Source organism: Brienomyrus brachyistius, chromosome 20 (genome assembly GCF_023856365.1).
Source record: "Brienomyrus brachyistius isolate T26 chromosome 20, BBRACH_0.4, whole genome shotgun sequence".
NCBI lineage: Eukaryota > Metazoa > Chordata > Actinopteri > Osteoglossiformes > Mormyridae > Brienomyrus > Brienomyrus brachyistius.
In genome coordinates, this window is record NC_064552.1 from 13387359 (window position 1) to 13508735 (window position 121377).

The window sequence follows — 121377 nt, forward strand, 5'->3', positions numbered from 1 at the left end:
CACCCCACAACCCAGGACTCAATGGATAGATAACTTAAATCATTTATACATATAGCGTTCTACATTACATTAATTTGTTAGCCTGTTTCCAGTGCGACAGTCTTCATAGACCTTGAAATGTCACGGTCGAATCACGTTGCCTATCTTCAGCCACTACAGGTGCACGCAAGGGCAAAATAACAGGGGCATAGCATGGCAGCAGAAAGCACGTGCGCCGGTATCGGTCGGGCCATTTTAAGTGGCCCTACTTTAAGGCCAGCTGTGAGACGCTATTTTTACCTTCCGCACGCACACTAGGGCCCTCGCCTTCACGAGCAGACATCACATGCCATCCAGATGGGCAGCTGACAAACTCATCATCTAAATAGCTTCCTGCCACCTGTTCCAGGGGTGTCTGCTGCGAGGTTTAACCCAATAAGCCCTCCGCTACAGTCACTTTAATGCTGAATGCCAGAACACTGACTGGGGCCAGCAAAGCCATTCATTTAGCGTTAACTCGGTTTGTAAAATGATCTTTTGTTCTGGGCTTTAAGTGGCAAAATAAAACGTAAAAATGGCATCTTTATTAAGAATTTTGTGCTTTAATTAAGAATGTATTTAAAAAACTGTTTTACAGTTGATAGAAGCGTAAACACCCCTGTTAAAATGCCCCTGTCATAATCAAAAGATGTTGTAGCTGATTCCTATTTTTATTTTTATAGTTATACTGTATTGCTCTTGTCTTGGTGTGACACATAGGTGTGATTGTGCAGTCACAATGCGAACGATTAATAAAGTCTTCTGATTCTGATTAAGAAAGTATTACTTTTGGGGTGTGCACACTTATGCCACCTTATGTTATTGTACGTCTGTTATTTTTAAAGATTTGTTTGTTTTTCAATGGAATTGTACAGGTTATACGTCACATTAAAGGTGGGAAAAGTTTTGAATTGATTTATTGTGGTTTCATTTCTTTACATCACAAATGCCTGACATTTTAACAGGGGTGTGGACAATTTTTATATCTACCCTAAACGCTTGATGTCAAAGTGAATATTTTGATCATCATTTTCCTTAAAATTTTTCTTCTGCAGTTCCGTTCCCTCACTCTCATCCTCAGCATATTTGCATGTAGAGAATATCAGTATATAGCACATTAAAAATCTGATCTGATCACTATTTTCCTAGTTGCTATTGATGCTGCAGAGAAGTGACCAGTTAGTTCACTGCACTTTTCCCGGGAATGCCTGAAAGGTTAGCACCCCTTTCAGAGGAAAATTACATGCAGCATTAGTAGGACGTGTGGTAGATTTTATTTTGGGCACATCGCAGAATGCACACTTTGAATGCCTGCTATGTTTCACCCAAATATATACAACTCAACCTCCAATCATCCCCGGCCCTCAGGCATCTCTGGAAGCTCAAGCGAACTGCACATAAGCTAATAAATAACCATTCCGGAAGCACTGGTCACTAACCATTAAAGAGGGGGGCCGAAAATAGTCCTGACAGTGTAAAGATGTAGCATTGCCTGCTGTATAAGCTCCAGTCATACACCTGCTTGTACGCCACTGAAGTGAGTGACACATTAAACATTACAGCAGACAGAGGCTTTAAATCAGTCAATCACCTCACTCAATTTCTATAGTAATACTCAGTGGTGCTCTTGGACTGACAAGAGAGGCAATTCTGTGGCACTGCGTTCCCTGTCTTTCCTTTCGTCCGACTCATAAAGTCTGCAATCTATGGACTCTTACTGCTCTCCCACAACATCTAATGTTCATTCTTTGAGAAAAATAGGACCTCGTTGTCATGCAAATGCTCATAACACTGCACACGCTTCCTTTGGTTTTTCAGGGGTGAACAGGCTGTTACGAAAAGTGAGATGGACTTGTGTCTGGCACAGAAAGAGAGGTGCCTGCACCCTGACACAACAAGTGCATGAACGGTTTTAATTAATGTGGATATTATCGACAACATTTCAGAACTCAGAAGCTTAGTAGTAGTAATAACAACAACAGGGTCAACAACAGGGTCAACAACAGGAACAACAACAGCAAAGCACGTCCCTCATCCCTCCCAATGTCGGCACTGTAGGAGGTGCTTCAGCCTCATGATCAGTAGGTTGTGAGTTCGGCCCTCATCTGGGCTGAGCTGCCCTTTTGTTAACAGCAGTGGTTTTCACTAATGGTTCCCAGCTCAAACCCAGGCAGAAATATGAATGGGGCTTTGTGTCATTCAGAAGGTGAGTCTTCTGCGTCTGTAGTCGGAAGGTCACCAGTTTGAATTCTCGGGTTGGCAGAATTGTCGTATTGAGCAAGACCCTTAACCTGGAAAAATGTCAGATAAATGCCTGACCGTGTGCTCTGATGCCACGTTTTGGTCTCGACTGAATACGGTGTGTGTGTATGTCTCGAAAGAGAGCATAATGGGATACGTGAAAATGAAAGTATTCCAGTGTAGGTGAGCTAATGGCACATAACTTTACATTTGTGCTACAATTAAGCTACTAACACATAGAATAGCAATTAGTTTGTGTTTGAGACAAACAAACCGAATAAACTGTAAAATGCACTTAATCTTTTGCTATACAAATTGCTCTCCGTATTTTATAACAGTCTGCTGCTTTTAGCCTTTCATAAATTATGTAGTATTAGTGGTTTGTAACAGCCTAATGATAAAACTGTTCAGAGAAAAAGTCGCTTAAATATTCCTCTGTAGTCCCCAGATCCAGGATTAAGAATCTGTTGGACTGCATAATTGTATAAAAGGCCAAACTTTCACAGAAGTTCAACTGAGACTGTTTGAAAAACATATATTGAACGTACACTAGTGGAAGCAGCAAGACATTTTAAAAGTATGCAATATTAATGGAATTTGAAAATTAAATTTACATGCATTTTTCTGTGTATGTATACCTATATATTGCAATACAAATAATTTCCGTACTTGTCCTTTTCACTGAGCACTATTTTTTTCCCCCTGACCCCTTCTTAGCTGGATATTCTTCCCTCCTAAAGAGCTTCTTAGCAATTGGTACACATTCATGCGTCGCATAATTGCCACATATACATCAGTAGTCCAGTAAGTATACTGCAATGGAGCTGAGAAATTCCTATTGCTTAGTGACTCCTTAGCTATTGTGACGTCGTAGCGTATTACTCATGTGTTTGTGGTTTTGCTGATGTAAACAAACCTACTCCACTGCCATCCATCCATCCATCCATGCAATTTCCAAACCACTTATCGCGGGGGGTCCAGAGCCTATCCCGGAGGCAATGGGCACGCGGCAGGGAACAACCCAGGATGGGGGGCCAGCCCATCGCAGGGCACACTCACACACCATTCACTCACACATGCACGCCTACGGGCAATTTAGCAACTCCAATTAGCCTCAGCTTGTTTTTGGACTGTGGGAGTACCCGGAGGAAACCCCACGATGACATGGGGAGAACATGCAAAGTCCGCACACATGTGACCCAGGCGGAGACTCGAACCCGGGTCCCAGAGGTGTGAGGCAACAGTGCTAACCACTGCACCACCATGCCGCCCCTACTGCACTGGCAGTCATACAAAATTATAGCACAAACAGTTATGTACAGCACATCATACTTGATAATGATAAACAACTATGTTACTGGTTAATATATTTACTAAGCAGTTTTATTTTAGAATATACCCTTTCTACTTATTAAAAAAAAGTTTACTGTAGCCTAGGTGTGTAGTACAGTATGATTTCTAGGTTTGTGTAAGAACACTCTATGATGTTTGCACAATGATAAAATCGCCAAACAATGCATTTCTCAGAACGTATCCCTGTTATTAAGCGAAACGTGACTGTAATATATTGGTGCTTCGGATGTGAAAAAAAAATCAAGAAGAGATGAACACAGCTAATGGGCAAGAGCAAAGTAGCTTAAGAAGTGACCCCAGTGCGCTTTAGGGAACGGGAAGTGGAAAAGTGGCTGAGAACGTGCTCAGCGGAGCTTAAGGAGTTATGAGGGGCCTTCTGAGTACAGTGGAATATGGAAGACCTGAATTACCGTGAAGACGCCCATCGTGAACACAGAGGACGCAAATGATGCTCGCTGAGTTTGACACACAGCTATATGCAGTGACCAGAATGAATAAAGCAGACTGATAAAACAACGGTAATAGATGCACTGGCAAAACGTGACGAGCACGAGCGGAACTGCAGCTATCCACGACGTGTTATTTGGAGCAGAAAGGCTCTGGATTAAAGTGCTGCAATACTTATTGGCCATTGTGAACCACAGACGCACGGCGGATGCGGGTGACATAAATTCTGCTGCGGAAGATTCGCACGACGGTTCACTAAAATATAGAAAATGAATGGATGAGGTCTGGTCATGAAACACTATGGATTGTAAAAAGTGGTATCTTCCTGTCACAGGTCAACTGATAACTGCTAGATTTACCCTTAATTCAGTGTATAATTAACAGAAAGTGCTAATTAAATCCACTGACTACACTGCCCTGATGCACAGATATTGGCAAGAACTATGAGGGTGTTGACATGTATGGACACACACTCATGCCTACGCGCACTATCGACAATTTAGAGTCATCGACTCACTTAGCTGCCTGTTTTAGGGCAAAGGGAGGAAACTATGGGAAATGTTTAAATATGAACATGCAAACGGTGCATACAGCAGACAGAATATGCAGTCAAGCCCACAGCCTCAGAGACTTGAAGCTACAGCAAGAATTCAACCATCGTTCTGCCCCTAAAGATACAGTACAGGCTTATAGCAGTTACTTACGTAGATTTAACTAGTCTAATCTTTATGGAAAGCCGTGCAAATTAACAGAGAATGCTGCTCCCACCGGCATCGCTAGCAACGGCTTTGCAAAAAATTACTGGCAAACGCTACAACCCAGCACATGATTGAGCAGATCCACATCTGCAGACTGTACAGTGTGCCGAAAATGAACTGTATGACTCGCCTGCTCGAAAATCAATTAAAATTAGCTTTGCGGTTTTTATTTGCAAAGTCCTTTAATCTGTCAGTGACGCTTATCAGCAAATGCTATCTAAATAGCTCCCTTTCATTGATTTATAGGAAATTTGAACACAGTGAGCTGATTGGTTTTCCATCTGGTCTGGCATTTTCTGTAGCTATGACTCAGTCGGACAGCATCGCCAAGACTGCGGTTACCGTGCCAAATTGAGCTGTTTTAAAAGCTGGAAATGTGCAGTTTTAGTTCTGTCTGCCTTAACTTTCCAGGTCGTAATCTGTGCTGTTTTATTTTAGGTTTTTTTATGGGTTATTTTCTGTTATGTTAACAATCAAATTTAGCATTATTTTCTTTTCGTTTCTTTTCTTTTTTTCAGGGAAAGCAGTTACTTACAGGCAGTGTGCAGCTCTGTGGGTTTGGGGTCTATGCTTGTGTCCAGGAGGCTGTGGGTTTGAATCCTACAGCCAGGTGAGTAATCATAGTGCTACTGGGCCCTTGAGCCAACAGCATATAAATTTTGCCAGAAACTTTAAGTTTAGTATCAGCACTTATTACAGAGGGATCAACTGTAAAATCTGCAGGTGCGCAACGGAATTATTAGAAATTTTAACGGTAGATTTTTTTTCTGATCGGTCTGAGAAATGAATTTGCTACAAAATCTACCTTGATCATTCCTACTACAAAATTAATTAATAACATAATAAATAGATTTATTTCATCTTTGTATTTTATTTTTATTCATTCTTCCTTCCATATAAAGTACCCCAACCCAGTGCATAAAGCAAAGGATACCCAGGACAGGGGATGTTTAATACTCTTACATACGCCTACAGTTTTGTAACATAATTAGAATTTAAGAAGGCATCACTGTGAGTTACACTACAGTAAGCTGGCAGGCCGGTTCCAACCAGAAAAAATGAAGACGGATGATGAATTATGAAGACAAAAGTAAGGCTAACAAGCTCCTTGGCAACAAGTGCCTTACCGCCCCTGTCTTTGTCAGCTGGTCGGATTGAAGTGGAGGAACATCAGATTTTTGAAAGTCCCAAAACGTATATTATTAACTCTGTATAACATTTCATTTTATAGCTGAAAAGCTCCTGATCAAATGTTGTAGAACTGACTTCATGTTATAAAAGGTAATACTGGACAAGCTGGACATATTTCAGATTCCGAGGCTCCTGATACGTGTCAACACCCTCGTCATAAGCTCACTTGTAGGCCTCACTGAACAGTTCCTCCGTTCTACAATTCGCCACGGACCTGACCAAAGTGGTGGAGCTGCTGAGTGCTGCAGTGTCTTGCTGCCCCCTGCAGGTGAGAGACGTCGCCACAGGCCCCGATGTGAGGCCACTCCAAGGGACATTCCAGATGTGTTGTGACTCGTGCACGTTTAAGGCTGGAAAGAATTTGGGCAACATCAGAGTAGATGACTGCCAAGTTCATTTTAAAGAGAGTTGTACGTTAGTGTCTTGCGTTGCTGACGATGAAACTTCAAGATTGATCTGGTGAGTCTTTTATGGGTCTTTCTCATAGTGTGAATATGTTCACAGATAATTCTTTGAAGGGGATTTGTTTGTTTAATAAACAAATAATTCTTCAGAAAATTGTTAGGCATAGATACTCCAAATTCAAATGTTCACATTTTCGGTCAGTCCCAAAAATGAGCCTGTTCCTTCAGCCTGAAGTGACACAGGAACACTCAGTCTGTAATTAGACATTAATCGGAGGGCAGGCAGTAATTATTTTTCATTTAGTCATTTCCTAACAACACTGTAACACCAAACACTCTGTGGGGAAAAAATTACAGGCAGTGCTATTTAAACGTACAAACAAAGGGCGCCGTTGACAGACGTGGGCTGCTTGGGAACGGGTAGCGGGCCAATTTTAAACGTTAAAAATGCCCTGCGAACCTGTGAAAAACGCATCAGAGAGAAGCTGACAGATTCCCAGAACTCGGACCCTGAAATGCGGGCCCCGGTTTTCCTGTAGGCTTAACCACAGGAACCCATCCCTGTAGCAAATTAGCGAATTATGAGTTTAATGTCTGCGGATTACATTACTGAGAGGATTACCGCAAAATGTTTTCCTGATTCCACCTTTTATTGGGTATTTATCTACTATAGCGTTACACATTTTTTCGTATCAGGTGAGTGGATGTTGCGGTATCTTGGCTCCAAGGATACTAGCTAACCACAATATATCTGCTGAATTATCAGTCTTTTTTTGTTTTTTTTCTTATATTTTTTTCTTGTTTTATTGTATATTTTTATTTTTCGAAAGGGGGCTTTAGGATGGGTGTAGCCATACGGGGTGGTTCTAATAATGACACAAAATTACGTGGGACAAAAGACCACCCTCTGAGAAGCATCAGCGTACCCCTTGCCAAGTTGCTCATGCTCTTAGCGGAAATGGATTCCCCAACCTGATGAGTATCAAAGGGGCTATAGACCCAGACTGTTATCACACCGTGCTGTACCAGGGTTTGGTTTCACCTGAGCCACCCGTGGCACAGAGCCAGCGAGGTCATTCCCATCATTGCCTCCCAGCTGTTGCACCTGAGTGTGGCCTCGTTAGTCTAACTGCTCTCAGGTGCTAACGATTTACACTGTTTAAACCCCTCCGCGGCTCGGAAACGCTGAGAACCGCTGCCTTTGAATGCCGGCTTTTCCATGTTTACGAAGCGCTCCGTTCTGCTTGGCGAGAGAATTCGAGCTGTAAATGTGGCCCAGCCTGTAACGGCACCGTGCTTAGAATTGCGTTTCGGTGCATTTAGCAATTTTTATCTGTAGCACTTCTACTGGTAGCCTGTACAGGATGTTCCCCCACCCTGTGCTGGGTGCAGTGCCAGCCAAAACGCATATGGAGCCATGAATACTCCCCCCTCTACCTACCACCCACCACCTCCATTGCATAGGTCTTAAGTTCCAGCACCGCAAAAGACACAAGTACCTTTAGGGATACAAGGACCATGCATCATCCAAGACAAAGTGAAATCGACCAGCTAAGTCAGCACCCCTCTGAGGACGGCGCCCTAGGCAGCAGCCTATGTCACCCCATGGATTGACCACCACTGGTCCGATGGTAGATCTTTGGTGACAAGTGCACCACTCCGCTCAGCATAGAATGCAGCTTTGCATGATGTGACATTCCTCACTTACGGATTCACAACAAATAACCGAAAGTCCAAATTGTAAATAGTACGATAAAAACACTAATACAATAAATATAAATTCAAAATCGTTACCCCAATAAAGTCCATTGTTCTTGTATCTTTTTAAAGTACTATCCACCATGCGCCTATGCGTTGCCTGAGGCTGTTATTCAGGGATTGTTAATCCCAGTCAGGGATGTCTAACTTTCCCACATCGTTGCCTGATTAATAACAGAGCGTAATGAGTGCTCTGGTTCTTGGCGAGGGGGCACTTTATGGTCTTAAATTCCCTTAACTATGCAACCAGGCTGTGCCAGTGCTAATTGTTCCCCGACTGCTACTAGAGTAGTTGGGCCAAGAAGCTAAACCAGATGAAAGCCTTTCTGTGCGCTTTTCGGATTTATCAACCGACGCTAACTCCAGCGCTAGGCTAGCAGCTCCATAAAGCCTTGTTTACATGCCTTTGCAGGTCCTCTGATTAAGAGCTAGCGGTGTGGAATTCCTGTACGCAGGAGAAAACAGTGAGATGAAGCTGGAAATCAGGATTACTAAAGAGTCACACAGTGATTAGCGTTGCCTCTTCATTCATGTTCCCAGGACCCTATGGTTCTGTTCAATTGTGAGTTAATTACCAAAAGTCAATCGACATATTTTCTGTGTTATATCCCCGCTCTGTAGTGTCCTAGACCCAGAATATGAATTAGAGTCGAAAAAGGAGTCTACTAATATCCTGACCCAGCGAGCAAACATGAAGGCTCTTCAGTTCATTCATCTCTAAGTCATCGGATTTGTTATTCTCTTTGAAACAGTCCAGGCAGCTTTCATCCAATTTTATACTCAAACAAAGCAAGCTCAACTTTTCCTCCAGGCCAAAAATGAAAGCACTTTAAAGGCACACAGTTTAGTATGAGAAAAAGTCTCTCTCAATATCTGTGTGTGCGCTTGTATGCGAATCTTTTCCCCTCCTGTACACTGCTGATCAGCTGTGGAAATATTACGAGTATCAACATGAGAAAGTAAGCCTGTAAATGAGGCAATGAAGCAGGTGCATTTGCATTGAGGTTGTTATGGAGAGCGGGATGGTGCCTCAGTTTTACTGGAATATAGAGTAATATTTACTACACCAAATCCAAAATGCATGTATTCCGGTTAACATTATTTAAAACATATTATATTGTCAATGAACATGCAGGACCCAGAAGCAGCTAGGATGGAAAGCAACGCATGTTATGGTCCTCCAGGTCCAAAGTCCTGCTTCACTATGCCAAAAAAATCATGCAGATCTAATCTGAATCAAACTTACTGATAAAGTAAAGTATTTTAAATTTTAAAACTTTACACTAATTTTAATTTAAGAGAAAATGAACACATATTTTAGATTCCTTCCATTCGTCTTTTATCCACTTGTCCTGGTCAGGGTCTGGACGGACGGGGGGGGGGGGGATGGGGGGTTGGAGCCTATCCCAGGCAGCATATGGCACCAGGCTGGGGTGTCAATCCATCGAAGATTTTCGATCCCCAAAATCCTTTTCTTGGTCAATTACAATAAGGCAATGAGATGTGCGAGGAGCCAACTGGATACCAAACTTGTATTTTTCATTCCATTAAACAAATGCCCTACTTGAAAGCCCCTGTTTATTTTTGAGTTAAGGGCAGGTAGATTATGGAAGCCTGCACTGATCCTGTTTTTTCCTCTAGGATGGGGTGATGTTCCTCTAGATCAGTGGTGATGCTAGACATGTGTTTCCTTCGCAAAAAAAAGAGCATGTATTGCGGGAGGTGGCGGAGGTTGGTCTCCACAATTGCATGTTTACACCCATACACAGCAAAACCAAAAGGAAACTTTGGCAGCAAGATCACTGAGCCATTAATGACAAAATTATTTGACTGCTGGGATCACAACTAGGTGTTTTGTTAAAAAAAAAAAAAAGACATTTTAAAGAGTGTCTTACACCCCCTGGATTTAATGGGCTTCTTGTTGGCTTTTTATGTGGCAAAATATTGGTGAGAGATGGAAAACTAGTGATTAAAAAACAAAAATATGCTGGAGACTTTCCAGATTTCCATAAGGTGAACCTCGTTAAATGTAGAGAAGCCTATAATCATTAAAACTCCATTAGGAAGCGTGCAATTTTGTGGAACTAAATAGCAGACAGTAATCAGAAGCAGATGATGCCAGCTGGGAAAGTGGGGGAAATTGTTGCGATCGGTAGAGAATCCATCACTAGCGACGGCAGTCATTCCCCACATCGCTTTTTTCTTTTTGCCGGTTTCATTTTCTTGTATTTACACAGATTGATACGGATGAAAGACAAATGGCTGAATAATCGGCCTAAGAAGCCATTTTTGTTCCTGTGCCCCAAGATTACATAAAGCGCTGTGAAAAGGAGCCCTCTGTAAGGCTACTGATTGAGCAGTGCCTTTCCTGGGGGATACAAAGTGTAAGCTGCCTGAGGTTTGCAACACTGGGACCAGTTACCATAGCAGGACATGGCCCCAAACTCTGTAGCTATGTAAACACCAGTATTGTTCTTATTTCAAAAAACATTTTTTTTTCCCTCATGCAACCTGGATATTATGAACCTACAGCCACAATCTCTTGGCAGAATTGCATTTACATGCACATTCAGGAATAATGTGCATTTGAGCCTATCAAACTATTTTTTCCCTCTTTATAATAGTTCGAAATCAACATAAAAACATCTAAAAAAAATAATTAAATCTAGGTTTTTTTAATTAAACATTAGTCGATATGACTATCCCAAAGCATCATTACATGATTTAAAGCAAATATTGTCATTTTATAATTAGAGAGTAAACATCATAATTTATGATTCCTAATACGTTATTAAGTTTAAGGATTGACACCAACCATACTCTGCTGTGTGGTCTGATCACCATGCCGGCTGTTTTTTCTTTCTCAACAAAATAACGTGTAACTTCTCAGAGGTGACTTCTGGTAATATCCCTTAAACGGTCTTTATGAAATACAGATTTTCCCAGCCTCATAAAGTGAACTTAAGGCCCTGAGCTACAGGGCCCATGTCTCACTCATGTTAAAAGGCAGCCATAGCAGCATTATTATGTGTAAAATGTCATTATTCATCTACAGAGGTATTCAGTCTCATCTACTAACATTGTTCCTGTAGCTACTCCTATAGCTACAGATCAGCATAAAGCTGAAGGGTTTTTTTGTTTTTTATTTTTGTTCAGATTTTTGTGGTTAGCTGAGACTTGTCGGTGCCTCTGGTCTCTACGTCAATCATCAGATTGTCTTTCAAGAGTTTAGAGGCATTACAAATATGTGCTTTTCACATATTATACATTTTCCGCTTCGTCGTCCTCACGCCGTCCATGCATGACTGAGTAATGCATTTTATCAGCGGCATGCTGAACGTTTTGTGGAGAGGTTAAATAAAAATGCCTTTTTTCATACGTAAAACTGTAATGACCGCAGTACTGTAGCTTTGAGGTCCCAAGCACCAAGCCCTATGAAACTTACATCACAAATTTCTGGTCAAATAGAATACCTGCAGTATGGTCAGTCCACGGTATAACTTCATGGCTGACCTCCTGAAAGGTAGCCTCAAGCACAGCACCAGGAAGACAATCCTGCTGCAGCCCCATAGCAGAGAGAAGAATCAGAGACTCCATGCAAACTCACCAGACGTGCGGAGGAACATCGAGAACGTGAAGCTGCAGGATAACTAACAGAAATTCACCATTTGTTATGGCACGATCTCCGTGGTTCACTATTAACGATAATGTCAGGAAGGTTTAGTTAAGGTAGGCTACCTTCAGAAGGGGCTTCAACACCAAGTCCTTCAAGTCAGGTGACCTTGAAATTCTCCTTTATTGTGACAAAAACTAAGATATATGATTATTATACTTATCACTGCATTGTATTCATAATTTGTGAGTGCAGCTCTGAGCGGTAAAACTGTGTTTAGCAGATAATGATCAGGCCAGCAGTTTTGTCAGTTAAATAATTACATATTATATAATCTAATATAATTATATTAAAATTGATTAAAATAATAAATATTATTATTATTATATCATTTACTATTCATTGTTAAATCAATTGACAGTTAGATAATTGATGTCAGCACCTAATGTTTACTTTTAACTCAATTCCCAAACAGTGGGCCTGTTTTTGTATCCTTGTGTGACCCAAATTACCTCAGTAAAATAAGCTAATGATTTAATTTGTTAATTGCTCTGGACAGAAGAATCTGCTGCATAAATATACACAACTAGCCACCCGGGATGGCAGTGTCAGTCAGACGGATAAAACGTAGCGGCAAACACTACACTGGGGACAGCTATCGCTATTCAGTGCCTAAGCAAACATAGCCCTTCGGTCAGAAACGTAGGCCTTTTTTGTTGATCTGCGCCAGCGGCTGCAGGTTTGCCAGCTAATATTTAGTTTTATCTTCATGCCTTAAATATGCTGTGCAGTTTGTGTACAGGCAGAAAAAAAGAACACTTACACACTCTGTTTAGTCGAGCTTCTGTATTTACCAATTCGAAAATATATCGGACAGTGCCAGCATCATTTATCGTAATATTGGGCAGGGTTTGACATACGCTTGTGTCGACATCGCTGAATAAAAACAGCGAACTCCGCGTCTTTTCTCTTGATAGTGATTGGGTGGTGCAACCGTAAGCAAAAATGCATTAGCTAACTTCTGTTGGCCATAATCATGGTGATCGTGCCACAGGCACAGGAAACAGGCCCCAATGCATACCGCAGGGAAGGGCGTAAAGCAATCAGCAGCTTCTTTTGGTGCATTTTACATGCGAGACATGAAAGGATTAACTAATGCTTAAAGGTGTCTTCACATGACAGAGAAACACAAGCAAATAGAAATACAATGGATTCAATTAATTGACAAAAAAAGTCTTGGAATGTATAGGACCAAAGAGGAAGGGAAAATAAGTCTGAGGTCAGGTGTGATATAAATGATAAATAAAATACAGATAATAACTGCTTTGTACTGAATGTGTTTATCATGAAGACATTTATCTTTTCTTTAAAAGGATGTCATACATTATCGTCGACTGAACACCCAGAAAAGTATACATGGCAAAAATTAACTTGGATATTGATAATCAGACAAGGCGAGCACATTTAGGTATTGGTTAGGAAACGTGGCATTTCATGCAAGCAGAATTGTAGCTGACAGTGATTAAAGTTGAAACTGCAGACACAAATGAGACTGTTTTCCATTGACAGCCATCACTGGCGCCACTGGGTGTGATTTGTCACATTTGGGTATGTTTTTTCCATCTAGTTCTGCATCGTAACATGGGTCAGCGCTTAGCGCACCCATCAGAACTCGAAGATTTACACTCCTCGCCCCGCTAACGACATCCGCCGCCGCCAGCTCGGAACCGTTCTGTTAACCCATCATAATGAGGAATTATCTCTCGTCTGCACCGTGCCGATCGCGCCCAGCATCGCCCTGCTGGTAGCATGCTGGCACTGCAGCTATTGACAGGCCAAATCAAATCCTTTCTATTGAGGCAAAGAATATTTAATCTCCCTAATTAGGACTGGCATTGATTTTCAGCGGCTTTAGCACATATTCCCAGGATTTTTGCGTTGTTTCGTTCTCAGGAGAGGCTTACTCTTTGTGTGCTTTAGGGAGCTACTTAACCGGCATTTACTAAATCTCCACTTGTATACTTACTGGGGTATATAAGAGTCTCTCAATTAGAGTCTCTGATGGCCACTTCAGCTGAAGACATTTTTGTTTTATTTCTTATCTATACCACCTGTACTATACTACGTGGTTTATAATGGTTTGTTTATTTTTTCTGGGTTGGTCTGTTATGCTGAGATTATTCTTTTTAAGATCAGATGCTATTATCAGATCAATAGCATTCTGCCTTATCTTATATCCGTGGTCTTGTCCGTTCATAAGTACGTGTTGATGGCAAATCTACGCGTATCTCAATGCTCCCCGTAACGAGGAGCTGTTATTCAGGCTGTGTTACCGTAACGACGTTCCCACAAACCTCTCCAGCGTTCGCTTGTTTGTTCGCCTCGTTCCTCAGGATTTACATGGCTGCGCCATAAAGGCCGTTCAGCTGCGCCGATCTACCGAACTGTCCGCCCGAAACGAGAGCACGAGGCTCTCCTAAGATTTCACGCCGCCACTTGCATGCTAATTCCAGACTTTCCTTGTCCGTTTCTTTTCCTTTCTGTTTTTTTTTTCTTTTACGCTGAGTTTAAACTTGGCCTTTCGCTTCAGGTTCGCGGGAAACCCGATCGGCTGACCGTCCCTGGTTTCCTGTGCGTTCGCCTAAGCCGAGACATTCAGGCTAAAGATGAATGGACTGTAAGTAATGGATTAAGCTCAGCCATTAATAATGAAGGGCGATATATTCCAAAAGGGAGGAGAGGCACTCCAGGCAGTTACCTGACCTTCCGTAGTAACGGTTTCCCATATCTAAACCCCTGGTGGTCTTGCTGTGAGTTGGGCTGGCAGGGGATGGTGTTGTGTAAACCGACTCCCCAATTCTCCTCGGCCCCTCTTCCTCATGTCGAGATGGGAAATCAAAGTAGCAGATCCCCGCTGCCGTGAGGATCGCCATACCGACGGGACCCAACGTCCCATTAAAACGCGATACTCAGGAACTATTCCCAAATCTGTCGGGGAGCCTCTGGGAATGTTCCGGCGTCTCGTGCCGGCAGTTTTCAAGCCCCGTTTGGCGACGAGATTGAAAGCGATGATTCCGTGTGTACAGTAAGTGGGCAGTAATTCAGCCGGGGGGGTTGAAGAGCCGACAGCTGATATTTCGTTAGCTTGGTGCTAAGCAGGGAAAGCCAGACAACCCCTGTCAGCCCCCCAATCCCCCTACCCTGGTTAGACTATTAAAGTATTAATGTCCCATCTTGCTATTTTCCGTAACTGGCTGTGATTTACAATAGGGTTAGTTTCTTATACTTGTTATAAATATTCATTCATTATTTAAATAATGGCAATGTCTGAATACCACTTTAAATATGCATATATCAGAAATATCACATAAACAAAACAGGAAAAATTAAATGTTGCAGTGCAGCTATATATATATATATATTTGTGTGTGTGTGTGTGTATATATATGTATGTATATATATATATATATATATATATATATATATATATATATATATATACACACACACACACAAATATATATATAAATAAAATATAGATATAGATATATATTCATTTATATATTCATTTGCCCATTTTTAATTAACATTTAAGTGACGAGAATATGAAGCCTATCACACAAAGAACAGAGTACAAGGACCAGTGCAGATGAATTCACTGTCAAAGGAAATAAGCATAATAATTCCTCTCTCCTTATGTCCTAAGAGCTCTATGCAGCAGCAGTGTGGTTGTACCTTCCAGGACCTGTGGTTAGATGTGGGCTCTTTTTTTCGCTGCTTAGCACCTGCATGTGTTACATCAGGACATCCCTGAACTAGCAGGTCACAGCTTCAAATGCCTTCATTCAGCATTGTGAAATAAGTAATCCTGGGCCTGCCCATGTGCTTAATGAAGCTCTGTTTAACCCTAGAGACCTGGAGGGGCAGGGGGTCGACGAGGCAGTTCTCCTGCGTTGTGAGATGGAGGCCTTTCTAGAACACAGAACATCTCTGAAGAAAATCCGTTTCCTGTGTTTAACTCTGGGAGTGTGTGTGCAGAGACTCTGTGGAGGTAATCGGTCAGAAAGATTGTTTCCGCTGTCAGAAAAAAAACTAACATTATGGTCAAACAGAAGTAACCTCTGTTAATTTTAACACAAATATCTAGGTCACATTTGGTACATACTTTACAATTAAAATATATATGAAATAGAAAGAATTTATATCTTTCTGGTATTATCTTGAGTCAAATTGCATTTAAGTCAGCAGGCTTATCGCAAACTGTACTGGATTTGCAGCTCAGAAGATGGATGGATGGATATTTTACATATTTGATTTGAAAAGACTTTAAAAAATATTTATTTTTAATACATTTTTTGTTTGGATTAGGTAATTATGATCATTTGAAGAATGAATATTTTTTATTTAATAATAAGAAATTTACATGTAGCCCAGGTGAAACCACAGCACCAGTGACTAAATCTTACACTTAATCTCCATTGAAGTGAGAATAAAAAATGGAAAAAATGACAAAAAAAGATATCGGTTCTGTGGGGACTGCAGTTTAACAAAGTTCTTTTAACATGCTCATGACTACTGTCTTCATAGGTACTGTAATTTGGACGTATAATGAAGAGCCATTTTAAAAAGGCAATATTTTGATGAATATTTTGAGATATTTATTTAAGGGGCAGCTGCCAGCATGTCATTTTGGCGTTTATCTTGCCTGGCTTTCATGTTGGGCTGCATTTAAATAAATATGGAAAATGGCCTGAACTTAAAATCACAAGCAGATGAGCCGGACCCCTGAAAATCACACTTCCTTTAAAGTCTGGCAAGGTGGATATTAATGTGAGCTGTAATTGATGCTGACTGGCACTTGTGTTTGTGCTTTGGGTGATATCAATTAGGAGAATTCAGGAAACAGTGAAAAATTATCTTTAGAAAATAGTTTGACTCATTGGCAGGATCTTCGTTATGCAGGAACGCTCCAGGAATAGAATGTGTCCTAATGCATACTGCAGTGTTTCTATCTGATTATAGGGCTTTTGTTTTTTTCCCGCTTCTTACGTTCACCTAGGCATCGCAGGCCATCTGTTTGGGGAAGCAAACCAGCTCCAGAAGTTTGGAACGTTCTGAAACGAGCCTTCGGCGTCCAGCAATCAGGCAGTTTGTAGAAACAAATTCCTCGCTTGTAGTAACACTCAGGAAACGAAACTGACTTTTTTATGGTGTCGCCCGCGAAAGGAAAAAAGAAAAATAGCCAGATAATTACGGAATAGCGAAATGCAAGGAAATGGCTGGTGAAATGCGAGCGAATTAAAGACGTCAAAGGTTATTCAATCGGGGGGGAAAAACAAATACCACAACAAAACCAAAATTTGTTATCTTGCAGTGCTGTTCCTGAGGTAAATTAAAAATAGTATCAGACAAAAACAGGCAACAGACTACAGACCATCCCCTGGTTAAGAACATCTATGAACAACTCGTACTTACCAATGAACTGCCGTAAAGTCTATTATATTTAAAATTTATGATAAATTCGATGCTTCGTTGAGACGAATACATGATTAACTTTGTGATGCTCATAAAAACATTGAGATTCATTGGCTCAAGGGATAGTACAGTACCATAAGTGGTTAGTTTAATTGTTATTATTATTATTTATTGTTGTTGTTGTTGATCCGACTTAATTACACTATAGACTTAAAAACAGACTTAGAGAATGGAAATTGTTGGTAGCCTGGGTACTGTCTTTATTTAACGACTATAGTACACTTAAATAAATTAAAACTTATGGAAATAGCTTGTTTTACAACCTAGTGAAACTTGTCTGCTGCATGGCACTATGGGAAAAAGGAAACTTTATTCTAAAAATACATTCAGAAATATCAATTAAATGGAGAGGGATGAAGAAAATAAGATTTGCTTGTGTACCACGTGTAACGCTTCCATAATACTCCGGCGTGTGCTCTGGGCTACTTATAATTGTCAAGTTGATGGATTAAAGGTAATTAAAAACTGACATGTAAATACGGGTGTCTAACTAAAGCACACACCTTACATAATTAACATCGAAGGGATCAGACTTCAGAGGCTATTAAGAGTCACGCATACAACGCGTGCTGTCAATTAATGCAATTACCACATGAGAAATGTCTTGGCATTAGCATCTAACAATCATGTCAGCCCTTACACAAATGCAGCATTAATACTGCTTCTAATTAAAGCAAATTAAGCTTATTGTGCCTTATATCCTTTGTCCTATGTTAGCTTTCTGTTCCGATCTCTTATGTTAGACGGGTCGGTGCCGACCCATGTATTAAATCTGCAATAAAATACCCTCAAAACAATTATTTATCATCCAATTTGTTTCTTACCTCTTGGTTACCTTGTTAAGCTTCCTTATCCATGAAATGATTAGTTTCAGTATTTTTGGTGTGACTTTCTGAACCTTTTTTTTGACAGCATACCTCTCGTTTTCAGAAAACCTCAAGAGAATTATATAAATAAACTGAATTGGTCTTATCTTGCTTTTATGTGGTGCTTTTATGCATTTTAAACTTACAAATGGGTCGGTGCCGACCCGAACATGACAGGAAGGACATCCTGGCTGCCCATCAACTCTTAACAAGTTTACGTTAAGGTGTATAACTGCGTAAGTATGAATTATACTCTCTGCACCAGGGTAATTTTCGATATTTCAAGAAGAATACAATATCTATTTACAAGGAATGTACAGTTTAGATAAAGCTTAGATACATACATTTTTGAGAAAGTATGGTTTGACGGCCCCTGGGGCAGTTAAGGGTTTTGCCTATGGCCCCATTGGTGGAATCGCTCAGCCAATCCAGAGATTCAAACCAGTAACCTTCAAAATCACCGGCACGACATCCCAGCCCACTGATCCACACTGTGTATGACACTCATGGCATCCCCTTCCAGGCTGTCTTTACATGTTGCAGGTTTAAGTAGAACCAGCAGAATCTCGAGCAGTGTTAACGTTCTGTGGGGTCACGGTGGGGTCAGCGGCACGGTGTAAATTTCGATGTGGGAACAGTCTGCTTTAGCCCTCTGTGCCTGGCTGCTTTGTGACTAGTTTTTCCATTATCTTCCCGCTGCCTTTAATATGCTCACTAACTGTGTTATGTTTCTGTGCTGCTTGACAGCGCTCACAAAATTAAATTCACAGTTTGGTTGCTCACTCAAATACATAGTTTCCTCTGGCTTTCTTTGTGCAAAGGCAAACCAAGATGAGGAAGACATAATTTCTTCCAGATCTGTGTGTACACATGTGCACAATATCTGTCTGGCTTCACTTCAAACAAGTGTAAAACTAAAAATAACTAGGGCCAGCATGCAACAGGCAGATTGGACTGCGTGTTTCACATTATTCCCCATGATTGCACAACTTATCATGCTATTGTCAAAACCATGCTGTTATTTGTTATTTTCTGTTATGGGATGTTCGGGAATTCACTCTGGACATGTTCTCCGTAACACATATATCAAATTATTGCGTGGTTGGTGTGTCTCAAAGTTGCATAACTCATGAGTTAATGCAACCGCACTGTGCCAGCTTCAGCCAATTTTTACAGAAACCCTAAATTAGCAATTTAGATTTCCTGAAAAGTTTAATTTCCTAAGACCAAGTGGTCCCAGTTGTTAAGCATTTTACAAAGCGCTCTTTATTCGCAGCTAACACCAATGTTAGCGACCCAAGTTTTCAGCTATTAAGAACGTTATATTTCATAAAATCCACACCACCTCCGCCGGACGGAGATTATAGGCAGGGCACTTTGACAAATGGAAGGTTTATCCAGCTCTTGAGTTTAATTCAAGTTTTCCTGTATTTTACAGTAGTCAGTCGACACATGGAAAATTTCTTACTATATAAATGAAACACTGAATATATTCTGAAAATACTGTATCAGATCAGATGCACAGAGCTGTGCAGCCCTCAGTCGAAAGCCAACAAAAAAATGGCAAGACTATGGGTCAGTAATGTGAATATGAAATATGTTCAGCACATTTTATTTATTATTTCTGATCCTTCTCGTGCAGAAGTTCCAGCTGTTGTATATACGCTGTATATACAACGGTAACAGAGGAATGCTATTCCATGCTAAACTCAGTGATGGGTCTTTGTCTTCATTTGTGATTCTGTGCTTTGTTCTGTACATCCCAAACAACATCACACATGAAAAATCAGTAAACAAACGTATTGTGTTATATAATCAAATATATTTAATGGGATAAATATGGAGGAGATTCATAAGAAAGATTTTTGGTGCAAGATTCCTTTTTCAGTTTGCTGCCCATAAAAATTCTAATATAGTCAATGGACAATGTTTATAAGAATTAGGGCAAAAAAAAAATTAAATCTGTATGCCAGATTGCAACAGTTAATAGCATAATGAATGCTTGTCTTTAAATCATATTTTGCTTTTTATGATATTAACTCATTTATTATATTATAGTGACAAAGAAAATCTTGGTAATTTATTCTTATATTTCACATTTCATGTTTGTAAGAAACAGTATTTATGATAAAATGTTAAAAGATATCTATAATAAAGTGGTAAAGGGTATCTACAACAAAATGTTAAAACATATCCATAATAAAATGGTAAAAGATATACATGATAAAATTGTAAAAGATATACATGATAAAACTGTAAAAGATATCCATAATAAAATGGTAAAATATACACATGATAAAATGGTAAAAGATATCCATAATAAAATGGTAAAAGATATACACGATAAAATGGTAAAAGATATCCATAATAAAATGGTAAAAGATATACATGATAAAATGGTAAAGGATATCCATAATAAAATGGTAAAAGATATACATGATAAAATGGTAAAAGATATCTATAACAAAATGGCAAAAGATATGTATAATAAATTACATTGTGTACCTTCTGGTGCACATGTCTCTGTGACAGTAAATGCTGTTCTCTCTTGGTTGAGTGCATGTAAAAATATCTCATCAGAGCTGATTGTCGGACTCCCTTTTTTCTCTTAGGATTTGGGTAAAAGCTGAGGTTCAGAGGCGGGTTTAGACGGTGGGGCCTTTTGCAGGGTGAAACACGGGGCCCCAACACCTGAATGCAATTCCTCAGATTGCTGATGATATAAGCAGAGCATTTTCATGCCAGAGGAAACGTGATCCCACCAGCTGGCCCAGCTCTACGTCAGGTCAGAAAATCCATCCATCTGTTTGGTGTCCCCAGCGACGGCACATGGGGCGTCGTGAACCTGACTTTGGAGTGTTTTCTTCTAGGTAGTGCTGTGGGGCGACAGGGCAGCACTGGATGGGGGACACTGAAGGTGGCCTAAGTTGGCCTCCCCCCCTCAGCTCCATCCCCATCCTGCCCGAGAGGCTGGGGTAGCCGGCGTCCCATAACGTCTGTTATGATGATGCAGCTGGCAGGGACATAGGAGAGAAATGCCAGAAGGTGCCACTGTGGCAGTGAGGTGGAGAGATCAAGAGGCTGAGAAGGAGACCTCACACTTCTGTGGACTTCAACACTGTGGTCTTTAAAGGGACGCTTTATATCGATGCAGCATATCCCTTTAATACCTATTAGAATACTAGTGTTTCGCTTTAAAACCTCAGTTATTTGTATACTATATGCCCATAAGAATGCATGTTAGCGTGTCCCTTTAAAACCTCAGTATTTTATATACTATATACCCATAAGAATGCATGTTAGTGTAACCCTTGAGTACCTCAATAAGGTGAATAGATTTTTAATAATACCGCCCTGAATTCTAAATTGATGGTGATTAAGCTTAACTCTGAACCACAGTGGTGGCAATAACTTGGAGTGCAAACAATATCCAAACAAACACAACCTTTAGGCTGAAATTGTGACAACTTAGAAACACATTTAGAAACACATTCATAACAAATAATAATGGATTCATAAAGCATTATAAACATGGCTATAAATATTTATCAAAAGGCATAACACATAGCCCTGGTTATTATGCATTATGAATGCTCTATGAAGCACTCAACTATAATGCACTATAGATATATTCATAAGAAGTATAGTTGTTGGTATATGCATTGGGGATGCTTTGTACTGCATTATAAAGGTATCTATATTGCATTATAGATGAGAGCTTCATAAAGCATTATAATGTTTAATACACATGGCTATAATGTGTTATGCCTTTTTATAAATATTTATAGTCATGTGTTTAAAGCTTTAAGAATGCATTACAATGCATGATGAATGTGTTTATAAATTACCATATAAGTTACCAAAAGAACAATTAATTTTCTTTTCTTTGTGAACAGACCTTCAGCCTGTTGTAGGACTGCAATAGATAAATATTACAGAACCATAAATATGGAAAATGCTGTAAAAATACCAGAAGTACAGTGACCAGGTGCAAACTTGGCTGTCACCAGCCTTACCCAGAACATATTTTGGTTTACATGCCTTTTTGTTGGTTTTATAATTAAAACAAAGTACATCTTGCAGCATTTTCGTGAGCACAGGATGAATGAATCTTTGATAAGCTATCATATAAAAGAAAAGATAATTCCACGTTTATAGAGCCGATTTGAGCCAAATGATGTCTTATTTGTAAATGTAGTTTAGCAATCTTCAATGACTGGGGTTTATACTCACTGTCATTGCACGTGGCACGTTGCTCTGTTGCCTGCCCGCCCATCCCAAACTACGTGTTTTGTGTCAACAAGATGGATCCGCTGACATTTCCTTTGAATTAAGCCTATGACAAGTGTGTCTCTTCTTCTGTGGAGCCGGTTTCACTTATGCAAGCCATGTGCTGTGAGCAGGGGAATCGAAACATCATAAGAAAGCAAACAATCCCAAACATCAGCCCCCATAATGGGATTTTCTGAGGTTCTCTGTTTACCCCGCTTTGTGTAATACATCATTACTTAATGCTCTGCACATATATACTGTGGTTTTCTTTTGCCGGTTTCTTAGTCGGCTTTAATCAGATTTGTACGGCCTTTGAAAAGAATGGCAAATTATCAAAAAGCTAAGTACAGTGCAGTGGACGGGTGTTTTATTCTGTCTGCAGATTTATGGAGTAAACAATCTCTACAGCGGTCCTGCTATGACATGCAGGGAATAAGCGAAGTCACATGGTCGGCCTTTGCCCTTTTTCTCTCTTCAACAGCCTGAACTCCAAGCCATGAATATTTTTTAGTATGGGAGAGCAGGAAAAATTGCTACATGGATTGTCTAGATTTGCCAAGGGAGCTGCTGCCTCACGCTTCCAGGGGTGTCAGTTCTAATGCACCTCCCTCTCTTTCTCTCCGCAGACTTTGGATATCCTCCCTTTCTCTCTGGCATTCCTCCAGAAACTTTGATTCCCTCCCACAATCTGAAGAGATTCGGTTCAGGCAAACTAATGACTTGATTTAACCCATGTTTCTGATAGTGAGTATGTATGTTTGTTTGTCTGTCTGTCTGTCTGTGTTTGTGTGTGTGTGTGTGTGTGAGGGAGAGAGAGAGAGAGAGAGAGAGAGGTGTCCTACCCAGGATTCACTCCAGCTCCCCACAGGCTCCAAATAACAACTTTAACCGAACAAGCATTTCAAAACAAGGAGAGACAGACTGACACTTATCCCACCAATACTTTAAAAACAAGGAAACTGAACACCTGTACTTCTTATGTCTCAGCCTGCGAACTGAAACTGTATCTTGCAAAGAAATGCTTACTTGAGGGGAACAGTACTATCCGAGCTATCAGCGACCATTATCCGTTTCCAAGTACTTTTCTCAAGGGTCCAACAGCAGAAACATTCTTATGGATCAACTCAGCGAACTATGGATTCCAAGATTACAAATCTGCATCCTTACATATAAATGTTCTGATCCGATATTTTGTGCTAGTATTAAGTATGACTGTACAAAATAATTATCCGAAACACAGCCTGAAAGTGTGCGTACAAAAATGGGGGGGCGCAGAGAGAGGTACATAGGGTTGGGGAGAGGGCCAGTCGCACTCGACTGCGCCGCGGTCGGAGCAGCCCGAGTATCTGTTTCACATTAAATTCACGATGTGCCCGAAGGCACTGCTACGTGAACATATAACTTACCCATGTAATTGTGCCAAATGAATCCTAGAAGATGCAATGGGATACCAGAGATGTGCGTGTCGCGCTCCTTGTGTGTTCCTGTAAAAGAAAGGCTCATTAATTACAATGTGCTGTTGCAACATTTCACTAATGCACCATTAATTATGCAGCTTTTATGTATCATATAAGCTGGTATTGGCTAACATATTGGCCTGTAGAAGTTTGGATCACATGTGTATAAATTATGTAGAGTAACTGGATTCCATTTACAAATATATAAGATCTTTTTGCCGTATTTTAAATGATTATGCTGAATTAGTCTTTGCGAAATCCATATGTGGTCTCTGGCAGGATGGCTACATGAGCATCGCTTTTGTCCTCAAACATCTCTTCGGGGGCAGTGCAGTCATTACTGGTTTACCTTAATCTTCACCACCGGCTCACTTAATTGACATAATCAGTTAAATAAATCAATGAGATATTGATTAGCCAAACATGGAATACTAGTGGTCGAGTTGTCAAATGCATGGGTATATAGGATAGTTTCTGCAAATACCAGGGTGAATTTCAGAGAGGTTTTGAAGGAACTTTGACAAATATAATGTCATTGTTTTACAAGAACATGAAGATCATTTAAACACAGTTTTCTTTGGTGGCCTGAGACTTTTGCACAGAACTATAAAGCATTCCCAAAGTCGTAAAACAAAGAGAATTACATTCTGTTTCAGCGGTCGGAGCAGCTCGAGACATTCCTAAAATCTTGAGCTCTCATTTTCTACAGTACCTATGAGTAATTTGTCATTTATGTCAATGAAGTAGGTGACAGGTTTCTATGAGCCTGCAAGAAGAATTATGTCTGTATTTTCATTTAGCCTTTTACCCACCCACCTTCAGATTTTAAGAATTATTAAACAATTTGTGTATAAAATTTGTTCACCCGGGGAATGGGGTGGAAAAATTACTATCCATCCATTTTCTGTACCTGCCTGTCCTGTACAGGGTCACAGGCGTCCAGAGCCTATACTGGAGGCTACAGGTGCAAGGCAGGGAACAACCCAGGATGTGGCGTCAACCCATCGCAGGGTACACTCACCATTCACACCTACAGGCAATTTGGCAGCTCCAATTCACCTCAGCATATTTTTGGACTATGGGGGTGGAAACTGGAGTACCCGAAGGAAACCCCACGACATCACAGGAAGAACATGCAAAGTCCACACACATGGAATCATGGCGGAGGCTCAAACCCGAGTCCCAGAGGTGTGAGGCAAGAGTGCTAACCACCGGTCATACAAAACGAGTTAAAGTTAGTGATGTGTTTCAGCTGGATTAAGCAGATACTCTTGTGCTCTACTCTTTGGGGAAAGATTTCTATTAGATGGTGCAACATTACTGGTGGGAATCGTTAATATTCAGGTAGGGTGAAGAGCAGGAGTTTGAAAGACCTACAGCTCACAACTGGACGTGCTCCAAGACATTACCAGTCTTACCTGTGGTTGGCCAGGACAGCTGTAGCAGGACATTTAGAAAACTGACTTGTTAGGAAAGATGGAGTCTTAGGATGGAACCAAGCTGAAAGTCTCTAAGCTTTTACATGAGACAACCTATTCTTCTGTCAGTGTTTGTTGCTGGAAAATGCAGGGCTGTGATCTTAATTCTTCACCCTTGTCATCAATGGGTGTGGCTTAATTAGCCAGCTAATCTAGTTAAAATAGTATCTGTATACTTCTAGTCAAATAGTGCAGTTTTGTGGCAGTAGGTTTGATAGATTAATTGAAGCCAGTTATATATCAAATTCTATTAAAGGATTTGAAGGTATTAAATATCCCAAAGAGCAAGATTAAAGACTTTAGGTCTTTTCTCTTTTTTTCTGTTTCATAATTGCATGCAATTATTGTTTTCTTTGGTTTGTTTGAGTCTCCTACGGTCTTCATGCACTTCGTTACCAGAAAATCCCAAGTTTTCCTAGAAAGGATTTTCCTGTACTGCTTTGTCAGTAAACCAACCAATAAACATGCGCATTCGATCAACAAGGGTTAAATTAATTTAGAATCGATTTCGACGATAGTGTGTGTTTCACCTGCGGAACAATGTACGATTCACTCTGCGATGACATTCAGCACATGCAGGGCAGATTGAATGTCCGTCTGCGTGTGTGAGCAGCCCCAGCGCCGCGGGACTTGCACATTCCCGCTTAGACCGCCGGACCCTTGTTTCTCCTTCCTGTTACTCATACATTTCCCTGAGCGTTTGTCCCTCAGCACACATCTCTCAGTTTGAATTACAGATTTCTCATGTTATCTAGCAGGGGAAGCGCAAACCACAAAGTCTGAAAGGTGCCTTGCTCTGACCTGAGGCATTCCTCTGACTAAAGAGGCTTAAAGGTTACAGGCTGACAAATGCTCTTAGCTCAATTCCCCCCCCCCCCCCCCCCAAACCCACAGCATCCTGAAAGGGCCTCCTGTCCCTTTCCCTAGCGAATCACTCCCTCATTTGCGTGTTGTCTTTGCAGTAACACGTCGCTCCATTTTCTCCAGGCTTTTGCACCTGTTGGGTGTCAGAGCCGAGATAATCGAGGGAAGCTCACCTGGAGGCTATCGGAGCAGAAGGAATCGGAGGGGGTGGGGGGGGGGTATGTAAACATCGTTTGCCTGGTGGAGACGTCTTGACACGTCCCAAGCTGTCAAACGAAAAATTGTTCACTCCAGCGCTTTGAGAAAAGCCCCGTGGTTGACTGATTTCTTTCACTGTTCGATGTCTTGTTGAACTGGAATTTAATGAGTTCATTTTTGCACGATGAATTTTTGTACGATCAACCTAAAAAAGGGAATATAGAGAATTATTCAGAAAGAATTTGTCGGCAATTTACTGTAGCTGGAGATATTTTACATTTGAAAAAGCAGCACAGGGATCTCGCGCACAAAGGAATATGCATTTCCTATTGCTAAACAGACATGAATATTTATTTGCTTATTGGGTGATTTATGCAAAGCAAGACTGTATTCCATCCACCCCCATTTAACACGGTGAATGCATTGTAGTGAAGTACCTTTTTTAAAAGAAAAAACCATGCAGAGACCTGCTTGAACTTTCGTACAATGTTGCCTGCTGTCCTTGTTGGATTATTGATAAAGGTTTTGCATTCATTTTCTCAGCATTTTCTCAGTTTGGTCAGAAACTGAGAAATCACAATCAGATGGTGCCTAGGGCAATTGGGGCTTAACGACCCGATGGTGAAATCACTCTGCTGACCCTGGGATGTGAACCAGCGTCCTTCTCTTCATAGCATCCTAACCCAAAGAGCCACACGATGCTGCTTAAAAAGCTCTAAAGTTTTCAGTCAAAAAGTTAAGAAAAGTTCAAATGTTCAGATATGGATTCTCTCATCCACATTCCACTCATAGAAAAAGACAAGTGTGCAGATTATAAGCTCTATCTAGAGGCAGCCAACAGCCACCTCTCAGACAGCCTGATGGGATTCCTGCACTCTGTCATCCCATTTCTATGCAGCAGATTTTTATGTTATTGCACAAACTAACAAGCTACTGTCAGATCTTAACTCTTAATGTGTCCTATATTTTCTGAAAGGATTTTGCCAGCAAATAACAGGCTTTAGGTCACAAATACTAACAATTGCTCGCAATTTGCACAAACAAAAATGTCTATTTATTATCCGATTTGGTATACATGCATAAAATCACTGATAGTCTTAGGACATTGCATTTTAGAGCTGCAATCATCCGTTATCTGTCTGTTATTTGTCCTTGGCATGTGTAGATAACGCTTATCAATGCACGTCTTTTGAAATATGTCTGCTGCTGACGCACCTTCTGTTTTCCATATCCGTCCCCTGCATTTTTTTTGCCAGGCCACGGTTGACTGTTGTTCAGAGTGCGGAAAATGACTTCGGAGGCGAATGAAGTGCCGCGCATGCTGTCACAATGTGATATTGAGTTCAACGTGGGGCAAATTGAGTGTAATCAAGTGGAACTTTACACGAGTCTCCTTGCTGTGCCAATCAAGCTGAAAAATACGCTCGTGGAGCGACTGTCAACCGGTGTGTGTCCCCCAAGTGCCATCTCTACCAGAAACGTGTAATATTAGCTCGGCTTCAGCGGGATGAAGAACAAGCAAATGATTGATAACCGATGAACGGGATGGAAATGGCTTTGCACCCAACGCAGATGCCCAGCAGACTGCAGTGACAATAGAGCATTCGCCCCAACACATACAAAGAAAAGAAAAACACCGAGAATCAGAGAGATCAATCAATTAATCAATTATAAATTATTCCTGTCTCACACAGAACAAGTTTAAAAACAAGCTGTCATAACAAGCTGTATGAGGATTATATAGACAAAAACAAATATTACCACAGTCAATATAAGTAAAAACTGAAAACTCTGTCTGGTTGACTGAGTGTGTAAACAATTGTATATATGTCTAAATAACAATCCCCCTAAAAAAGAGGGAAAAAAATCAATTTTACTAGAAGAAAATAGAAAACAATTCAGACCCCTGTCAAATTCTGAGTTTGGATTTTTCTCAATGCTTACAGGAGAGTGAGAAACACAGACATAGATGGAATGGTAATGACAGGCGATGCAAATTACTGACTACAGCCTTGAGTAATGCACAAATGCACTTGCAATCTTTCAGTCATGCTCAGTCACTCTTCAGTTGCCCGGGAGGTCATCTCGACCTACCCCAAGTCAGATACGAGGTACTGGAGTGATTCAGACTTCACACAAATTTGCTCCTGGAAACTGTCAATACGAAGCAAATCTCGTCTTGTCTGCGGAAAACGTGGCACTCACCAGTACACGATATGAAATTTGATAATCATACAAAATCTGGTGTTAAAAATGTAAAAAAATCGAACTAAATAATATGTTGCGATTGAGATCCCATATTGATGAAACACTTTATCATGTTAGTCATTATTATAACTATTCATTTCTTTTTAAAAGAATAAATTTTATGAGAATGATGCTTATTTTCTTACAGTTCCTTCAGTTAACTGAGCTACTTTAATTGTTTTTATTATTAGAATTACAAAAGTCATTTTCATTATAAATATATGCAGCAGAGTGATTTTTCCAGAAACATCAGGCTGTGCTTCAGAGCTCAGGGTGGACAGAAGGATGGACAATAATCGATAAAGTCTTGCGAGTTAACAAACACGGCACTTAAAGTGGATTTCTGTGTTCGGTCATTCAGATAACGGAAACCAGTAGCTCAGTATGTTGACAAACATATTTCGTCCGGGAGAGAATCGCGAATAAAACACTTCTCAAGACGTTCATTTTGGCAACTTATTCAATATTTTTCTTTCAAGCTAAAAAGTGCGAAAATATTTTTTAAAGTTAAAAAAGAAGGTGACCCTTTTTTTTCAAGGTTAAGTCACAGAATCAGAGTGTGGTGTTAAAGGAGTGAATCTTAAACTGTGTTCCATTCGGGAGCGGAAACAGAGCCCAGATGGCGTATAAAAGACCGAATGGAACCAAAGTGGATTCCCGTGATTTATCCGTCCAGTAGCATTTGTGCCGTTAGCCAACATGAATTTTATTATTAACACGAATCTTTTTTTTCTCCTCACAGTTTATTTTCTATCCAGCAGATTGTGTTTCTTTAAGATTCAACAAAAAGAAAAAAAAAAAAAACATATCTCATTTTTAAGTTAAATATGGTTTGACGTAGCGCTATGCGTGTGTTGGCCTTTCTCTTATTACACCCGTTGTTTTTGTTCTCCTCTGAAAGTACAGAACTTTAGGAAATGTGTGCGTAACAAGCAGCGATACACAGTGGCCCATTACATAAACGCTGATGTTCTTCAGTGAGGGGGGGCCTCACTTGAGGCTTGGGGGTCACCTATGATAAGAAGGTGGGCAGCTCAAATCCCATGGTCAACCAAATAATAACAGTATCACTCAGAAATTGAATAAGGTTAACTATGCCCCTCCCCCATTTTTTTTTTTATTCTGGGGGTGCTGGAAAAACTGCAAACTCTGGGCTTTAACCCTAAGCTATATGCACCTATCCCTCAGAGGAGACCAAGATGGGATATGTAAGCACAGAAGAATTCCCATGTGCTTGTACCAAGCATATAAATTTGGGTGTGGACAGTAGGAACATGTACCTACCAAAACTGTGAGAGTACCATGTGAGTTCAGGGCTATTTGCTCCTTACCAGTGCTGAAACTAAACCTACACCCTTGACTTGCACAAGTAGCAAATTAAACAATTGTTTGAACACTGAAGAATAACGTAGCCCCAAAATTCCAAGTACAAACCCTTTAATGTCTAGTTTTTAAATTCAATTTTAAATGGAATACCACAAGAAATATGCCAGTTTTGGATAAAAAAAATACAAATTCAGTATGAATTCATGAGCTTAATGTCAGTGTATAGAAATACAAGTAACTAACCAGATGGCTGAAGTCAAACTTAATCTCCCTTGGTGCGTTATCTTTATGGAAGCGCCCACATGAAGCTGCAACAGTTTCTAGTAATAAGGTACTTAACCTTTAATTTACTTTAATCTTGTAATAATTTTAGCATATAATAAGTTGTTCTTGTAAAAAGTGTCTGATTAGGCTATAAATTATGCAATATAATTATTTCAACCCGGTGGGAAAGGGTAAAATGTCTTTATTAAAAAAACAAAAAAATATGACATATTTCAAAGAAAGGACATTAATTGAATATATATATATATATATATATATATATATATATATATATATATATATATATATATATATATATATATATATATATATATATATATATATATTTAAACATCAGCTTCCTTAAAGGTATACATGGTATTAAAGGACTGTGGTTTGCAATGGAACTTTTGGATTCAGTGAGTAATAATTTTTGTGTTATTTTGCACATAAAGTAAGTAGGCCACAGCAAGACAGACTTTTATATATGTAATAAAAAAAATGGAGTTTTGACCAGACCTTCATACAGACGGTGACAATTAGCAGTTGTTAAAAAGTAGATTTGTGTGTAATCAGCATGGAACTGAAGGGATATCCAGTTTCAGATGATGTATGACCAAGTGGCTTATGAATAAGATTAATAAATCACGGTAACCTCTGCTAAGACCCTTTCTATGTTTTTCTGAGACCATAGTGAAAAAAAAAAAAAAAAAAAAAAAAAAACTTAAGCAACGAGGCAGTGAATTTCTATGTCAGAATGACATAGACTGCACCACTTCTGGTTGTTGAAGTAGTAAACACAATCAGACTGAAATGACGTGGGGGGGGGGGGGGGGGGGGACAAGGGGTACAGTTTAATGGAAAGACCCAGATTTAAGTACTTGAGTTTACATGGAATATTATCTTTTTTCCCTTAGAAAAAAAATCAATGACGTTATTACACACTGAGCTCCCGTGGTCTCTGAGGCTGACTGCATAGCTGGGTTTAAAAGGTAGCCAGTGGGAAGAACAGATTCCTTGTTCTGTTCTGCTTTTTGATTTATTACTTGAGAGGCAAGGGGACCTTACCACCTTAAGAACTGCTGAATATAACTTCTGACATCCCTGAAAGGGTCGCTTGTGCACTCTACAGTTTTACCACCTAATAGCGCTTCAGGGTTGCATTGACTTCTGGGAGCTTTGGGGTGGAACCCAGGGCCAGAATGCAACAGATATATTCTTATGACTGCAAAATGATCAAGGGTATCAGTGAAATAGTTACTTTAGATCGTAGTAATACAGGCTTAACCTGATGTGGAGAATGGCGAGATGAGGTTGTCACTGATTGCAGAACATAGGTATCAGTTATAATGTCTATTATGTGGTTATGGTTGTGACTGGGGACACATTAACCCCGGCATGGGAAATATTATGGGGTTAGGGTGCAGTGTCTGTGATCAGAAGGTTGTTGGTTCAAATCCCATGTCCTTCAGAGACATTTCACTGTTGGGCCCCTGAGCAAGGCACTTGACCACATTAACACGTTTTCACAACATTGGTGTATTTCTCAGCGGGGGGAGGTTGGGGCGGAGTTGGTTAAAATGTATTAAACAAGTTTGTTTCAGACCCCTTTATAGAGGAGGTCCCCAGCCTTCAATCTGGGTAAGCCTGGAAGTTAATGCGACCCGACCCATAATAACCTGCAATTGTGCTAAGGATTGACTGACTCTACTTTCTCAAAAATGCAAGTCATTTTGGATAAAATAAAATAAAATGTAAATGAAAAATATGACAAGCAAACATTATGTATAACGAGGAACGATAGTTAATGAAGTAGGATGAGCACTAGGCATAGAGGTATACAGGGTTAAAAAAAAAACACACTTGGTATTATCTGCGGTCAGATGTTGGCAATGATTAGATGAACTGAAGGTGTTTGGATATGATGCAGGTAACCATCTCCAAGAAGACAGCATGGCTGCTCAGCTCGGGCAGGTAGAGGAGAGGGAAGAGAGCCACTGGGAGGGCAGGACGACGATCCAACGGAGGCTGGCAGATGGAAACACTATAGGTGGCTTAACGAGAACAAAGCTGTCTGTCCGCGGGTGTTTGTAGAGGCAAGTCCAGGGGGGGGACCGGGTTACAGCGACAGCGGAAGCTAGCGCACAGCGCGGCTGTTAGCGAATCACGCTGGCGGAGCTTCAAAGCGCGACTTCAAAAGTGCGGCCGCCATCTCGCGTTGCTTTTACACTAATTGCGTTTCAACACAAAATAAGACTTTTGTCATCGTATTTTGGGAAAATATCGGCTGGCAGCAGGACAGTGGGGAGCTTAGCGGCCAAGAACGTAAACTTGCAACCTGAAGGATGCCTGTTTTAGTCCCTGGGGGGGGCCTACTTTAGGGCTGTTCAGCCGGATGCCTAACTGGAATTGCTCCAGTAAATTATCCTGAAGTAAAAATCCACAGGACTGTGAACATAAAAAATATTAGGCATGTATTAGGATATTGAAATTTTGTTGTAATGTAGTTTGAAATGTAGGATTTCAGTTCGCTTTGAAAACAATGTGTTTATAAGAGGCATCAGTGTTGCTGTATATATATAAAAATACCATAAATGGCCTTTCCTATACCTGTGCTTCCAGTCTCGGCTACTTGATGGAATCCCACCCCCCCCCCAACTGTATGTGACCTGGCATTTCCATGATGTAATGGCATATAAATGAGCTTATAAAAGTTGCATTACTGCTGCGGCGAAAGCAGACCGGTGGTCGCCATATCTCAGATGGGCGTGTCTCACTTTCCGTGCTTCATCCTCTTTACAAACTACTACAGGGCAACCTTCACATTAATCAGCACAATAATCAGAAGCCACAACTAGCCTCTAAATAAGGACGAAACCAAGCAAAAATTCAGCACTGGTGCAGAGCTGCTGATATTGAGCTGCTGTGGTCAGCAGGCAATGAGGGAAATTGGTTTACAAGATGACTAAGCTTGTCGTATTGCAAGACCATAGGTACAGTAAAATGTGTCTTTCCCAGCCAAATGAACAGTCTAAGCCATATCAGTGCTCATTTAAAGGGGCATGTAAATAAATGAAGCAGGGATGTAGCGATCACAATATCTAGACAACTGCTGTCACAGTGCTGTTACCAGGTCAGGTGATGCAAACTAAAGCAATATATGATTCCAACAAGAGAATGAATCTCATCAGTTTGATAACTACCATATGCTTGGGAGTTAGCAGAGGAGAGAAGGCTGCCTATCTGATGCTGTCCATCCAGTGTGCAACCGCTCATCCCAGTCAGGGTGCTGGGGTGGGCAGGAGCCAGTGCCAGGCAGCACAGGGCGCGAGGCTGGGGGTCACCCATGATGGGATGCCAGTCTGAATCAGGGCACATACCCAATCATAAGATACAGGCAATTTAGAGATGCCAATTAGCCTAACTGCATGACTTTGGACTGCGTCAGAAAAGCCGCATGACACGGGGAGAACATGCACACACGCAGAGAGCTGCTGTGATTGGAACCCTTGACCCTGGTGGTGTAAAGGGAAGGTGCTATGAAACGCACTGCTCCGCTGATGGCTGCCAACAGCTAAATCAGGCACGTCGATGCAGTGGCTGCAGTTTGACACGCAGCTCATCACATCGCATTCTGCTGTGCAATTAAAAATTACATACAGGAAAATCTGTTGTGAATTTACCGAAAAGCATTGAAATATTTAAATATCTTGAATACTGAATATTTAAATAACCAAATATTGTTTGGTAACATGCAAATTGTAACACGCATTATAAGCCTCGGAGCCCATGGCAGTATTTTAAGAATATTGCATCGGGCCTCTTTTTCTGCATTGGGATTGGCTAGTTAGCTGGTTAAAAAAATGTAATAGTATTTTTTAAAGAAAAAAGCAAAGGACACTTGTCTAATGTATCCAATGACTTAAAATACATCCATCCATCCATCTATCCATATCCATCCATCCATCCATACATCGATCCATCCAGTACTGGGTCTCAGTGTGCTGCTGTGTGTGGAACTGGAATGGACAATGATAATATTTGGCAGACATTGTTCAGCCGCACCCCACCCCCCCAGAATCATCCCCAACAAAGTCCTGGTACAGATCGGCACTCCGCCGCCACCGCAGGACACATGATGAGATCCTCAGCCCCGCGTTCGCCCAGGAGTCTGCAGAATGCCTTCACTGTGTGCGCAGCGTCTGCGGGGAGCAGCGGCTGGATCGCAGCCACGGTGCCCCCTCCGCTGACGGCCGCGCGGAGTCGCGCCGCTGGGGGCTAGTGCGTTAATCCATATCATATTCAGGAAGTCTCGCGTAGCTCGCCGGCAGGGCAGGATTTTCAGGGCTAATTCACTTTGAAAGAGGGGATTAGGTCATTTTGCTTGTGGTCAGCTTTTACAGGGATTAACCTTGAGAATGTTTGCCCCCTCAGGGGATTGCGGCCTTCTGCAGACACAACAGCCGGGCAGGCAAACGAGGATTCCCACATTAAAGTATTAAATACATGTATATATAGTTAGAAAAAACATCCACCGTACTAAAGTTACTCTGTTGAAATGTTTATGAAATTTTTATGAACTTTTAATGGAATTTATTACAATTTCACTTCTCTTTTGATACAGTTGGTGATTATTTCTAAAGAAAACTATGGTACAAACATACCTTCCTTGCACGAAAAATTTAATTTAATTGCCAAGAGCCAAAATCATATGTAATACAGTAACACAACTTCTGGATACGGTCCCAATAAATCCAGCTAAATCAAAATATGTAATTTTAAATAATTTTCCTTTAACTTTCCTATCCAAAAAACAGCCGTAGTTATGAAACATGAATTTTATTTGCAAATAAAGTTGAAGAAAAGTGGCAACTTATCAGAGTAATATCAGAGTTCACAGTGGTGTGAAATCTCTTTTGCTCTCTCTATTCACTTTCTCACTTGTACAGTGCTGAGTTCTGGTCAAGTGGGCCTCCATTCACACCCTGTTCACAAGGTACGCATTTCCCAGTTGTGGTGAAAAAATAGCAAAATTATAGAAGTGGGTTCATAAAAACCAATCATGAGGTTACTAAGCTAAAAATTCACACGATGTATTTTTAGTTTTCCAGTGTTTATTGTTCGGGAATTGCACATATGGGTTCATACACGGGTAAAAATTAAATACATGCATCATTTGAGTGAGATTAAGCTTTCAGTTTAATTATTATCATTGTTACACTTCTTAATAAAAGCAGCAATGTCTCAGTGTGACAGGGAACAATTATGAGGATGAGTGACTTACTATATTTTTAGTCTGAACTTCAACGTGGGCTAGGACAATTCTTTAAAATAGAGTTGTAATGCCCCCTAGCGGGATAAAGCATAATGACATGACAAAAATATGGTTCTTGGGAATAATTTTATACACAGCTGTGAAAAACATGAAGGACCATTCTATATTTTTAAACAAATCTGCATTTTTAATGAATTGTAGGATGACATCAAGTGACCTTCTAAAGGAATGGGAAACATTAAGTGCAGGTGTGAAGTGCACTGCTAGGACAGTGTGTAACAAGCTCCTAGAAGCAGGACTGAAGTCCCATAAAGCAAGGAAGATTAACAAATCAATGTATATACAGTTTACAAAATATGTATGTATATATATATGTATGTGTATATATATATATATATATATATATATATATATATATATATATATATATATATATATATATATATATATATATATTATTCACAGACGTGCACCCATGAATTGAGGAATGAGTGAAACAAAAAATAGTGCCATAGTCTCTTAATCTTCTCCTTGGCTGTATATGATTTTGTATTTCTCGAGTTTTTTAGTGTATTGGGGTGATTATGATTAGGTGTCCTATGTTTAGCTGACAACTTTAATCCATTCAGTCCAATATAAGCCCATTCTAGACAGGTGCTATGGGGTATTAGCACCACATATGAAAAAAATCAGTGTATGAGATGCTATACTTTTAAAGGAGAGAAGGCTGCTAGCCAGGGGACTCCCTCCGCCCCCATGCGATTCATGCAACACTGACAGAAATTAGCGACTTCATCCTTCATTAAGCTGATTCCCTTGATCCCTCTGCGAGTGTGGAAGAAAAGGACCTGGAGGATAATCATCCTACTTCCAAAATTAGCTAGAAGCACAAATAAAATAAATAATAATAATAAATCATTTTGGCAGCATCAAAAATGCTAAGATCTTCCCACAACTGCGTTCAGACTGTGCATAGCGTCTCTCAGGTGTAATGAAACAGCGCTCCGTGTGGCCATTTCACACTAAGATATTCCTGTTATCTCCTCCGCATTTAATCAAAGGATGCTCAAGAAGGTGACTCATCACGACATTCAGTCCTGCCAGCCTTTGCGGGAGAACAATCCCTCCACACCTTCCTAAACGGCCATTAGAACAGCTCTTTAGCAGTGCGCTGCCACTGTTGTGGATGAAACGGAATTCACAGTCCCTTGTCTGTCAGCCTTTGCCTTTCCATCTGAAAATGTATGGACAGACAGGTGTGCTCCATTTCCCAGGCCACGGGTGAATCGAGGAGCATCTATGGAATAATGAGGCGGGTCGAATCCATGACGTACTCCCCAGCGAGGATTTTCTCTGTGAAAGCGCTGTGTCCGCAAGACCTTCCTCAATCCGTTCTTCTAAAGGTCACTGGTTATTACCTCCCCCACCTGATGCTTCCTTTCACCAGCTATCGCATAGGTGGGGCTTTGAATCTGAATTTCACGCCTCGCCATGCTCCGTCTCGCATCCGCGGCTGGCCCGTTGGGATGAGCTCGCCAAATGGCGGTTAAGAACAACAGAGAGAAGCACGAACTACGCTAACAAAAGAGTTCAAGAGTTACAAGTGGCCATTCCAATCTCCCCTTCAAGAGGAAATAAGCATACACCATACTTACTCACTGCGTGTGCGGGAAGATTACATCATATTATTGATACCTTTGAAGTTACCATGACGATGTACTGGAAGCCACCAGCTTCATGCTTTATGAGTTCCATCACTTTCCTGTTCCATAATGTGGAACTCCTGTGAGCCATCATGAACTCCCCCCCCCCCCCCAACCCAGTCCCAAATCAAAGCGCAATTTCCCCAGAGTCAGTACAAGGATAAAAAAAAAAATCTAATCTTGATTAATCTACACATCTGCACGACACGAGGTGAATGAAAGGTGACACAAATGAGTTGGAAGTATGTTCTTGGGGTGAAGGGGATTGTGGTGCTGTTTACACAGCTCAGGGCCAATCACGGCGCCGTCGATCACGCAGACCCCTCAGCCCCGATTATCCGTACGCAGAAACACACACACGTGAGGGCAGAACTGCCCAGCACACACTCTCAGAGTTAAACCCCGCAAACGGGGCCGCATGCCGAGCTACGGCTTCGCTAATGTGGACGTGCCTGTTGTTATGAAGCACAGACTCCAGGTTTAAGTGGCATGTTGCCACACTTACATGCTACCAGCCCTGTACATTTACGCTTTATGAAATGTCAGTGCTGACTATAAAATCTGTGTGGCATTGCTGCATTTATATATATATATATATATATATATATATATATATATAATAAGAAATAGATGTATATATGGAGAGATGGAGAGAAAAGGAGAGGGAGAGAGAGAGAGCCAAAATGCATTCCTTTGCCCTATCTAGGAATAATAATATCGGTCACATGGCCTCTGAAAAAAAAGTGAAACTTAATTGGCTGTAGCTAATATAAACCAACTTTTCAACAGGCCTTCGCTGGCTCTCAGTAATCCCAGCTGGCCATTTTTCTCTGTTATTAGTTTCCCTTTCATTCATGTCTACTGTTAATGACTGTGTTATTAGCTGGGGGGCCCAGGCTCCTGAGGGAGCCCGGCAGTATCGCTATTACCTGGTTGTTAGCCCCCTCATGGTGTTAACAGGAAAGTTTTTGCTGGGTGACCACGGAAGAGGGATTTGAAAAGGGAACTCTGTCCAGAGGCAAATATATCTCAGTTGGCTATCCTGCTATCCTCTAGACAGTCTTATATGTATATGTATACAAAATACAAGGCTTACTATTGCTGGAAGAATGTTTTTTCAGTAGGGTCAGAGGTACTACATTCCTGTATTTTCATTTAAAACTTGAATGTGCTCGTTTAAAAATATTAGTAAGAACTCAAAAAAAAAAAGACAGAAATGTTTGCCTTTCTGATGCTGCCACCTACTGGGCTTCAGCAGAACTGCCGTTTGCTGAAAATGTCAAATGCCGGCTTCCTACCGCGATTCAGGTCTGAACGTGTCCCGGCTAAATTGCATCCTGCCAAAACAATTAGCAACAAAATCCCGAGCTATCTAAACGACTGGTCAGGGCCAAGGTTTTAAAGTGCAAAACACTCGCACACATGCCACCACCACACGGAGGCAGACATTTAAATTACCCCCTCCGGCACTGTCAACATCGGTTTGTTTAGACCATCTAAACTCTCTTCAAAAGTTTCATTCCGTCTTCATTATCCTTAACCGACTCCTTTTCAAACAAGTCGAAGCGCAGCTCCGTGGTATTTGTTGTTTCTTCAGAACCCCTCAAAGCCTGACATTGTAAAATAAATAAGTTATAAATTAGTGTAGATGGACAACCTCGCATTGGCCCTTTAAGCTGGGCTAAGTTCCTCTAATGGTGTCATGATGTATTACACCGCCTCCCTACCCAGATATTCTCCCAACACACCACATAAGTAAATAAACTTAGAATCAAGATGGGAATCGTTACTGTAGCTCTTTTAATGGTTCGGTTTTGGGCCATAAAAACATTCCTCGTTCGTGACCTAATTTGTCTTTCATGAGTGCATGTGGCTCGCTTAAAACTTAAAGGACTTCGCAGAGACAAATAGGGAATTCTTGCTATTAAAAGAAATTTAAAGGAAAATGAAACGCTGCTCCCCTTTTTTCCATGGATGAACAAACAGACAACAACAAATGAGAGAAAAAAACAAACAAAAAACGCAAGCATAACAAAAACGAACGATTATTCTCACAATTCTTTGTCTCTATGGATAAAACTGCCTGGGATCTAGTACTACACACAGTTAACTGAGGGGCAATTTGAAACAGCACAGTGACACCACTGTAAACAGTCAAGGGTTATGAGGTGGCCATTTGGATCAGCTTCAGGGACATAGCTTGTGCTAAGTCGACATAATGAATAAATGTTGTATTTTTTATTTACTCCTTTTTCAAACACAGTTGAAGGTCGTGGGAAGGTTCATTTGGGAATTCAAGCCTGGATCCAGCTGTGTCTGGCTGGTGTTCATTCGGTTCTCATTTAAGGATCCAGAGCACAGAGTCCAGGATAGGTGGTGATTATAAACTGAAATTAATATATTTATTGCTGGTCATCAAACTCTTCTTTGTTACATGTAGCCCCAGTGGATTCCAATTTTGATGTACTTGTTTAAACGTTTTGAATTTAAGGTAGCCATCCTATTTCACCAACTTGTCTAGTACATGTTCACAGGGATGTCAAATACTGCAGGAGGGAAAGTATACAGTTATTCCAAATTCAAATACTGAAAGATATTCGAAAATATAATCAGCCAGGAACACTACTTTGGATTGTGCACTGGGGGGGGGGGGGGGGGTTGAGGTCTCCATCCACCCCCCCCTGCCCCCATGATTTATGTTCATGTGCACGGTCAGTCAAGTATTTTTCCTTAGAGTATAAACATGAATTTCTAATGTGAGTTTTGTTTCCAATTTTTAGATTTTTGTCTTATACATGTTACTTGTATGCTTTTTCAGGAAATATATATATATATATATATATATATATATATATATATATATATATATATATATATATATATATATATATAATTGTTTGAACGTTTTCGTTTATTCGATAATAAGAAAGAGAATTAAATAAACAGTATAACATTATTCACTCATGTTCCTGATTTATTTGATAAATAAACGAGATGATGTTACTTTTGAAGGACCAGTGTTTCTCTTCTCCCAGATGTGTGTTACTCCTGGAAATATATTAATGAAACCAGGAGTCATGTTTTCTCAAGTTTTCTCGAGTGTGCCAGAAAGCTTTTAGGTGAAAACAAAATCTGAAAGAAGCAAACGGGCGACATTCAGGCAGACTATTGGTGAACTAACTCTGATATGACCACAAATATAGTACAACAACGGGACTAGATGGCTGCGCTGTGAAAGTGCCTTTAGGTTAATCACAAGTCTTAACATGTATCTACCGATTTATCTACATATTTAACTCCGTGGTCTTCTGGGAAAATTCATTACATCATCAGTCATACTGCCAAGTGCAAATAGGGTCACTGTAATATGAAACCAAAAAAAAAAGACAATTTTGACAGAATTTTCCGAGCACTATCCTTAAATAGCACAAAATTAAGGAACACGAAGGTTTCAGGAATGAAATACATAAACACGTAAAAGTGATTTATCATAGAACAACTTTAAAACATACTTCATGGACCTTAGGCTTTGTTATTCTGAACTAAAATATAATTATGTCCTACAGTATTAAAAATGTTTTGAGGGCTATCACAGACTGCTTGGTTTTCATTCCAGATAATCGATTTTACTTGTAATGCAGAAGAAGGGGATGCCTATATATTTATCATAACTGTAGAAAAGGGACACACTTTATTTTAGTGGACTTTTAATAAAGAGAAACAAGAGGTTAATATAAGAAAAAAAAACATTTGACATATTTTTCCATTAGTAAATACAGTTTGCAGGCAATCTGTTTATAGATCGTGGTCACCAATCTTCCGAGCAGAAGAATTATTTGCCATTATCTGGCGACCTCTAAGGCTGTACGTGGAATTGCACCTAAATATTCGTGGCCCTTTACTAGATGGACAGATAGGAGACAGACAGATAGACAGACTACTATTTTGTAGTCTCTATAGTACGAATCTAGGGCACATGATGACAAACTGGACTATATACATTTACGTGGAAGACTGCCACTGAACCATCACTGCCATTGTGCTAGCTCACATATTTGCAGTGCTAAAACACAATGGGTACTTTGAATCCCTGAATTAGCGTAATACAAACATTCTCAGTATATTATAAAACCAGTCAAAAAGAAGAATAACGTTTACAATATTGTACATGATAAGCATAACTGCTTAAATATAACTGACTCTAAAACAGCAGTTATATTTGAATATCGATAGCAATTGGTTAAAAAATGTCAAAGAATTACTATTGACAAAATACTTACTCAATCGATTAATCTAAGGTAGACGAATGTAGAAGAATAGTAATAGTTCAGGTAGACTGCAATCGTAACCAGTATAAGCAGGTAGTTGGATGGATGGATTGTATAAGAGCACCAACATGAAACGAAGACGTTGTGACGCATGTGCGCGTGCGCGACTCTCATTCGAGGCCTGCGTGACGATTTCCGGTCCTTTTCAGGATGGCGGCCATCCCTTAACAACATGTGCGAGTTGTAGCAGCGTGTTTAACTTTTTAATTGTGTCTTTTACGTAAGGTCTTCGCAAGCTTGACAATGGATACCGAGAAGCCAAGTGAGAATGAACAGAAAGCAACCGCCGAGATGGACTGTCAGAGCTTGGACAGCGAATTTAAAAAGGTAAAATCCAAAAAGAACAAGAAACGCAAGAGGCAAGTGGAAGAGGGAGAAATGGACACAGAGGACGCTGTGGCACGAAAGAGGCCGGAGTTTCCTCCTATTTCTGGAGACAAACTGATGGTAAAATACGCCGATCCTTTACAACTACATAAACCAGTTGCCGTGTAGTTTATTGAAGGACCAAAGTCTCGTCTAACGATCCCTACGGTACATATCTTCTTGTATTCAAGGGTAATTCAGATGAAGTACGGAAAATCCCTGTACCCGGTCATCGGTACACTCCTCTGAAAGAAAACTGGTTAAAGATTTTTACTCCGATCGTTGAACACCTACAGCTTCAAGTCAGGTTTAACCTGAAAACAAGGAATGTCGAAATCAAAGTAAGTGCATTGAACGTAAGCCGTCAAAATTCAACATTTATTTGATCTGTTGTAAATTACTGTCGAATTCCCAGATTGCTGGCTTGACAGGCAATTTTAATCAGTGGTACGCTTGGCACAATGTTAGGTGTAAACTACTCGGACTGCGCTTCTGATTTTATATTTGAAGGATATATTTAATGGCCAACTGAACGTGAAGAGGTTGTTTTGTATTTCAATTTTTCAACAGACCTGTAAAGAAACACAAGACATCGGTGCGCTGACAAAAGCCGCAGATTTTGTGAAAGCTTTTGTACTAGGCTTTCAAGTTGAGGTAAGCTTATCTTCTGCAGTTCCCTAAACTTTGATGTGAACTTTCATTTATTACGTCTGCTGTGTTAACTTTGGTTTTGTCTCCAGGATGCTCTTGCACTAATAAGATTAGACGAGCTGTTTCTTGAATCCTTTGACGTCACAGATGGTGAGTGTGGTTACAATATAATCCAGCTGTTGTTTGTTTACCTTGAAATTGAGTAATGACCGTGTAAAGCTTTTAAATGAAGTGATGTTCTGGTGTCTTTAGTGTCTACGTGTTTTAGTATAAATACGTATTTTTTATTATATGTAAGGCGATATTTGTTTTATGTCCAGAACATTTTTACTTATTTTCACAAATCAGAATGTTGATTGGAGTCTTGTCAAATTGTCAATTGCTCTGTGAAGTGTAATGTATGTTATTCTTGGTTTTGGCTCAGATTAAATAGGTAGACTTAATGATACGGTTTTAATGCATGTACCATGTTTGCATACTTGGAATTCAGTGAGGAACATAACATTTTTCAGAAATTATATACATTTTTAATAATATACACATTTTCTTTAAGTTAAACCACTCAAAGGAGACCACTTATCCAGAGCTGTTGGAAGAATAGCAGGCAAGGGAGGGAAAACCAAATTTACCATAGAAAATGTGACAAGGACTCGAATTGTGCTTGCAGACACGTGAGTTTTTATTTTTTTATATTTTTTAAATTGATACTCGCTTAACTGTCATATTTAACCTTGGCCTTTGTGGTTCTGATACACTTGTTTTCTAGAAAAGTACATATATTAGGATCTTTCCAGAATATAAAGATGGCACGGACTGCTATTTGCAACCTCATCTTAGGTACGTGAAGCCAAATCTGAATCATTTGTTGGAAGGGTTATGTCAGTCATATCTAAACTGCCTCATGAGTTTAAAAGAGTAAGATTTTTTGGTCATGCCTGTACAGCCTGTAGTGGAAAGCAAATCTGATTATTTCTTAGACTGAGAAGTTAAATAAGAACAAATAAAGTAATTAAATGGATGAAAGTCAGGAGGGATGGAAAAAGGGATCAAGAACTGAAATAGGACTATATATGTACATGTGAAAATTATGAAAGCTACAGCAGACCTGATAACATTCAATAGGAAATGTTTTTTGAAGCATTAGCAGAAGTGAAGTTCACATGACGATCTCCATCCTCTCCTCCCTCCAACAGGAAGTCCACCCTCAAAGGTTTATGGCAATATACGGGCAGTGGCCTCCCGTGCTGCTGAGAGGTTCTAATATCGAATTTCGGCGACGTGGGATAAAGGTGGCACAAGTTTTTTTTGTGATGGTAACTGAGGAATGCTGGGAATGTGACATGACTTGGTCTGCTGACCTGCCAGGAACTGACTAGTCTTTGAGAACTGCATGCAGCCTGAAATGCGGGGTCCATCCAGCGAATGGATGATCCTCGTCGGTCGGCTGCCGCCGAGTTACTCAGATGCAGTTTGTGAATAAAAGGGTTTGTCCTCTGGGTTTTGCGGCATTTCATTCTTACTGATATTAGCAGCTGTGCGACTTCTGTCTGGCTATCATTTGCTTAAACAGCCACTGTTCTTTAAACGCATTAAAAAAAAGCTTCGGTTATTTTAAATGGTTTATTTTTCATTTTCATACAGTATGAAGTTTCCAATAATTCCCACAGCATATGATGCAGCATGCAGAGAAGATAAAAAATAAATAACCGTCATTCGCCTCCAGACTCCCCGCCAGCCTCTCTCCACAGGCACTGATCTAGCCCTTTGGAGGACAGGTCCATCGATGCAATAACTACTGATAGGAGAGTGTAACATTCCTGCTAGCTTTGTAACAAATACTTATGTACAAATCCCACACGGCTTTCCCTAGAAGTAAAGCATATGGCAGTCGACACTGGAACAGATATGAAACTGGAATCTGCAATGCGGTAATCGAGAATATTCAAAAGTAACAGGTAGTGGCAGTGGTTATAATTTAAACATATACCAAAGTTTGGCAACCTTATATATTAATATATCACCATTCACCATGTAAACAAGAAGATATTTTCGTCTAATAATTAAAGGACTGACATGCAAAATATATATAAAAAAAATAACTCATGCAAGCATATGAAGCCTCAGGCCCTCTGGGACTGACAGCCAAGGTCGTGCAGCACTCGTGTGAAGAACAGCCGGGGCGAGACTGAGCCACTGCTCTAGAACGTTCCAGAAACCTTCCTGCTTGAGCAACCACTTCAGTAAGAGAGAACTACACAAGGAGACTTTTTTTTTTTTAAATAAAAAAAAAAAACATCTTTCTGTAAAACATTTTAAGCATTATGGTAATCCTTAATTTTATTTTAAAGAAGGAAGGCCAAAGGAAGAAAACAAAGTGGGGGATATCGACCACCTTTCATATAATGCAGACCCTCTCGGTGTCGATACATCACTACGTCTAGACCGATGACTCAAAACAAAGGGTCCTGCCTATAGTTCCTAGGATGTATATGTCACTAGGTTCCTCATTACTGTAATAGTTTAAAAAAATCCCTCGTTTCCCTAATATACATATACTGTTAACAAAATAAACCTTTAACGCTGCCTGCAGTAAAGCTGATAAATGTAACACTACAAAGATGTGATTCTCGCCTATATTCACATTAAGTTACATAGCTCTTTGCATATTATAGTATACAATTTATCAGTGAAGCAAAAAATCATTTAACTGCTGTTTTGAAGGTAATAAAATACAAAATACGTTTAATGTTCCAACCGACTTTAATAGAAATATTCCATCATAAGAAATGAAACGGTTTTTATGTAGGGGATAGCTGGATGGTTGCAAAAATGTTCAAAGTTATCAGGCAACACAAAGACCTGCCTTCAAAGTAAACCTGAAGTTGTGCACAAAAAAAAAGATTCTATTTCTACTGTATTTCGAGAGCAAGACCAGGAATAGATAAAATTCCTTGCAAATACAAATGTATGAATAAAATACACATTCCCCCTTTATTACAAAAAAAATCAACAATATATATTTTGGTGTTGTATGTGACTGGAAGCTAAAATGCTATAATCAAACTACGTAGTTCATATTACAAAGTGAAATAGAAAAAGAGAGAAAGACCTTCCATATCCCTGGAAAGGAAATCACGCAGTAGTCACGAAGCGCTTTTGTTTTTATCTAGAGTGCTTCTCTCAAACTTAAAACGATGGTAGTCATGTGTTCAACTGGTTTACATTTATATTCTGATTGGCACGTCATACTCTACTTCGATGATGTCACAAAATCAAGTATATTGAGATACACCCAACTAACCACATAATTTCCCTATATACTTCCTTAAAAAAGACAAAAATAAATATAAAAAAAGAAAATAAAAAACTGCACGCCAACCCTCTTCCTTTCATCCACCAAACTGAGATGCTCGTTCAACAAGAAAAGCTGTCCTTCAAGATTTTAGTTTTTTTTTTTTTTAAAGTGCTACACCAAGTTATTGAGAGAATCGATGTTCAATAACGATTTAGAGTTGGCTTCGCGAGGCTCGTGTCGGAAACGGTGGCTTCACAGAGAAAATACTTCCATTTAAATACACAGAGAGCATTGCTGGACATCTTGAGCATATCTTCAGAGATGGAGAAGAAAGCAAAAGTTGTTGTGGGGAGCTTGGGAACTCAGTCACACATCCACCACCATCTTTTTGTGTATGTCTAGGCCACCTACAACCTGGAGGGTGACAGGACAGTGACGTCAAACACATTTAAAAACATTTTATTTTTCAAGTATGAATTAAGAAACCAAATGGAATTTTTGACTCCACAACCCTGACCAGGACAAGCGGTTTAGAAGAAGAGGTGTACTTCATGAAGACAAAAGCACAAACAAAGATTAAGTTAACCTTTTCCTGTGTGTTACCGTCATCGGCTAACTTGTGATCTGCTGACTGCACTTACTGCACAAAATTCTTCAAAGGATATTCTGCCATCTCCGTCCTTGTCCGCGTTAATAATGGTTTTGTCAACTATTTGCTGTAGCTGGGTGTCCTTCAGGTTGTTTCCCACCATCATCTTCAGCACCTGGAAGAGCTCCCCGTTGGAGATGTACCCATCCTTGTCCATGTCGTAAATGCGGAAGGCAACTTGGGTATTAAGCAAGACAACCAAAAAAGATCATGGACAAATTCCAAAGAAGCAAAACAGAAGTCAATGAAGGCATCTTAATGTGGATGATGGATTTAGATAAATACTTACACCGTAATTTCTGTTCCTTGTCTCCTTTGACACTGAACTGTGAGACACCCTCTATGAATTCTAAACAAAGGCACAAAATAGACCCTTTAAAAACAAAGCTACCATTATCATTTGTGAACTATGCTGGAAATACGTCTCCTTCAATTAAACAGAAGGAGCTAGGACTAATTTTAAATGCACAGCATGATTTTCAAAGGAACTTATTGGTGCAATCAGATAATGAGATGTTCAGCTTCCCTGGTTAACCTCACAAACTAAAACTGCAAATGCACACCAAGCTAAAAAGCAAACCTCACAAAACAAACCTAACAGTACTATTCCATTTCATAACTGTATATAATCTTACTGTAACAAACTTACAAACATTTTCTTAGATTGAGGTGACTGGGTTATTTACAAAGCATTTTTTTTCACCTTACCTTTGAAATCGACTTCTCCGTTTCCATCAGTGTCAAATATGTCGATGACTCGTTGTACTAACGGGTTCTGCTGCAATTCCGGCAGCGACATAAACTCTTCTACGCTCAACGATCCCGAGTTATCGAGGTCAAGTTTCTTAAATCTCTTTCCTAGCCTCTTAATCTCATCGGCATCAACTGCAACAAAGGACAGAGAGAGACAGAAATGGTCAGCTCTATAAGGGATGGGTCCACAAGCAGCACCACACCGTATCTTCACACTATGCGACCCTAACTAGAGCTCCCAAGGCACCCATGGGCATCTAAACCTAAAAGGTTCAATATTGAAGAGGGTAGAGCTGTCCTATTGCTGCTTACTGAAGCTAGATGGAAACTAACTCAGTCTATGTGTAGCCACAACAATGCAAAGTAGCATTCCTACAGCCCAACAATAATAGCAGGCATTTAAAACGCTACGTTTATTCACTGAGTCACCTAACACTTCCACCGTGTGCAACACTAATCACATTTACCCTGATGCTGACAGAGTAACGCAACACAAAGACCTGGAAGATCTCTTCAGAAAGATGTGACTACTAATGGACCAGCTAGCACACAAGTTGAGTCAGACAGAGATGGGGCTCTTTTCCTGGTTCTGGGTGCCTTTCAAGGTGTGTCTAATGCAATTATACCTTACAAAAAATATAAAATGGTTAAGCATGTGGTAGAATTACAAAATGTTTTTTCTAGCTGTCAAATTTCTAGACTGATAATAGCAACAGTTGCAAATTAAGGATTTTTTTTATTATTTACAGATTCTATCTTTAAATTTCGTTCCAGCATAAACTATACATAAACCACATCTGAAAATCTGATTACCTCTCATAATGTAATTCTCATTACAAGAAAATGAAGGGACTGCTTGATAACAGAAACCTGTTATGTCATAGATCCACCACTAGATGGACCACTACCCAACTGAGTGCAACAGCAAAAAGGCTGGGGGATGGGCTGCTTGTTGTTGCCCAAATAAAGTTACCAATTTCAAGCATGTATCAATAAATATCCATATCAGCATGAGTAGAGCAGGGCAGCGCTTAAGGACGATTCCGCAGCAGGAGTAACATCAAGCCTGATCAGTTATCATGAGCTTCCTGACGGACATTAAGAACCCAGGCCTGGAATTTCCTTCAAAATAAATATTCTTTTCCATTTTTTCCGACATGTGATGGTGTAATAGTGTGATGCTATAATTGGAAAAGTCATGACCATTTCACAAATAATAGGAAAATTAAATGTTATCTGCAGATTAACAAAATGGCAGTAATACGCATAAAAGTCTTCCTAAGACAGGAAAAGGCCTGGTGGCTGGTGGCGGCACTGAGAGCAGGCCTGCTGGCAGCACTGAGAGCAGGCCTGCTGGCGCTTCACAGCGCGAGAGACGCGGCACACTTCACATTTACCCGATCCTGTTACCTGGCAACAGCCACTTATAGGCTGCTGCATAAATCTCACTATACACAAGGGCTACGTTGTATGCAGGTTAACAATAAACCAGCCTGCAGAGCCTCAGCCCCCCACCCCCCGCCGAAACCCCATGCCTGTGTCTCAGCCATTCCCAGGCTGGCAGATCCCACGTAGGAGCGGATAACGATGTGATTTCATCAGTGGGTCGCTACCTTTCACAGTGAGCTGGTGTACATCCCTCATTCTTATACGCTCCTCTTCCAGCCCTCTCTAAGCCCACAGAATTAACGCAGTGACACGCTCTCCACAGCCTGCAGACAACCTAATTAGCTACTTTTCAGTTTGAATCATTTCTCCCATCGTTCAGCTTCACGGATTATAATCCAGCGACAAATCCGGTACCGCATTGCGGAATAAAAACCCATTCCGGTACCGGCAAATTTGCACAGCGTTTGGATTACTGAGTTATCATCCATTAAACTCCCAATAGTCATGCGACAGAGTGACAGGTTGTACTATGCAACTCCCACAGTTCTGAAATCAGTCTGTACCTGGAGGGGGGAGGCACAGACACCGAGATAAAACTCTTTCCCTCTGTCTGTTCTGCATTTCCTGGATTTATGATTCCTTCAGCGAAAGCAGCAAACCGAGCCTCCGTCCTGTGACACCTCCACCGCCAGTGGGGCTCTCAGTGTGGGACACGATGTCAGCCAGACAGGTGAATTTGGGCATTTGTGTTTTTCTTAGCAATCAGCGGTTTCCGCCTTGCTACCTTGTAATGTCCTCATGAAGACTGACCTCAGCAGTAGTGAGAAAGCCCTACAGATCCTCCTCATCTATCCTCACACCCTGCATGAGTTAAAATTTCTCATAGGGCAGCATGTTAACATGCCACTTGTGAGCAGACTCACTACTGTTCCAAGCTTTATTTCAACAGAGAATCCGACAGGTGAAAAGGCGTTTTTCAAAGCACTATATTTATAGAAGATGGTGCAATCCCCCTCATCCCACCCCCATAACCCTGTAACCCTCCCTCCCCCAGGGAAACCCCTAGCAACAAGGAAACCCAGCTAACACGGATTTGGGCACTACAGTGTTGCTGAATGAGATGCCCAACGCTGGTTCTGGTAAACGCTTTTGAAAAGGTGTATTCATACCTGTAGGTATGGTATTTAAGCAGGACTGAGATCGCTCTGCAAATGAATGCGTCAAACTAGGGGAACTGTCAGCAGATAGCTTGCAGAAAAAAAACCTCTATGATAAGCATTAGGATTCAGCGAGCGCAAGGGCGCCGGGCCGCAGCTCACGCCTCGCGCCCAGCTGCCATCCTCTCATTTACCACCTTGGAAGCAGAACTTCACCCACACAAGGCCGGGGCGTGCTGCTCCCTCCGAGAACCCGATGAGGCAGCTCAGCTCGGCACGGCTCCACAGAGGAGCCCGGCAGGCTGCCTAAGAGCACAGACGTTACCAAGCAATCCCTTACTGGTCGGGTTGGAGGCTCGGGGGCTGTGTGCATTTTATAGTCATTCCAAACTAAAATACAACTGAGAAAGCAAGGTCAGACAATCCCTGCGTTAAAGACGCGAGCCAACCGCGGGATTTGAACCAGCGACCTTCCGATCACAGGCGCAGCATCGCAACGCCCCGAGCCATGCATTGCCCCACATGCGACACGGCTTCCATCCCTGTGCAGATCTCAGTCTGCACAGCCGCAGTACCCTAGGAACAGATTTTTTATTTTTTTTTCATTTTTATGGACAACTGCCTGCAGGGTTCTGCAGTTTTCCAGCTTTTCCAGTTTGTCCATGCGCGGGTGAAACTGTTCCGGCCCCCAGCATACACTGCTGGGCATCATGAGGCAGCGAGAGGTGTGGGGTGCGGCCAGCTCCACGTTAGTGCCGAGTTTGAAGAGGAGAGGGACCGGAGCTTTACGTACCAACACCCACGTTTACTTCAGGTAGATCAGATACGGAAAGACCTCGTCGTCAGTGCCGGAGAGGCAGATTAGTCCTCAGGTGCAGCCCTGCTGCACCCCCATGCTCCCTGTTCTGCCAGGACATTTATTTATTCCTGTAGTCACTACAGTTTCACAATAAATCCATTTACATAAAGAATATGTTGTTCGGCTCTCCAAAAACCGATGCTGGGAGTCAGTACTTTTTTCCATGATCTATGTGCAGTTACCACAATCCTGGCATTAATCTCAATAACATTTCCAAAATGTAATGAAGTGGACTCTGATAATGGCCACCCAACGATGGGTTTTGTTTAGTTTTGGCTGCGTAGCTGATTTCAGGCTGTCCCCCTTCCTGATGGAGTGAACAGCTGCCCGCTGCGGGGGTGGGAGGAGGAGCTGCGGGAGCCTAGAATATTCCAGGGATAGTCCAGAGGCTGCGTACCACTGCAGGTGTATCAAGCAGACTCCGAAGAGCTACTGGGCTTCAGTAGACAGCGATTCTGGCATCCTCCCCTACGCACACAGCCCTACGTATTAATGTGGGAGCAGCGGGTAGCACAGCAGATATGATAAACAAACATAAAATAAACTAAACAAACTAAATCTGTGACTTAAAATACACAGGCTGATCGTTGTTGCCTTATTTCAGCACTTAAATTCCTTTAGAATATTACACAACTGTATTCAGAGCTATCACAATCAATGATGAATTTTAAACAAGAAAACAAGACTGTTACATAAACTGAATCTACAAATATTTTGGGTGTAAGTATACCCAACAAAGAGGGGGGAAAATGCTCTGGGGGATTATTTCTGGGGAGGGACATTGGCTGAGGGCCCCAGGGTAACTCCACCCCACCCCAGTAAACTACCCCTTCTACTCTGATAATGCAGTTCAGCAGTAACGGTATACTAGCTAATAAGCAAATAACTGGTTAATCTGTCAAAAAATTCTAATGAATTTGCCATAACCGAAACGTTAAGTGAAGCAACTGGAACTGCACATGGGTGATCTAGCCTGAGCTGAATAGCCGGTGGCACAGGCCTGGCTCCAGGTACGAGGGGGAACGGCAGCATGCATCAGACGGACGATCTCCTTCAGCACGACACGGTAACCGGCGCCCCCGTGAATTGGGAATCGACGGGCCCGTGTGCACTGCCAGGATGACTCAAGGCCTCCCAGCATCGCGAGGTGCAGATGGCCAGCCGCGCGGCTGACACGAGTGCCGCTCTGCGAAGGGCGAATTCTGCTGAACCATCATTGGCAGGCAGGGATTCCCCACAGCGGGCCGGTTATATCCCAGGCCGCATAATCGGCAGCTCGCTCTCTTCACCCAGGAGGGCGGGGGCCTACAGGCCATATCGCAGCTAAATATAGATGGGGCTCTCCCTCCAGCCCCAAACCTGACCTTTATGCGGCAGAAGCATTTCACACTCGGGGGGGCTGTGTCTGTATGCAAGCCTGAGGGAGGGTCATGGAGCTCTACAGAAAGCAGCCTGACTGCAATAACCAGGCACATAAAGATCTCTGTCATTTCTGTGGACTGACCACACTGCCCTACAAAAAAGCAAAACAACGTAACTACATTCTCTTTTTCATGTTATGACCAAAAATCGGGCCTCTTCGGCTACGTTTCATCACGTGACAAAATATATTAGTTCAGCGATGCTCAGGTTTTAAGAATACAGGACGTGGGAATTACGGTAACTACATACATTCGGCTGGACAACCAAAAGAAGCTATGAAGCAGACTAATACTACATTTATAGTTTCTTATTCAGATGCAAAGAATATGATGGAAAAAAAATACCATTTGATCTTGGGCTAAGAAATATGTGGTGAAAGAGTGTGTCACGACATCAGAAGGGAAAGCCAGGTACTTACAGTGTGAGCACATTTCCAGGGGGTAACTCGCTTCATTGCCCTACAAAAAGACAAAAGGTGAATCCCATTAAGATTTCTTACACTGCCGACAAGCACAAAGGTTTAACAAAGCACAACATTTATCATTTTAAAGTTACGATATATTACAGTATTATAAATCATTCTGCTACACAATTCAGCTTAGTGATATTACTGGAAAGGCCTTCCCGGCAGAGTGTTCTGAGAGATCAATCCACTCTCCTGCACGCACCTGTCACTTCAGAGTTTTGCATAATGTTTACCCTGCATTAGTATCACAGACGAGATCATTCTGATACCTCAGAAAAGCATTAATTTAGGTAATGGCAGAGGGCAGTCAGACTTTGATTGCCATGCACCTATTGCAGGTTAGAAGCCCTTCAAACAGTCAAATACAAGGTTTTTTTGTGCAACGGAAATTATATTTATTAATAAAGCCCATCTATCCATTAATTTTTTCACAACTGCTTATTCAATTGTGGCTGCAACAAGCCAAGTCCTACACCAAAGAGACCAGGCTGGGTAAAGGTGGAGAGACTGTCCACAGAATACAATAAATTACTAAAACAAAAAAACAAAAAACACAGAAACATTACAATCTAACTCAATCTCATTCCTGAAGCGCATGTACTGTATCCGGTGACCCGGTAAATAGGTTAGCTGGCAGGCTATGTGCATCCACTGCAAGGACTGAACGTTCACAATGCAATTATCAGCTAGAAGCCATTCACAGCTATTGTCCTGATGACTTAAAAGCGTTACTAAGATACCAAATAGGCAGACAGCAATGCTGTCACCAAGTAAGCATTTAATAAATTAGATACCAGGGTTAAAACACTCTAGCAAACATATATTGACCAAACTGTCATTACGAGACAATGTGTCACAGTGAGAGTAACAAGCCTGATGGAATCAACAAAGCACCTGTATGGTCGCCCTCCTCTGTGGTGGTAAGCACACCCTGACCAGAGTTTGGATCTGCCATCCAAAGGTGACACACCATGACCTCAGGAAGCCAAGAGGGCTGCTCATGAGACACCAAAGGTCTGTCCTGGGCACCCCTTCGTGTCCCGGCCAGAGATTCGCCGACCCACTGCCAGGTCTTAGCTCTCAGCGAGGTGAGTGGTTATGTTACTGGAACACCTACTTAGGCTTGAGGTCCTCCACTTCACTTTCCTCTTTCGAATTGGCCTCAAACTGGGTCTCATGGTACCAACTGTGCCGTCGTCATGGGGAACAGCTATGGTGAGAATCAAATTATCTACCGGGCTAAAAGTAGCGTCACCACTAGGCCAAGGCTCCTTAGCAAAGCTACCAAGAGCACGGGACAGGACCGTGATCTGCAAGTACACTGCAGCAGAAACACACTTCATGTAATATATATACGGAAATTCACTTGCTGCCACTAGTTCTGGGTCAGGCAGAGGACTTGCTCCAATCCTTCAAGCACATGCGACACATATGATTTTCCATGGGGGGCAGGGAAGGTGCATCAAAAACATATTTACAAAATTAGAAATCCGCTTTATTTGATAATATGATGCAGCAGGGAAGTGATGAAAGGGAGTGTCCTGTGTACGATTCGGGAGATAAGATCTCAACGCAAAAACATTTTATTCATACACGAATAAGTCATTCTAAATAAGCTAAGTAAATAAAGACACGCATTGAAGCCTACTTTTATTTTATTTAACATCACTGAATCCATATTTACGTAACAAAAGTACACCGCATAGAATACAATGTGTCTAGTAGTAGGGGCGATACATAAAGAATAAAATAAACAGATTCCATTGGCATCAAACGAGCAACATGTACTTTAAAGGTCGGCACTTCAGATGTCAGTTGGTAACAATTAGCTAGCTTAGAAATTACATTTACCATCCATTTGTCTGCACCAGCACTTCTAGTGGGTCAAAAGCTGATTAAATAATGTCTTAACGACACCTCTCTGATATACATCAAGTCCACTAAAGCTTCAGAACAATAACTGAATGCACTGCAAAGTGGGATGAAAACGTCAGCTATTCCTGCGCCAAGTCCGCGCGCAGTTTAACCCGTGACATAGATCTTGGCGCTGAATGCAACGTCGAGGCTCTGCAGGAAAACACACGCAGGCCTGCAGCGGCCCGCTTTCCCCGTTCTGTCTGTTTAGGATTTCAACTTGCGAATCAGCCGTTTGCTGAAGAAACTGCCTACTAGGATTTTGTTTGTACGACGACAACATGCCCTTAGCTAGATAGAGACTTATCACACACAAAACTGTGACCTATCCAGTATTTCTGTATATATCAGCGGAAGGGAACATACTGAAACCGCATGACGAGATGAAGAAAGATGAATGAAATACGAAAGATGAATAAAAATATATGATTCAAAAAAGTGGTAAAAAAAACATTCCTGACGAAGTACAGCTCTGAAGATTTTTGCGCTTCATTATTCAGCATGCATTATGGATGCACTGGCTACAGATGTTACATTTGCATGCACAAACGCTTAGATTTTATCGCTTAGCGGGAAAAGGTCATCAAGGCTGGAGGATGACTAAGTATTCTCCCGGTTACTTCTGAATAAAACGGCCAGATGTATCCTCATAAAAGGCTCCATATCATGTACAGGGGCACAAAATCGAATATGCAGCACAATCTTTAGGGATAAGGTGGTCTGTGTTACTAAGGATCAAACCAAACTGCACCTCAATTAATCCATTCATATGGAACCTGCTGAATACTCAGTGTCTCTTTCAGGAACAGACAGCAAAAAGCACCACAATACACAACCACAAAAGGTATAAAGACACTTTAATTTGTACTCAGTCATATATCATGAATAGCAGTTTCCCTGAAAAGGACATAACTGCTACTTCACAGAAGAACACCATACTCCCATAAAAATGTCAGCTGTGAGTTACGGAGCACTCTGTCTCGCTGCGTACACTTCTCTCACTCACGAGGCACTGTAAAAAATACCACAAATACACTCGAGAAACCAAAGTGTGACCTTCTTAAGGCAAAAATTGTTCAGAAAAACAGAGGTGCTTTAATATCATTGCTACAGATTTAGGAATAGCTGAAATGATCATGGATTTAAAAAAAAAAAAAGTCTGGTTTCACACTTACACTAAGATGATTTAATTGATATTAGATCTTCTTGGATGTTTATGTTTGGTTATCAGGAATAAATGCTTTAAGAGGCAGGAATGCTTGTCTGAGAATTCAATCGCCCCTTTAAAAAAAATGTCTCAAAATGCTATGGTGAAACCATGAAAAATTTACCTCTCCTAAAGATAAAACATAGACAGTGATACAGGCGTCAACAAGTGCAGTTTTATATGCCTGCACAGCAGACTCACCATGGCATTAACGATCAGCGAATCAGAAATCCCAGCATGCCCAGCACTCAGATATCCCCAGCATGCCCAGCACTCAGATATCCCCAGCATGCCCAGCACTCAGATATCCCAGCATGCCCAGCACAGGCTCACGATGAGGGCGGATGACCAGCAATTGTCCGGCCAGCATTACAGCAACATGCGAGAAACGGGACGCCGCCGTGAAATGTCAGCCACAGGCTTGCCGGCCTGAAACTCGAGCCCAGGGATGTGTGACGGAGGAGAGCTGCTTCAGATCGGTTAAATGCCAGACGCACCACGCCCGCAGCAAGGTGACTGCATGTGACAATGGTCACCCTTGCCAGTGTCACTGTGGAGGAACAGTTGCAAGAGGAGAAGAGAGGGCTGTAGTGTTTAGTGTATAGCAACTACACCTCAGTAAGGTGAAAAGCAGATCTTGGTCTGCTGGACTCATTGGTGAAGCACACCGGATAAACTCCTGGTCATGGACAGCACAGAGCATCTCCATCAACTCCTTTCTGCTGGTTTATTTCTCATGCAGTAATCAAAATGAGTTCATGGGATTAAGGTTTCACATCCCAGTACTGCAGCCAAACTATGTAGGCTGCTTTCATTTCTGATGTTCGGAAACCTCGTAGAGGACAAACCAATTAAAGAATACACAGAAACAAAAGTCATTTATAATATATACTTTAGTTTCGAAGTCTCAGAAGCTTCTTAAAAGATTGTAAACATTGGCAAGTAGCAAATGCTGTGTAAATAAGCCTGGACGCTTATTTGTATTTGTTTTTTGATACATGTTTTGTCAAACTTACTATGCTTGTCAGCAAATGGATAAAAACGTCACTAAACGAAAACAACGGCAAAAACACATTGTTTCACCTGGCTGATTCATAAGTTGGCATCGTATATGAAGCATAATACCTCAACAGGAAAGGATCACAGTAAAAAAAAACTGCAGTTGGTGTAGCTATTCCTCTCTCTGAAGCCACCAAAATGTAAGCGGATCTGCATGGCTCACTCTGGAACTTTTGGAACTATAAATATTTGGTAATACTTTACATTAACTGCACTTTCATAACACCTTTATAATGCATTCGTAGAACATTCATAAGCGGCACGTAACTATATTTGCCATTTGCCAATTTTACCATGTTAAGTGATTCCTAGTGCTCTAGTTCGACAGTTCATGAGAAAAATGCAAATATCATAAAATCCTGAAAAGCTAACTGTAGAAGAGTTTCAGTCATGAAACATGGTGCACTTTTAGCTAACCACTCCAGGAATGTAGCTAGTCTGCCAAAAAGAAAGATTATCAAGCAGCCTTTAACTTCTTTACTTGTGCAAGCTAGTTAATCCATGAATCTATCAGAACAACACGATTCTGCTGATCATTCTAACGTTTTGGTTAATCAAGTTTCACGCCGCCTCGTCAAACTAAAAGTTACAACCACATGCGGTTAATAATCTTCCCCATTTATGCCAAATTCAGAGCCATGACGACACCTGGCCTCATACCAGCAGCTGTAAACAGTGTAAAGCAGTGCCTGGGATGATACTTGCAGTTGTACTTCTCACTGCGACAGTGGGTTGTTAATTTTTCAGCACAGTAAGTGGCAGTGAGGTTTTAAACCTGCCTGAGTCACCAGAACCATTTGCACAAGTCTGATGCAGGGGATATTGTTTACTCTTAAGACTGGTCCAATTTTTCCCTCCCACCGTAATCTGTGAATATGCCTGACATCTCACTAACCCTTGGCAGCGAAAGTAGAAACCTTGCAGGTGCATGACTTGAAACTTCAGTGTCACATTTACATAAAAAAGGGAACATTTTAAAATTAAAAATCTGATACTCGCTCGATGAAGCTTGAAAAGTCCTCCCAGCGCCGCAAAGACATTTTCTCCTCACCAGGACGGGTCAGATTTACACTTTAAATAAATACATTTTAAAACAGAAATTTTGTCACCCACATCCTGAAGCCACCGTAACCACCTGAGGTGCCACAGATAATTCTTAGAGTCTTCGGCTTCTACTTGGAAATGACATCACCTGCAATGGAATAGCCTTCCATTGCCATGCCGGCAACACAAAGCACATTTATTCCAGCTCATCTCAACATCTCTGCTCAGGAAAAGGGAGACACCCCCACCCCGATAAAAAACAGGCCAGAACTCCCAGCTGTGGGTTGTGTTACCAGGACGATACAACTGACAATGTCGATTTGGGCCCCTGGCAAAAAATCCTGCTTGAAACCTCAAAACAAAACATGTTTAGGTTAAAGCCATTCCTTACTAAACCCACTGTAAGGAACATTCCAGTGTTTTTTCCCCCAGCACCTATTACTAAGCTTAGACAAAACTACACTTTTTAAAGCTAAATGTTTCCCTGGGCCACTCCACTGGATAAAACAAAAGCTCTCTGAAGTCTCTGCTTCCCTTAAGCGCTGAATATGGTAAAGCCATCTTCAACTGTATTTACAGCCACAGGTGAAACAGACTCATGGTCCTTCAACATTCTGGACGGTGTACATTGTTTGATTAGACTTCACTAATGTTTACTAAATCCTTTTAAGTGTACACATGCAAATTTACCCCCCTAGCTCAGCAGCAATGTAATGCTATCTTGACTCCCCCCTACAACTCCAGATGCAGAACCTCCCATAAATGGAATATCCCAAATGTTTTATCAAACCCTACCTTTCATCAGCTATACATTTTTGCAGCAAATTATCCGGCAGTTTTCCCTTTTATGCAAATCTACTCTCTAATTGCCTAATCTGTCTTATCTTTTGCCATTTCATTTCCTGTTCTATCTACCAAACCATCACTCTGCAGTGATTTTCTGTAAAGCTCATTTTATAATACCGAGTAGAAGATTTAAGAAATTCTCACTGGATTGTTTACTGAAGTATATTCTCTTCCACTCTCTCTTCAAAGTGATATTACTTACAATGTGTTAGTTAACACACTATCACAAAAGCAGCAAAGGATCTAAGGGAAGCAAATTATGCAGCAAAAAGAAAGTCAACAAACTATCGTTCTTAAGTTGACTCTGCACAACATAAGCTCTTCGCCAGCACAGCAAAATGGTAAAAAAAAAGGGAAAATGTTCAGCCTTTCCTCAGGGTACTGTGGTCAGGCAAACTGACATTGCTAAGTTTCCCATAGGGTGTGATACTATGTGAGTCGGTCATTTCAGGTCCAGAAAGTAAAAATCCAGACCAAGATTTTGTTTCAACCAACCAGTTGAGTATTCTGTGACTCTTTATACTCAACTGGTTGGTTGAAATAAAATCCTGGTTTGGATTTTTAGTTTTTGGACCTGAAATGTCCACCTCTGAATATATGCCCCATGATGGACTGCCATCCCATTTGAGGCATCCCCTGCCTAATCACGTTTATATTAAGGGAACATTCTGTCACTAAAATGAAATCTTTCCCCACGAAGCTGAATATTTTTCTGGAGAAATTTAGGATAAGTAGTTTATATCAGGTAATACAGCATAACGCACAATTTAAAATGTTCCTTAATTGTATAATGGAGCACAAGGTAATTGCATGCTCAAAAGCTCACTCAAAGATTCAATGCTAAAATACTAATCGTGAGATTAAAGGTTTAATCTTGGATAGCCTAAGTATTCATTTACATACCAGTTTGTTCATTTAATAATAGCTAAACATTTCTCTAACCTTTGGCTGGATTTCATCCAGTTGAAAACCGCAGACACACGTTGGGACAGTAACGGACCCTACAGTTACTGTGACCATACACTTCAAACAACATCCAGACGAAACGAAATCGAACAATTCGGCGAAAAGAGTCTGTCGCATACTCAAAGCTATGCTGCCGCACCGCAACCCTAGAGGGCCCAGAATATTTTTGATGTAGCAGACCCACATACAGAGGACAAAATAATCAAATTGCGGGACGTATGCGAGTCATTTTAATAAAGGAGAAAACAGCCCTTTTAAAATGGTAGTTACTCTCCTTCCAAACAGCCACTATTGGTTTAATAGGAAAGCCAACAATTTACAAGACAGTTATTAACAAAACAAATGCAGTCGATGGCAAACATCACATGGTTACCACATTTACTATTAAAAGAAATACAGATACACATACTAATTCAAACTATTTAAACTGCGGCACAGTGCAAACCTGCCAGTAACTGATAAATTTGTCCTGTTGACCAACCCTGTGGCGTCACATTTCTGTCAGCCAATTGTGGACAATGGGTGGGATCAGATCAAACGAAAAAGTTTGCCTCGGATGCCCTGTACAGGGCGTGTGCTGAAACGGTTAGCATCATGGTAATTATGGCTCACATGAAGTCGTTTTACTAAAACACTGTTGATTCCATCAGGAGTATAGAGTCCCCTGCCGCAAAGTTATAGCAACTTTGTGTCCTTGATCTTTGCAGCCAGGTTACTATCTGCAGCAACATGCAGTTTCTATTTAATAAACAGGCTAAGCCCCAATGCAGCACTATAACAAAACTGAGAAAATGACCCAAAAAAGTATTTATATTTCTTTTTTAAATACAAGTACTTAAGAACACTGTTAGGTGCAAATGCAAGAACATCACCGTTACTGGTCTCTAATTTAAGTCATTCAAATTAAATAATATAAACCAGAAATAGCTAGGTGACCAATTATCACCACATCAGCCATTTTAAGGTTATTTATTTATCATTCAATGATGTTCTCCCCATATAACTAAAAAACTCAAATCCACAGCCGGTGTAGCTCCTTCACAGAGCTTTCCCATAATGACCACCATAATGAATCAAAATCCCAACATTCCACAACACAAAACTCATCCACACTGCACGCAAACATTTTAGGTTTCTCATCCCGCGCTGGCCGCACAGCTGTAATGAAAGGAGTCAATGTGATGCACGGCATCGCGCATAAATTAAGCCAGTTCTATCACGACTCCGGGAACCGAGGGAATTATGAAAAAGCGGCGAATGATTATATAAAGTGCTGCCCTGTTCTACTGTCCTGGTTTTAGACTAAATAGAAAATCATTTTAATGAGGGAACATGCAGTTTAAAAAAAAAAAGGAAAAAGAAAATCAGCTTGATTGGAGATTCTGACCCTCATACCAAGACAACCCAGGAGGAAACTGCAGTTTGAGGGGGAGTTCTGCACAACACTGCATGTCAAGGTATTTGTTTTATAGACTGATCTTCCAGTGCCGTTGCTCTGCTACCAAATTTGGGAACCTTGACTGAACTATAATTATAACCAGTACCTTTAATACTTTTCTGACAGCCCAAAAAAAATCTGGTACTGAACTCGGGTGACTAATTCATTTTCATGCATAAATGGACAACTGTAGAAAATTATTCTACATTTCCTCAAGCTTGATATTTTACAAATTAACATAAAGTGCAAAAAAAAGTCACTACTTTGCCCACTAACTGGAGTGTTACACAAAAGGCAGAGTTTAGCCTGGAGTTCCATAATGTACTCATTTCATAACTTCTTCAATGAAGTTATATAGCTTAAGTGTCATCACTTGTATGTCTTATTGAAAGAGTCCAGGTACTGGACGACAAATGAAGACTGAAAATGTGCATCAGTAGAGGAGTGTTGTAGTATTCTTGCCCTGTCTTGGTCTCGAAAACAGTTTTTCACTGACTTGGAACTGAAAGCATTTCTACTCGATCTTAAATTGTTCTCGGACTATAGCATGTACGGTTCGGACTCGTAATTTTAGAGCGAGATCCGAGGTCAATTCTTTTTCAGCCCAGGGTACCTAAAATTAAAAAATAAGAAAATGAGAAACTTCAATAAACTGTCAGTAAGGGACACTGTTTGAGAGCACATGTCAGCCTATCATATCACAAAAATGAACACAATTCCAGCCAAACATATGGTAGTCTTTTAAGAATGTAGGATCAATCTTCCAACTCTGCGCTCTGCAAACTGGAATATGCTTACATTTCAATTTGAATACTTAAGGTCATTAAGCAAGTTGGGCAAAAATCAGTTGTAAGGGCAGGGTGTGAGCACGTTTAAGCACCATGGGACCATAGTTACAGAGTGTGCTAGATATGTCATGTGAATATTTGTGAACATTTCAAATGTGCACTTTTTGACACGAAAACGTTTATCTGTAAAATTTAGTTAAGTTGCTCACTTGTAAAAAGATATACAGTATTCATTTGAACAGAAGGAATGAATACTGAATGAAAAAGACCCGTGCTGGTAAGGCTGTGCTTTTTGACTATTGATGTCACTCTCCTCACTTTTTAGGCTGACCATACATTCTGGAATGTTCCTTTGCCATCTAAAACGCCGACAACTAATTCTCCTAATCTAAGTTATTGCGTTTTTTTCTGCAGCGAGTCTGGCTCTTAATAATGAGCTTCAGGCAGCCTGTCTGTATACACGACAAGACAGCTGCAGGGGCGATATCTGCATGTCTCACACACCAGCCGCATATGTGTGCAATGCAAATACTTTACATGCGTTTTAAAGCGCCTCATATTGCGTTTGCAATATTGGTCTGCGCTGATATTTAATTTCAAGTCTAGAAATTAGTATAATACAGCTGAAGATGAAAAGGAATTGCTAATCAAAGGAAACACGGCTGCTTGCGGATCACATCACTGGAATCTTTATGGACGTTTATTTTCAACGATTTAACAAGCAATAGCATCATTGCCGTGAACGCCTGAACTTCGTTAAAGTCGTGAGTCAAGTCGTGAGACACCCACCACCTCTATGAAAATAAAAACGGGTATCCATTTTCTGTATGGAAATAATACGTCTCGTTTTGCTGGCCGGCGCATTGTGCTGATATTTACGAACTGCATGAAGCTTTATAGCGAAATTAACACATGGACGTGCAAAAATCTTGGGCGCAACGTGAGAAGCCGTTGATGGTGGACTGAAAATAATAATGGCCGCAAGCAGCCCGACACGGACGTCAAAAAACACGGTAATCAACTATCAAAACACTTTCACCTTATTTAACAAAAAAAAGCCCCTTACCGTAATCCCGGCACCGTTTTTATGTCATGATATGTGACAAAACGGGTACATTTTAGCCCAAAATATATATATATGCATACACGCCTGCAACAGTACCCACGATGTAGATGGAAATGCTAATCTCATGTTAAACTTGTTACATGTATACGTTTTTAGATCCAAAACGAACTATTTTGGCCTGATATTGTACTCCTTTTACGTCATGTAATGACCATAACTACTAAAATACTACTAGACAGAGTAAAACGTGTTACTTGGCTACTAATATTCAGAAAGTTGCGCCGTGAAAACGGCACATCTGTCATGGATATTAAATTTATTGATTATAACGAATCGATAATGAGATACCGCCGCACTAACCTACCACGCGGGCATCGCCAGTAAAACCAGCTCGAGACCGATGCCGCGAGGGTTCAGGATAAGCAGCTCGTGCGCGATCTCTCACAGCCCAGGGCTCGCGCCATGAGTAGCAGCCTAGCTAAACGGTTGCACGGCGGAGCCCGGACGGCAGTAAAGAATAAGTCACCGTCTCGGCAGCCAGACGCCACCAGTACGGCTGGGCCGCACTGACACTACGAAAGCGGCACCAAGCAAGTTAAAAGCACACACGGAGACCTGCAGCAACAAACACCGTGACTTGTAACGCACGTCTGAGGGCTCGTAAACTTGGTTACTACACATGCAGTGGCGCCACTTAACGCCCCAGCTGCCTTAAATTCGTTATATGCAACACTGTGGCACATTTAAACGCCATGCACACCTTAGTATGCAATAACAATCCTAAAAGCATTAGTTACTCCTTACCATCGTGCCGATCTGAAGTCTACTTCTGGCGGGATAATACTAATTAGTATTAAATGTGAGTAAGTGTAATCGATGCTTTCTGCAGGCAGCTCGTTGTAGGATTTGCTTTGCGCTCGCCTTCTCTCAACTGATGACGGATTCACTGCAGTGGCTCCAGTAGAACCGCAGGGAGGGGAAGACAAGCGGAGGTGGTTGTGTTGGTGTAGAGAGGCTGAAGTGAAAGGAGGGGGAGGTGCAGTAGTACAGTACATCCGGGTGTTTTCCATTCGGGGTCCATTTGTGCTGCTTTGTCCAGTGCATGCATATGTTTATGTGTGATCGTTTGATCATTTTCTTTGCGTATAAGAAAGCTATAGGAACATTTTTCGATTTGTTTTTTTCCAGCTAACATCTGACAGGCACGGTGTCGTATGACATTGCAAATAACGATAAAAGCACAGGCTCATAGGTATACATACTTAATGTATGTATGCATGTATGTATATAGTTCGTGTGTGTTTAATTTAGAAGAAAATATAATAATAATAACAACTGAATATAACTGAGTTATATCACTCACAATCACAATACTTGCAAGTACTGCAATTACACTAGCCTCAGTAACCACTTTCTATGCATCTTTTTTTTGGCGTCGTGGGATACGTGTATTGCTGCTAGTGGTATTAAATGGAGGCATGTGATCATAGAAAGAAATTACCGTGCGGATCGACTTATGTGATAAGCGCTTTGGTTTATTGGGGCGAAGTAAACCATTACTCATGCATTTTCTGGATGGGATGTGGCTCCTTTAAGGATCTAAGTTACTTCGTGCTTTTGACCAGTACTATGTCCAGTAATATGTAATAATGCATATAATTACTGTCTGAGCGTGGATGTAGCTAGCGACACTGGAAACTGGAATAGTGTAACATACCATACATCATCACTAAATACGGTCTCGGCTGTTATGATCTACAATTTCAGAGCATGATGCATTTTTATATTGCTGAAATGTCTGGTGTTGATTGACACGTCTTATTTTAATTTGATGAATCGCAGCGCTGGCAGTGGTTCCCCGCTTGTAGTGCTCCCTCTTGTGGTAGCTTCGGCAATTGACAGTAAAGAGATGCTGAAATTCACCGTTGTTTGGCGATATGTGAAGGCACTGGGAAAAAAAACACTAATTTCAGTCACATTGTGGTCATATGCCTTTTTAGTCTTAAAAGTGAAAACCATCAAATTATGTATATTTTGTTGTAGACAATTTAAGAAATGTTTTCAGTATAGGATAGTAATGAGTCTGGGGCTTATTGCGGAAAGTACAGGGCAGAGCTGGTCCATAGCAGAGCACATGCTAAGGGCAGTTTAGAAACTGCACATTGTTTAATTGTGGTAACCCAAAAACACGGTGAAAACATGTCTGGGCAAGAATCACAATGAAAAAAAAAAACTGAAGGCACAAGGCCACATTCTTACCCTTATAGCGACCATGCCAACCACATGCAAATGTTTTGATAAAAAAAAAAAAATTAAACATGTAAACTTGAAAAACACTCCTCACAGACTTGCTTGTATAGCATCTTTAGGATTAGCATATCTAGTGTAGGTTGCATCCTCTTATTAGCCATAAAAACTACATCAGCACTTTGTAGGCTGAGTGGGCAGCCATTTTACATCAGGATATCATTGTTGGCACACGCATATACAACAGCATTGATGGAGGAGGGTTACCGCAATACCTGAAGTGCATAACATAAGACAAACACAAGGGAGCTGGACAAAAGGGATTTCATACATCGTGCGACGTGTGTGTATGTAAACAAGGAGTGAGAGGACAGTACCATAATGAATGGTAAAAACTGCTAAATCGACTAATAAACATAAAAATAAAGTTACTGGTGTCAGTCTGTGGGGGTGAGTAATCTCAGGAAGAGGGAGGGGGTAATGTGGAAAGCGGGGGTTATTTGTTTATATAGTGTCCTGTCAGATGTTTTTGCGGAATCTGACAGGTCAGATTCAGATCCCAGGCAGAAGCGGGACAAAGAGTCCATGGGAAGAATGGGAGGATATGCAGAGTTTAAGCTATGAGAGCCAATGGCAATAATCCTGCAGGTTATGTCCTGGTGCTTCTCCCTGGTTTTCCGGTCTGCCTTTGGTACACCGCATCCTCGAGGCATTTAGTCAGTAGCCCCTTTGGTTACATGTTTCCGGCAGCAGACGGTCCAGTGGTCTTAAGGAAGATTGTGCAGATTGAAAGTCAACAGACGTATTTAAACTAAGAGTTCCCAGTCCATGTCGTGACAGATTCCAATTGGATGTCAGGTTTGGGCAAAAAATTAAATGCATTGGATTCAAAATATGCAAAATACCCGCAAAATGTTAGCTATGGGTGGGGGCCTATGCTGGCGTACATGCAGTATGAGACCGCTACTGTGAGGGTAACATGACTGTGCTCACACTAATGACTGTATCACCAAGGCTGGTGTGGAGCGAGTTCTTCCACATGCGCTGGGGAAAGATGAACTGCTGAATAACTCACTAGTCTGAAGTGATTGAATTCTTATGGCTTTTAAGATTTATATTTAAGTTAGATCTGTATACATAAGCTATATATGTACGTAGAATCGGTAGAAAAACAAGATGTCGACAATGTAAAATAATACTGACAACAATAAATTTAAGCTGTATGGTGTTCAACCGACCATATCACACCATATATCCTAATATATAACTAAACTGTCCACTTACTGAATTCATGCGTGAGCAAAGGTGAAAGCTTGGTAATTACCCTGGTTTAATATACTTCCCTTTTTATATTACTGGTTCACACTGAATAAAACCAACTGGTGATCACAGTGTACCGTAATTCCAGCAGCAGTGAGTTTCAGAGCCTCATCTCATACATGACCAGCAGGCATTTAATATAATAAAATCACAGTCAGATTTGATAGACAGAATCAAATCGAATTTCATGTTCTCAACAAAAGCAGCAGCTGTATCTTAGATAAGCAATAGGTAAGCATAGAGCAGAAGGCAGGAGAATACTGTGGATGGTATGCAGGAAATGTGCACGCATGCACGCACACACACGTTTCTGTTCACGTCTTTGTGAGGACTGTACATTCACTTCTATAGGAAAAACCCTAATCCCAGCAATGACAACCTTAACCCCCACCCAGCCCTAACCTTAACCGTAACCAAACAAAATACAAGACCTTTGGCGTTTTTGTTTTACCTTTTTTGATTGCGATCACAGATCTTTGTGGGGACAGAAAACATGGTCCCCACAATGTCAAAAGCAGGTTTTCATTACATTGTGGGGAACATTTAGTCCACACAAACTAATATAACCCTAATCCATACACATACTTACACACACACACAGACTACTGTACTGTGCTACAGTTTAGTACAGGCAACTGTACTAAATCTAGTACCATACTATACTAAATCTTTCTTTATTTCCCTTCAGCATACCGTCATTATGATTACTATTGTTGCTATTGTAATTGCACTGATCATTGCATTTCACATATAATGCCATGCTCCACTAATTGCGTGCAGAAAGCAGCCTCATAAAGAAGATTGTTCTCATTAGTGAACTGTAACCAGGTGCAATGCATGCAAAATGACTGTGACTGTTTTAAGGATGCACTGGGGACCGATCAGAAACCACAGACTTGGTAAAATGGGTGTGTAACTGTGAATGCAATCAGACAGTATTTACACAGAATAATCGGTCACCGGTTAGCATGGTGGCCCATATCTCTCCAGGGTCAGGGATATGTGTTCTCCTCCTTCATATCCATCCATCTATTTTCCAAACCACTTATCCTACTGGGTCGCGGGGGGTCCGGAGCCTATCCCAGAAGCAATGGATACGAGGCAGGGAACAACCCAGGACGGGAGGCCAGCCCATCGCAGGGCACACTCACACACCATTCACTCACACATGCACACCTATGGGCAATATAGCAACTCCAATTAGCCTCAGCATGTTTTTGGACTGTGGGGGGAAACCGGAGTACCCGGAGGAAACCCCAGGATGACATGGGGAGAACATGCAAACTCCGCACACATGAGACCCAGGTGGAGACTCGAACCCGGGTCCCAGAGGTGTGAGGCAACAGTGCTAACTAAATAAATGTAAATGTAAATAAATGTAAATATGACCTGAGCAGAGGGGAGGACCTTAACTGCCATATTTAATGCTTTCAATTTCATGGTCAAATGATCTCAACATTACCTGATCACTACTATTAATATATAATTTTATTTACTATTTTAAAATAACCCTAAACCCAAACGCAAGAATTACATTAAGATTGCTGAACAGCCTTTAAGGACAGGTTTGTTGGGGATGCTTTCCATGTATATGTAGCTACCAATTCAGTACTTGATCATAGTTGGGATGTTTTCATGATTGAAACCATCAAGCTTTGTGTGAAGGAAGAGTTTGCTGGCCGAAGTCATTTGAGAGAAATATATAATTCATTTTCCATTCAAAGTACTTCCTTGTGGGTTTTCACTAATTAGTTTACCTCCAGATCCAGGACCTCTGCAATAAAAAGTACTGCAATGTACTGTAAATACTGTGATGTACTGAAACCAGTTAGACACGATCTCTTATCAGCTGCAGTTTCTGTGGACAATGAGGTAGGTTGAACCATCAAGTGAAAACAGGGGGAGGGCTTTCTGCCTTTGGGGCAAGCAGTACCGCAGCAAATCACAGCACATCAAATGCCTGTCCCTGTCCGGGCATGTTTGTTATGTTCTGTATCACAGACAGATGTAACTCTGATTCCTTCCAAATCCTGCTGCTGCTTCTTATCATATCCGTAGGGCAGGGCGTTCCATGGAGGTACATACACAAAGTCCACTTTGAACCACAACAATGCTTTGCATGACATCCTTGGGGCTTTTTGTGAAAAGTGTCAAAGAGGGAATCATGTTTAGAAGCTTCTGCTAGAGGTTTGGCAGGTATATTTTATTGGCCCACAAGGGGGAAGGGATGGTGAGTTTTAATAAAGAGCTTTAAAATACTCTTATACCTCACTATGTTATCTTTTATTTCAAGTATGTATATACACTCAATGGCCACTTTACGAGGTACCTAGCTAGTATGAGGTAGGCCCAAATTTTGCCTCCAGAATTTCTTCAGAGCAGCAGCTCGCCACAGCACTTTTATTTTTGGCCTTCCTGTCAGCTTTATCAATTCTGGCCGCTCTTCTCTGACCTCCCTCATTCAGAAGCGGTTTTCAGCCACAGGGATGACCACAAGGGTGCCCTTCGTGCACGAGACCATCCTCCTGTACCTCTGCAGTCACTGGAGGGAGATGCAGGAACCACCGTGTTTGACACCAACAACCACAGCATTTTTAAATTTGCTTAGATGAGGCATCAGGCTAGTCAAAGAGTAAGTGAACCGCTCGACCTGGCCTGTCTCCATGCTGCGTGTATTCAGTTACAGCCACGTTATTGGCTGTTTAGAGAAGCAGAGCAGGCTGTTTGCATTAACAAGCAGGTGTGCTTAATTAACTGTCCACTGGGTGTACTTTCATATACCGTACACATACAGATTCTAACAGATAATTGTCCCCCCCACAAAAAAAAGAACATGAAGGACATGAAAGAATGAAGAAATACGCCGATTCAGAGGCATCTTTGGCTAACAGTGCTGTACCACATGCACAAATAAACATACCTTTAATTTACTGTTTTTGGTCCAATCCATAGGTTAATTAATCAGTTGATAATTGGGTCAACATTTATCTTTTGCATACTGTAATGTTTAATCGTGAATGTTTTCAATTGCAAACTAGCGACAAGAGAATAACTACTTTCTTAATTCGTTATGAAACCAAAAGCATTACAATTCAAAGCAACAATACAAAAGTACTCGGTGTCCATGTACATTGCATTTTTAAGAGGTATTACACAACAGTATCAGTTTAAGCTGCTGAGTTCCATGCCAGCCCTGCAGGTGGCGCTCAGTGTCCAGTGAGACACTGTGGCCAGTGGCGCTTAAATAGGCCTCTTGGATCCACTTCCCTGTTTTGGGGATGGCAACACTACTAAGAACTGGAGAAAAAAATAAGGGATGAAGACAGGATACTGCTTAGAACACTCTGCAGTGTACACCTGCTATTGGTGCAGCTGTGGTTTGTTGTCCAAAATGTTTAGGTAGTAATCAACGGCTATTAAGCCCTGTTCCAAGTTTCTGCGTTTTGAATGTCCCTTTCTTACTTACTGTTAGTAACTTCTGTTTGCGTGGCATTTACCCATTACATAAGAGGTGCCTTGTGCAGTCTTGGCTTGAAAGTCGCAGGTTTTCCTCATAGTTGTGCTTATCCTGTGTGGATGTGGCCGCTGTTTCACATTCCTCGCTCTATTCACCTGAATTACATGAAGGTCGCTGCTTGGGGCGAGGCAGTAAAGTTAAATTATGTTAGGGCATGCCAAATGCTTGACAATGCAGTCCATTAAATGGCATAATACGTCTCTAAAAATATCACATTGTGTTTTTCATTTAAAGAACAAAGTAAGGATGGATTTTTTTTTGTAATGTCTACTGCATATTTTAGATAAAGGTGAACCTGAAGTAAGTCTCTGCGTGCCCTTTGTCACACCGATGTGCGTCACGCCGAGAAAAGCTCTTGAGCAGGAAGTCAATTTCTGAAGAGGCGGACGGAGCAGATACTGCCGACCGCAAACATTACAGCGCGACGCCGATGAGACCGGAGAAGGCAGGCAGCCAGACGTCAGCTCTCTCTACATGGAGCCACAGCAAGTCAGGGAGGGCTACCTAGTGAAAAAGGTAACAGACTGGGCCTCTAGCTGCATTATGACTGTTGTGTTTGTGTGTGTGTGTGTGTGTGTGTGTGTGTGTGTGTGTGTGTGTGTGAACTATACTTGCAAATATTCACTCTGAGATTGATGTGAAGAAAGAATTTAAGAATTTTTGTGAACATGCGTAAAATCTATTTCCTCAAAGTAATTGTAAATCATAAGATGAAGCCAGCAGAAATGCACGAGTTCTCTGTGGTTCAATAACAGGAATTTAGAAATATTTTTTATTTGATTTGCATTCAAAATGGCATACTTCTTTTTAAAACACATCAAGGATTTTAAAAAGAGTCTGATGGATCCCTGTAGAAAACTGATTTCAACCCTAACTCAGGAATTCTTGGTAACAGATTTCCATAATCGAAAGGAAATCATTATAATTTTGTGTACATTTTACTGAAACAAGAAGTGTGAGATTTCATGTGAAATTTGTGACTTTACAAGATGTTACAAGAGTAAGAAAACAGTAACAGTTTTGTTTACAATGTAACAAAAAAATGTATCTCTATACTTCTGTTTTGCTGATCCATTTAGTACATTCTTTATCTCTGATCCATTTTACCAAGCAAGTAGTGGCACTGCTATATAGGAAGTTTGTGTAAATGTTCCATCCTGTAAAGATAGTGCCGTGAATTAGCCAAAAACAGTGTTACGTGGCTCACCCAGCCCCACCCCGTCCCCCTCCCCTGCCAGCGCACGTTGCTGAACTCCTGGAAGGTGGTGTGGGTGATTCTGTCAGATGATGGTGTGGAGATCTACAGGAAGAAGGTTGACAGCACTCCCAAAGCAATGATCCCGCTGAAGGGAGCCAAGCTGAGTAGCACATGCCAAGACTTCCTGAAAAGGACGGTAAGGAGCTCCTGCAAACACCCTGCCTGTGAATGACATGCATTCACCTTCACGCACTTTCGCCCATTTTCATTTGCAGAGTAGGGCTACAAATGATGCAATTCAATCATTTTCCTAAAAAATGCTTTTTAGGAACATGACTGAATATATATCATTTAGATTTTAAATCTTTAATCTCTGTGTATAAGTTTAACACATTATGGGAAAATGCCACTAGAAAATGTCTATTACAGGAGCCCAGTGTTAGCAGAGCCAGTGTTAGCAGAGCCAGTATTAGTAGAGCCAGTATTAGCAGAGCCAGTATTAGTAGAGCCTATATTAGCAGAGCCAGTGTTAGCAGAGCCTGTATTAGCAGAGCCAGTGTTAGCAGGGCCAGTATTAGCAGAGCCTGTATTAGTAGAGCCAGTATTAGCAGAGCCTGTATTAGTAGAGCCTATATTAGCAGAGCCAGTGTTAGCAGAGCCTGTATTAGCAGAGCCAGTGTTAGCAGGGCCAGTGTTAGCAGAGCCAGTATTAGCAGAGCCTGTCTTCCTGCGGCGGTCAGGTCTGCTTGGGGCTGTGCTGACTACCCTTCTCCTTATTCTCCTGCACCATATCCCTGTCCAGTTTGTTTTTAAGATCAGCACACCGAAAAGCCACGACCATTTCTTCCAAGCCACTCATTTGGAAGAAATGGAGGTTTGGGTCAAAGACATTCAGAAGACTATCGCTGGTCTAGATGGGGGCATGAAGTTTGCAAGGAGGTCCGTACGGAGGGCCAGTCAGTTGCCCAGCACCGTAAATATAAGGTACCTTTCTGAATGATCAATGTGTCAAAATCATAAGGGATCTCTAGTAGAATGGAGGGGATTTGGTCGTATTACAGGGTCCTCTAATTAACGGCTAATAGCCTCTGTATCCTTGCACTCCTGCTACCGACAAGGCTACCTTGGGTAGTGTGCTTTCTCCAGGCTTCAGCCTGCCCAGGTCTCATGTGACATAATCATGTTGACGCAGGCCACGTGTCTTTGGCTTACTCCCCCCCATAGTGAACTGTATAACTCGATGAAAGACCAAAACACTGGAATAAAGGAGAAGAAGCTGGAGAGAAACAAGAGAACATTCAACCAGTGCTTCACAGGTACAAAGAAAGACCAAAGCGGTCTGACTAATAGGAGAACAGCAGCCAGGTTTTCTTCACTCAGACCCCTGTACCTTGAGTGAAATACACAGCACATATAATTCAAGCACACAAAATAGCTGCCATTAAAACATCTTCTCCCTTGTAGCTGAGACGGTACATGATTTGCAGTCCCTGTTGTTTTTTTTTATTTCTATTATTATTTCCTCTCCTCTGTGTAGGCAGCCAAGCGGTTGATTGGCTGGTGTCCCAGGGGCGAGCCAGGAACAGGACAGAGGCGCTAATGCTAGCTACAGGGCTCCTGGACGAGGGGTACCTGCAGCCAGCTGGGGAAGTGTCCAAGAAGGCAGCTGCGATGCAGTCGGTGTCTGTTCTGCTGGACCAATCAGATGCCTTCTATTACTTTGTAAGTAGAATTATTAAGAGTGAATGGTGTGTGAGTGTTCCCTGCGATGGGCTGGCCCCCCATCCTGGGTTGTTCCCTGCCTCGTGCCCATTGCTTCCGGGATAGGCTCCAGACCCCCCGCAACCCAGTAGGATAAGCGGTTTTGAAAATGGATGGATGGATTTTTAAGAGTATTGGCTAAAGGTGCAACAATATTGTGGTAAATAGGTGTAATAAATAAGTAGCATTGTTGTGTAAATGTGTGTATATGTGCCCTGTGCTGCTTGAGATAGGAGTTAATGAGGGATGCTGTTTTATTTATGCTATATGTTGATATGTTCCCTCGCAGATGGACAGTGGCTTTTTCTCGGAGGGGTACTCAAGTGACGAGGACACTGTCACAAAGGAGGAATTCAAGGGCATTATCATAAAGCAGGGATGTTTGGTGAAGCAGGTAAAGCATGCAATGGCAGTAGGGTTTTATGCAGTACTTCGTGTGGTGAGGCAGAAGCTGTAGTCTTGACAAATACCCCCAAATAACCACCCAAAGAAATTATTTTGAATTATATTTCTAGGGGCATCGCAGAAAGAAATGGAAAGTCCAGAAATTTATTCTCAGAGACAGTCCTCCATATTTGCACTACTACGATCCAACCAAGGTATCTGCAAATGGCCTGAGTCCTGTAGAAAACATTCCCTTAAGTGTTTTATCATGAACCTGTATTCTGCTTGGGGCTACTGAATGTGTCTATAGTATCTATATTTATACAGCTAGCTTCATAACTGTTATTTTTGCACTGTAGGCTGACTGAACTGACATTCAAGATATAACTAGAGTTATATCTTATTACAAGAGAATTTTAAGTATACAAATACAGCATCATGTAGAACTTGAATTCTTATAACGAAAAAGTTGGACTGAATAAACTCATCGGACATTCATATTTGGTAACAATATTTTACTCTCTGTGTTTGTTTGGCAGAAGATAATTTTAAGATAAATAATACTAAAACTAATTATGCACTTTGGTCTCACCAGTAAGATAAATAATTGAACGTGAGATATTTTTAAAATGGCTCAGGGTTGCAATGTTGCCGCATACCTCCGGATTGGAGGTTCGAATGTTGTGCCGTGTGCTGCTTCGTGTGTGTGGACTTTGCATGTTCCCCCTGTGTTGTGTTGTGTATTTGGCACTCAGTATCTCTTTACTGCTCTGTAATGAACTGACATGCTGTGCAGGGTGTCTCCTCTCTTGTCCTTCTGGAGATGGGCCAGGTTCAGTGTGAGGATGAACTGCTTAAGCAGCTAGAAGATGTATGGATTTCTCTGTAACCTGATTAACGGTACAACAGTGATCCCTTCTTGTGGAATAAACACAGAGGTACCTCTTTCACCTCTTTTCCTGCTAGGATGGAGGTGATCCCCTTGGATCCATCCACCTCCGAGGCTCGGTCGTAACTGCTGTGGATCATCTACCCGAAGGTAAGAGGGTGACATCAGGCATTTATTGTAGACAACAATGGCTCAGGAATGACGCTATAACATCCCCCCATTTTTCCTCAGCTAAGAAGAGTGATGATGCTGCCAATCTCTTTGAAATCATCACTTCGGATGAAATTCACTATTTCCTGCAAGCAACAACAGCAAAGGAACGCAAGGAATGGATTCAAGCCATTCATGAAGTCGCTAAGACGGGAAAATAGCAACTGGATGAGAACAATAATTATTTGTCTATGGCTTATACTATATCTTAAGCACAGACTAAATATCGCACAGTTCATCTAAGCGTCTTCCAACCTCCACACACAGGGCAGGTGAGATCCAAACCTCGAGCACCGGAAGTAAGAGGGGACACTGATATTTATCACGTCACCCATTCTTCAGTTTATTTGCTGTTAAATATTAATTTCAGTGAATCATTTTGCACATCTATAGGTTATGAACCAATCCTTTGATAAAGGATTATTAATTATATTACCCATGGGTATATATACCCATCTTTAAGCATACAAAGTACACAGTACATAGCACATAGAAGCTCTACTACTGGAGAAATAACTATAATGTATTTAAAAGATTTTATAAGGGCACCTACACTTCATGTTCTCTTTTTGTTACTTATTATTTAATAACTATCTTATCCAACGGTTTTAGACACATTTTAAGAATTTACTGCGCATCTATTTATTTAAGACTGTGTACTTTACTAAAGTCCTTCAAATTGTTGTACGAACGGCGGAGAGCTGCAATGCTGTGCTTCCTGTGGGTGCAGAAATATTCGAATGTGGCTAACACCAATTGCACCCGATAACACAAGAGTGATGACAGTTCTCTCATTACTTATTTATAAGCTGCTTGTGCCATCTGTGACAGGTTTAAGGCAATGCTCAAAACATAAAAGAACAATTATTCATTTGACAATAAATATTTGAAATGCTGGCTGAATATAATTGTTTTTTTTTTCCCCCGTGTTGATTGTCTGGTCCCATTTCTCTCCAGAATTGAACTAATGCCAATTGCATAAGCATCGTGAACTGAGATCTGAGACTATAATGAGCAGCTTTTATCTCATTCTGATTATTTATTGAGACACGTCGTGCTTGTAGTATAAGGATTTGACAGGTTTGAATATTCATATTTCTAGTCTTAAAAGAAGCTGAATAAAATGAGGAACAAGCAGACACTTCCGTCTTTCCGAAACACAAGTTGCAGAGTCACGAGAACATTTTTCCTGAAACATTTTATTTGTCATACAAACACAGGCTGTATCAGCAGCAAGGTAATAAGACTTTTTCGGGAATTCAGTGCTTACTATGAACAGTCTATTTAACGTAACAATTGCACCATTAACCAGTATATACAAGCTACACTTGTCTACCCATTCACATCAGCAGTGTTTGTCGGTCAGTAAATAAGGTCTGGGTGATTTATTCACATATTCACGAGGCGGGGGATACACTGGTGCCGTTTCAAGAGAACCCCCCCCCCAATTGCCCCCCTGTGTGAAGCATAGCAATAGATTCCAAGACAATAACAATCCGTTTGTTTTTCAAGGTTCATCAAAACCAAGATGCCTTTCTCTTTGCAGGTTTAAAATCTAGACATAGTCCTGTGTGACTCGTGACTCCATGTACAGCACGATGCTTTTGGATAGGTTCAAAACCCCCCACCTCCAAATGGAACAATTTTCTACTTGGACTTCACCACACTACATGTATGTTACTAACAGGGAAGAATTTTATTATAAATTGAGATTAACTGCTGTAGTAATGGCACGGCTTACATTTTGTCAATGTTTTTACTTTTTATAACAATTTTCTATGTATACTTGATTTTGATTACTTTATAAAATGTACTTAAATTCTTAAAATATATACAAATATTAAGTGCAAAATTGTATGAAAGGTAAAATAACATAATCATAAAGTGATGTGCTCAAAACCCTCAGCATTCTCATATATTATCGTTCCAGCTCAGCTTCCAGGATCTCACCCCAGCTTTCTGCATCCAGGACACACATGCTTTGGTCAGGGAGATCCTCCACACAGCGAATGTTGCTAAATCTGCCTCTCAGCCACTCTCTCTTCACAGACCCCTTCCGATAATTTCGTACTAGAGTAACCTGGACACAGAGACACATTCGAACCAGTAACCAACAACATAACGGTGATCACTTAACACCAAGAGAACATAAAACTGTAACACTCTTTTAACCACTCTCTCTTGTCAAATAACCCTTCCTGTAAACGCATTCCAGTGCAAACACAGAAGCAGAGAACAGAATGAGCAGTAAGTCATTCATGCAATTTTCCCTGAAAGAGTGAAAAAACCATCCATCTATCCATCCATCCCCAACAGCATGAAGCACACTTCAAGCAGTAAGGACTGCAACAGGCTATTTGTGATGTTGTTATTATTATTAATAATAAATAATAATAATAATAATAATAATAATACTTAGGATATATAACCTTACTGCCTTTGGCTTAAGACTGTTGTGAACGTATCACAGCATTTGTTCAAGGTAAGAAAAAAAAGTTTCTGTGCATCAGCCGTGTTTCATCACAGTCATCACAGATGTTCACACATCCTAGCAAAAACAATTGTAACGGTAAAGACAAACCTTCCAGGAAAGGCCACTCCCTCTGTCCCCATCCACCTCTCTCTGACAGACACCACGCACAGTCAGACAGTGCGTCCTCCACAGATAGTCGCTATTTTCGATAATGCAGTTCCACAGTTTGCACGTTATCGCAGCACTGCACAGGCTCTTGATGTCCAGTTTGCTAAAAATCTTCAAGCTCATTTCCATTGGCAGGCTTTCAGCAAAGTTTCTGCCAAAATGTTCTTTGACTAGGATCAGGGTGGAGCTTCCTTCACTGAAATGACGTGTGTTTGGGTTCCACTTGGAGACATACTGCATAGCTTGCAGTGCCAGACAGTTTAATAAATAGCTGAAAAAAAAAAAACAATAGATAATAAATTAAAAGCATCACATAGGCTGATTACCTTTTGCCTAATCACCATAACTTTGTTTCTAGTGTATGTTCCCTTTTTCAACTCTATGGTTATTGCTAATATACATCCATACATTTTCGATGAATATATATGATAAATATTAAAATAAACCCATTCATAGACAACAGCCGATTCATAAACTACAGTATGATGATTGGAGTGTGGACAATGATTCTTTCATGTTTCTATGTGCTTGCATGCTTGCTTTTACCTAAATGCAGTACAGGTCCTTCTCAAAAAATTAGCATATTGTGAAAAAGTTCATTATTTTCTGTAATGTACTGATAAACATTAGACTTTCATATATTTTAGATTCATTACACACAACTGAAGTAGTTCAAGCCTTTTATTGTTTTAATATTGATGATTTTGGCATACAGCTCATGAAAACCCAAAATTCCTATCTCAAAAAATTAGCATATCATGAAAAGGTTCTCTAAACGAGCTATTAACCTAATCATCTGAATCAACTAATTAACTCTAAACACCTGCAAAAGGGGTGGCATGGTGGTGCAGTGGTTAGCACTGTTGCCTCACACCTCTGGGACCCGGGTTTGAATCTCCGCCTGGGTCACATGTGTGTGGAGTTTGCATGTTCTCCCCATGTCGTCGTGGGGTTTCCTCCGGGTACTCCGGTTTCCCCCCACAGTCCAAAAACATGCTGAGGCTAATTGGACTTGCTAAATTGCCCGTAGGAATGCATGTGAGAGTGCATGGTGTGTGAGTGTGCCCTGCAATGGGCTGGCCCCCCATCCTGGGTTGTTCCCAGCCTCGTGCCCATTGCTTCCGGGATAGGCTCCGGACCTCCCGCGACCCAGTAGGATAAGCGGTTTGGAAAATGGATGGATGGATGGCACCTGCAAAAGATTCCTGAGGCTTTTAAAAACTCCCAGTCTGGTTCATTACTCAAAACCGCAATCATGGGTAAGACTGGCGACCTGACTGCTGGCCAGAAGGCCATCATTGACACCCTCAAGCAAGCGGGTAAGACACAGAAAGAAATTTCTGAACGAATAGGCTGTTCCCAGAGTGCTGTATCAAGGCACCTCAGTGGGAAGTCTGTGGGAAGGAAAAAGTGTGGCAGAAAACGCCGCACGACGAGAAGAGGTGACCGGACCCTGAGGAAGATTGTGGAGAAGGACTGATTCCAGACCTTGGGGGACCTGCGGAAGCAGTGGACTGAGTCTGTAGTAGAAACATCCAGAGCCACCGTGTACAGGCGTGTGCAGGAAATGGGCTACAGGTGCCGCATTCCCCAGGTCAAGCCACTTTTGAACCAGAAACGGCGGCAGAAGCGCCTGACCTGGGCTACAGAGAAGCAGCACTGGACTGTTGCTCAGTGGTCCAAAGTATTTTCGGATGAAAGCAAATTTTGCATGTCATTCGGAATTCAAGGTGCTAGAGTCTGGAGGAAGACTGGGGAGAGGGAAATGCCTGAAGTCCAGTGTCAAGTACCCACAGTCAGTGATGGTCTGGGGTGCCATGTCAGCTGCTGGTGTTGGTCCACTGTGTTTTATCAAGGGCAGGGTCAATGCAGCTAGCTATCAGGAGATTTTGGAGCACTTCATGCTTCCATCTGCTAAAAAACTTTATGGAGATGAAGATTTCATTTTTCAGCATGACCTGGCACCTGCTCACAGTGCCAAAACCACTGGTAAATGGTTTACTGACCATGGTATTACTGTGCTCAATTGGCCTGCCAACTCTCCTGACCTGAATCCCATAGAGAATCTGTGGGATATTGTGAAGAGAAAGTTGAGACGCAAGACCCAACACTCTGGATGAGCTTAAGGCCGCTATTGAAGCATCCTGGGCCTCCATAACACCTCAGCAATGCCACAGGCTGATTGCCTCTATGCCACGCCGCATTGAAGCAGTCATTTCTGCAAAAGGATTCCCGATCAAGTATTGAGTGCATAACTGAACATAATTATTTGAAGGTTGACTTTTTTGGTATTAAAAACACTTTTCTTTTATTGGTCGGATGAAATATGCTAATTTTGAGAGAGGAATTTTGGGTTTTCATGAGCTGTATGCCAAAATCATCAATATTAAAACAATAAAAGGCTTGAACTACTTCAGTTGTGTGTAATGAATCTAAAATATATGAAAGTCTAATGTTTATCAGTACATTACAGAAAACAATGAACTTTTTCACAATATGCTAATTTTTTGAGAAGGACCTGTATATGAATAACTAAGTGAGATAAAGCTGATTTAGTAAAAAGTAAAATACAGGTATTTTCTTATTGAAATCATTCAGATTCACTCCAACAAAGAATTGTTTCAAAGACCAAGAATCGGTTCAGCCAAACAAGTTTTAATGGGACATTAAATGGAGCTTATCAGCGTGAAGGTTTGAGTTGATCTGTTTCTGTGGCATCCCTTGAAAATAAGCACTATAGGGGGCGATATGCTAATGTTTATAAGAAATATTTAGTCCAGGAGCAACCAGGAAATTAATTTATACTGGTATTAGTAATGTACACACTATGAACAAAGAAACCTGCGACTGGTCTTACTTTTGCATTCCTTAAATTTCAGATCTGCAGAATGACATTTATAAATATTTGTTAAAACACAATGGTGCGCCAGATAACTTAGCATGCGCTTGATTAAACTAAAGGTGTAATATTTATCATGCTTCAATTTTTATGAGATCTTGGCGAACCCACATTAACATAGTCTAAGGCGAAGTTTCTGGTCCCACTAAAATGGTTCACCTCTTAGCTGGGTATGTTGTTATGGCAACAACTCCACTTAGCAAACCTGCTCCGGAGCAGGGGAGAGTTCCACGATGCCGGATTTCTTAGATCATAATCAGTCATAATTGTCCAATAGGAATGCTCCTTACCTAACTCTCCTTACCTCGATCAATACTTTTATCTTAAATTAACCCACCTAACTGAGAAATCTTACTGTATGGAACCCCCCAGGTTTTGTTGCATGCTAATAATTCAAAACATGTATAAAATTTGCACATAGCGATGCAATTCCAGCCTCCTACTTTAAAAAGCACAGCTAAACGGAATGGATTCATAACGCAAATTTACACAAGCGAATGCTAATTCTGATCGATACCTGCAAAATTGTCACTGGTTTGTTAGCGGAAATTAGCACACGTCATTTCCGCTCTCTAAACCCGGTAATGCAGTTACCGAGCTGGTCCTTCTGCAGAGAAAAACTGAAGCGAAGTGAAACCGCGCTGTATATCCATCAGCAGTCTTTTATAATTATCTGCAAATTTCCCTTGCATAGCGTGAAATGTTTGCGGAAGCGACTCGCCTCTCATATGTCTGTCGTGGGGCGCCCAGTGCGCCACAGACCAAATTGTAAAGCACTGCTCTGCGTTTTTACCAAGTGGAAGCCAGTCTTTTCGGTTGGAGATGTGGAAAACCTAAGTGAGCTTATGCGGGGAGACGCCAAGGTGTTCGCCGCCTAAGGAATAAATGAATGTTTAGCAATACAAAAACCCTCGTAGGGTCTGATTCCACGATGAAATGAACAAAAATACGCAGTGAGCTTTTTTCCCCGTGAGGGTCCATTTAAATGATTAAAATCAATTATTTGCCCTCTGTCGCTCACTAGATATAGATCAAGCGGGGTTGGCCGTTGAACCATTTCTGTGACAGCATAGGACAAAGGGCTGGACAAGACGCCAGTCTTTCACTGCGCAGATACATTTGTACACTTCGGGCAACTTAGAGACACGAATGAAATGTCTTTGAAATTCCTTCCTACTACAAGCTCCGGAACTTTCACCCAACGTTACGCGAAAAAGCGAAAGTAACCTCTGCACCTAATCGCCCCCTTCTTAACAGCACGAACAGAGCACTGATGCCGCCATCAACACAGATATGGATGTGCAACCCCACGCCGATAAATAAACACGTTAGCTCCGGTGGAGTCCTTCACTCCACTGTACGGTGGACTTCTCTCTCAGCGGGCGTGTTTTTATCTCTACCGGCCAGACGCGTAACCTGCCTTTCGTCGCAAATTCCAAAGTGATCGAGCAGTGATCGTGTTCGTGAACCGCAGGCACCACTGTACCAATAAGTCATATATTAAAGTTAACAATACAAAACCAACGTTAAATTAAAATATTTGTACCTTGAGCGCAATTTCCCGGCTGGTCCCTATGACAGCTAACGGTTTAAATGCCGCAGTTCACGTCCGGCTCTGTTTACACCATGACGTATTGGAAACGCCCCCTGAGACGGTCAAAATGTCCGGATCACGTTATATGCGACGTATCGGGAACGCCCATCCGTCGCCATGGGTCACGTGTTTGGGATTAGTCCTGTAGTTTTTTTCCCCCTTCCTTTCTTTTTATCGATTATTACAAGTTACTATTATATAATGTGGGGCAAAGACAAAAGGGGTCTCGAAGCATAAAAAATAAGTGTAATGCAACTTAAAATTTTGTGGTCCAGAAATAGTGGTAGGCTACTATATGACAATCCTCAGCACCTTTCTCCTTGCTATGAACTCAGCCCTAGCTACTGGGTCTGCATTTATTTTTTGTCTGTGCCTTGCAACTCTGTCTTTGTTTGAGGACATCAATAAAAATCATAAATCATTAAGTGTTAGTCATAAAAAATACAAAAAAAGGATTCAATAACTATACGTTAATAGTTAAGTTTAAAACACGTGTCAGTATTAAATGTCCCTGATTTATCAGAAATATAAAAATGTAGCCCACCATAATAAACTCTTTCATAGTCATTATTATGTTCAATTAACATGGTAAATGAATTATTTATGCACTGGACACCAAAAGGCATCCTACAGCAACACTGACTAATCTGTGTAGTGATATTGTCATTCAGTGTAATGGATGACACTGTGGTGTAACACAAAAGTTGCAATACACTGAATGACAAAACAATATATATTTCAGCCTTTCAACTGTCTACCTGTATGAAAAAATGACCTTGACCAATAAAGACAATTACAATTATTCACAACATACAGTGGATTGTACACACCCCTGTTAAAAATTTAGATCATGATAAATAATTTCAAAACTTTTCTCACCGTTAATGTGACCTATAACCTGTACAATTCAATTGAAAACAAACAAATCTTTTTTGGGGAAAAATAAAAAATAAATGTACAATAAGCTGTTTGCATAAGCGTACACTCCTGTAATAATTCTAATACTAATACTTTGTTGAAGCACCTTTTGATTTAATTACAGCATTCAGTCTATTTAGGTTCACACCTGCCATGAATTAAAGTGACTCTGGTTAACCACAAATAAATTTCAGCTGTCCTAGTAAGATTTCCCTGACATTTTCTCAGTTGCATCCTACAGTAAAAACCATGGTTTGCAGAGAGCTTACAAAGCATCAAAATTATCTCATTTTTGAAAGGTATCAGTCAGAAGCGTAGTATTTCTGGAAAGTACTGGTTGTGTACTACATGTGACAACATTCTCCCATATTCCCCATGGGTCTGGACTATGGGGTAGGGTCGCAAGGCGGAAACCTTTTCTTACAAAGAAAAAATCCAGATCTGGCTAAATTTAGCAAAAAAATACACTAAAAAAAGCATGTGGAGAAATGTGTTATGGTCTGTTGAAACCAAAGTTGAACGTTTTGGCCACAATTCCATAAGGTATGTTTGGCACAAAAGCAACACTGTGCATTACCAAACGATCATCACACTCACGGTGAAGCGTGGTGGGGGCAGCATCATGCTTGGGGGTTGTTTTTCTTCAGCTGAAACTGGACCTTTAGTGAAGGTGCTGGGAATTATGAACATTCTCGTATGACTTCCTTCGTCCTTTCATTTTACATTCCTTTTTTTGCAATATTTAGCATCCATTTCTCAATTGCTTTGTCTGTCTGTTCTTTTCCTTCTAGACTTTTGTCATATATCAAAGTGCTTTGAGCACTTTGAGTACGAAAGGTGCTAAAAACTTTAAGAGTAAATATTTACTGATTTTGGACAAAAAATAAAGGCCATTACTCTTTATAAAATTCCCCAGATAAACCATCTGTCCCAAGAGATTTGTTATTTTTAAGATGGCTGTCTTTACAACTTCTTCAGAAGTAATGCATTTATCACAAAGTTCCAAATCATGTTTTCCAATGCATTTCACATAAAGTGAACTTATAAAGGCTTTGGCAGTTACATGTGAGTAGTTAGAGGTATATGAATTCTTATAGAAATCATAACAGTGACTAGAAATTAACTTAAGTTCATCTGTTATAATACCATCCATTTTCCAAACCGCTTATCTTACTTGGTCGCGGGGGGTCCGGAGCCTACGAGGCAGGGAACAACCCAGGATGGGGGACCAGCCCATCGCAGGGCACACTGACACACCATTCACTCACGCATGCACTCCTACGGGCAATTTTAGTAACTCCAATTAGCCTCAGCATGTTTCTGGACTGTGGGGTAAACCGGAGTATCCGGAGGAAACCCCACAACCACATGGGGAGAACATGCAAACTCCCGGGTCCCAGAGGTGTGAGGCAACAGTGCTAACCACTGCCCCATCATGCCGCCCCATATCTTAATAATGAGTTATTTAATTTCAAATACGTATGGTTTGCTACGTGACAGATGGTAGATGTTTTAAAATTTAAATAAAAACAACTTTATGATCAGTGAGAGGAGTTGGTGAAATACTTACATGAACAGTCTGTATCAATACATTCAGAAATTAACCAGAAGTCAATCCTGTCACGCCCAGCTCGTACGATCCTCGTGTGTGCCACGCCCCCCTGATTATCCACTTGTGCTTCTCTGATTGTACCCAGCTGTACCCCGTTGTCTGGTCTATTTCAGTCCCCGTCTTGCCTCAGTTCAGTGTCTGTCATTGATGTTAGTAGATGTCTGTTCTGCCCGGTCCGCTCCTTTTAATAAACCCCTAGTTTTCTCCGAATTCCGCCTGTCTGCCTGCTTCCTGCCTACTCGCCTGCCCGTTAGCCTCACCCGTTTTCACGGATCGTGACAAATCCTAGACACGTATTTGTTTTTATCGAGTACATTTGGGTCCTGTATCACGAAGCCGGATCCCGCCCTTTGCCGGTGTCCTGACATTTTGGCATATTTTATCAGAATAGCTTACCGGTGATGCCAATTTATTGCTACATCTACCTGCCTGTCGTACTTCATCAAAAATAATCTACCTATATATTTTAAAGAGAGTAAAGTTCTCTGATAAGACAATTTACGATGTTAGCAAACAGCTATTCATTAATGCATTAACCCTATAGAGTCGACAATGCCGCAGAAATCTCACCAAACCGTTTTTAAAAAAAAACGGTCTTAGAAACATTAATAAATGGCGTGAAAGAATTTTAAAATCCACTTTTACCAAAACACCAGTTGATCCGCCATCTTGGCCACTCTGATCGTCAGTCCTGTAGTTAGACCTAAGTTACTATTATTAATTATTTTGTATTTTCCTGCAAAAGCACTGCGGTAGACTCTGCTTAATGCTACCGTGAAGCGTGTAGTTTTCGGTATACTTCGCACGAAGATATGAAAAAGTACTTACGTCTTGTACCCTAAACGGAGACTGATCACTCTGACAAAAAGCACACTGGGCTTATGTATTTATTTTATTGAAAAATGCTGTTGAATGAGCATCATACATTAAATTTAATATATATGTAGCTTGGATAGTTTTCATGGGGAGTCGCTACAGGTAGGTCAGTCTGTCGCTAAAGTTGCTAACTACATTGTGGCGCGTGATAACTAGAATCTACAGTGACGCAAAACTGCCACATTTTGTAAATCGCCCTATGACATGCCTCAAACTGATTGGCCATCTCAGTAAACGACGTATTATAAACTTGTTGTTGTTCCATTTGTTTGATCATTCCACACTCAGACTTGCAATGAGTACGAGCTATAAGACTCTCTCTCTGAAGCAGACCAGTACAATGGATTCTGGGAATGAAAGTCCAAAAGTGGAGGAAAGGAAAAGGGTGCTGCCTGTGTGGATGATCCAAGGGGTCGTTGACATCCAGAGCCCCTCCACCTCAAAAGGTGCTAAGAGGGGCAGAGGAAAGGCGACCCCATCCCTGGTCAAAGAAGCAAGCTCCTCACATGGATGGAGCATTTCCTCAAGTGACGAGGCAGAGCAGAATGAAACAGGGCATTCACTCGGGAAGGGGACAAAGAGGAAGAGGAGTATTGAAGATGACCAGAGCCCCTCCACCTCAAAAGGTGTGAAGAGGAGCAAACGGAAGGCAACAACATCCCAGGCCAAAATGGCAAGCTCCGCGCATGGATGGAGCATCTCATCAAGTGAGGAACTGGAGCAGAGTGAAACAGAGAGTTCACTCGGGCAGGGAACAAAGAGGAAGAGAAGCAATGAGGAAGATGACAGACAAAGTGAGGCCTCTGCGTCATCTCCCAAAAAGGCCAAGCGTACAGCGGCAAAGGCTCCCCTAAAAGCAAAGCATTCACAGCGAGTCTCCTGTCCCTACGGCAAACACTGCTACAGGTAAAGGGGCATGGAGATGATACTCGGTGAAATTTGACTGCAGTTAAACCAATGATAACCTGCTCTGAGAAATAAATTCACTGTTCTGCCGCATCAGACTAAGGCTACGTTCACATTGCCAGCCACATCATTCAATTCCGATTTTTTGCCCAGATCAGATTTGTCTATCTTGACGGTTCACATTCATAACTACAAGTGACCTGTATCTGACTGTAATGTGAACACATCGGTCCTCCGAAACATCACGCATGCGCACATTTATGCGTTTTTACGATTTTAGTTTTGAACCCTAGTACTTGCACCATACGTATTAGTTTTGTGTGTTTGATTTTATTTAATCAAATTTCTTTGTATATGCTTTTAACCAAAGCAACAATTTGAGCAGGGTTAATCAGTCCCCGGAACAATTGAGGGTAAAGACCTTTTTCCAAGTGTTCAATGGTGAAACCATTTTTCTGACTGTAGAATTGGACCCTGCAACCATCTAATCACAAGCGCAAGGTCTTAACCTGCAGAGCCACACATCACCCCATCATTTTGTATTTTATTTATACCATATATATATATATATTTGTTTCTTAGAAAAAACCCAGTCCATTTCAAGGAATACAGCCACCCTGGCAACAGCGATTTTGAGGAGGGTGCTGACGAGCTGGACTACAGAGCCAAGGGCAGAATGAGGTGTCCATATGGAACCAGCTGCTACAGGTGGGGCTGGGATCTGAGCCCTTTACAATTCTCCTTCTTCTGTATTGGTCAATTCTCATGTCAGACCATGTGCCAAGGCAGAAATATCCAATAACTGCCCAATATGTTTATATATAGTGCAAAAATAATATTTGCTTGTATTATAATTTCTGCTAAAGGTGAGGCTAGCAAACACTGTCTTGAAGGCTGAATTGTTGATGTTTCACAAATTCCTAGTTCAGTAGGTTGACACTGCTTAAGGACCCAGTGGTGAAACTATAACCATATGGTCATAGGCACAGAGTGCTAACCTGTAGAGCCATGCATCACCCGACCATTTTTTCGTCTCTTAGAAAAAACCTTGTGCATTTCAAGGAGTACAGTCACCCTGGCGACAGTGATTATGAGGAGGACATCAAAGATGAGATGTATGACAGTGACAGACCAGAGTGTCCATATGGGACCAGCTGCTATAGGTGGGGCTGGGATCTGAGCCCTTTGGAATTCTCTCTTTTCTGTGTTGGTCATTTCCCATGTCAGACCACTTGCCAAGGTGGACAAATCCAGTTTTTGGCCAGTATATTTATGTATGGTGCAAAAAAAAAAAAAAATCTGATTTTTACTTCTATTACTATAATTACTACCAAAAATGAGGCTAGCAAGCTCTGTCTTAAGGGCTGAACTGTTGAGTTGTTTCACAATACGAACCATTTTGTTAGTTCTGTAAGTTGAAAATCTAAATGAAATGCATCACAATTGTTTTAACTGCACAGTTTTAACCTCAGTAAAATATAGATACCAAATAGAACCAAAATAAAAATGCAAAAATTGGTTTGTCTGCTGTAAAGTGGTATTGATTTAAATATTGCTGTTAAAGCAGATTAATACATTCTAATGGACATGTACCATTTACAAACATCAGGAAAGATTGGAAATACAGATGATCATGAACTGCATCCTGTCTGCATTTATGGAGAAGAGGTTGACAAATTATCTATTCTTTTTTTTTCAGGAAAAACCGACTGCACAAAAAACAATTTAAACACACTAAGGATCCAGGTATGCTTTATGTGTTAAGTTTTTAAATAGATCATGAAAAACAAAACCCAGCGAAGCATTTTTAAGATCTCTTTATATTCTCCAGAAGCATATGATAATTTGGATGACGACAGCTTCACAGACGATGAGAGCGAATCTGTTGATGATAGTGACTCTGACTTTGTTCCTTCCGAGTCTGACGACAGCGAGGCGACAAAAAAAGAGAAGGTGGCTCTCCTGAGGAACTGGCCAAACCGGGATTGAAGATCTATTGGTAACACTTTACTTACAGCAGTCATGCATATGAATGCATTAAAGCACTGTAAACATGGCTATACCTTCACAATGCAGTACAAAGAATTATGTTTATACCAGTAATACTTTATTATCGTGTTGTAATGCATTATGTTGTCTGCTTTCAGGAAAATGTTACCGACCAAATGCCACAGACCAAATTGCAAAGCACTGCTCTGCGTTTTTACCCAGTGGAAGCAGACTTCTTTTGTGGAAAACCTAAGTGAGCGCATGCGGGGAGACGCCAACACTCTCCCCAGATGATCCTGGAACCTCCCATGGCCATTCCCATTGTGGTGCTCCCTTGTGGAGGAAGATCATCATCAGCTTAAGCAAGGTGTGCTGATGTGAAATTTAGCACTTAAGATCTACAATCATTAGGGGCTTACATTGTCTTAGCATACAAGGCTGTGTAATACGACAAAGTTATTTTATTTTCTGCAATCGTTAGATTTTTATTGTGAATTTGTCTTGTATTGTTTACAAATTTTCCTTCCCTCAGAAATGAGGAGTTTGCTGCTATATTGTGCACTAAAAGATTCTGATGCTATTTTTATGGTTTGTAAGTTTATTGTAGTGTATTATTATTTACAAGTTGCATTGTGTTTTTGTTAAGTTTATATATTAATTTACACAAGTCAGTATTCAATAAATGCTAAGTTGAGAAATTTTGTGTATCGTTTATTATTAGTGTGATATTTTACCACGCAAATCAAGGGGAAAACGTCCAATTATCGGAGAAAAGAAAAATCGGCAGCATATATATCGGCCATCGGCTGACCCTGACTCCTAAATATCGGGATCAGGAAAAACCCATATCGGTCAACCTCTAATTTACATACAAGCTTAAAAGCATTCTTATTAAAAAAAAAATAGTTACTGCAACACAAGCATTGTCATACCACAATAGTTGATCTGATTACCAAGACGGCATGACTAATGGGCGGGCTGTGTATACAGTGTGGATACGCTGGACGAAGGGATGTTTCATGTCCCTGGCGAGACAACAGCACATTGCCCAGAATTGTGTGGAATTTAAAACTTCTGAATTACTTCTGGAGCTTTCTGTGTAGTATTTTTCGGCCATGGGTTACTGAAATTGTGAAACTGCAGATAAGGGGAGACCAATGTTTTTGACCTAAAAAAAAAATGAAGACCTAGTAGACATAAATGTAAGGTTTTCTAAGACTTTTCTAGGTTTTAACTGTTGCAACTCGATGTTAAGACATTTTAATGCCCCACCGACACCCTGTTAAAGTTCTCTTCAAAAATTTGGTGCGATTTCATTTTTTACATTTAAATTACAGCTCTGGTCGTCTTAAAAACCATTTTATTCAGTCATGAAGTAACAGCTAAAATTAGTGAGGTTTTAATTGCTGAAAGTATGGAAACCTGATCACTGTACTCTAAAAAAAAAAATTAAGATTTTTTTTAAATAGTTAAGAAAAATTCTAATAAAATTTTAATCATATCAAGGTGAAAAAAAATTATAATATATAGTAAATCCCTGCATTTGAAAAACATTGGTAAAATGCAATGTAATTTAAAATGTCTAAATAAATGATAGATTTGGATTTTACTTTTTAATCAAACCATTCGGTTTGCTTACCAGGCTACAGATGATGAAGCTCTTCTGCCAGCTGATCTCTCCTTGCCCGTGCTGCTGCTGCCGTATTCGGGTTCACTGGCATCGGCACATGCAGTTCAGCATTGCGCCTTCTAAACTCCTGTAACATGTCCTCATTTATGTCCAAAAGACATCCATAACGCATGGCGATGTTATGCAAAACACAACATGCCACAAAGACTGCTGCAACCTTCTGAGGGCTGTATTGTAATGCTCCACCCGATTTATCCAAACATCTGAAGCGCATTTTCAACAATCCAAAAGTTCTTTCTATTATGGCATGTGTTTCCGTATGTTTTCGATTGAATGATATCTCTCGCACTGTTGTAGGCATGATATACGGTGTGATGAGCCAGGTCTTTAATGGATAGCCACTGTCCCCTAACAGCCATCCCTCTGGAGGGGGATCCCTCTGCAAGAGCGCAGGAATGGCAGAGTTGGCCAGTATGTAGGAGTCGTGGCTTGATCCAGGATAATTTGCAAATACATGCGTAACCTTACACTTTGCATCGCAAATCACCTGGATGTTAATGGAATGGGTTCCCTTACGGTTCACATATATCAGCGCGTTCTCTGATGGGGCACGTAGTTGCACATGCATGCAGTCGATTGCACCTAGAACCCCAGGGAACCCAAAGTTTGCCCAGAAATCCCTTTTTACCCGTTCTTGGCTTTTAGGCCTCATGGGGAACTTAATGAATTCATTGGCATGTCGGACTAGGCCTGATGTGACTGCGTGGATGGCCGCACTTACGGCAGATTGGGAAATGCCACCAACTGAACTCAGAGGATGCTGGAATGACCCACTGGCGAAGAAATGTAGTGCAGCAGTGACTTTCACGGCAACGGGGAGTGCATAGGGACAGCAGGCATTCGTTTCCAGTTCGTCAGCCAGAAGATTGCAGATGTCCGTTACAGCCTGGCGAGAGAGGCGTAGTTTACAGCGGCATTCTTCTTCGCTGAGGGACAGATATGTGGTCCTTGGCCGGTGGACCCTCTGCCTCCACCGTCTCCCAATCCTCTGTCCAATGAGGTACTCCATTTGGCTGTGCAAATCGAGAATTTATGAGTGTTTAACACTGCTGGACAAGTGATGTTTTGTTCAACTTACACGGTGTTGTACTGATGTAGCAGGAACGATGAATCGTTGCAGCCCTACTCAAATCCAGTTTAAAATGTTCTCCTGCTAATTTCCACCTATGGCCACAGGTCATAGAACTACGGATGTGCAGCCCCAAGCCGATAAATAACCAACTCGTTAGCTCCGGCGGAGTCCTGTTAACGACTTCACTCTCAGCTGGCGTGTTTTTATCTCTAGCGGCCAGACCAAGCCTTGTTTAGTTTCATTCTGCACGTATAAAAGTACGAATACGTCATATACTAAAGCTAATAATACAAACCAATATTAAATAGAAATATATTTACCTTCAGCCTAACAGCCCCGCCGGTCCCTATGACAGGTGACAATTTAAAAGTCCCACCAGTTCAGGCCGGCAGTACGCAGTGACGTAACGGAAACGCCCTCTGAAACAGCATCCGGTTCAGGGTACGCGTGACGTAACGGGAACGCCCAGCAGACGCCACGAGTCACGTGTTTGCGACTAGTTCTGTAGTTAAGTGCTGTAAAATCGTTTTAAATTATTATTCGATGTTTTCTTGGGAATGCACCCGGCTTTTCTTCAACCCATTATTGCTATGAAAGGTAACTATTTTAAAATTAAATTAACTGAGCAAAAGCGCATAAAAAAAGACTAAAGGCAGAAGTCGTTGTCAAAGTCATGTTTTTCCTGTATTTGCTTAATATATGATTGACTGTACCAAGACGTAACTACGTTTGGGCACTTAAACAGGATCGGGGGAGCGATCACTGATTTAAAGCACACTCCCGTGACACCAGACTTACGTGTTTGTCTCGTTTAACCATAATGTTGAATAAACATCAAATAATTTAATGGGAATATCCACTTTAAAATTATATAAGACGCAAGCAAAAGGTGAAAGGAAAAAAGTTCTCTGTAGCTTGGAAAATAATGAAGTGCCCCAACAGATGCGTTTATTACCGGAGCTTCCCTGTATAAATACTGCTTGGACTGGCGCTATCAGGAGTTATCTGAAGATGTGAACTATAAGAAACCAATGCACTTGTGTTTACTGTAATGCTGAGGTGCATTCGCCGGGACTAACACAAAGTATAAAACGCAATACGAATAAGAACGCAAATATTCACCAGGTCACTAAAAATTTTAAATTTTAAAGCACAAATGTGCAAAACTTAACAAGACTGGTAGAAAAATCGTAGACAGTCAATGTTTTATTAAACGGATCGTGTTATCATAAAATACTAAAATACTTAAAATCGCAAAGAACGTTCATAAAGATCCAGCTAATTTTGTAAGGTCGCCATGTAATAATCGGATACTAAAGTTAACTTCATTGTTACAAACCAGACTACAATGCCGGGGTTTGAGCTGGAGCCCGTGGATGGTGGCGGTCCTATACCTCTACCCCAGGGGGAAACGCTGCTGGGAAGAGGTCCGTTTCTTAGGGTGAGTCCTCCTGTCTCCTTCGGGCTTTAGTTGCATTGTGGCTTTGGCGCTTTGTCTTGAAGATCTTCATTGTTCACAATACCAAGGTGCTGTCATGTATCTCAATCAATTTGGTGATTATTCTTAGGGTGAATCCAAACTTTAGATATTAAGTATTATTATTATTTTAATCGGCAAAACAACAGAACGTGTGACACGTGTGATATTTTTTCTACATTGCCCAGAAGTATGGTTAGATAAGTTGTGTAGAACATCTATGCCCTGCAAGTGCCCAGTGTCTGGGCAATCTCTTTCCTTGTGGCCTGTGCTTATTGAGATGGGCTCCAGGCCTTTCGTGACCCTGCACTGGGTAAAGTATTTATAGAAGATGGTTGTTTATCAGTGTTTAACCTGTAGGTGTCATACAGCACTAAACTTCAATTTAGAAAAGGAAAGAGATGGCAATGACGTGTAATGATTTCATTATTTCAGCTTATAGACAAGAAAAAAAGTTGAAAAAAACAAAAGATCAATGAAATCCAGAGATTATGTATTCCAGTGTATATGGAGTCCAGTTATTGAAAACTAAATTTAAGTGTTTGATCACAGTAGACACGATTGCTATAGCTGTAACTAAAATGTCGGTAAGACTTTTATTTTTATATGTTTGCTATGGAATCTTAATTTAAATAAAGTCACATTTTGTGCTGGTGAACTTGTATAATATATTGTATAATTGTATAATATATATTTATAATTTTCACAGAATACATTCAGGCTGAGGACCTAACACCTACGGTCCACAGCATTATAGTCACAAATCAAGTATTTAATTTGGCATTATATAATATAATATTATATATATATTATATATAATATATATATATATATATATATATATATATATATATATATATTATATTATATTATATTATATTATATAATGCCAAATTAAATACTTGATTTGTGACTATAATGCTGTGGACCGTAGGTGTTAGGTCCTCAGCCTGAATGTATTCTGTGAAAATCTGTGAAAGTTTTAATGGTAAACAGTGCATGCCACATTGCTCATTTCTCTGGTGAATTCTAAAAGGATGTGCTTTGTTCCTTAGTTGTTTGTGTATTTTCTCCCAGGTCACCGATAAAAGGGTGTCCAGACATCATGGTCTGCTGGAGAACAGTGATGGACAGCTGCGCATTAAGCCTGTATGTATCTCATTTGTGATCCCCTCCATAAACTCTTACTTTGTTAGGTTTCCCCTCCTGTCGCCTCTGTTTATTCAGACCTGTTTCCTCTTATGGATTTTCCACAAGGCAGAATTTCTTGCTTAGCTGGATAACTTTAGATTTAATGTAGTTTGGGCTAAATGTGACTAAGAGAAAGTCCATTTAAACTGGGGTACCTTAAATCCGACAAATTATCTGGCTAAGCAAGAAATCCTGTTTTGTGATACAGGCCCTTGCTGATGAGCTTGTCCTTCCTTTCAGACGCATGCGAACCCCTGCTTTTGGCAGTCCGCTCCGGAGGATCCCCCACAGCCCCTGGAAAAGGACAGTTGGCACCCCCTTCACCCAGGGGAAATCTTCTCCCTCCTACCAGGAAAGTACATCTATAGGGTCGTCTCCTCCAAGGAGGAAAACACACAGAGGTACTGTGTGTAAAAATTAATATTTGGCTGCAATAGTACGGCTCGTTTAGTCATTCTGAGTGGTGACCTTTTTTGAATAACAGTCCCAGATGGCTTGTTGTCCCTTTGGGGCAGCGTGTGGCTCAGTGGGCTAAGCCTTGGTGTCTGCGATCAGAAGCTCGCCTGTTCGAGGCCAGCCTCAGCACATCTACAGGCCTTTGAGTGAGGCCCTTAACCCCCAGCTCCCTATGTTATGTCATGTTATGTCATGTTATGTCATGTTATGTCATGTTATGTTATGTCATGTTATGTCATGGGCGCTGCTTCCTCTCACCTACAGAGAGCAAGTTAGGGCAGGCATACCAAGAATTTCCCCAAGGGGATTAATAAAGTATCTATTATTATTTTATTATTATTAAAATGTTACCATTGAGCCTGGCAGCATGTATGCATGCACCTTGGAATCACCTTTGTCACATTTTGTGAATATGCCATTGTATTCAGCAGGTTTAATTTAACGGTGCCTCAGCTACAGCCCTGTTTTTAGAGGGTCAAACACACTGTTAAATTCTGTTTGTCTTCTCAGCACATCTGTGTTCTGTTTGCCAACGTTATCGGAGCTTTGCTTTTTGAAAGCCTAAGGGTCCACACAGATGGTGTCTTGTCTCCTACAGAAAGAGCCAAGTCTTGGCGGAGGATGAGACTGGTAAGGGGAGTCAGGAAGAGAATGGGCTGAGTGACCCAGTCAAAGCTGACACCGCGGAGGGGCGCATAGAGTCTGGGAGTGAGCGGCCGAGGGCAGGAGAGAGGAAGCGGGTGCTGCCTGCGTGGATGATGCAAGCGGCCGCTGTCGTCCCGAGCCCCCCCACGCCGAAAGGTCGTCTGACACCCACAACTCACTCATCACATTTTAGGATTTTACTTTTGTCAGGCAGCATGCATAAACCCATAAAATGTGATCTGCTGCATAGAGAGGGAAGAAAATACTTTAAATTAGACTAAAATGACACTTAATTTTTAGGAAAAGCCTTATTACACGATTTGGGTAGTGGTTAAGTAAAGTATTAATGTGACCAATCAGGAATGAAAAATAAACCAGGTGACACCACACAAAATTTCTTTGATTAATTACTGGTATTGTGTTAAAAGACACAATAAATTAACTTTTCATAAACATTAAAACTGTAGAACCATTGTTAGACCATTACAAAAGTGTTTTGGAAGAAATTATTTATAACTTATTTAATTTGTCTGTAGTGTTGTATGTTTAATGTGTGCATTTTGGTTATTTACAAGGATCAGTGCAGCAGTTAGATAAAAATCCACCTTTTTTTCCCTTATAGGCGGTAAGAGGGATAGAGGGAAGGCGACCCCATCCCAGGCCAAAGCGCCCAGCACCACCCAGGGAGGGAGAAGAGCCATCTCCTCAGGGGATGAGTTGGAGGAGGGTGAAACAGAGCATTCACGCAGGAAGGGGATGAAGAGGGGGAAGAGCAGTGAAGACGTCCAGAGCCCCTCCACCTCCACCTCGAAAGGTGTTAAATTGGGTGGGGGGACGGCAAGCCCACCCCAGGCCAAAACGCCCAGCTCCACCCAGGGAGGGAGAAGAGCCATCTCCTCAGGAGATGAGTTGGAAGACGGTGAAACAGAGCATTCACCCGGGAAGGGGATGAAGAGGAAGAGGAGCAATGAGGAAGATGACACACAAAGCAAGGTTCTCTGACGTTTCAAATTCTCATTCGCTGATTCTAAACCATTATGGTGTCCTTTATGAATAACCCCTCCCGAGATGATAAGGTTGTTTTGTTTTAACAGGCCTCTGCGTCATCCGTTACGAAGGCCAGGCGCCCAGTGAGACCCATCCAGGCAGAGACGAGCGAGGAGTCTGATGACCCTGAGAGACCGTCTGGAAACAACGGGGAACCCACTTCTGGAACTGAGAAGGTGGCGCACTCAGTTAACAGGAAGGAGGGCCTTGGGGCGAAGGAGACTTCCTCACAGGCAAGGAATTCACAGCGAGTCCCCTGTCCCTACGGCAAAGACTGTTACAGGTACAGTGGCATGGAGATGATGCTCGGTGACATTTGATTGCAGTTAAATCAACGACAACCTGCTCTGAGAAATAAATTCACTGTTCTGCCACATCAGATTAAATGTCAATAGACAAAGAAACTAACAATATTATAGTACTGAATGGATCACCAGGGTTGGAATGTGAAGAAACTGCTACGCTGTAACTATTGTTCAATGGTTCTTAAGCCATTCAATCTGTCATTTGTTATCGTGTGAGATTGGCGTAATGATTCTAAAGGATGAAGCAAGGTTATATCAGGGTTATACCTAAATCAAGTTCAGCGCAACTAGATTTTAACATTTTAGTTTTGAACCATAATTCTTTGGCGTGCCTCACTCGTATAGTCAAAATTTAGTAGAAAAGCACCACCAAAATAAGGGCGTAGCAGTGCGAGCGATAAATCTGTTTAACGAAAATGCAATGTCCACATTTACGCAAAATTGAAAAGGAGGCAAAAGCAGCTGTCATTGGATAGGTTCCTTGTTAAAATCACAAAAAAATTCCAGTGAGCCAACAGATAGCAGTGATTCCGTTAGGTATAGTGAAGGTCATCCTACAAAATAACCCTCCTCTTCTCTCTCTCATCTCCCTCATACCATCCACGATTCTTTTCAAAGGTAAAATGCAGGTTAATTTGTTTTATGTGTTTTTACTTTATATTTTGTATTAATCATTTTTATATGGATATGTTTGGATTGTGGAATGAATCATCTGAGTTTCAATTATTTCTAATGGGAAAATTCGCTTTGATATACGAATGCTTTGGATTACAAGCACATTTTTGGAATGAATTATGCTTGCAAACCAAGGTACCGCTGTATATGCTTATAGCCAAAACAACAACTGAGTGAGCAGGGTTAATCAGTCCCTGGAGCAATTGAGGTTAAAGACCTTTCTCAAGTGTTCAATGGTGAAACCACTTTTCTGACTATGGGATATGAACCTGCAACCTTCTGATCACAAGCACGGAGTCCTAACCTGCAGAGCCACACATCTCTCCATCCTTTTTTATGTTTTATTTATACCATATTTTTCTTTGTTTCTTAGGAAGAACCCCATTCATTTTAAAGAGTGCAGCCATCCTGGCGACAGTGACTTTGAGGAGAAGCCTGCAGACGAGGACGACAGACCAGAGTGTCCGTATGGGACCAGCTGCTACAGGTGGGGCTGGGGTCTGAGCCTTTCTTCCTCTGTGTTGGTCAAGTCCCATGTTAGACCACTTCCAAGGTGGAAAAATTATAAATCTACCCCGTATATATGTAAAGTGCAAAAACAACAAAAACAAAAAACCAAGTCTCTTCTGTGATGGTTGCTGGGGGTAGCGTCATATTATGGGATATGATAAAAGCAGGCATAGGTCCGCTTGACTCTGATTGAGAGCTACCTTTAAGGAGCACAACAGATTGGCAAAGAAAAACTGGATTGGTTTAAAATAAAGAGATGTGGTAGTCCTGAAGTGACCGGGTGATTCCAGATTTGTAACCAATTTAAGATGCATCTGTTGCCAAGCTGTTACAGTTGCGGTGGTTTCCATGCAGTTTTTTTTTTTCAAAAAGAATGAGCAATTATCGCGTGTTTAAGATGTGGAGAGGTGTTAATTTGATGTCTTTTGTGTGTGTTCAACTATTATAATAACTGCCAAAGGTGAGGATTGCAAGCACTGTCTCAAGGGCTGAATTGAGTTGTTGCACGATACCAACCATCTTGCTAGTTCAGTAGGTTAAAAATCTGAATTAAATGCATCACAGTTGTTTTAACCCCATCACAGTTTTAACATTAAAATTTAGATGTAACAACATAATGCAAAAAGTTGTAAAGCTTCTCTGCCGTAAAGTGGCATTAATTTAAAATTCGGCGTCAAAACAAAGTAATATATTCTGATGGACACATTATTTACAAACAGCAGGAAAGATTGGAAATGCAGGAGATTTCCATCATGAACTGCATCCTGTCTGTATTTGTGGACAAGAGATTGACAAATTATAATTTGATTATAAATGAATAATTATCAATTCTTTTTTTTCCCCAGGAAAAACCCACTGCACAAGAAAGAATACAAACACACTAAGGATCCAGGTATATTTTATGCGATGTTATGTTTTTTTTTTTTCTAACAGGTGATGGAAAAACAAAACCCAAGGAAGCATTTTTAAGGTCCCTTTATATTCTCCAGGGAAAAGGGCTTCAAGAGAAGAAGAATATGCTGATTTGGATGACAGCCTTGTAGATGACAGTGAATCTGTTGATGATGATTCAGACTACGTTCCTTACGAGTCTGATGACAGTGCGAACACGAAAAAACAGAGAAAGACTCTGCTCAGAAAGTGACCAAATTGAAGATTTATTTTAAAGCATTCAAAAACACTGGACTGGAAGTATAAGTGCAATTGGCGTTTTTGTTTAATGTTTATAACCCGCAGTGCTCCGAGTGATGTATCCTTCATTCTTGTATGATCTCAAACCTAAAGCAGCTTTTCATTTACACCCCAAATTCATCTTTTCATGTATTAAGACTTGCCTGGTGGCTGGTTTTGTCTGTAAAAATTCCGATGTTGAGAATGGTTAATCCAAAAGTGAGGAATGTTCATTGTACATTGTGGTTTTAAAAAAGCACTGTTGATTACTGTTTTCTTTTTTACTCTATTTGCTCTTCTGCTAATTAGAAGTAAAGTACACTTTTTTAAGTTGTGTTTTATTGGGCACCAGACTTATTATAAACATGTTCAGTGACATTCTGTGCAATATGTAATAAGTTATCTGATTTATCTTTCATACTCCTTTCATACTTTCAAAAAATTTGCATCACCCTTTTAGAGCTGTCGCGATTACTTGATTACCCTGCAGTATGAAGGAAGACGGGGCATAAAGGATGAGGATCCAAATAAAGAGCGAAAGCATCATTTGTGGAAGCATTTTACGTTAAAATTGAATGAAAATGCATTTGTCTGTCTACTGCAAAGCAGAACTTTACAACTGCCATGTGAATGCATGTTAAAAGAAGCCATTCAGGTTTGACAGTCTCACCCAGTAATGTGAGGTTAGCCATAGAAATGTGCCACTTAGGCCAAGCTTCTCCGAGAGGCTGTCTTTTAGTCATCACTTTGACTTAAATTATTTTGCTTTATTTACTTTCTTTCATTTCTGTATGTGACAGTAACCGTTGCTAAAATGAAGGTTAGCCCTGTGCTTAGCTACCTAATTTTACATGATCTATGAGTTAGTCCAACAACAAGGATGAGTATGATTGTGATTGTCTCGGAGAGCACATACTGAACTCATGCAAAAGCAGCAGCGGTAAATTTTAGACTTGGGGCATTTATGCAGTGCTCTGCAGTTATATTTTACAGTTTTTACAAATACAGTGGGGATCAAAATTAGAGAACGACAGATGTTTTTATTATATGGAAAGTCACAGCTTATCTGAATTCAAAGTTATTCTAATATGAATGAGCTGATCTTAAATGTTAAATCTTGGAGGTTTACCTTCTATGAGAAAAATGTTACTCCACCTTTTAACAACACAATTAACTCTCATAATCACTTCCACAAATATTGACTTGTGTTAACAAAGCAAGATAAATGCACCTGCTAATCAGAAGGGCAGCTAACTCAACATTTGGGCAATATTCCCTTGGGGTTGTAATGCATAACGTCCAGTGAGAAATGAGTGCAACAATGGAGCCGTTTAATACCCCCAAATTATTCCAGAGTGTTTTCTTCGTCTCTGTTTGCACATCATTTGACAGGCTGCAGCTATCCTCAAATCCCCCCAACAAAATGAAAACAGCTGGTCAAAAGCAGCACTAATATACAGAGTGACATAATGAATCGTTTGACACAGCAGAATTCCATCCGCTCTGATGGATCTGGTCAGTAGACAATGACGGGTTTTTTTTGTGGTGTTAGGAACAAAGAAAGGACAACTCCGGAATAAATGACTGGGTGGCATGACCGGTTATTTTGCTGATAGGCACCTTGGTTGCAGTTTAGTGTAGGATGAGGCAGCTCAGGGGAGACCACACGATTTTCACACACTAAATGTGCTGAAGGGAACAAAGCATAACACTGCTGGTGAATCCCAAATAGCATGCTCAGGACCAGCTGCCTGTATGAGGTTCGCAAGGAGAAGTATGACCGGGGCAGCCTTGAGGAACTGGACCATCCAGATGTCTCTTACCCTGAGTCTGCTATCCTAGACTGGGAGAGTCTGCAGGAGCTCAATGAATGCTTCACCAAGTACATCAACTGGGCACGTGTGCTCGAACAGCACAACGCCATCTTCAGGAAGCAGCTGGAGACTCTGCACAGGATAGAGGAGGTCTCTAACCTGGAAGATGGCTTTGTTGAGCAGATCAAGCTGAACCGGCAAAGGATTAGCGAACTGTCATCTCAACGCACCAAATTAAAGCATGAGTGGGAAGATGCTGAGTGGGTTCTGACTGAGCACAATAACAGGTATAGTAACTACTTGTTTCGATTTCATCCGGACAGTACTGTTTTCCCGCCCTCTGTCCAGACTGCTTTTGGGTGCCCTCCTTTTAGCCCCCTTGTCCTTTTCCCCTCGATCCCCCCTACCTGCCAGCAACTAGCGCTACTGCCTTCAGCCCCAGGTAGCACAAATAACGTCAAACACACGCACACACATACTGCGTAAACCAAGAACGGGTGCACTCGCAATGATTTTTATATCGTTCTCGTTGAGATAAATATTACAATGAGTGTCTCGTTCTCAGCTTCTGTAGTATATGTATAATGCTGCCTTTAAGTCGTACTCGGAAGATCCGACTAGGGAGTTGGGAAATTGTAAGTACGACATAACCTGTGTTTAAGTAGGTGCAAAATGGAGACGATAACAAAGCTGCTTTTTATTTTGCTGTATTTGCCTCCAACGCCAAAACGCATTTGTAACGTTAATTGAACTTTTCGTAATCCTTTGCTCAATCTTCAGGTAGCTGACTAGCTATATATCAAATATTGAGGAAAAAACTATTTTTCACGGTACACTATATAATAACAATCCCCTCAACTTTTTTGGACAAAGGTGTCCTCCATTGTGAGTTTTAGTCCTCCTTTTTTGGACAAAGGTGTCCTCCATTGTAAGTCTTAGTTCTCATTTTTTGGACAAATGTGTCCTCCATTGTAAGTCTTAGTCCTCCTTTTTTGGACAAAGGTGTCCTCCTTTATACAGTCATGTAGGCAGTCGCCCTAACAACAGGTAGACTGTCTCCAGGTTAATAAAATTAAGGGTTCTAATGTTACCAGTAGCTATACTTAGAATATGTTCACCACTGAAGTTTTGTATGACAAAGGTGTACTTAGGGGCGGCATGGTGGTGCAGTGGTTAGCACTGTTGCCTCACACTTTTGGGATAGGGCTAAATTGCCCGTAGGTGTGCATGCGTGAGTGAATGGTGTGTGTGAGTGTGCCCTGCGATGGGCTGGCCCCCCATCCTGGGTTGTTCCCTGGCTTGTGCCCATTGCTTCCGTGATAGGCTCCGGACCCCCCGCGACCCAGTAGGATAAGCAGTCTGGAAAATGGATGGATTGATGGAAGGTGTACTTATTATTAGCAAAGTACAAACACATTGTCCAAGTCTCAAAGGTACATAGGCGTGGTTTGGTGAATTTTGTTCATTTCCTTTGTCAGGTACAGGAGTGAATGTGAATACCAACAGCAGCTGAGAAACACTCTAGGGCAGCTTAATAAGGTAAAACCAGAGTTGGATCAAAGAGGGGCAAATTTATATAGGCAGAAAATTACATATAATTTCACAAAGATGAAAAAATGCACTAGAATGAGTCTAATTTTTCTCTATTTGTCAGAATGGGACACAATGATTGATTATCATAGCAATACCTGGTGAAGCTGGCTTCAACTATTGATTTAACACACATTTATCACACATTTGATGAACATAGTTAAGGCAAGAACAATACATGGACAAAATCTTTAGTTCTCAAAAGATCTTGCAAACTATCGCGTAATTGACGGACATTTTGATGAAAGCTCAGAATCCATTCGTATTTACAGATTCGCGCTGGAGACTTTAGATGAGAATATCATGTGCTGCATTTCAGGAAGCTGAGGCTGCTTTGCTAAGGAATTTGGGGTTTCAGATCCAGTGCCAGTTTCTTCAAGATGACATCAGTTCCACTAAAGAGAGGAACAAACAGGTAAAGTTAAAAAAATGAAAGGCTGGCTTTTAAGACCTTTGACCCACTATCCAATAAAGTGCTTCTCATATTGGATCATTCTAAAACAAATAATGGATCGTATACAAACAGCAGCTGATAAGAATGCTGGAATCTGTATCCACAAATATCATTTCATATACTGGATGCACTGTTGTGTGTCTCTTGTCTTGCAGAACTTTACTGAGATAAAGACCTATGTGGACATTCTGCGACAGATGGACCAGGCAAACCCACGGGTCTCTGTCGTGACGTGTGGAATTACAGAGGTATGTTTCTACTTCCATTATAAGTCATTATGGAAAAAGCCTTGCAGGTATATTCTTAAAAAAGAACTAAACTTTTCTAAATACTATCAATTATGGAATAATTACAGTATCTCTTAATGACATCTGTGAATGACACTCTGGAGCCACAGACAAAACACCCACAAGCACGAAGGTCATTATGTTCATGATACATTTTTCTGTTTCTCTTTTTAATTTGATACCACGAATTGCAAATACTCTGAGAATCATTTAAAAAGTAAGCCAAGCTTAAACATTTGTAGTACTATTTTCTATATGCAATAATACTGACAGTATAAATGCAAAGCATTGTGGGCACTTTAGGTCTTTTTCACCTCCTCATTACTCTGAAACCAGGAGAAATTCTTGGCCCAGAGATGTGTCCCCATCCTGCAGAGTCAGCTGGAAGAATATGGGCGCACCCTCTACCAGCTGCAGTCAGAAAATCACAGGCTCCAGAATGAGGTTTGTTACCATCGTGATACAGAGTTTTCTATCAAGAGTCATGATTGTACTTAAAATTCCTGCAAACTCAAGCAGCCCTGCATGTAAAAGACAGAACAGCACAATTAAATATTCTGTAGGAAGTATTTGCATCAAAACGCAGATTTCCAAAATATGCTTCTGCTAAATTCATTGTAAGTGGAGCAGTTCATAGTCATTCAAGAGATTAAGATTCCTCCATAAATCACTGCCTCGTCACGGTGGAAGAGTGTGTGTGCCTCTGTGATCCTAGGAGCTATGTTGTTGAGGGCTCTTGCGCCAGGTAGGGTCTCCCAAGGCAAATTGGTCCTCGGTGAGCGACCAGACAAAGTGCAATTCACATAAACCCCCATAATGATTACCACAAAGGAAGATGTTGCCCCGCCCAGATTGGGGAGACCGGGGACCTGCCCTGGAGCCAGGCCTGGGCGGGAGCTCAAAGGCAATCACCAGTGGCTGGGTCTCCACCCATGTGCCCCGGCCAGGCATAGCCCATAAAGGTTACATTGGTCCTCCTTGTGGGCCCATCATCTGCAGGGGTGACCCTGGGGGTCTGCAATGTAGATCGGGTGGCAGTCGAAGGCAGGGGCTGCGATAGATCAATCATCGGCAACAAAATCTGGCTATAGGCATGTGGAACACAACTTTTCTGGTGGTAAAGGAACCTAAGCTGGTGTAGGTGGTGGAGAGACACTGACTAGATATTGTATAGCTGCAGGAAAAAATTAAGAGACCACAGCATAATTTTTTGTTTCACTCATTTATGAGTATGCATCTGTGTAAACTACACATTTTTTTGCTAATTCCAGGCTGGCTGTTCTCTTATTGATGAAGGGTTTCTTCCTTGCTTTGTGGGACTTCAATCTTGCTTCTAGGAGCCTGATACGAACTGTCCTAGCAGTGCACTTCGGAGCTGCACTTAAAGTTTCCTATTCATCTGGAAGGTAAGTTGATGTCATCCTCCATAGCCCAATAATTCTGATCTTCTCAGACCGCAGTGTTGGAGCAAACAATCAAAAGCACCCGGGAGAGCTACGATGACAAGATCCAGCTGTACAACGAGAAGATTAACATGCTGTATAAGGACATAGAGGAGGCCGAGTGCAAGCTGGAGAAGCACACGAGCAAGTGTCGGTACCTGGCCATCTATCAGGCTTCTCTGGAGAATGAACTGGACAGATATAGGAGGATCATCAAGAAAGAGGGTGGCAGGTGTGACACAGCCATATATATATATATATATATACACACACACACATGTCTGTGTCAGTTGTTTCCAGTGATCATTTTAATAACCAAAATATTTTTGATTCTATTCTTTAACTCAGTGGAAGCTCATTTCTTTCGATCTTTTTTTCCATATACGATCACTTGTATATCGATCTAGCTACTAGGTGTCACTGTTTCTGTCTGTTTTTCTCAAAGTAACTATCGGGATTGTATCCTGACATCACTGTCTCTTGTCCGTGACACTCGTTTCTTGGGCTTTTCTATCTAGCATAGAGACACCTACGCACACATACACATGCAAACCGGTAGAGGATGATTTGGAAGGGGTGCATCCACAGTGTGATGTTACAGACCCAGTGGGAAAACTTATATTTGACATCCTACCAGAAATTGTCATTGTAATATATGTTCTTTCTCTTATTCTAATTGACAGACTGAACTTGGCAATTAGCGCTACTCCCGTGATGTTCTCAACGAAGTTACAATTTGGCCAAACCACCCTGGTGGGCAGCAGAGGAAGAGGTAAGGGCGTTTGGAGGACTGAGATCTGGAGATGGATGGGTGCAGAACCCAGTTACAGCTGTAGATGGATCAGTATTGCAAACTTCTATCCAGACTCCAATGTCTTGTCAGTTAAGTTCTTAGCTTCTCAACTTAGACAATAGCCAACAAATGAGTGAATATTCAGGAGAAGATGTGGGATGAAAACTGAGTGCATGAGGAATTTGCACAGCAGCTGTAATGTTTCAAGCAGATTTTAAGAGACCAGTGTACAATTTCATTCATCTAACAAAATGACTGTTTTATACATTATTTAAGAATTCTGCTAATATTTTACAGGTTAAAGTATGGATGAATTTTATGGGTTGTGGCCTGCATTACCATTAAACTTAACTATATATAGAGGTTAAAAAGAAATTAAAAGTACTGCAGATTCCCGACTGACAGGAGGGTAGATCATTAAAAAATCTTAAACTGAATTAAAAGTTTTTCACATTTCTGATAAAATAAGAAGTGATACAGGCCAGACTTTGAATTCAAAGTGGAAAGAAAATTTGCATTAAAAACATTGATTTCAGGTGTTTTCAATATATATTGAATAAAGTCAGCTGCACTTAATTGTTTTTACGCATTTCATTACCTTTTAAAATGTGTAATAAATCAGTGCTAATGGGGGTGTAAGGAACTTTGTGCCACTGAGAATCAACCTACCGTCTGTTTGGACCTGTCTGGTGAAATAAAACTGAGAAAAGTAAAATGGACGGTTTGGTGATTTTAACTTTATAAACTTTCATGCATTATAAATTATCTTGCATGTACAACTGTGATTTAGCAGTGCAGTTTCATTAGGCCTGAGGATTTTCTTTTCTATCATGGACGCACGTCGACGTGAACCATGCTGGATGATCTCAGGGTGGCTGCACCCTAAGCTAGATCAGTCCACATCTGGCCAGAGCTGGTGATATCCAGCCTCACCTACACTGTGAAAAACCCGAGGCGCTTTGATCAGCTCTGAACATACTTACATTATTTCATGCGTAGATCTTACTCAAGCCATACAGGACATCAGCAATGCAAAACCTCGCCTGAAGGTTCTGAAGAAAAAAGTGCTAAATCATAAGGACGTTACATCCAAAGAAACTGTGCTGGAGGGGATGGAGAGGGGGAAGCCGGTGGAAGAAGAGAAGGAGATGAAAGAGCAGATGGACTCGGTTTTATATCAGAATGTTGGTGGTGAAGCTGAGGATGTTCCAGATGGAAGCCAGGTCAGTAGGGGATTTAATATGCTCCGTGATCTCCTGAGAGGGCGACTGGGTGAGCACAAGAAGAAGGTGCCTGAACCTGAGCCTGAACCTGAGCCTGCAGTGGACATCTACACCAAGGGCAGATATGTGACTGTAACTGGTGAGGGCAGCTATGCGAGCCCTTACTTCTCCTCTTCCCCTTCAGCGGGACATGTTTTCATCACCAAGACCAAAGGTGCAACACCTTCTGATGAAGACTTAGGAAGGGAAATACCCATTCCTGTTCCTGTTCCCTCCCCAGCTCCCTCACCTCCACCCGTAACACCATCTACTCCTACAGGAAATGGGAAGGAGGCTGGAAATGGCAAAAATGACAGAAAGGAGGGTGACAAGGAGGCAGATGCTGTGGGCGGAAAATATGGGAAGAGCAACGAGAATGGAGGTGAAGAAGAATCTCGGCATCCGGAAAGTGACCCGGCTCAGCCCTTCAAGTGGAGCAATATCTCTGATGACAGTAGTCACTATTTGCCCCTACCCCTAATGCCCCTCCCCAGAGTTAGCCCATCCTCTCAATTCATGAGCTATGAGAAGATAGAGATGGCAGAATCAGTCAAGAAGACATCTGACAACAACCGAGTCAAAGCCTACAAAGAGACTGTTGTTATTGTGGAGACAATGGTTGAGAAGACCAGCAAGAAAATGCATAGAGGAAGATCCTATTAATACCCTCTTTACTACCCTACCTTACAGTCTGGATTCCAGCTCTGGAATAATTGCTGTTATGACTGACTTTCTTTGACACTACTTTGCTACTTTTTATGCATATGCCATTAGCATATGAAAAACAGGGAGTATGATGAGTCAATTAAAAAAGGAAGAAATCAACAAAAATCTTTCACAGGTGTATGCTGCACCCAAAAAGATTATACACTCCACCTCTGAATTAAACAGACTTCAATTAAACAGTAGCTATGATTTTTTGCTTGGATTCCACTGATTAGTCTGTGTATAGCTTTGCAGTATATTCAAAATAAAAACTTCTTAAAATTGTTGTGTGTATTTTGGGAAGCCCACTTTAAAGCAAAGCAGTTTCTTCGCTTTGTTTTAATTTTGCTGACTAAACGCTTGACACTTGACAAAGTGAAGATATAGGACATTTTAAGTACTATTTAATTGAATAGTAAATTAATTTCTAATCGCAGTTGTGACACTGCCCACCACAAAGGGAAAGGAATCCAGAAATGCGTTTCACAGTGCTTTTTAATAAAGGCACTGGAGACAGGTTAAAGGGAACAGGCTGAAAGAATAGTAGATGTCCAAAGGCGTGGGTCAGAAGCCGGGGGATCCGTCCTACACGGGGGCACAGGACTGGAACACACAGGGAAACGGGAACAGGACGGGCCGGGCTCAGCAGGAGAGGAGACGGGTCAGGTTCGGGAACGGGTCTGGGAAGAGGGCGAGGACAAGGTAAGGTTAGAACACAAGGCAGACGGAAGGGGTACAGGAATTTAGGAAAACGATAGACGAGAAAACGCTTGGTATGGCACAATGTCATTGGCTCAATACTTCGCGGCGTCCTGGGGCTTGTCTGTGTCTTTTAACTGTTCGCTAATTAGATGCGCTGCGTCGGACCTTGTGGGGTCCGCCCCTGTGGGCGTGACAGCAGTGTGTTTTTGTGGTGCCCCACTTAAGTAGTGATTTGACCCACCCCCAGTGTAGTGCCACCACATTCACTGAGTCGCCTAGTGAGATCATTAGCTTTCCTCACGTACATTTGTGAATAACTAACAAATTACACTCTGTATCATAATGCACCATTCACTGTTAAAGCCGTGGCCATGAAAGCCGGTGGAACTGCAGTTCCAGTCGAGCAACTTAAAAAAATGACTTCCTTAATTCCACAAACAAAAAACATTCACAAAACAAGCTTGACAATAATCATATGTAGCAGAAGGTAGAAAAACTAAGAAAAATACAATATAACTTATATGAAAAGTAATAAATTAAAGTGAAATAGCATTTGATTTGCTGCTCATAGGGGTGGCATGGTGGTGCAGTGGTTAGCACTGTTGCCTCACACTTCTGGGACCTGGGTTTGAGTCTCCGCCTGGGTTACATGTGTGTGGAGTTTGCATGTTCTCCCCATGTCGTCGTGGGGTTTCCTCCGGGTACTCGGGTTTCCCCCCACAGTCCAAAAACATGCTGAGGCTACTTGGACTTGCTAAATTGCCCGTAGGTGTGAATGGTGTCTGAGTGTGCCCTGTGATGGGCTGGCCCCCCATCCTGGGTTGTTCCCTGCCTTGTGCCCATTGCTTCCGGGATAGGCTCCGGACCCCCCGCGACTCAGTAGGATAAGCAGTTTGGAAAATGGATGGGTGGATGGCTCATATTTACATTATTCAGAATTCAAAATATGAATGAACATACTAGTGTATAATAACAAAATCTGTATTATAGTTACAATACTGTTCTAAGTCTATATTTTTAAGAGCTGGAGGGTAGTGAATCCAGCCAGGATCGAAGGACATCCACATCATTTTCTGGGGTGTTCCACACTTCCTCCTGTAGACACTGCGGGTCCTGGAAGATACTCGTGGCCATGATGGGATCATGATGGGATTTTGGCTTTTGGGAACTGACAATTTTGCTGTAAATCAGCATGGCATTCTAGAATTTGGCTGTTAGGATGTGAGAGTTTTGTTGTAAAACAGGATGCAATTCTAGAATCTGGGCAGTTAGGATCTGAGAATTTTGTGGTAAAACAGGATGCAATTCTGGAATCAGGGTTCTTAGGATCTGAGAGTTTTGCTGCTAACTTGGAGTTCTGTAAGATAGCCATCGCAGCACAGAGACAACCAACATACTCCAATTGGTTTTATTTATTTATTTATTTTTACAAAATGAGAAAGATAATAAGAAAATGGGAATTATCCCAGTGGTGCACTGGGATTTATACAAATCACAAAAAAAAAAAAACATATTTTCAGGCAAAATAAAAATCGTAAGCAGACGAATAAAGCTGTTCAAATAAGAGATCCTTTTAACATGTTTCAACTAGATTTTACCTTGTGGTTTTACAAACCTTAGCTGGCGAATATCTAACTAACAAATCAACTATCATCTAACAAACAAATAAAATAATGAACCCCTTGTTTCACAGCTGGTCACAGCCGTTGAGCAATAAAAAAAAAAGACCAGTAAAATCATAAGTCCGGGGAATACAATTGGCTGTAAATTCATAAACTTAAAAATACATAGTAAATACAAACAATTTAGCACAGCCCTGACTGATACAGCTTAACTAACCTAAGAAAAACTTTTACTCGATACCTTTCCCACTCCTTACAGTATAATCCAACCCTAAACAGGTGACAGATGCTTCACCTCGTCCCAAGACATCCCAGCTTACCCAGTTCATAGAGGATCTGAGACACTGTCACAGACACCTTTACTGGGATGACATCACTGTCACAGACACCTTTATTGGGATGACATCACTGCCACAGACACCTTTACTGGGATGACATCATTGTCACAGACACCAGTACTGGGCAGATCTTCAAGGCTCCAGCATTACTACCATCTTCTATTAAACATGGAGAGAAAAATGGATACAGTGTCCCAGTGAATGTGTCTTTAAAGGTGTAGATGAGTGATATGTCAGTGGGGTTGAAGAAGGACACCTCCCCCCTGTCATAGTCCAGCTGCACTCTGACCCTCTGAGGTTTCCTCTTCAGTCTTAGGCGGGTTGGTTCTGAGGTCCATGCTTCATACTCTTCGCCGTTCCTCAGAGATACAACCCAGAATCCATCTTTTGGCTTGCATGTAATCACCCCCTTCCTGCTAACAGACTTTGCTACCACTCCCACATCCCAGGCAGTTTTGTTCCCCACCTTCACCTCCCAGCTGTGTTTTCCTGACTTAAACCCCTCAGAGCCCAGCACACATGCACAGGGGAAGAATCTCTCAGGGTTGTCAGGAAGTTGCTGATAAACTCCAGAGTGTGTCACGCTGGTCAGATCATCAGACACAGAGAGCCAGCGGTCTGCAGTGTTTGGGTCCAGAGTCACAGGAGCTGTGGGTTGAAGAGGGAACTGCAGTTAAAAATCTCAATACAGTAAAAAAAAAAAAAAATCAATGTTTTTAAAACATCACCTTGAACAAGATGGAGCTGGACTGCGGCTGCTTTTCATAGACTTGTTTTTATGTGTATAGTGTTTGTTTTATTGTTATAATTTCAGTCAGTCTTCCCTTTAATTACATGCAATGGCCAAAATGATAAATTTTGGCAAAACGATCCAACAGGATGCAATGTTCACCATGACAGACCTGCAGCTGCTGCCTCATATCACCCACGACTTCTGGAAACACCCAGAAGACAGGAGCGAGGAAACGTGGCTGCAGGGCCGGTGTACAGATGCAGAACAATTTAAACCCCAAAGATACATTTTTTAATTTCTACTAAAGCAAGGCCTACTCGAGCATTTTCTTTGTACGCCTGGTACCCCCACTCTGCAGTACACTACATTTACATTTTCTTTATTTGGCAGTTATTTTGACATACCATAAGTGACATACCAGTGAGGAGGATAACACATCATAGGCATACAGCTGTCAGGGAGCCAGCTGAGGTACCAGTGCTGCTAGGCTGAGCTCCCAGTGGGTGACAGTATAATCCACTCAGATACTGCTCTCTGCTTTATGCAGCCATTTCCCCCAGTACTCACTGTACCAGTGCTGCTAGGCTGAGCTCCCAGTGAGTGACAGTATAATCCACTCAGATGCTGCTCTCTGCTTTATGCAGCCATTTCCCCCAGTACTCACTGTACCAGTGCTGCTAGGCTGAGCTCCCAGTGAGTGACAGTATAATCCACTCAGATGCTGCTCTCTGCTTTATGCAGCCATTTTCCGCAGTACTCACTGTACCAGTGCTGCTAGGCTGAGCTCACAGTGGGTGACAGTATAATCCACTCAGATACTGCTCTCTGCTTTATACAGCCATTTCCCCCAGTACTCACTGTACCAGTGCTGCTAGGCTGAGCTCACAGTGGGTGACAGTATAATCCACTCAGATACTGCTCTCTGCTTTATACGGCCATTTCCCCCAGTACTCACTGTACCAGTGCTGCTAGGCTGAGCTCACAGTGGGTGACAGTATAATCCACTCAGATACTGCTCTCTGCTTTATACGGCCATTTCCCCCAGTACTCACTGTACCAGTGCTGCTAGGCTGAGCTCCCAGTGAGTGACAGTATAATCCATTCAGATACTGCTCTCTGCTTTATACAGCCATTTCCCCCAGTACTCACTGTACCAGTGCTGCTAGGCTGAGCTCACAGTGGGTGACAGTATAATCCACTCAGATACTGCTCTCTGCTTTATACAGCCATTTCCCCCAGTACTCACTGTACCAGTGCTGCTAGACTGAACTCCCAGTGAGTGACAGTATAATCCACTCAGATACTGCTCTCTGCTTTATGCAGCCATTTCCCCCAGTACTCACTGTACCAGTGCTGCTAGGCTGAGCTCCCAGTGAGTGACAGTATAACCCATTCATATACTGCTCTCTGATTTATACAGCCATTTCCCCCAGTACTCACTGTACCAGTGCTGCTATACTGAACTCCCAGTGAGTGACAGTATAATCCACTCAGATACTGCTCTCTGCTTTATGCAGCCATTTCCCCCAGTACTCACTGTACCAGTGCTGCTAGGCTGAGCTCCCAGTGAGTGACAGTATAACCCATTCATATACTGCTCTCTGCTTTATACAGCCATTTCCCCCAGTACTCACTGTACCAGTGCTGGTAGACTGAACTCCCATTGAGTGACAGTATAATCCACTCAGATACTGCTCTCTGCTTTATACGGCCATTTCCCCCAGTACTCACTGTACTGCACAATCTCCAGCATCTTCTCCCAGACTCTGAAATTCAGAGAGCCCAGGTGTTTGGCCACATCTATCAGCGCGCCTGAAGGCAGCTCTGGGTCCTGCAGTGAGCACTGGGGTCTGCAAAGACAGTGACAGGCAGGGGTCAATGATGCTGTGGGGTATGAAAGGAGTCAAACACACAAAGGAAAAGTGACTGAGAGTCTGTAGCATCACCAACTCCACTCAGTCCAGAAAATTTGCTGATTAGATTCATGAAAACCTCACACCCTTGTCTGATAATGCAATATTACATTGGTTTTGTGTTCCTGTTTGTTTGTTAAGTGGCCTGGAATCATCTCCAGAACACTGCAACATTAAAATAGTTTTATGTAATAATTGAAAGCATATAATAATTATTATTACGTACTTGTCTTTGTTGTCCTTCATCATCTGAAAAACAAGAAAACAAAATGGAAACATTATCTGTAAAACATGACATCGATTTGTAAGGTTAACTATGAGACATTTGAGAGAATCTGTGGGATATTTCTTCTCTGAATGTGTTTAGATTGGCTGGGTGTAGTTGCCTGTACAGCTCCATAAAAAAAACGATTTTTTTTCAGTCATACATCAGGACTCTTTATCAAACACACAAACACGCAGAACAATATTAGAAAATCATATCCTACCTTCAAGAAGGAGATGTCCCCAGCTTCCATGGCCTTCTCAATATCCCTGATCTTCTCTGACAGAATGGAGACCTGTTTGGAGATGTTTTCTATCTTCTTCTTCATCCTCTGGCTCTTCTGCACCTCTTCCTTTCTCAGTACATCCAGTCTGGCCTCCTCTTCCTTTCTCAGAAACTGATGGAGTTTCTCAAATTCTTCCTTTATCCTCTTCTCAGTTTGCTGGGACTGACTCTGAAAGTGAGAAATGCTGTGTATATCTGAAGGTGATTTTCGTAGTGAAGTTTTGGATTCTCAGAATAAATCTCCATACCTTGATATGTTTGACTGTTTTCTCACACTCTTGTTTAACGTTTGTAAACTTATCCAGCTTTTCTTTTAATGGAATCAGTGAAGCCCTGAGATCCCCCTGAGATAAAATATAGAGACGTATAATGAGAGATACATTCAACATATGTTTGACATCAAGAGACTATTCCAGGAAAATGACCAGCAACAGGAAGCGAGTGCCAAAGGACTTGTGAGGGAGGGACAATACCCAGCAAAGGATCCATTATTGTCAGATTGCTTAAGAAGTCCCACATTACAATTAATGGGAAATACTTGCGGGTTTGGCCTAATGCAAAGGACATCTGCACTGATCCTGAATGTGTGGCATGTTAGTCTGGATGAGTTATGACATCGTATAAATGTTCACATCAATAAAATTGTTTAGGTAAGATTGTAAAATTACATTAGTTAAAGGTTGTTTCGGTGCTTTCAATGGACCCTTTTGGCGGATGTTTGTGTGTTCGGAGCCTGAAACGCGGTTCGCGAACCGGTACAAAAAAATTTCCGAACATCTGGTTTGTAACCCGAATTGTTCATGAACAGGACTGTTCATGGGTCAGGGTACCACTGTGTATTATATTAGGCAACAAAATGTACAATACAGAAGAGGATACCTTCTTATCCTGTGCAGCTTCTTCCACTGGACAGAGCTGATGGTTTCTGTGCTTCTTTGCAGTCTGACAGACCACGCAGAGGAGCTCATGATCGTCCTCACAGAAGAGTAGAAGTTTCTGTCCATGAAGCTCGCAGCGAAATGCAGTCTTCTCTGGAGTATCACTCTTCTCTGCTACCCTTTCTTCATTCCTTTGTTTTAAAAATGACTGCACAACATTCCTTAAGACAATATTAACAGGGGGATCTTCCTCAGGGAACCTGGTCCTGCAGAGTGGACACTCCCGAGAGCTGCTTCCTTTGCAGCAATTCTGCAGACAGACTCCGCAGAAGCTGTGACTACATTTCAGGACCACGGGATCCTTGAAGAAATCTGAGCAAATGGAACAGCAGAGCTCCTCGTCCAGAGATGAAGCTCCGGCAGCCATGGTACAGATTCTCCTACAACGTCTATAGACAGGCAGTCTGAAGGTGGAGTGTATTTTAGAAGTTTCATTTTCAGTTAACTGACAGGAAAGATGTCCGTGTTCAACTGATATATTTGAGCCATGGCTATGTAGTTTCAAAGCAAACTAAATTTTGGTTGACTGAATACCCTTAAAAATCCAAATACTTGACAGTTTACTGGTTTACACTGATAGATATGTAACTCATATAGGAGATACCCAGTTTCGGCAGAAATTTGCAGCATTCCTACTTTATTTTAAAAAGCAGAAGCAAGCTTTCAAATTATTATGCAGATTGCAGTTTTGGAGCATTCAATGTGTCATGGAGAAATCTGTTGTATTTCTTAACATATAATTCTTAAAATAATACCTTAAGAGACATATGATCATGTGACAAAGAGCGTACACACGTGTGCAGCTGTCAGGCACAGCTTTCATTTCTAAGGTTTAATGTATCTGGATGTAATAAAAAAAATCATCTGTTCCTTAGCAGGTTTTAAAATGCGGTAAATACAACCTCAGACGAACAACAGAATGTAACATATTACACTGTCATTATTTTTTTTAACAAAACTAAACCAAAACGCAGACACAGTATGTGAAAAAGTAAGTACACCCATACTGCTTCCGTGAAAATGAAGAGCCTTCAGCTAGCCTCTGTCAGTATATCATGTTGGGGAGACGTTTTTCTGCATGATGCTTCTGTGTCTCTGCACCCCACTTGCCTGCGATGCACAGATGGCGTAAGGCACCCGCTGTTCTTAAAGGGGCAGCACCCAATCAAAAGAGGGCAAGGGTATAGCACTTGGCTACATTATGAAATTTACATATGGCTGCACGGTCAACGCTGCTTCCTAACTCTTGTTCTTTTAGTTGTCTGTCCAAAGGACATTGTTCCAGACGTCTTGTGGTTTGTTCAGATGCAACTTTACAAACCTAAGCCGTACTGCCATGTTCTTTTTAGAGAGAAGAGGTTTCTCCAGGCCGCCATTCCAAAGGAGCCCTAACTTTTCAGTCTTTTTCTCATTGTACTGTCATGAACATTAACATTTACTGTAACATTAACTGAGGCCTGTTGAGTCTGAGATGTAGCTCTTGGGTTTTTTGCAGTTTCTCTGAGCACTGCACGGTCTGACCTTGAGTTTAATGTGCTGGGATGTCCACTCCTGGGAAGAGTGGCAACTGTCTTGAATGTTTTCCACTTGCGAATAATCATTCTCACTGTAGAATGATGGACTTCAAATTGCTTGGAAATGGCCTCGTAACCCTGCACAGATTGATGGGGAGCAACAGTCGCTTCTCTAAGGTCATTGCTGATGTCTTTCCTACTTGGCATTGTGTTAACACACACCTGACTGTTCCAGATAAGCAAACTACCAAAGCTTCTGCTTTTACAGAGGAGGGTCGCACTGGCTGATGATCAGTTAATCAGCTGCATTTGATTAGCAGAACCTGGCTGCTACTTACCCTATAGGTCACTCGGGTTGTATCCAGTGGATTGGTCATTTTCTGTTAACAGCCGAAGGTGCCATCCAGTGTGAATGTCCTGTAAGTGCATGCAAACCGGTACATATTTTTTGTTTAGTCCTTTCATCGGTGGCAAGAAAAGTCATACTTATGTATGGTTATGGTTTGTTTCCTGTCAGAGCCACCACGGTATTTCTCAGCTGCAATTAAGCAATGTATATCTCGTTTAAGAAATCAAAAGGAAACTGCCCCATCTTTTACTTTGTTGTAGAAACCAACCATTGTGTACTTAAGCTTTGTTTCGAACATTTTCTTGTCCAGAGATATCAGTCAGAATAAAAAATCCAGTGGTTATTGTTCTTCTGGCAGTGGTTGAGATAAGGGTAGAGCCACTTCCCGTGGGCTGTAGAGGCCCTTCCCATGTAGTAAATACTCACAAAGTTATGCTAATATAATTTCTCCCAAGGTTTTCACACCTAGAATATATTACTTGCAGTTATGACTTACGATTTTATATATCTCTCACTTTTGGTATACAATCTTATTATGGTGGATGCATGGTGTAGTTTTTTTTTTTTAATATCTGTAAATTCCTTACAACAAACTTTAAAGTATAATTAACATAGTAATGTTTTGAAGTCAAACTAAGCTGTTTCTTTTGTATTCAATTGTTTTTCCGTTTGAGGAATTTGCAATAAACTGCATGCAGGCCACGTTGTTAAAAACTGCTTGGATATAGCCCGATTATATGCCGTGGGCCTTTTAACTTGTTTGTTTGCAATTTTGCCAGGTAGGCTACCTTCTTTAAACTGCATTTTGTTAGACTACATATTTCGGGATGTTTTGTGTGCGCAGGCGGGCCTGATCCCCATAAGGGAAAACTCTATTTTATAAAAATCAGTGACTGCTATGAAAAAACTAAAAATGCAAAAACTCTTGTATTTTGCTTGGTTACTTATGGTTAAGGTTAGGGCAGGGTGGGGGTTAAGGTTGTCATAGTTAGCGTTAGCATTTTTCCCATGGAAGTGAATGAGCGGGCCCCATAAGGATAGGTATACCCTATCCATCTTTACGGCGTCTGTCTCCTCGGAAATAGGTCACATCTCTGATTTTTTGTTGCCAGCTGCCCATTGTCTTGATTAGTTGCCCAGTATCTTTCACCTCGTTGCCCGCTGTTGCAGTGTTGCTTAAACAGTCAGGTGGCCACATTCTGTATGCTGATTAACTCCCCTCCTTCATTTCAGCCCTTAGTAACTGAAAAAGATGCACATCCGAGAAATACCCACCAGCAGAAGGAAAACCTGCATCTATCTCGATCGTTTAGGCTTCTCTTCACTTCCTGCCTGATCGGTACCTTTCTTTTCCTGTTTATGCCTTTATTGCTTCACCACATCCTCTTAAAATTCGTGTCAGCAGATAATTTCTCTAGGTGTCAAACTGAACTTTGCTGTTGTAGTGATCGTGATACTTTATGTCCTCCTACTAATACTTGCAAACTTCACATAAAAATTCACCAGCCAGTAACAGTGTGTGTCACTGCCCAATCCGTACCGCACTCCATCACCCACCATGCCGATAGCTCACGTACTAGATTGCTCTTCACATGCATCACACATGAAAGCGACCCTGTGGTAGAGACATTTTATATAGTCATTCTGTTGGTTTGTGACCATAGCACGGATACATTGTATTGTCTGAATTTACAGCATTGTGGGTTTGCATGAGCCCGCGTCTCTTTACGCAATTTCCTTGTGGAGCATGCAGATGTCACAGTCACCTGGTGTTGGAACCAGTGGGCACATGAGGGCCCCATCATACCATGGCGTTGTACCATCTATGGCAGGGTTGGCCAATCTTATCTGCAAAGGGCCGGCGTGTATGCAGGTTTTCACTGCAACTCACTAATTAGGACTGATTGGCTGAAGAGTCCTCACACCGGGGTTTGAACAGCTGACCCAAAGGTTATCCCAAAAACCTGCATACACATGGCCCTTTGCAGATAAGATTGGCCACCCCTGATCTACAGCGATGAATCTCAGCTCTGCATTTCCACGGATGACTGTTGTGTATGCATAATGCAGCGCTGAGGAGAGAGGACCAATCCTGCCAACGTTGTGGAGAAACACACCGGCGTTACTCCTGGCATCATGGTGCGGGGAGCCATAGGGTATGACCTCATGTTGTGGAGAGCCATACGGTATGAATCATGGTGTGGGGAGCCATAGGGTATGACATCATGGTGTGGGAGCCATAGGGTATGAATCATGGTGTGGGGAGCCATAGGGTATGACATCATGGTGTGGGGAGCAATAGGGTATGACATCATGGTGTGGGGAGCCATAGGGTATGACATCATGGTGTGGGAGCCATAGGGTATGACCTCATGTTGTGGAGAGCCATAGGGTATGAATCATGGTGTGGGGAGCCATAGGGTATGACATCATGGTGTGGGGAGCCATAGGGTATGACATCATGGTGTGGGAAGCCATAGGGTATGACATCATGGTGTGGGGAGCCGTAGGGTATGACTTCAGGTCATCTCTGGTAGTGATTTGGGGAACCCTGATGGTACAGTGCTGGATCAGTGACATCCTGTGTTCGCGTGTCTTACCCCTCCTGAGACAGAACCCTGGTACAGTCTTTTAACAAGACAACGCCCGTCCACACATGGAATGTGTGTCTATGGACTGCCTGCCTCGTGTTGAGGTCCTCCTGTGGCCAGCCAGGTGCCCCGATCTTTCCCCAATCTAACATGTGTGGCATCAGTTCAGATGTCAACTCAGACCCAGTGCCAATCTGCAGGATTTTGAGGGTCAGTTACAACAGCTGTGGCCTGAAATTTTTATGACATTCCATTTTAATTAACCAGTATTTTTCATAAAAGTATAACAATATGTAGGAAAACTAATGTGAACTAAAATATAACCCTGTATTGCATGGGGTTGCGTATCGCCCACCTTGAGCGAGATGAACTGCATCACGATACAATACAACTATAAGCGAACTGGTTTACTAGATATAAAAAAGTAAAACTAGGTTGTATGTAATACAATTGTTTACAATTGAATTATCATAATACCGATGTCCTTATCATAAAGTTCCTTAGTTTTAGTCTAAAGTTTGTCATTTCTCCATTATATTTAAGCTCTATAAGGTACATTTTTCAAACAAGGGAAAACCCAAAATATGTCCATATATGTACTTAGCAGGGGCATTTTGGAAAGTTATTTCCTAGACTCAGTGATTTATATAAAGCAGTTGTCTATCACAAGCAAATTACTGTCTGTATATGGTTGGTCAAGTAGGCCCAGTCCTGAAACATAATGTTATTAGTCTTTGTCGTGATCTGCTCTGGCCTACCTTGTCCTATTCTAGTTAGAGCCAGCAGATGGCGCTGCTGCCCTCCTTCACTCTCCTTCCCTACCTGTCCTGGAGGATTAACAATCCATGTTGGTCCCTCGCTGCCCCTTCGATAGTTATGTAATACAATAATGCAATATTAACACAGTGGACAGATGTTCCCCATCTGGAATACACCGTGAACCAGTCTATTTTTGATAAAAGCAGATGCATGCCACATTCAAAACCACAATAAAAAAACATTTTTTTGTTTGAAGTGGCCCTGCCCTTGATCACCGCATCCTTTCTCACCCAACCCACATGACCTTGCTGCAGAACAACTAACCAATCAAACTCCAGTCCTCCGCAGGGAAGGAAGTTCTGAGTTACACACATGAGAATATCACAGCAGAAGGCATTCAGAACCACACTTTGGGACTGTATGCCATCAGTGAAAAGATTGGGCTGTTCTCACATCCACAGCATTGGTGGTGCTCTGAGATGACAGTACCCACTTCGTGACCCCTCCCACCCCCATGATAACTCTGTGATCCTCTTGTGACAGGTGTGCTGACTGTGGCCTATGCATCTGGGTGACTTAAGGGGGTTATCATAAATATTTTTCAGCTATAAACTTAAAGAACCTCTTTAGCAAACCACCTGCTACCTTTTGCTCAATTTAGTGAACACCAAACTGACACCATTTGCCTGTTCCGACATCCATCCATCCATCCATCTTTTAACCACTTATCGCAATGATGATTCACATGAATCAGAGATGCATAAGTACATGGATGATACCCAACGTGGATAATTATGAGGAAATGAAGGATGAGCAGCTGACTTAGCTAGAACGGATAGTCCTGGATAAGCAGTTATGAATTATGGATGGATGTAAATGTTAAACACATTTGTATATTTCTGTGTATACGAGGAGTATTTAATAAAATTATGTATACACACAGCATCCATACAGAGTAGATTCAATAAAATTAAATAAGACAATAATAATGCTTTGGTTTTGACAGTATGCCTTTCAGTTTATTTTGTTCTCAGTCTCTGGAAACTTACAGCCTATTTTTAAATGGTGGTGAGGCTGGAGCTCAATGGACAGTGGTGTGGCATCCTATTGCCAGGGTTAGGGGTTTGGATCCCACACCCACTGTGCGTTTGCATGGTTGTCCCGTGTCGTGCTGGGTTTCATCTGGGTAGTCTTGCGATCCACAGACATGCCTTTGGTGACTGTAAATTGTCCATAGGGGGCATGTGCTCCGTGATGGACTGGCATCCCCTCCAGTTCATATTCCAGTGCTACCTGGAATAGATATCAGCTCTTTAATAAGCTTGTCTGGCTGTAAAGTATTTTAATTTTAAAATGACAGAATAATGTGTATGATTGATTCATGTTTAAGTAATGTAAAAAAATAAAATAAAAAAAGCTCTGATGATATTTGTTTTGAATTGCTTTCAATATGTTGAAGTGTCATGTCAGGTATATAATAGTAAGTCATATTTAATATTTATGCATTTATTTGTTTCAGGTAATGGCTGAAGGTGTGGTGGAGCATGGATGGCAGAGCTGGAATTTTAGCAGGGAAGTCTGTTGATAGTAACTAACATTATATATATATATCGCAGTGGCTCCATAGTGATGTAGTGAAATTCCACAACAGTAGGCTCACACTTTAAAATTTCTGGTATTTGATAATAAAATAATTGAAAAGCCAATGCAAATTACTTTTACTTTGTACACAAAAATCAGACCCAGAATTTTGACTTGCAAAATCAACTTTAATGTAAATTACTTTTAAACTTTCAATCTACGTACTTATGTAGCATAACATAAGCAGAGTTTAAGTCTGACCACGAAACAGGAACAATTTTTGAGGTTGATCTTAACTAATCACAGAGCACTTTTAATAAATATCAAACAACGGTTTTGTAAACCTAAATGGTAAAAAAAAAAAACACAATTTGTACTAAAAACACAAACTTGCTGACAACACATTTATACAATAGCAGATGATCACAGAACACAGAGGGACTTCAAAGACAACCTTTCGACAAAAACATCAAGACGAATATACTGGTCAGTGAGAACAGAGAAAGGCACCATCAGTACCATCTCTGTAAGTGAAAATATTCACATTTTCCACTGTGATATACAGAAAATTACCCACAAAATAAAACTTTGAGAATATAATAAAGTAAATATAATTAGTGTAATAAATATGATTCTAGCACAGGCTCTGTAAATGTTTAAGGGCAAGTTGAAAATGATTGTCATTCCTTTCACAGCTTATTTGGCGTGTCATAGTTCTTGGGTGACAAAGACTAAAATGTAAACAAAACACTCAGACTGTTACATAAACACACTATTCAGTTCGTTCTCTCTTCTAAATACATTCTGCTTTGTTCACAGGACTGGTCTATTCTAAAGCTATCCTGATTTTTAGAGAATGGACACAAATTTTTTACCAACACCAAATGCTGATTCGTGCATTTTTTTCCATAACTTAATGGCCTAATGGTTAAGGAAGCATGCTTGTAATCGAAAGGTTGCTAGTTTGTACCCCTGACTGGCAAAGTACCGCTGAGGTACCCTGAGCAAGGTACCGCCCCCAAGCACTGCTCCCCAGGCACTAAACAATAGCTGGCCACTGCTATATTACGTAGGAGTTAAATGCAGAGGACATATTTCGTTGTTGTGTGCTGTGGTGTGTCAAAAATGACAACTAATCATTTTACTTTATAATGATCTCACATTATACATACAGCTGATATCTGGTCTGTTCTTTGTATACATGCGTATGTACTACTTGTAAACACACTACATTGTAAGCCTTAAACTCCCATAAATAACAGAAAATGGATCTGTGATATTGTTAAAATCAATATAATCATTCCTTGATT

General features: G+C 41.2%; 9 protein-coding genes and 1 long non-coding RNA gene across 22 annotated transcripts; 6 read left to right on the forward strand and 4 right to left on the reverse strand.

Annotated features, from left to right (window-relative positions):
- The first annotated feature begins 5945 nt into the window (after positions 1-5945).
- Positions 5946-28831, forward strand: LOC125715667 (uncharacterized). 4 transcript variants are annotated; one of them, XR_007384140.1, is made up of 6 exons: positions 5946-6467; positions 14374-14460; positions 15695-15834; positions 16843-16931; positions 20797-20969; positions 21055-25874. It is a non-coding gene; the product is annotated as an uncharacterized LOC125715667 (long non-coding RNA). The 4 variants fall into 4 exon arrangements; XR_007384139.1 differs by lacking the exons at positions 14374-14460; positions 15695-15834; positions 16843-16931 and adding an exon at positions 27710-28831 and having other exon boundaries at positions 5951-6467; positions 21055-27188; XR_007384142.1 differs by lacking the exons at positions 14374-14460; positions 15695-15834; positions 16843-16931 and adding an exon at positions 27710-28831 and having other exon boundaries at positions 6153-6467; positions 21055-25101.
- A 12889-nt stretch (positions 28832-41720) lies between these two features.
- Positions 41721-44110, forward strand: pno1 (partner of NOB1 homolog). The gene is made up of 7 exons (XM_048987463.1): positions 41721-42043; positions 42154-42303; positions 42533-42616; positions 42703-42763; positions 43167-43284; positions 43380-43450; positions 43807-44110. The coding sequence occupies exons 1-7, from the start codon at positions 41840-41842 to the stop codon at positions 43872-43874; spliced, it is 756 nt and encodes a 251-aa protein (XP_048843420.1). The 5' UTR covers positions 41721-41839; the 3' UTR covers positions 43875-44110.
- A 109-nt stretch (positions 44111-44219) lies between these two features.
- On the reverse strand, positions 44220-63900 carry LOC125715664 (calcineurin subunit B type 1). The gene is made up of 6 exons (XM_048987471.1): positions 63736-63900; positions 52556-52595; positions 47266-47442; positions 46847-46906; positions 46550-46734; positions 44220-46322 (listed from the first exon to the last, which is right to left on the reverse strand). Exons 1-6 carry the CDS (start codon positions 63736-63738, stop codon positions 46275-46277), a joined length of 513 nt encoding a protein of 170 aa, XP_048843428.1. The 5' UTR covers positions 63739-63900; the 3' UTR covers positions 44220-46274.
- A 570-nt stretch (positions 63901-64470) lies between these two features.
- On the reverse strand, positions 64471-91073 carry LOC125715657 (putative nuclease HARBI1). Of its 5 annotated transcripts, none has more exons than XM_048987459.1 (3): positions 90975-91073; positions 89532-90595; positions 64471-64879 (listed from the first exon to the last, which is right to left on the reverse strand). In XM_048987459.1, exon 2 carries the CDS (start codon positions 90589-90591, stop codon positions 89536-89538), a length of 1056 nt encoding a protein of 351 aa, XP_048843416.1. In that variant the 5' UTR covers positions 90592-90595; positions 90975-91073; the 3' UTR covers positions 64471-64879; positions 89532-89535. The 5 variants fall into 5 exon arrangements, with proteins under 5 accessions (XP_048843416.1, XP_048843415.1, XP_048843414.1 ...); XM_048987458.1 differs by lacking the exon at positions 64471-64879 and adding an exon at positions 87706-87824; XM_048987457.1 differs by lacking the exon at positions 64471-64879 and adding an exon at positions 87706-87873.
- LOC125715656 (pleckstrin-like) lies at positions 70052-75354 on the forward strand. 2 transcript variants are annotated; one of them, XM_048987453.1, is made up of 9 exons: positions 70057-70531; positions 71254-71409; positions 72016-72197; positions 72438-72529; positions 72751-72935; positions 73264-73368; positions 73490-73573; positions 74325-74397; positions 74479-75354. In XM_048987453.1, the coding sequence occupies exons 1-9, from the start codon at positions 70490-70492 to the stop codon at positions 74616-74618; spliced, it is 1059 nt and encodes a 352-aa protein (XP_048843410.1). In that variant the 5' UTR covers positions 70057-70489; the 3' UTR covers positions 74619-75354. The 2 variants fall into 2 exon arrangements, with proteins under 2 accessions (XP_048843411.1, XP_048843410.1); XM_048987454.1 differs by lacking the exon at positions 73490-73573 and having other exon boundaries at positions 70052-70531.
- On the reverse strand, positions 75641-84214 carry LOC125715665 (F-box only protein 48). 3 transcript variants are annotated; one of them, XM_048987474.1, is made up of 3 exons: positions 84080-84214; positions 77039-77369; positions 75641-76537 (listed from the first exon to the last, which is right to left on the reverse strand). In XM_048987474.1, the coding sequence occupies exons 2-3, from the start codon at positions 77336-77338 to the stop codon at positions 76376-76378; spliced, it is 462 nt and encodes a 153-aa protein (XP_048843431.1). In that variant the 5' UTR covers positions 77339-77369; positions 84080-84214; the 3' UTR covers positions 75641-76375. The 3 variants fall into 3 exon arrangements, with proteins under 3 accessions (XP_048843431.1, XP_048843429.1, XP_048843430.1); XM_048987472.1 differs by lacking the exon at positions 84080-84214 and adding an exon at positions 81544-81696; XM_048987473.1 differs by lacking the exon at positions 84080-84214 and adding an exon at positions 77922-79477.
- LOC125715663 (aprataxin and PNK-like factor) lies at positions 85441-88161 on the forward strand. Of its 2 annotated transcripts, none has more exons than XM_048987470.1 (6): positions 85441-85903; positions 86486-86611; positions 86944-87066; positions 87603-87649; positions 87738-87902; positions 88051-88161. In XM_048987470.1, the coding sequence occupies exons 1-5, from the start codon at positions 85668-85670 to the stop codon at positions 87890-87892; spliced, it is 687 nt and encodes a 228-aa protein (XP_048843427.1). In that variant the 5' UTR covers positions 85441-85667; the 3' UTR covers positions 87893-87902; positions 88051-88161. The 2 variants fall into 2 exon arrangements, with proteins under 2 accessions (XP_048843427.1, XP_048843426.1); XM_048987469.1 differs by having other exon boundaries at positions 85443-85903; positions 87735-87902.
- Positions 91074-91094: 21 nt separating the features above from the next.
- On the forward strand, positions 91095-98676 carry aplf (aprataxin and PNKP like factor). The gene is made up of 10 exons (XM_048987447.1): positions 91095-91251; positions 91997-92095; positions 93209-93280; positions 93563-93723; positions 94377-94579; positions 95046-95416; positions 95518-95753; positions 96824-96937; positions 97806-97852; positions 97950-98676. Exons 2-10 carry the CDS (start codon positions 92003-92005, stop codon positions 98102-98104), a joined length of 1452 nt encoding a protein of 483 aa, XP_048843404.1. The 5' UTR covers positions 91095-91251; positions 91997-92002; the 3' UTR covers positions 98105-98676.
- A 124-nt stretch (positions 98677-98800) lies between these two features.
- Positions 98801-106663, forward strand: LOC125715648 (filensin-like). The gene is made up of 8 exons (XM_048987443.1): positions 98801-100231; positions 101423-101483; positions 101854-101949; positions 102144-102236; positions 102612-102719; positions 103729-103949; positions 104401-104489; positions 105510-106663. The coding sequence occupies exons 1-8, from the start codon at positions 99864-99866 to the stop codon at positions 106433-106435; spliced, it is 1962 nt and encodes a 653-aa protein (XP_048843400.1). The 5' UTR covers positions 98801-99863; the 3' UTR covers positions 106436-106663.
- Positions 106664-108624: 1961 nt separating this feature from the next.
- Positions 108625-114019, reverse strand: LOC125715650 (zinc-binding protein A33-like). Of its 2 annotated transcripts, XM_048987445.1 has the most exons (7): positions 113215-114017; positions 112584-112679; positions 112274-112504; positions 112012-112034; positions 111604-111722; positions 109223-109787; positions 108626-109158 (listed from the first exon to the last, which is right to left on the reverse strand). In XM_048987445.1, exons 1-6 carry the CDS (start codon positions 113638-113640, stop codon positions 109225-109227), a joined length of 1458 nt encoding a protein of 485 aa, XP_048843402.1. In that variant the 5' UTR covers positions 113641-114017; the 3' UTR covers positions 108626-109158; positions 109223-109224. The 2 variants fall into 2 exon arrangements, with proteins under 2 accessions (XP_048843403.1, XP_048843402.1); XM_048987446.1 differs by having other exon boundaries at positions 108625-109787; positions 113215-114019.
- Positions 114020-121377: the final 7358 nt, after the last annotated feature.

Excerpts from the sequence above, each read along its gene's own strand:
- LOC125715648 (XM_048987443.1), top strand. The coding sequence starts at position 99,864 with ATGCTCAGGACCAGCTGCCTGTATGAGGTTCGCAAGGAGAAGTATGAC. Across the intron at positions 101,484-101,853 it reads CTCTAGGGCAGCTTAATAAG|GAAGCTGAGGCTGCTTTGCT; the intron begins GTAAAACCAGAG and ends GCTGCATTTCAG. Across the intron at positions 103,950-104,400 it reads ATCAAGAAAGAGGGTGGCAG|ACTGAACTTGGCAATTAGCG; the intron begins GTGTGACACAGC and ends TCTAATTGACAG.
- aplf (XM_048987447.1), top strand. The coding sequence starts at position 92,003 with ATGCCGGGGTTTGAGCTGGAGCCCGTGGATGGTGGCGGTCCTATACCT. Across the intron at positions 95,754-96,823 it reads TACGGCAAAGACTGTTACAG|GAAGAACCCCATTCATTTTA; the intron begins GTACAGTGGCAT and ends TTTGTTTCTTAG. Across the intron at positions 97,853-97,949 it reads CAAACACACTAAGGATCCAG|GGAAAAGGGCTTCAAGAGAA; the intron begins GTATATTTTATG and ends TATATTCTCCAG.
- LOC125715665 (XM_048987474.1), bottom strand. The coding sequence starts at position 77,338 with ATGCAGTATGTCTCCAAGTGGAACCCAAACACACGTCATTTCAGTGAA. Across the intron at positions 76,538-77,038 it reads GGAGTGGCCTTTCCTGGAAG|GTTACTCTAGTACGAAATTA; the intron begins GTTTGTCTTTAC and ends CTCTGTGTCCAG.
- LOC125715657 (XM_048987459.1), bottom strand. The coding sequence starts at position 90,591 with ATGGAGTACCTCATTGGACAGAGGATTGGGAGACGGTGGAGGCAGAGG.
- LOC125715664 (XM_048987471.1), bottom strand. Across the intron at positions 46,907-47,265 it reads CGGAGAAGTCGATTTCAAAG|AATTCATAGAGGGTGTCTCA; the intron begins GTAAGGTGAAAA and ends GCCTTTGTTTAG. Across the intron at positions 46,735-46,846 it reads CAAGGAACAGAAATTACGGT|TTGCCTTCCGCATTTACGAC; the intron begins GTAAGTATTTAT and ends TTAATACCCAAG.
- LOC125715650 (XM_048987446.1), bottom strand. The coding sequence starts at position 113,640 with ATGGCTGCCGGAGCTTCATCTCTGGACGAGGAGCTCTGCTGTTCCATT. Across the intron at positions 112,035-112,273 it reads GGGACATCTCCTTCTTGAAG|ATGATGAAGGACAACAAAGA; the intron begins GTAGGATATGAT and ends CTTGTTTTTCAG. Across the intron at positions 109,788-111,603 it reads GCTGGAGATTGTGCAGTACA|CTCCTGTGACTCTGGACCCA; the intron begins GTGAGTACTGGG and ends TTCAACCCACAG.
- LOC125715656 (XM_048987453.1), top strand. The coding sequence starts at position 70,490 with ATGGAGCCACAGCAAGTCAGGGAGGGCTACCTAGTGAAAAAG. Across the intron at positions 73,574-74,324 it reads ACTACTACGATCCAACCAAG|GATGGAGGTGATCCCCTTGG; the intron begins GTATCTGCAAAT and ends TTTTCCTGCTAG. Across the intron at positions 74,398-74,478 it reads TGTGGATCATCTACCCGAAG|CTAAGAAGAGTGATGATGCT; the intron begins GTAAGAGGGTGA and ends ATTTTTCCTCAG.
- pno1 (XM_048987463.1), top strand. The coding sequence starts at position 41,840 with ATGGATACCGAGAAGCCAAGTGAGAATGAACAGAAAGCAACCGCCGAG. Across the intron at positions 42,304-42,532 it reads CAAGGAATGTCGAAATCAAA|ACCTGTAAAGAAACACAAGA; the intron begins GTAAGTGCATTG and ends ATTTTTCAACAG. Across the intron at positions 42,617-42,702 it reads TACTAGGCTTTCAAGTTGAG|GATGCTCTTGCACTAATAAG; the intron begins GTAAGCTTATCT and ends TTTTGTCTCCAG.
- LOC125715663 (XM_048987469.1), top strand. The coding sequence starts at position 85,668 with ATGGCAAGCTCCGCGCATGGATGGAGCATCTCATCAAGTGAGGAACTG. Across the intron at positions 86,612-86,943 it reads TATGGAACCAGCTGCTACAG|AAAAAACCTTGTGCATTTCA; the intron begins GTGGGGCTGGGA and ends TTCGTCTCTTAG. Across the intron at positions 87,650-87,734 it reads TAAACACACTAAGGATCCAG|AAGCATATGATAATTTGGAT; the intron begins GTATGCTTTATG and ends TATATTCTCCAG.